The sequence below is a fragment of the Liolophura sinensis genome, chromosome 11 (genome assembly GCF_032854445.1).
Source record: "Liolophura sinensis isolate JHLJ2023 chromosome 11, CUHK_Ljap_v2, whole genome shotgun sequence".
NCBI lineage: Eukaryota > Metazoa > Mollusca > Polyplacophora > Chitonida > Chitonidae > Liolophura > Liolophura sinensis.
The window spans coordinates 13,992,498-14,136,676 of NC_088305.1; the positions used below are offsets into that span (position 1 = coordinate 13,992,498).

General features: G+C 39.6%; 4 protein-coding genes across 4 annotated transcripts in view; 3 read left to right on the plus strand and 1 right to left on the minus strand.

The window, feature by feature from the left end:
* The first annotated feature begins 12,689 nt into the window (after positions 1 to 12,689).
* On the plus strand, positions 12,690 to 15,377 carry LOC135478102 (uncharacterized). The gene is made up of 2 exons (XM_064758373.1): positions 12,690 to 14,085; positions 14,968 to 15,377. The coding sequence occupies exons 1-2, from the start codon at positions 12,690 to 12,692 to the stop codon at positions 15,375 to 15,377; spliced, it is 1,806 nt and encodes a 601-aa protein (XP_064614443.1).
* Positions 15,378 to 22,444: 7,067 nt separating this feature from the next.
* On the minus strand, positions 22,445 to 27,828 carry LOC135477908 (cytochrome c). Its single transcript, XM_064758122.1, has 3 exons — positions 27,737 to 27,828; positions 25,118 to 25,317; positions 22,445 to 23,198 (listed from the first exon to the last, which is right to left on the minus strand). The coding sequence occupies exons 2-3, from the start codon at positions 25,299 to 25,301 to the stop codon at positions 23,053 to 23,055; spliced, it is 330 nt and encodes a 109-aa protein (XP_064614192.1). The 5' UTR covers positions 25,302 to 25,317; positions 27,737 to 27,828; the 3' UTR covers positions 22,445 to 23,052.
* Positions 27,829 to 35,903: 8,075 nt separating this feature from the next.
* On the plus strand, positions 35,904 to 75,904 carry LOC135477585 (uncharacterized). The gene is made up of 18 exons (XM_064757742.1): positions 35,904 to 36,139; positions 36,993 to 37,479; positions 38,857 to 38,909; positions 40,906 to 41,385; positions 42,622 to 42,808; positions 43,656 to 43,708; positions 45,733 to 45,787; positions 46,429 to 46,547; positions 46,791 to 46,859; positions 56,561 to 56,588; positions 62,851 to 62,925; positions 63,106 to 63,245; positions 64,126 to 64,285; positions 65,234 to 66,814; positions 69,470 to 69,768; positions 70,955 to 71,080; positions 72,635 to 72,742; positions 74,286 to 75,904. The coding sequence occupies exons 2-18, from the start codon at positions 37,020 to 37,022 to the stop codon at positions 74,349 to 74,351; spliced, it is 4,059 nt and encodes a 1,352-aa protein (XP_064613812.1). The 5' UTR covers positions 35,904 to 36,139; positions 36,993 to 37,019; the 3' UTR covers positions 74,352 to 75,904.
* Positions 75,905 to 132,072: 56,168 nt separating this feature from the next.
* LOC135478103 (corticotropin-releasing factor receptor 1-like) overlaps positions 132,073 to 144,179 on the plus strand; it is a 106,640-nt gene continuing 94,533 nt past the window's right edge. The window contains exons 1-3 of the mRNA XM_064758374.1: positions 132,073 to 132,225; positions 132,991 to 133,153; positions 134,316 to 134,372. Coding sequence (XP_064614444.1) covers positions 132,073 to 132,225; positions 132,991 to 133,153; positions 134,316 to 134,372 — 373 coding nt within the window. The remainder of the gene's footprint in view (positions 132,226 to 132,990; positions 133,154 to 134,315; positions 134,373 to 144,179) is intronic.

The window sequence follows — 144,179 nt, forward strand, 5'->3', positions numbered from 1 at the left end:
CTTCTTCAGTCTAACATTGCCAGTCATGAGCTGTGGTTTTACTTACGTATGAATATTTTCGTTTCTACACCTTATTTACACACAGCTAGACAAATAATAATTTTCCAGTAAAATCTGGATTTTACACCTACTTTTTCTTTTATTTTCTTAGAGGAGGGAAAGAGGGGGTAGACCATGAAAGTTACTAATGTTGAGCCCAAACTTAGTTATTTTTTTCTTTCTTAGTCAGAAGGTTTTCATGTTTTCGCACTAACTTCCGAAGGTTTGTTAAAATGTTGAAAGCCACTGTTGAACCCAAACTTAGTTATTCTTTTTCTTTCTTAGTCAGAAGGTGTTCATGTTTTCGCACTAACTTCCGAAGGTTTGTTAAAATGTTGAAAGTTACTAATGTTGAACCCAACCTTAGTTACATATTCTTTTTCTTTCTTAGTCAGAAGTTTTTTTGATGTTTTCGCGCTAGTTTCCGAAGGTTTGTTAAAATGTGGTTAGTCCGGATTACATTTAGGTTCTTTATGCGTGCTTTTGTCATTTAACATTTCCAGGAGTTTTTGCTTATAATAATCTATATCAACATCTTCGCCTTTGTCTGCTTCTTTAATAATTATATCTAGATTGTCATAGAAACGTGATAGTGCCAAAGTGATTAAAGACAAAACCATTGCTAGTTTTGTTTCTATACTGTTCATCAAATAGGCATTTGGGCAACCCAAAGGGCAACTGTTCTCATTTACTCCTGTAGGTAGCGGGTTCGTGGAGAAAGGTCAACAAACAGCAATATTTTTGCTCTTTCGTAAGGCAACTCTGCTTGGCTTCCTCGTGAATCTTGGCCCAGTATTCTGTCTCCCGCTGTTATTGGCTGGTCCGGATATTTGTCTGTTGCCACAAGCTGGGCGCAGTCGTACGGTGACAAAGGAGTCGTCGATCACTTTAGAATCTGCCTGACTGGTGTCTGGAGAGCTCTCTGGAAGACTGGTCCTTTTATTGGTCAGCCAAACCTAAATTTGCATACACGGGGTTTTCGTATGACAAAAGTGAGATTTCCTAAAGAGTTTTCATATAAATCCATAACGGCCGCCACGACGATTTTTTGATATCCGTCATTTCGGACCATAAGCAAAAATCATCTAAATTTCTTCCAGTTTTGCTCCATCAGTTTTCCTTATGGCTAGTAATGATAAAAAAAATTATAAATTTTGTTTGTAAGGGTAATAATTGGAAAGGGAAAAGAAAGAGAATAAACGCGGCAGGATTCAAAAGGAATAAACAGGATTTGAACCTCAAACTGCTAGGCACAGCACAATGTTTCATGTAGAATAGGGCAACTGAAGATCAGCATAGAAATATTGCCCCTTTGTTCTACTGTTCGCAGCTTCGGACAAAAGAACGAAGGAAATACACTGCAAAATGGATTTTTGTACCTGCTGTAAACTGCAGTGTTTAGTTCCATGTAGTCTTTCACAAAGGATCCTTGTTAAGTATAGGGGGGATTATAACAAATTTCTAAAAATGTTTTTGAAAAGTACCTGAGAACCGCTCACCGAACGAAAATAATTCTTTAAACCTCGTGATCATAAGGTTCAGTGAGTAGCACAAGCAAATGATATTGTTCGATCAATTTAGATTGTTTTAAGAGTTGTCTTACTTTTACGTTATATTCATTGGTCAGCCAATGCCTATTTTACATACGGAAAAAAGGACGATCGTTGTGCGCCGTAAGTTAAATTTGAAGCACACCGTGAAATCAGTACACTGTTTTCGGCTGACAGTTAAACCACATGTAAGTCTTTACAGCCTACGTTTCGTGTCGTTTTTTGCTGCAGGCGTGAAACAAAATTTAGGGAATATAATAACATGTTAAATTTCTTACAGCGATACCACAGGGCAAGGTTAAAATCCCGGCGTCTTCCTCTCCGGCCTTACATGGGAAGGTCTTCCAGCAACCTGCGGATGGTCGTGGGTTTCCTCCGGGCTCTGCCCGGTTTCCTCCCACGATAATATTCTTGAGTACGGCGTTAAACACCAATCAAATTGCTAAATAAATAAATAAAATCCCGACCGCAAGTGCTGTAATAGCCAAGAAATAGGTTTTGGTTCATCAAGCTCCTGATAAACACAGAACAGTAGTGTATTGAAACGTAGAGAGATAGACAACCAAGATGCATGTAGGCATCCACCATAACCCACCTCTAAGCCATACATTATCACTGCTGAAGTTCATACAAAATACGTTTGTAAACGCTTATTTGTTTACGCCAAAACTATCCAGCATAGCGAAATGGTTGCATGGGATTGAAATGAAGCGAGGCAGTTCATCTACTTGCTGATGTTTCACCTTCACAGTAGCAATGGTTTCCGGTCAAGTGGCCGTCAAAATTAATTAAAATCGCACTTTTCGAGATTCAACTGTTATTATCAGGAAAGCACATCGTAGAAAGAAGGTAAAACCAGAATCGAGTTCACCATACCATTCTAGACCTATTAAGTACATAACTTTGGAATTCTAAAAAAGAACATTACTTGACGTCACCTTAACCACGAGGAGCTTCTACAATTTTCATCGGAATTCAATGCTCTAAGCAAAAACTCGATGCCCTGTGAATGCTGTAACAGTGCATTGCATTCCAGATTGAGCTGTGCAGTGGTTCTGGAGAAGATTTTGAAATATTTTCGTCACCTAACAATATGGCGTGAAAAGTTGATCACACCAGAATAGCATTTGTGTACGGATGCTTAGCACTTTTGTTTTTTCACTAAACACCCTACAGTTTGGTTCATTGAAGACAGAACTTTTTCGGGAAATCTGTGCATAGAACATTTTCAGTCGTCCGAGCAAGAACAATAGCCTCATAATAAGAATACTTGTCACTCTAACAATTTTGAAAGGGTATCACCCCGAGAAAGCTATTCCACTAAATATCTTCCATAGCCATTTTTATTGGTCGGTTCCTTAGTGTTGCTCAGCTTTGTCCGGAACTTTGCAATGTTATTATTCCCGTTCGCGTACACCTAGTATAGCAGACAGCGTGGCACCACTACGACCCGACGAGTTTATGCTTTATTGTTCAGCGTTCTAGGCACGCTGGCAGCCAATGAACTTTATGGACACGAAGGAAGCATGCTGTGCCCTATCTCTTACGAGTTTGTAGCTGTATGAACAGCACTTCATATGTGTAGCCAGTTTTGCCTCCCAGTATCACCATAAAAAGGGACCTGGATAATATATATATATATATATATATATATATATATTGTTCGTTTTCAACCCACGCAAACGCCAGATCAAAATTTCTGATTGATATATCGGCTGAGGATATTGTGGTTGTAATATAAAAACTTTTGTGGTTCCATAAAGAACCCCTGTCATGGAGATGTAATTATTGTATCTGGGACATACTTCATGTAATGCGAAATCCCGCTCCTCAATGTGAATTTAATTCAAAATCATAGGACTGACACGTGAACACGAGTCTATCCGATAATCTGGCAATCTCGCTCTAAACCGCAATATCGCCTTACATGAGTGAGACGCCTAATATCTTACCACTCATCAATGCGAAAAATCGTATACCACGGTTATGGCAGTCAGTTTTCAGACTTACCAGTGAAAATTATAGAAAACTGGACACGCAGGAGAAATAAGCCGTCAAAGTCGAGTAACCAACTTTTACGTTTGCAACTGTTGTCAGGTCTGCATGGCTGGACTCAATACCAATGCTTATTTTTGTCTCATGTTTCAAATTTTTTTTACCTCATCCGGGGTAACTTTCTGTGCTTTCTTCCTTTCGCGTAAAAGTCGCTCGATTTGAACTCCCAGACATAGTGGCGCCTAGTACGCCAACCGTTTTCTTCCGACGACACATAGTTATACCAGACACTGTGGCGCCCAGCCTTTTCGTCAGTTTCTGCGCTCATTCTTTCGTGTTCTTACATCCATTCAGTCTAGAAAATACAAAGACGCCTGCCTTGTAAAATAGCTTTCAGTTTTATTGTTTTACAGTGTTAACATGGAAACAGGCACACAAGATGAAGGTGTTCATTGCATTTGCTTACATAATACATGCCCCAAATACCACCACAAGCACGATTTTAAAGTTGCACAAGATTATTCATTATGGACGCAAAGGGAAACTTTTCTTACTCCATCCGCCCTAGTAACGCCCTTTCAACACGTATATAAGACAACAACTGTCCAAGCGCCTCATTTATTCTGCAATCGTTTCACCTTAAAGTCCTAAGGATGGTGTCCTACATGTCCGAACTGCAATTTGATTTTCTGGACAGCCCGGTGTCGAGTTCTCCGGAATATCCAACTGTATTTAGTCACTTTCTGAGTTTTGGAGACTCCCCCTTTCCTCTGGGGATGGGCATTTATGACACTGACCCCAATAATACACCTGACAGTGGACGATCTCCGCTATCTCCGGTGTCAACCGTATCGTCTACCAGTGACGTTTCCAAGGAGATGAGCACGTCCACCCCATTAAGCACGCCAGCGCTTAAAGAGACAGGCCAACATGGTATGAGATACCCTTGACTTTATCGTAATATGCAGATGTTCATCAGTCTCTCTACTAAGCATATCAATTTGTAAGAAGTAGACAGCCAGTATAATAGCAAATCAATTTGTAAGAAGTTGACAGCCAGTATAATAGCAAATCAATTTGTAAGAAGTAGACAGCCAGTATAATAGCAAATCAATTTGTAAGAAGTAGACAGCCAGTATGATAGCTGATCAATTTGTAAGAAGTAGACAGCCAGTATAATAGCAAATCAATTTGTAAGAAGTAGACAGCCAGTATAATAGCAAATCAATTTGTAAGAAGTAGACAGCCAGTATAATCAAGGCTGACAGTACAGAGAGTAAAGCCTGATCACACATAACCAGTGAAATATGGCCTTTTGTCAGTTTACCTCAGTCAGAGTTTTATTCTACGTGTTCATGTAAATGCATAAAAGGTAGCAAATTTACTCACCCGCTAGCACCATGGCTTAAGCAGAATTAGGTAAAACCAATGAAATCATGTTAATTACAATTTCTTAGACGTCACTAGTCTAGAATTACTCAAAATGTGTCATCAAATTTAACATACAATAACAATAAAACAATGCAAAGGGACTAGGACTCGGAGATACTTAGTCCACCAGCAGAATCCTGGTTTATGCAGTATATTTCACATTTATATTATTCTGATATAAGAACGAGTTTGGTTTGCTAATTTATCTTTCCAATATCTGTCCGAAAGTCCAGTAAGTATATACAGTACAAAGATTAATAGAACAAACTAGGCTCGAAAGCAGGCTTCCAGGCAGTCTGTACACAGGGGTGTTAAATAAACCTTTTTTTCAGATCTTAGCATTGAGGCCAAATCGAAGAATGCACGACGCAAGAAATCCAGAACAACTTTTACGGAATCACAGATCAGTCGACTGGAAGAGCGATATAGATGTCACAGGTACCTTCCAGCGGACGAGAGAGTGGAACTGGCAGAAGAACTGCGTATGACCAATCAGCAGGTAGATTCTATATTTCATGTTTAACTCTGAACTGACAGGTGTTACAGGTATATTGCTGCCTATGTGGTCGCGTTACGGAAAGATGGATACATGCTAAAAATAAGTGTTTCGTTCAATAACATATTTCTGTTATACTTAATAAACGCGAACTAGTGTTTATTCTCAAGGACAATGCTTAGTATTATGTTCTTCAGTATTCAGAAGTATTAGTCCAGTAAAACATTAAAGTGTTTACTATCGTAAACATGTGACGTTGTTAAAAAGTAAATGTCATATGTTTACATAATAAACACTTCACCTTTTTCTGTACTAAACATAATATTAAGTGTAACAAGAACTGTGTGTATGTACAAAACACTTCTTTAGTGTGTAACGCTTTACGGTCACCAGTTAGTGATACTGTGTAGCAATTCTACACACAGTCTCGTCTCCATCTGTCAGATTTCTGGGTTTTTGGATTATCTGGATTTTGGGGTTTTACCTCGCACTTAACAATTTCCCAGTCATATAACAAGGAGTCATTAGGTGTGTGTACCTAAACTGTGTTTCCGGGAGGGCGAGTCCACTACTGAAGTACATGTACCGTGCCTAAGACAGCAGACATGACACCCCATCCAGTCACATTATATGGATACCGGGCTAAGTCCTGTTTCCTTGCTTAAACGTCTCAATGCTGAACGCCAAGTGAGGCAGCAACAAGTATATGTAACTTTCTTTGGTATGACCCGACCAGGGTGTTTTGTCTGATAATGGATTCCCGAGTCAAACCATTTGGGACAAAATGACTTTATACAGAGATCATATTGAGTATCTTGCAACCCAAGGTAGCCTTTGTTTGTAAAAGGAATTCCTTGAAAGGTATACAGACGTGTTGTCCAACATTACACAAATTCCTTTAAAGTTATTTTTGAGGAAAGGTAAATACCCGCTTTGGTATACCACCACTTTCTCCAATAATAAAGGCCCGTTGTATTCATTTATTTTTACACTGTACTCAGGAATATTTCACTGATACCACGGCGGTCAGTATTATGGTAGGAGGAAACCGGGCATAGCCCGGAGGAAGTCTCGTTGTACGTTTTTATCCACATGCAATATGTCAAAGTGGTTTTATTGTATTTTCATTTTTTTACAACTTTATTTAATTTTCTTGAAAGGTTACGAAGTGGTTTCAAAACCGGAGGATGAAAGAGAAGCGGCAAGAATGCAACTCAAGAGATACGTTTACCAGTCAGAGGCCGGGTGGTTCGCCAAGCAAGGAGCTACCTCTACTTGAGACATTGCCAACAGTTTTTCACCAGCCGTCAGCTGACACAGGACGTTTTTTCCCTGTTATCGATGTGCAAGCAATTCCGGGGCCATGTTCTTCCTATGGCGAAGAGAGAGGTTTCCCTAACATGCCGCCAACGTCTATGTCGACATTTCCCTTGCCATCCACCCAGAGTAACTTCTCACACATGGAAGCGATGGCCGCACACTCACCTTATCCGTCGCCATTCACAGGGGCCAGCCTCCACGACCGGAATTTGCCGTCTTTTCTCCAACCGTATCCCTTCCAGTGCTCACACCAGAACGATCTTCCTTATGGGGACTTCCCCTCAATTCAACCTTCATGTTTTCAGACGCCACAGCTTGACCAGCTTCAAGAGCCTCCTCACTTTTCATACTGAGATATACATGTTAGTAATCGCCTAGTTGCACATATACTATTGAATGTGTTCGAATTCAGTAAAATTGCTATCATTATTAATATCGATTATTGTTGATGATGTAAGTTGGCGTTACCAAGATCGCAGATAGTACCTACGTCAATTGAGAGTAACGTGACTTAGGCATTGTTTATGTTCAAGACATCAGCTCCAAACTCGCAATAAAATATCGCAAAAACTAACTACGATTATCCGAACTGACGCAGACAATGTTCATGAGCTCACGTGGCAAAGAATACTCTTACACAGAATTTTCTTTTGTAACAGTTGCGAAACTGTAATTTACAAACGTTGAATTGGGTAAACTTATCCAGAGTCGTATTCATTAGGCATCTTCACAGGTGTATGTCTACATGAAAAATATTTGCCATTTTCATTGTCGTTTGATTATTTGAAGGATACGTGCAACAGGATCCACACATTTCTCTTTTTGTAACAGCTGGACAATTCCTTATTTCAAAACGTTGAACTGGGTAAACTTATCCAGATACATACATTTCCCATGTTTACACGTGTATATTGCGTGGTTCACATGTGGATGCTATTTGCATTGCCATTCTATTATTGCGGGATACAGGCAACAAAATCCACACATTTCTTTTTTTGTAACAGCTGGATAACTTTTAATTTGAGACGTTGAACTGGGTAAACTTATCCAGACATGAATACATTATTCATGTTTACACGTGTGGATACTATCGGCATTACCAAAAGACTATTGCAGGATGCCACACTTTCTCTTTCTGTAAGAGCTGGATAACTGTAAATATTCAGCTGGGTAAACTTGTTTAGGGATGAATACATTACTCATGTTTACACGTGTATATTGCATGATTGACATGTGGATGCTATCTGTATGGCCTTTTGACTATTACAGGATGCCACACTTCCTCGTTTTGTAAGAGCTGGATAACAGTAAATATTCAACTGGGTAAACTTATTCAGAGATGAATACATCAGGCATATTTGCATTTATATATTTCATGGTTGACATATTGATGTTTTTTGTTTTACATGGGGAAGTGCAATACTCTACTCAATGTTCAGCATTTCTGTTCACAAAGTTCATTTTAAATTTATCTATGAATAGCTGCAATTATAGATATAATAAGAGTTGTATTAGATATATGAATAATTATGGAAAAGTGTTCATATTGCAAAAATAGACTGAAAATTAAAAATCTTCTTTGGAAGGTTGATGTGCTACTTATAAGAAAAATAAATACGTTATAATAATACTTTTTTAAAAATTGTCTTTACGATGTTCTATGTCGTCAACATTAAGCTTCTTAATCTCTTCTTAATGTTCACTTGTATTATCTGCTAACCATGATGTTTGAATTGAGGCCATCAAGCGCGGTTGCTAACGTCATCAGTTATTTGGGAGTCCAATTGACCAATCAACGGTTATGCCTCCCGAATTACATCTAACCAATTAGGAAGCGGGCTGAACTACCTAAGATGGTGCTGACATCTTGTCCAGCACTTACCGCTTGACAGTACAGGCTACAGCATAGGAAGCCATTCAACAACACAGGAAAAATGGCCAATATCTACAAAAATCCCGCATTGGCAAGTTACTGACGAACTTTTCCGTAACAAGTAATCTTCAAAGAATGTTACACTGTTGGAAAGGTCTCACGAGCGTCGTTGACCACATAGTATTATCAAGGCCCTGTGAGAACGGAGGAATCTACAAATTCCTTGTTCAAGGCCGGGTTTGAGCCCGTACCTCGTGTGTGATACCATGCAATTGAAAAAACTAGTACTTCCAACCACTTAGGCGAAAGTGTATGACACCCAGTACTGATCTTGAAGTATACCTTAATTTTATGACTTGAAACCGAACTATTCTCACTCACACAGGCTATAGTCATTTGTAAACACTGCTTCAATTTACAAGTTAAACGTCATATTTAAATAAAATTTGTTTACAAGTATATCTTACCGGTACCTGTAATAAAATTGTCTCTGTTAAAAGCGGACTGTGTTTCGTTAATGTAAAGGTTAGTGGTCGTACCATTAGCTAACGCTGTCACACTATCGTAGTTTCTCTGATTTTACTCTCTGTTCTGTGGTCTTTTGCACTACATACCATCGAGAGTGTCGATAGTTATGCCTTGCTCCTTCTACTTAAGATAAACTAGACTGCTTCTGAGATCCACGAAGTCAGGAGACCCGGATCGAGTCATACCAAAGATTTTCAAAAATTGGCGCTTAGCACCTAGAGGTCACAGCAAAGAAACATGACTGGTTAGCCCAGCATTAATATAATGTGACTTGCTGTGTGTCATATATGGTATCTTCGGCATAATATTTCAGTGCTGGCAGCCCTATGGCGCGATGGGCTCTGTCACAACAAGGCACAGCTTATGTACATGTACACACATAATGACTGAAAAACTGCCACGTACAACGTAGTACCCCAAACATATATACATGCTTATGTATGGGAAATTTAATTATTTTATTTGATTGTTGTTTAACTTCATATTGAAACATTTCTCCAGCTCATAGATGGCGATTAACGTAATGGTTGGGACCGCAGGTCCTATGTTCCTAACAGCGGCCCCCGATAGCACAGTTGGTAGAGCATCCGCTTCGAGAGCTGTATATCCAGGGTCAATCCTGGGTCGAGTCAGACCTAAGACCTTAAAAGAGGAAGTTGTAACTTCCTCGCTTGGCGTTCAGCATGAAGGGGATAGGACAACGACTGGTTGGCCCGTATCAGTGTAATGGTTAGGAAAGGGGGTTTCCCCCGTAAGCTGGCTCGAAGTTTTGAATTGTCTAGACGTCTAGTAACACCTTGGCGTATTTTTTGTAGAGCAATTTAATATGCACATGTAGAGTAGCCCTAAGCCCTATAGATACAAACATTTGTATGTTTGTATCTATAGTTGGGGTTTAACGTCGTACTCAGCAATTTTTCAGTCATATGACGAGGACGGTTCAGTAGGTGTATGTGTGTGTGTGTATATATACTGTGTCTTCTTGTGGCATGGCGAATGCATGGGGTCATTGTGCTGCCGCCAATGAGGTATCATGCCGAGGGCACCAGCCATGACACCCTACCCAGGCACATTATACTGACACTGTGCCAACCAGTCCTGTTTTCTTGCTCTAATATCTCAGTACTGAGCGCCAAGCAAAGCAGCAACAAGTACTATTTTAAAAGCCTTATGCATGACACGACCCGGGTCTCAGTGTTTGAAACATGTCAGTGCACAACACCGTAGAGATCTGTACTAATTCATTACAGTTGGCAAATCTGTACCGAGACAGATTCCCCGCTGAATGAGATCGTTACGTGTTTGAAAGCTGCTGTTTCTAGAAGGCACTTGAAGCCCATTATAAAAGATTTCCAGACCGTAAGTATTTTATACTGTTTACATGCTAAAAATTAGTGACGTATGCAACGTTAATATCTATCAATTAATATAAATTCAATACATCAATAGCACCACATAAAATATAGTTGAATTTCAATTGTCTCGACTGTTAACTGTCATAAAAGAATTGTCTATTTTATTTATTCATTGGTTTTTTACGCCATACTCAAGTATATTTCACTTATACGACGGCGAGAAGCATCATGGTGGGAGTAAATCAGGCATATCCCGGGGGAAACCTGCGACCATGCGAAGGTTGCTGGTTGACTTTTCCACGTCACTGGTGCGGAAGCTAGCATGAGTTGGATTTGAACTCACAGCGACCGCAGGGGTTAGAGGCTCTCCGGGCCATTGCGCCGCGCTGGCACGCTATTCACATTGGCCACTTCGACCGCCTGGGGGTATTTCATGTTTCTAAGACAAAACCTCGGGTGCTTTTAAGCAGGTTACCAGATAAGAATTTCATGCTACGTACGACCGACATATTTAATCACCGACCCCTGTAGGGTACTGGACAATGAAAACCTATATATCTTAGGTATCGCTGTGACAAGAATGTAGAATAGTTCTTTTATAGCTTAAAAGGGCTTAATTACAGCTGTCACACTTTGCATGACTGGGCAGGCGACACAGGTGACTGCTGTATCTTGAGCGCATAATAATATATTTTTACTGTAGGCCTACAGATTTTGCTGTGTCGGTAAATCATTTGAATGAAGGACAAATGCCCACGTGACGTCAAAGGTCAGGCATTTTTATCATGAAGTAAACTCCTCTAGAACGTTTTAGTTTACTATTTGATTAATATTAACAGTAGTCTAATCGCCATACATAGATTTATCAATTTGACTAATGTTAGCTACACTCCAGATTACCATAGCCAGTTGCGTTAATCAGTACGTTATTGCTCATTATGAAATAAAACCGTTTGTTCTTTTTTGTCCACAACAATGTCTGGCAATGAAGCTTTAAAGGCACGCCTAACATACTGTTTATAGTATCGTAAAATTTGTACAACGTGGAACAAACAAATCCACAGCATTTACAGGCTAAATACCGTGAGGGGAATTAAGCTACCGTTTCATTTTTTTCAGTCATGCAGTAAATCTTGGCTTTAAGTCTACAGCTTAGGGGCAATCGTATCATAAACAAATTGTAACATGATCAGATTTATTTACCAGCTAACCGCAAAAGTTGGCAGGTCCGATTATATCAATACAGAGGCAGGTTACACCCATTCACGTGGTGAAATATGAAGCAGTGTTTTACAATAAGTTAGCCGTGTCTATGGCATTTGATTTGGACCGGTTTATACCGGATGGTAAACGGATATCCCCTAAACAGACGCTTTTACAGGGTAACAATCTGTCGTGCAGTTTCCTGACAGCCGTAGTCTTTGACGGAAGGTAACATTATGTCGTTGTTGTACTGTGTGCATGAAGGGCGTGGGAATTTTGACTATACATAATTTGTACTTTCGTTTGTAAACCTCCAAAACTATCATGAGAATAAGCTTACATGTATTTACAGCAACGCAGAAATCAGTGGGAAAATGTGATAGTATCTGAAAAGATCCCAACAGTTTTAACTGCAAAGACTTCACCAATTTTAACCCATGTTCTATCTATCCACAAAAACAACATACAGTATCTTGCCCTTTGGGAGACGATACAGTTATTTACCAGTTAAGACAATCAAATATTTGAGAATCTTATTTCTTATGTTCTTGTGTTCATACTCATACGGATAAATCGCAATTGAACAATTTTCAACAACAACGAAGGATATCCGCTTTTAATGTCCATCCTACATCATGATCGCATCTCGTATTATTACCACCATATCGTATTGTCTTAACGAAACGGTGTCCAGTGTAATGTTATCAAATGAGCTAGCAGTTATTACTTATTTATTCTTCCTTTTTAGGTTGTTCTGTTCAACACTTTCTGCTGCCTTCGCTATGACGAATCAAATACAGCTGTTCAGATAACGACAAGTTTTCTTTTTTGCAATATTTTCCACTTGCCCAGACATATTTTAAATCAACGTAGTCTTGAACTTTCGACAAGAAACAATTATGTCGCTCACACTGCCTCCTGATTCAGGCTTGGCTTTTCATAGGAAAAGACAAACGGTGGAATGTCTAGTCAATGAACGCCCACAATCCTTGCAGTCATTCTATGAAGTTATGACGGAGGCAATTCAGGAGATAGAACTTCGGCTACAGCTGACAGAAAAGGCATTCTACGGCGATTACGGGACTCCTGAGAAAGAGATAAAGCATTGGATGCATGCTATTAACTCCGTGTTAAAGGCCACACGTGTCCCCACTATTCAGTCCATGCCACAGTTGGAGCAGATTAATTTTCATGTTAAGGAACTAGGGCAGGCGAAGGCTGTGGACGAGGGTTTGATGGATCAAGTGTATGAAAGCGCCCACAAAACTTTGAACTGCATCAAGACGGAGTTTGGGCCTCTTACGGACAAAGTTCAGAAAGCGGCAGACTTTGTATATAAATATTGTCTGAGTTTTGCCGACTCTACGAATGATCCGTATATGGAAACAGTGATTGCCTACCAGCGCCAGATCAATGAGTTTAAGGAAACAGTGCGGAAAAATCTTGAGAACATTCAAACCATGGTTTCTATGTTTCATTCCGATGGATTGCTCTTTGTCCATTTTCGAGATTCAGACGTATCTGGAATTGGGTATAAGGCCGAGTGCACCCATGCTGCCTATCTACTGATATTCCCCGAAGCTTGTGAAAATATTAGACTTGCACTGAAAGCATTAATGAAATGGGTAGCGGAAGATAGGACTTACGCTGGTTTTGTTAGAGTGGACATGACAGATTTAGAGAAACAAAAAATCGGGCGAGCCAAGCATCTGAGAGATGTTCAACAAAGAAGTTTTCAGCTGGACTTTAAGGTAAAGGCGTGTAAAAAACTGTTAGGCGATATGTACGAAGAATTTGAGAAACTCAAAGACAAGGAGTGTCATTTCGTGGAAGAAGAAAAATTTCTGATGGACGAGCACCGAGAGATCGTTCTTGATTTAGAACTCAAAGCATTGCGCAAAGACAACCTCAAGCGAGAGGCTACTAGACTAAGTTCAAGAGAATTCAATGAGAAAAACGAAAGACTTATCTTTGAAACTTCGGCTTTAAAAGATAGACTACAGATTCTCACCCGCCGGTTGGACGAGATGCGCACTAAAACTAAATGGCTGACGACAAAACGCGAGCTGCGTAAAGCCAAAGAACTGGAAGTGGGCAAGCTGAAGAAAGAGCTGAAGCTGGTGAAGAAAGAAGTAAGGATTGCAGAAGTGGAGCTTAACAGAGTGGACACTTGCTTGAATAAGCTCAAGCAGATTTACATCTTTAAAACCAGCCCTGATGTGTTGAAGAAAATATTCCACAACATACCGCTAGACACAAAAAAGAAGATAGGTAGAACTCCATCCAAAGTCAAAGGTGAGTATAGTAGGTATAAAGAGGATGCAAATTTTGCTCGGGGTTAATCGGTAATGACAATGCCCTTAATTACTTATTATGATGGCGTCTTAATTGTAATAAATTTCAGTTAATACCACTACATATTTTTTACTTAATTTGGCATAAGCCATGGTGCTAAGGGGGTGGGAGGTGGGGGGGGGGGGGCGTGTAGTTTGCTACTATTTCAGAATTTACATGAAGAATAGGAATTAAGATAAAACCCTGCCTGAGGTAAATTGACAAGAAGCTGCATATGACCGGTTACGTAAGTGTGACCATTTGATAGTTATCAATTGTCGTCTCTGCTCTGGTTTTACTCTCTAAATCTTCTATTATATTATATTCCTACATAAATAATGATTCTGCTGGTGGACAAAGCATTCCTGATGCCTGGCCTCTTTGCGTTGTTTCAATGTTATTGCGTGTTAAATGTGATAACAACACAGCATTTTGAGCAATTCTGGACCAGTGACGTCCAATAAATTGTAATTAAATTCCACGTGAGCGATGATGAGATTTGTCGAATGCTACGATGGCATGATATAGCGCATGTTCTTTTTCGAAGTCGCGGCTTTATAACCAAAGCAACCTTAAACCCCCATGAAACCAAACAATTCATTTATCTATCTATTTATTTATTTTACTGAAGTTTAACGTCGTGCCCCAAAACGCACTCATATGATCAGCTTTATGTATGGAAGAAACCGGACTGCCAGGAGTAAACCACCGACCTTCGGCATGTAACTGATTTGCTGACTTAAAAACCGCAGCCTAAGCAGTGACAGTTGGATTGTAACACGCGACCTCATTGGTCAAGAACCTGATAGTCAATGCAAGCGATACGTCACGAGAAGTCCTGAGGATATTTTTTTTCACTTTGCTTTCTTGTAGATGAACTGTCTCGTGCTACAAAAGCTGTTGCCAAGAATATCGATGGGGATTGGATGAGACTGTACAGCTCTCTGCCCTTTGTACCATCCCGAGGTGACGAGACTGTGAAACGAGATTTGGCAGAACTAAGTTACGGTCATCTTCGTGAAAACGAGGAGAGTCAAGCGAAGCACAGCTTAGCGAAATGGCGACGTGTTCACACTCAGGCTACAGTACAAGACCTTAAATCTGCTCTGAAGGAAATGAAACGAGAAGACGTGGTGAAAAGAATCAACTCCGCCTTGGCTCCAAAGCAAAGCATTCAGGTAAAATCCAACCGTCAGGTGCACTTTCCGAAGATGGCGCCTCGTGAGAGAAAAGTTTACAAGTTTAACTTTTGAGATGAAAATCAAATTGTGGGTACATTCTCAAATATTATTTTGACTGTCTACATCAGAATACAGGAAAGACAATCGCGGGTGATGAAATTAGCTTGTTGTCCAGCAAAGCGGTGGTCGACCAGAAATTGACTTAGCATCAATCATCATTTTGTTTCGAACCTATTCAGTTTCCGACAGGGTACTGTTGTGTTGTTATTAGCTGTAGTTCTTTTAAACTTGTCGACCCATGAACCGTTTACACATAACATGACATGGATTCTTTCTAGTCATATCTCCAAACCCAAAGCTCGTGACTACTGTGCCCGGTTTTCTCCCACCACAATGCTGGCCGCCGTCGTATTAGTGATATATTCTTGACTATGGCATAAAACACCATACAAGTAAATAAATAAATAAATAAATAATGGGCCGAGTGAATCATAACGTTATGCGACATATTGATGGCGTCCTTCAGTAACAAGTCAGATTCTGCTGAAAAGTTAAAGTGTGTTTGTGCCAATCTGAAGAACGCATCATAAGCTGAGCCTATCTCCAGATTTTGTAATGCATGATCGGTTTCGCTTCTTGATATACAGTTTCTTGCACTGAGTCCGATTCCCCGCCTTGCTGTATCGGGACCTATCACAAAAGTTTTGTGATGTCTATCGCTGACTAACTGGTAAAAGATTTTGCACTGCAGGCAATTACAGCTTCAGGGACACTGTTTCACAAAACTTCTTTTGTCATCTAAGGTCAGTCGTCGATTGAAAGTTTCTTTCGCTTATCTTAACGGGTACATGAAACGCTTGGTTTTTATTTCTTATTTATGATGTGGCATAATATATAAAATTACAAACAAGATCATCGTGGGGCGTAAAAACAGTTTAAATTACACTTTTCCCAAGGCCCTGCGGTCAATCCGGAAATTAAGAGGCCTGCTTTGGTGACATGAACGATGATAGTTGTCAAAACGGCTTTGTTTGGAGAAGAGAGCAGAATTGGGGGCGCTAAGTTGGTACCACGTTTCGAGTATGTTCAACGATGGCGTCATTTCCAAATATTTCCAGGGTTATTACGAAATATAAAATATGCCTAAAAAGTGACAATTTTTTTTCTTATTTTTCTTCAGATTTTTCTTCATGTTCCTCAAAACCAACTAGTACCCTTTTATAGCAGGCTACGAAAAGAATTAAGCTGTGACACTAACGTTAAACTGTTTAATGTTTAACACACTAAATACCATAGCCGGGTATGTGGGCAATCAGTAACAACCTGATTCGTCGAATCAATGATGATACTGTTAAATCAGGTTGAAAATATAAATAACATAAAATACTGTGTGTAAATAACAAAGAAATGTGATAATTTCTTCTTCACTTTCGTTCTTGACACAGAGTGGTGGTTTTTGCTGAAAGAAGCGGAATTATTCATGTTTTTCTCCAATCAATAAATACACTTGCAAAAAATGACACATAACAGTTATCATCATTTAAAGCCGCATTTGCTTCCTCCTGGCCAACCCCCGATCCTGACTTAGTATTTTCAGAGCAAAACTGGTAACCTGGTAAAGAGTTAACGGTCTAAGTTTAGGCTTTAGACTGTTTTCTTTAAAACGGGTCCCCCGTGAGTTCATGACCAACTTTCGATTTGTCGGTTTGCGCCTTTCGTGAAGAAGTGGGTGTGAAGCTGGTACAGTTCGAAGTGCATATCGGTACCCTTCATCATTTCCTCCGGAAATCATAACATTAGTAGGCTCACGTCTTCAATTTACACATTTCAAGATGGACATTCACTGATGATAATAAGCGAAAACTTTATCAGTATATCTCTTATCTGGAAATATTCTGATGGAGTCCATGGATATGATGTTTTGTGGACCGTTTATAGCTGTGGTCAGTTCAAATTTATATTTATATTTATGACTTAAATGAAAGTCTTGCAGAATAAAGTTGTAATGAGGTGAACCAAAAAATGGAAACTTGAAGTCATGCGTGTGTTCCTGTTTACTTGTGTTGTTTTCATCATATTGATTGAATGTGTTGTTAAAGCTTTGTTCGTTATCATAACGTGACTTTAGTGGTCACGGAAGTGTACGGAGGCTCATTTTACCAGCATATCAATATGATCAGTTCTGTAGGTTTTAAATTTTATTTTTATTGAGTGGAATTTATAGACAAGACGATATATCATTTAGTATTACCTCTTAGCTGAAAGTTTCAAGGCAAGAGCCACGATGGGGCAACAGTAAAATGAGTCATCTAATTATTTATCTTATCAGAAGTGAACTGTTATTTGACACACATAAAATGCATAGTTACTGTTTGGCTGGCACGGAACGATATTTTGTTAATTTATTTGATTTGGTGTTTTACGCTATTCTCGAGAACATGTTACTTACATGATGTCGATCAGATTATTGTTGGAGGAAACTGGGCAGAGCCCGGTGGAAACCCACTTTCCCACGCGCGACCGGAGAGGGAGCCAGCATGTCCTGGACTTGAACTCACAACGATCGTATTGGTATGAGGCTGCTGGCATATTGTGCTGTGATAGCACGTTACCCACCAGGCCGCAGAAGCTCCCATTCAACACGTGTATTGAGGGGAAAGTACCGACTCCCCTAAATCTACCTCTGCAATTTTCTTTTTATCAAGTAAGACACTTCGAACATACAGTATGCAGTATAATACAATGCCTTGATCCAAGTCAGAAACAATCGATCCACCCAACAACACAGCTGATAATTATCAATAAATAATAGTATTTTATTCAATCAAATAGTAGTTTCCCTACTGATAGACAGGATAAAGATAACAACAACATGCACACGTTGTCCACATTCGCGGACGATGTCAGGCAAAATCTGATGAAAGAAACACTTTCCACCTAGCGCCGTGCTGCACGTTTGTTTATCATAACGTGATGTTAAATTAATTCTTGGACAGTTCCATTAAAGTGGACCTGCCACGTGTTTAAATGCCTTTCCTTTCATTGCATTCATTGGCATGCCTGGAATGTCACTCGCCAGCTTGAACAGGTAGTTATCTGACTGACTTCAAGCCAGAAAGCAGAAGTGGTATAAAAGCGATGAACAGGTCTGTACATTGGCGATGACTGTGTCTGAACATTGGCGACGACAGAGTCTGAACGTTGTCGTTGACATTCACCAAACCATGTTTAGCGGACGATGTTGGTTGTCACCAAATTTTGGTGACGACCATTACCAACTACTGGTGAGTGCCATCGTAAAAACTGATCACCCACGTAAGTTGTTGATCAAGCAAATCATACTTGACAATAGCCTTCATTTATCATCTGTTAGTCATCGCCAGCTTTCCGCATATTGACAACCAGTATAAGTGACAGAGTTTTGTCCGGAGAAAACATCAGTCAAATAAACAATCCTTGCTTACTTGCACAATGGCGTACCTAAATGACACTACAAGTTATGAGTAAGCTAAATGTGAATTAATATCAATATATAGAAGTAACATAAATTTATTTGTGCTGGCGTGAACTTTGGCGTGTATATACCATTATGGGGTACCCCTGGCAACCACCACGATTTGTGTTAGAGGATATAACGATGTTGGTTGGGGAAAAGGTAAAATTTGAAGTCGTGAAGAGTTGAGAGACGGAGTAGGATTAATGTTCAGATATAATATTCCTGTTGTCACTTAAAATCTTGGATGATAAAATCGATTCATTAGAGAGTGTATGGAAATTAGAAATGTTTACATTCGTGGATGTCCGTTAAAACCATAAATCTCATTTTGTATGATTCGGAATGTACGAGGGGCTGCGACAATACAGGGTATGAAAAAATCTTGTCACTGAGGAAACGACAAAACAAAGACAGCGAAGAGCAGTGAGAAGACGTCGATGTTAATGAGAGTCGTTAGATACGGTGCGCTTGTTTCGATCTTTGCCATGTGATGGTGTGTAAAATACCGGTATTTAACTGTAATCTACTCATTAATTTGACCAGATACAATGTTCCCTCCAGTTTAAATAGACAACAACATTTCCAGGGTCTAAGGCACATGTATTAGCGTGCTACCATATGCTGCAAACAAATGGTACTACTCAAACAAGATAAACTTGATTTGCACATAAGACTGCTAGTTGAAACGTGCAATAGGTTTACTACTCACAACAGGTAGAGGAATACATTTCATTCTTACATAGGTGCCATTGTATTGTACATTTGTTTTCTTGTTGATTCTTACTGATCATCGCCACGATATGGCTGCTAAATTGTCGATGTGGCGCTAAGCCATAATCATTCATTCACTCTTACTGATCACAATTAAGAGAAAATTCTTAACTTATTATTGGTCAGTCCGCCTTGGATAAGCCACTGCATTCGCCAAACAGGCGAGTATATCGGCATTTATTGCTGAAAAAAAGTTGTCTGTAACGCTCTTCATTGTGATAAATTCGTTATATCAGCGTGTTGTGTGGGAATACGGCCTGTTATTTCGCCTCGAAAATAAATATCCTTAAAAAAAAACCTTGGTAGAGTGGTAAACCAGGGGAGGTTACTCAGGGATCTCTGCCAATTTGCAAGTGAGGTGGTCTTATCACCATGTCAGGCCGAAATGTGTCTTTCATGTGAAAAGTAGGCGTTGAGTGAACGTATAATTGGCAGAATGTTGTGGGAAATATATAGGGATCTGTGCAGCAGAATGCTTTATTTCGAGTCCATTCAACGTAGTTGAGGTGGGGATAGGCGAAAAAAAAAAAATAAAAATAATGGTGAGGTGTGTCAGTGACGTACATGCAGTGGGGTGTGTCAGTGGTGTACATGTAGTGATGTAGGTCAGTGACGTACATGTAGTGAGGTGGATCAGTGACGTACATGTAGTGGGGTGTGTCAGAGGTATACATGTAATGGGGTGGGTCAGTGAAGTACATGTAGTGTGGTGGATCAGTGACGTACATGTAGTAGGGGGGGGGGGGGTCAGTGATGTGTATGTAGTGCTGTGGGTCACTGATGTGCATATAGTGGGGTGTGTGATGATGTGGAGTGGGTCAGTGATGGTTCATGGTGGTGTCGAGTTGGACAGTGATGGTGCGATTTAGACAGTGATGGTGTTGGTTGGGCCAGTGACACAGTGTGGTAGGACAGTAATGTTGTGGGGTGGGGCGGTGATGGTGTGAGGTGGATCAGTGATGGTGTTGGTTGGGTCAGTGATGACGTGTTTTGATGAACGAGTTTTTGGAGTCAAACGACGACGGAGTCCCTAGAGTGCATATAATGTGCCTCCTTGTTGCAGGAAGAGTTTCACTGCTTCACTGAGACGACTTACCAAAGGCAAGTAAGCTGGCTCGCCCGAGCCATTATACTGGTACGGATCAACCAGCCATTGCACTATCCCCTTCACGCTGAACGCCAAGCGAGGAAGTTACAACTTCCTCTGTTAAGGTCTTAGGTGTGACCCAATGCAGTATTGACCCCAGATCTATTGCTTCCAGAAGCAGACGCTCTACCAGTTGTGCTATTGGCGCCAATCAGTGATGATGTGAGGTGGGTCAGTGATGGAATGGGGCGGGTCTGAGATGGTGTGTCATTGGTCATTGACGGTGTGGGGTGGGTCAGGTGTTAAGATGCTTGTGTACTTCACTTGCGTTTTCTTACCACACATACAATGATAACTGTGACATAATAAAGGAAAGATTTCTAGACGCAGGAAGGAGTTTCAAGAGTTCCTGCTATAACCATCCAACACCTTGGATATACCTGGTATGCAGATGTACAACGATGATTCATTTATTTATTTGATTGGTGTTTTATGCCGTACTCAAGAATATTTCACTTACATGACGGTGGCCAGCATTATGGAGGGAGGAAACCGGGCACAGCCTGGGGGGGAAACCGACGACCATCCGCAGGTTGCTGTCAGACCTTCTCACTTTCGGTCAGAGAGGAAGCCAGTTCAAGCTGGATTTGAACTCACAGCGACTGCATTAGTGAGAGGCTCCTGGGTCATTACACTGCACTAGCGCGCTAAGCGACTAAGCCATGAAGACTTCTCTTCAGGAACTAGATGCTGCAGGAGGAGTTAAATGGATTGAACCAAGGGGACCTGGAAAACCATGAATATCTTGCAAGCAGAGCACAACTATACAACGCATACAGTGTATTTGCGCGTAGTAGGGGTCATTTTCAACCAGCCACATAAAAAACAATGGTTGATCGACATTCAGCTAAACGTAGCACTGCATTCCTTCATCAGAAATCACAATTTTACAACCGTTTATCTAATCAAAGATATTAAATATTAATATCAGTGGATCATTTTTGTAGAATTCCCCTCCCGCTACATTTAGAAGATGTATTTCACAACGAATGCCTTATATTTATTTACTTGATTAGTGTTTTATGCTGTACTCAAAAATATTTTATTGATACGATGGCAGCCAACCTAATATTGCGAGGAAACTGAGCATAGCCTGGCGGAAACCCACAACCATTCGCAGGTTGCTGACCGACTTTTCCATGTATGGCCAGAGAGCAAGCCAGCATGACCTGGACTTGAAGTCACTGTGAGTGCATACTTATAGTTTCATTGATCAATTGCTTTGTGTTTTATATCGTGCTCAAGAATATTTAATTATTTATCTGACACCCGAATCAAGCATATTTCCCTTACATGGCGGCAGCCAGCATTACAGTGGGAGGAAACCAGGAAAGCCCAGGGAAAACCCACAAATATTTGTAGGTTGTTAGCAAACCTTTCCATGTACAATACTCGAGAATGTATCAGTTTTACGACGACGACCAGCATTAAGGTGAAAGGAAACATAGCAGAGCCCGTGAGAAACCCACGACCATAGGGGGGTTGTTGGCAGACCTTCCCATGTACAACTGGAGAGGAAGCCGGTATAAGTTGAAGTCACTGTGACCGCACTGGTGAGAGGTTCCTGTGCCACTGTGCTGTGCTAGCGGGCTAACAACGAGCTTGATGATGAAGATGCGATATTACAGTTTAGGACAGACTTCTTGTTGCCCAATTGCAGGGCTCCTTTGAAGATAACATCTTAATAAACTTTAGCAGTGGAAATGACAATTTAATTACCATGTGTAATTTTCATATTTTATTCTTTGCAAGCCTTGCTATCTCTGTACAAGTAACATTGTGTTAAATAGTAAAAATTTCCCCTTCATATTTTCAGTTTTCTAAAAATTGGATAAATTATCTATATGCATTTCCACCAAGAGGCACTGGAATGACCAACTACCTAAATATACAACAGCAGTGAACTCCAACGCATGGGTGATGATGCTGAATGACCAAACTGCAGACAAGAGGTCCATGGTGAGGTAAAAATTCAAGGTCATCCTGTGTGACCTTGTCAAACAAAAACCAGATTTGACATTCAGGGAGCTCATAGTTCTGCTGGTGTCTAGTTTTCACATACAGAAAATTCTAGATTGGGGCAAAATTTGTCCAGACTTTACTAGTATACAACAGTTAAGGAAGTTTTCAGACAACAGATTTCAGACAAAAAAAAAAAAAAAAAACACACACGAACACTGTAGAAGAATTCAGAAGAAAACCTGGAAAAAATGGACTTCAGTCTCCCTAAAGTGGAGACTTTCAATCAAAAAGGTTTCGATTTTCTCTTCTTTTCATGGATATTGTAGATTAAAATAAAAACATAAATGATAATTTCCTATGGAAAACCTAAGTCACTTTGTTGCATCCTGGAGATAGGCAATCAGGTCTGCTCGTTCTTTGGTCTTCTTCAGGCCAGCAAACACCATTTTTGTGCCTGGGATGTATTTTTTTGGATTCTCCAGGTACACCCATAATGTATCAGGTCCCCAGGTGATTCCTGTAAGTAAAAATAACATTCAATATATACAACTTCATAATAGCCAGAAAAATGACACACTTTTGATGACATTACATGTATGAAAACTTTGAAGAGCATTAAAAGGAAAATTCATAGGTTTTTCAATATTTAATAACATTTTAATAACACTTAGATCATTTAAGTGATCATTCTATCATTTACCATGCAACCTTTAGGTGTCTAACTTCAAACTACAATTAGTTTACCTATTCTACTTTGAAGTTACAAGTTACAAGATGAACTTGCAACTTCTCACTAAAGGTCTCTATTATCTGTGACCGAACTTCAAATATGGGAAACCATATTTACCAGTTTAGATCAAGAGAATAATAATAATAATAATAATAATGCATGTGCTTTACAGGAGATGGATGAAATACACTGAAATATGTCAAGGACCTGGGGCCACTTTCACAAAACTTCAAACGTCCTAGTTCTTGAAACATTTTCGTAAAAGTTGTTGTCCGGGTTATAGTGCCATAAAGCGAAAGAAAGTCATTTACAAGAAAAGTTATGAATAACTGACTAGCGAAGTTTTGTAAAAAGTGGCCCCGGTTTCATAGTTTACAATGACACATGCTGACTTTTTCTCTTGACTATGAAGAGCCACCAGTTTGGAAGGAAGTTTGTCGTTTTAGTCCAATGCGCAGGTTTTTCTACCTTAAATCTGGACAGGAAATGGGGCAGGGATTTTTTACACAATCATTTTAATTGAGCTCAAACCTGAATTTTGTTATTGGAAACTGAATACTAAATAAGTACATATACTCTACTGGGTGCCAATAACTCAATCTTCAAAGTGCATGGTACAAATGGTTTTCTATTTTTACACACACACAAAAAAAGTTAAAATTGAATATTTCTTTTCACGGTTCACTTTATCACTGTACTGAAAACCTGAAGTTCTAAACATCTGCCTCATTTATTCAGTTAGAGTAAATCATTTCAGTTGTCTAATGTATGTAATATATTGATTACGTCAGGGGTGTGTAAATATCAGCACGCCTTAATTTTGTTTCAGGAGAGTGATGTTGTGGGAATGTGATATAGCATGCCTCAAATCCAATTATTCATGTTAAAGACTAGAGCTACCCTAGTGTCACGACGCATGCGTCTTAAAATAACGGTTAAGTGATACTGTCAATGGCTTTCCTAAATGATAAGAAATTGCTTGTATTAAACTAGGATAGTACGGAAAATAGGTCATTAGTCGTTGTCTTACATTAAGACTTATCCCCTCAATACTTATAGCTGACATATATCTTTACAAATGACACCAATATTACTTACAAAGCTCATTACATCATTCCAGCATAATTGCCTTACTCAACGTCATACCTGCCTGATTCAGTGTTACATAAGGAATATTACCACCTCATATCGGGAAAATTTTTACCATAACTGCTTTTGTTTTTCAGGGCTTTTCACTTATAGGGCTAAAATTATGTTATTCTTCGTTAATCCTTTTAATCCATGGGGTTATCTGTATTTCACAGGGTATCACCATATAATTTTAATATTTCTGCCTGGCTTATACTGGGACAGAAGTAGCGTTTTTAAACATAAAAATCTAGCAATCAGTGCAAGTTTAGTAGCAAAAAAAGTTTGATCAGTTTGGTCTAAAAACCCCCACAATGAACTCTTAATCTTTATCTGCATCTTACAGATTTATTCACTGTATGATAAAAAGGATGTCAAACACTAACAAACATGACAAAACTGTACATGTTTGATTTATTTATTTCACTGGTGTTTTACGTTGTATTCAAGAATATTTCACTTTTACTGCAGTGGCCAGGGACGCTGCATTTGGAATCAGAAAGACATGGCCCATCAGATGATGTGTACTTTATTTAAAGGTAGTCTTATCTGTCAAGTTGTTATGTTCAACCACCTACCTTTGTTCTTGTTGGCATCGGTATAAGAGAAGCCAGGAGCTTGTCCAGTTTTACGCCCAATCAACCCATGAAGGTTTGGCCCCACTTTGTGTTTTCCACCAGCCTCTACTGTGTGACATTGTGAACAGCTTCTGGCAAAGATCTTCTTTCCCTTTTCAATATCTCCAGCCGGTATATCAGCCATTTTGATAAGTGAATGACTAAAATGGAAGAAAAATGAAATTACATATCTGCATGTACCGAAAAATAAAGTGTGATTTACTTATTTAATTGGTGTTTTACGCCATGCTCAAGAATATTTCACTTATACGACGACAGCCAGTATTATGGTGGGAGGAAAACGTGCACAGCCCGGGGGAAACCTACGACCATCTGCAGGTTGCCGCCAGACCTTCCCATGTACAGTATGAGCTGGACTTGAACTCACACCGACCACATTGGTGAGAGGCTAATAAAGTGTGAAAACACAATTATGGACAGACCTTTCTAAATGTATGCCTAACAGAAAACGCAAATGATGTTGACTAAAATCTGAATTTCCCTGGTCTGGGTTGACTGTTACATGTAGGTAACAAAGGGCTTTGTTTATCCGATCTCTGGTGCACAACCAAACGGGTGACCTTGAACAGCGAAAGATTTGCAGAATTCTGCCTTCACACTGGCTAAAGGATCACAATCTTGCTTTCGTGTTTTTATATCTTTACAATGTACATGTAGTTACACAACAAAAAATAAACTTTCACTTCCAATATAATTGACCTGAGGGTTTTCTGCTCTCTTCAAACAGGGCATTTTACTGGTCAAATGCCTTGAAATGTTTTTTAATTGGGTTCAAGAGACAACGGGCTTCCCATTAGGCCCTGCAATGGCGTCAATTTGGGTCTCTGACCTTGTCACAATAAAATTAAGAAAGACACAAGATGCGTTAAAGTATGTAGCAACTTTAACTTCTCGTAATAATACAGATTTGATGCAAATTCCTCTTAGAAATGAATTGCACAAGGCGCCATCATCTGGAATACAATGAAATGAGGAATCATCATTGACCTCTACTCGATTTCCATTTCATGGAAGCTAAAAACAACAGTTGGTTCCTTTCAAATCATTTTGGCTCCTAATGTATATATATATACGATTCTTGTTTAATACAATACTCAAGGAATAGTTCACCAATTACAACAGCGGTCAATTTTACTTAAAGGACTCAGAGGAAACCCGACTTCCCAATGTTGACCACCAGGCTTTGGAAAGTTACCACCAAATTTCTCATGTAAGATGTACAGATATGCACAGCATAACTGTGGAAAACAGACTATATAAACAGCCAAACACGTGTTGTTAATTGTTTACTGTCACCATGTCTTCAGAAACAGTGAGAGTGGGGGAAATCTACAAATTACCCGTCTATGTACGATCCCAAATGAACCTGCGCCACAAGTGTCCTAAATCAAACCTCAGGTGTATTGTCAGTCATTATACGTAACATTTTGAAATTGCCCCATATTCCATTTACTGCAGACCATCATCACTGGAAGACTGCTACAATATGAAGCAGGAGATGACCTTGGCCGCTCAAGATGGCTGCAGTGGCCAAAGACTGTGTGTCGTGAAAGCTTTTCCATGGCTATAATAAATCATTCTAAAGTGAGCAAGGACACATGGTGGCGTTGAAGTGGGTGCAGAAGTGGCTTCCACGGCCCATGCTCCTCGGCTGTTGCCGCCATCTTCCTACTGCTCCACTTCGAAGCAGGACATATGCATACGCCTACATACACATGCTCACCATGGCGGCCACGGCCGAGGGGCGTGTACTGTGGAAGCCTTCATGGCTATAATAAATCTATTCTAAAGCGAGTGGGGGCATACAGTGGCGGTGCGGAAAGCAGGTCTTTCGGCTGGTGTCTTTTGTTTGCATGAGATTTGTCCAATAACAAAGAGAATCGGCCTGGATCTTTGTTGAGTACGAAATTAATACTGTTAGTGTCAAGACTTCAACGATGCTAGGCCAATATAAGAAAAGGAGTTTTGGGCCTATCATACTTCCTGTATCATCGCAGAGATGAACATTCGAATACAATTTTTGAAGAACTTTTTTCACGCTTAACAGTTGAGGACTGCATTGCTGTGCAGTGGCTGGGAATTTCACACCAACGTTGTAGGTAATAGGATTCAACTGATAACTTTTCATATTAAAGCTGATATATTTCATGTTGACAGCGAAAAAGGCACGTAGTGATGTAGGCAAGTACATGTAAAGAATGATTCCTTTTTCTTTTGTTTCCACATTTTTTGAAAATGGGAGTGAAGGAAAATTTGGGCACATTATGACTATGGCCTTAATTTAGATCTCTCAGTTACCCCCAACAAGAGTTTTAACAATCATGAGGATCAATAAAGCCATTGGTATTCGTTACAACACTGTAAATTACAACAGGCCTAGCCCTGTGTGGAACGCCACACGTCGCAATCTGATGAAATGTCACGGTGTGAAAAAGTTTTAGGCGTATATTTCACGAATTAGAGTAGCTACCCTTAAATTTCGTCTTCATCCAATTTTCCAGGTTACTGCCAATTACATCTAACATAACTAAAACATAAAAATGTGTAACATTCACTTACCAAAAAGACTTCCCACTGCAGATCTGTTCGAAGCCTCCTCCTTCGCGTGTTCAATATGTCGCCAGGTAATGACGTCACAAAGGTCGTCGGTAGCAACCACTCGGAACGAGGGGAGGGATTAAATGCCACATCCGTAAGCCTGTCCTACAACAAAACGAGCGACAGATGTTTTAGTGAGAGGAAATTCCCCTTGCGTCGTGACATATTTTTTTTCTTTAGAACAAGTTCACGCCATGCCTCAATATAGTGGTTGTACGGATTTACTAATCCTGTCCGCTTATCGTACGTCTCCTACACAAAATAAACTGATCCAGGTCGTTCCGTATATGGCCAAATGATAGCTTTATGCAAGCATGGGGCTTAAATGGCAAACCATGGATCGATTGTATAAGTAGTCTTTGGTGAGTTGCAAAACATCAGTTGAAAACTTTATAGTTTAGTGTCGTCGTGAGTAGTTGTGTCATTGTGTGTTCATAGGAAGGTCACTGTCAGAACCGGCAAGGTGACCTCAAAAAGACTTTCCACGTGGTACTGTCGTAAAATAGACGAACCAATTTGATTGGCCTGTGAAGCGCTTCATGTAGCCGGTAATATCCTCCGATTGCGCAAATTGCGTGTCTACAGTTCTCCCTTTCACTGTTGGACGGATAGACAGTTAGGGCGGGTAACTTGCTTACTCAAAGAAAGTGGGCCTATAGATGTGCCCACACGTTCAATAAAATTAAAACGTCTGTTTTCAGTATACATGTAGATATGCTTTGAACTTCCGTTCAAGCTATAGCCAGTGTTGGTTCATGCATAAAGGCCTACTGTTAGTAAATAAAGATGTTATTAATAATTATTGTTAAAAATGTTGGCGTGTGCCAGTCGCAAGCGGGACTGATTTACACCAAAACTGAGAGATTTACGCATAATACTTAATTATTCAAGTCATTACGAAACATTAGAATCTCCCTGTAGATATTATGTAATCCGCAACAGCCTGGAAAATTTTCAGTCGATGGTTATTAGTACTTAATTATAGTAAGCCTTCAACAGAAAGACGTTTTACACCCAGAGCGGTTACCCGTTGCTGTAAAACAAATGTATTATTAGTAAAATTAAAGCAATGGAGTAAATAATGAGATGCAGTTTCCTCCATATAACAGTAGTCACAAAGGCCGTTAGGGTGTGTAAATAAATATGCATCTGCCCAAAGTGAGATATACCCGCTCTCTACCTGAACAGACCATATTCATAGTTTTGAAGGGATGCCTAGCTGCTCTGAGTCAATCACCAGCAAACACTTTAGCCACGTGACTACAGAGCACTGGAGGCGAAAACAACCCGAATTTAACCTAGGCGAGATAGTTCTTTAACAAGATTATAGCATGAATAATGAAAAGTAGGTTTTCAGGTGAGATTATTTTCTAGAAAAGTAATTAGAATGTGCCTAATCTTCAATTATATATGATAGGTTCATTATCCTGTATTTCAATGCACTTTGGACATGGACAACAATCAACATTTCGCCCATTTAGCTCCATGTTATTTATCTCCCCCTGGTCCTTATCTATTTATTTATTATGTACGCCGTACTCAAGAATATTTCACTTATACGACGGCGACCAGCATTATTGTGGGAGGAAACCCATGATCATTCGCAGGTTGCTGTGAGACCTTCCCACATACTACCTCCTGCTTCTTGCGAGGAACCTGGATGCTCAAAGCTATGAATTGTCACACAGGCCATATAGACTGCCTCGTCTTAGATTGGGCTAGCGCCGCCCAGTTTTGTTTTAGGCCAGTAGAGCTGCAGTTCTGCACCTATATACATACAGTTTCGCATGGAAACCACACAGAGGACATACAAATACATATGGCAATCAGCGATATGATCCTATCGATTGTCGGGTATACAGACGCGAGCTTTCAGTCATTAACGATACATATATAATTGGTGCCTCGAGAGGCAGGGTCAGAACAGTATGATGGAGCAGTAAAAGTGAAAAAATATAATAAAGGACAACGATATAATATATAAACGAATAAAGATCAGTGCCCCCAAGTTTAGGAGTCGGGATTCCGAATTTAATAAAAGGGTGCCGAGGTTAAAAGCCTTTATGTGGTAGCCACATATAAGCGTCTCGTGCTAATATAATATACATACATGTCGAAATATTGTCAGAATGAGGCATTCGGGGTTGACTTCAAAATGTCAGCTGCATGAAAGATGGTCACGTTAACTGTTGTAGAGCACACCATATGTTAGCAAGCTTGTGCAATTTAATCTCTGTTTCAAACTGGAAAGCAGAATCTTAAAAATGATATTACTGAAGGTGCTAAGAAATTATATATGTTGCGAAATGAAAAGTTTTTGGGACGAAGACGGATAGAGATGTTTACAAACTGAGTTAGACATTATGTTCTATGTACGATAATGTATATCGTTTGAGTCACAAGGATAAGTGTATTACTAACATCATGGAAACCGAATCCAAGAATGGTGCATGAATGTATATATTGTAACTATTTTGTTTTTATACATGCTGTTGAAATAAACCAGATCTCATTTTCAGAATTATTTTCTTTTTAAATGTTGGAAGTGTTTCAGAATTGTTTTGGTGATAACATTTAAAATCAATACCGTTTATTCTGACATTTCGAGTAAAAAAGAGAAAAGGGAAAAAAGAATCCAGCAGCACCGGTGAGCACTGTTATAGCACAGGCTGCATGTCTGAGTGAAACTGGCCCAATGGCTTGGTAGAGCGTCCGCTTTGAGGGGAGGTAGATCCAGGATCAATCCTGGGTCAGCTCACAACTAAGATCTTAAAAGAGGAAGTTGTAGCTTCCTCGCGTGGCGTTCAGCATTAAGGGAATAGTGCAAGGAATGGTTGACCCATATCTGTATATAGGCCTATAATAGATCGGGTGGGCGGCTTATTTGCCTTCTGCAAGTCATCTCAGTAAAGCAAAAGAGCGATGGAAATCCGTCCTGCAACAAGGAGGCACATTACACATACTTTTACATGGACTTTAAGGACCCCTTCGTCGTCATGTGACGAAAAATTGTTAAGTACGACATGAAACCCTAAACACTCAAGTGACGTATTACTGACCACAGTGCAACCGAGTGGTATTCAAGTTGGGTGTAATATATATATATATATATATATATATATATATATATATATATATATATATATATATATATATATATATATATATATATATATATACTAGGCGTCTTTTAAGTGCACGGCTCTCTCTCTAGAACTAGAGTCATGTAGCCAGCTCGGTTTAAGGGTGGCTTATATATACTGATACTATGTATACACCGCTGGCCACCCTTATAATATATGCCTAACCCCATATTAAAATATCACAGCCGAGATCTTTGGTTATAGAGCCATGCATGTCTTGGGGCGTTATGTAACGTTACAATATGGAAGCATGCAGGTGTATTTATATGTATAGTTCTGAGATGGGTTGGCCATGTTCCAAATTCACCTTCCACAATGCGTTTCTGACAGCTAAGCTGGGAAGAATGAAACAGATCCCAGGTCTAATATATATGTACCACTTGAACAGGGTAAGAGTGCACAGATCAGTATGCATGTATGGTGTTCCAGGCTGGTCACTACTGCATGCGTGACTGCTGGGAGGACAGATATACCGAGACAATTTGCCGGATAGGAGCTGTGAAGAAAGCAAATACTATACAACGACGAAATAGAAGATATCAGTATATTGTGTTTTGGGGTTTCTTAATTGCCAGTGATGACGTTTAGAGTGGGTACTATATACCTGTACATGCACTCTTAAACTTAAGTGCTCTGTTTAAAACTGTAAAGTTCACTAGGAGAGACTACTTTTATAAGAGTTATCTGGCCACTTTTATTAAATGTTAACTGCTTTAACACTCTTTAAAGTGTTCAGGGGCCTCCGTGGCTGAGGAGGTGGTTAGCAAGCTAGCGCGGAGCAATGGCCCAGAAACCTCTCACCATTGCGGTCGCTGTGAGTTCAAGTCCAACTCTTGCTGGCTTCCTCTCCGACCGTACGTGGGAGAAGGTCTTCCAACAAGCTGCGGATGATCGTGGGTTTCTCCCGGGCTCTGTCTGGTTTCCTCCCACCATAATGCTGGCCGCCGTCGTATACGTGAAATATTCTTGAGTATGCCGTAAAACACCAATCAAATAAATAAATAAATCAATGTGTTCACATTCCAGCCCCAGTGAAAGTTGGTTAATCAACACCTGGGCCTTTAAATTTGAAAAGTAGTTAACAAAAAATCAACATTTTAGTGAACACTTTTGAAGAGTCTTGACACATGAACACTTTATAAAACTTGTACGATACATATAACTCTTTTATAAGTGCAGTCACTCCCCCTGATCTTTACAATATAATATGTAAAACTGTAGTTTGAAAAGATGGTGATACAATAGCTCTCTCCCCCTTTCATTTTTATCTCTGTCCATCCGTATATAAAAAATGAGAACTGTATCTACAGTAACAGTTCTTTTTTGCAGTTGGGGAATGTCGTTATGCATCAGATTATTGTAATGTGTTAAATGTTGATTTCTTCACAGGTAGGACCCAAAATAAACCGGCAGCCTGGGTCTCCCGTGAGGAACAATCAACAGCTTTTAAAAAATGGCTACCGGTCTGTGTTTTTTTTTTTTTTTTTTGCTGTCCGCTCGACTGATACAAAGCCGCCAACACAACATTGCACGGTGGCCTATATTTAGCACACATATATACCGTACGTCGTTTTCGAGGAGCAAAGTATGAAAAGCATGTAGCCAGTGGCACTACACAAAATAGAGCTTTCATAAACCATGTATGGTTACTATAGGGAAATCATGTTGATTGATGGATTGACTGATTTAGTGCGACGAGAAAAACGACATAGGCCTACGGCACATTTTATATACTGGTGCTAAATTTCATCTACCGGTACCAGTTTTAACTACTCAAATTTTGTAAAGAAAATAGTTTGATGTATAAATGGTATGCCATTTCTACTATTAGCTCCAAGAGATTAGCCAGTGGATGTGAGTTTTTTTTTTCTCTCATACATGCAGGCGTAAAAGATATTAAAAGACATTCAGAATATTTAGCAACGGTTCCGAATCAGACTCTTGTGTGCATTCAATTATTACACGATTGTCTCCCTTGGTTATTTGCATTCTCCACGATGCGAGGAATCTCTGAACATCGCATGGCTGGAGAAGACTCTGGACACGGCTGCTGAATGCCCGTTGTTGAATGATTTTAGAACTTAAATTGTAGTTTGAAATCAAAATTAAACCTCTTCAATGTTTGGTAGAGGAAGACCACCGTTTAGAGGTGGGCCCGGGCCGTTCAGGGGTGGTATGAGAGGTAAATTATTGTAAACATAGCATGTTTATAACCGTTGACAGCAACAACAACATCATTCAATGACTTGGTAACGGCTTTATGAGTCTGAGACGCGTATATGCACCTTCTGACTTTTCTTACAACTACACTATTCTGGATGACTATCACTTCGCATTCTTCTACCTGGCTGGCGCTCACATAGTCATGGATTGCCTCTATTCACTCCGAAAGGAAGCATCGTAAAATTTCGGAGAACAGTCGATTACAAACCTCCCCAGCCTGTCCAGTTTCTCCTGTATAATGCTAGTCCGAGATTGCTGAGTGTTTAGGTTTGGCTCAGTGTTGTCCAGCCAGCGATGGTCCCAAACCATTGTTAGAGTGCTTACCATTTAAATACCTGATGCAGGCTTCGTGGCAGTTTGTCACGGCATTTGAGACAAAAATTGCTCCTCAAATACTTCTCCATGCCCTGAAGTTCGCAGACACTTGTGTTCCATACCTTTTGATCTGTTGATTTATGACCAGTGGTTGTTTCCTAGGACTTGTGCGCCCACGTGGGCACTAAGCGAAGAACTAGCAACCATTTTGGGAACGGACAGTTTGAGCTTTCTGAAATATTGAAGGATATTTACCTTTGGGATGGTCATCAGCTCGGGATTTTATCTGTCTGACGATCTAGGGCCCTAGGCATTGTAAAGGGAGGTTAGCTATCGACTGTTTTCCAAAATTTTATAATGCGTCCTTTAGGGGTGAATGGGAGAAATCCATGATTATGGGAGTGCCAGCCAAAATGTAAGAAAAAGTTATAGTCTTCCAGGGCTACCGCTATACTGAGGTCACTGTGTTCGTCCCTCCGTCAGAGAGCCAGTCAGGCTGTAGCCTATCACCGTGGCATACCGTTGCTAACTGGTAGTTGTACGTTGTGTTTGAGTGCGTTTCCAGATCTGTCCAATTTCTTCCCATTTTAATGTTTGATCCCATTGTGTTGTTAAAATATTCTTGAGTGCAGCATAAACACCAATCAAATACATAAATAAATAAATGAATAAATTCTGGGTAAGTTATTGTAAAACAAATTTCTGGTGATCTCACTCTCGCTTTGCTCTAAATGTTTCAGGTCAGTCGATCCAGAGAGGAATTTTATCTACTCCCCGTGGTCCGACGCCAGGCATTTTGCCTTCTCCGCGAGTTCGAGGTCCCAGAGGTCTTGCTCGACCCAGAGGTCCTGGGGGTCCTAGAGGCCATGCTGGTCCAAGAGGTCCTATTCTGGCTACTCCCAGAGGTCCTACCGGTCCTGGAAGTCTTGCTCGACCCAGAGGTCTTGTAAGACCACGAGGTCTTGTCCGACCCAGAGGCCCTGCTGGACCCAGAGGCCCTGTTTTGGCTGATCCCAGGGGTCCTGGATACCAGGAAATATCTCCACAGCCTCCCTTCACACCTCAGGGGGAACTAGCGCCCCGTTTCCAGGGAGATGACATGTCAAAGGGGCGACGTCCGCTGTTGCAGACACCCAACAGGCCAGCAGAGGCGGTGAAGAGGCAGGCACCAAAAGGTACAGATAACAGTGTATATACATGTATGTATGGGCCACCTTAATCGTACTTCTTCATCTTTTTGCTAGTCTTGTCAGATTTTGTCCTACTTTTAAGGGGAATAAACATGTCTTCCTAATTTTTGTATAGGTATGTCGGTAAATGAAAATAATTGAATTGATACAGCAGTCTTCAATCTATACCACATTTGAGGCATTCAGAGGTTTTCAGTTTTTGATAAAGGGTGATGTGATGCCCCTACTGAATACATGGAATGTCACAATACAGGAGTTACCAGCTGTGCATATAGTTTAGCACAATTTTGACACAGTAATTGTATTCACCAATATTCTCTTAATGAGATATATGGAAACATCAGTACCATCCCCCAGCAGTTCATCGTTCAGAAAGTTGAACTGTTTGGTGTTGTAGTAGATACTTTACTTTGCTTTGTCAAAAATAGCAAATCTTAAAAACTGTGGAATTGAATACAAATTTTTGAAATTTTTTTCCATGTTGCTGATATAAGGCCTGTAACAGTTATGGGCAGAGAGATTTGAAATGGACTTCTTTTGAACACTTTCAAGATCAGGAGAGTGTAACTTTGATGTTACGACATTCCATGAGCGACAAGATTTATTTATTTATCTGATTGGTGTTTTTACACCGTACTCGAGAATATTTCACATGTACGACAGGGGCTAGCATCAATGGTGGGAGAAAATTGGGCAGAGCCTAGGGCATACTCACGACCATCCTAGGTTGCATGAGCGACATGGCATGTTCAAATGGGTAAGCAAATTATAGGCTGTCCAGATTTATGCCTTTTATTTTGAGGGGGCCAAAATGCATGCACAAACACTCAGGCTTAACACAGTAATGACATTTTTTCCAAGACACTGATCAAATACATGATTGTATGAAATTGGTGAATGTGATAAATGATAAATAAGCGCATGCTTCTTGAATTACTGATGAACACTGATATGAAACTTTTAAGACAGTGTATGATTGTGTTCCAGTTCAATCTGCTGCATATAGTCCATCACCTGCCAAGAAGATGGCTGCTACAGTTACAGCCAGTGCCAAGCCAGTTTCAGCCGCTGCAGCCAGTGCCAAGCCAGTTCCATCTACTGCAGCCAGTGTCAAGCCAGTTCCAGCCACTGCAGCCAGTGCCAAGCCAGTTCCAGCTGTGGCAGCCAGTGCCAAGCCAGTTCCAGCTGCGGCAGCCAATGCCAAGCCAGTACAAGCTGTAGCAGCCAATGCAAAGCCAGTAAAAGCCGCCGCAGCCGATGCCAAGCCAGTAAAAGCCGCCGCAGCCAATGCCAAACCAGTATCCCCTGCAACAGCCAATGCCAAGCCAGTATCCCCTGCTGCAGCCAGTGCCAAGCCGGTACCAGTTTCTGCAGGCAGTGCCAAGCCAGTACCAGCTGATTCCAAAACTCCAGAGAAAAATAATGATTCCTCACCGTCTACGGACACAAAGAAAACCTGTGACCTTTGCAAGTGTGATCTGCCAAATGAGGATGTAAGTTATTCTGCGCTTCACACTTATATTTTTAGCTCGCCTGTATCGTCTGTGATTCGCACTAACAGTTGTGAGGCATGTGGGTGGATTGGTGGAAGAATCTGAAGTGGCCCTTGGCTGTGGGCAGTCATCTTAAAGAAGCAAAGCATTGAATTAAAATAAATACCTTCGGTGCTGATTGTAAGACCTATTTCAGGTTTTAGTTTTGCAGCACCTCTGAAGCAGCTCTTCTTGAAGCAATACTGTTTGTATTCATATATGAACAAATTTCACTTATTCTGCTGTCCACTAACTGAACCTTCAGTTTCATTGTGTAATTGCAAGCCTCAGGCAGCTTTTCATTTTTCTTGATAATATATACAGACCTGTATGAAATGTTGTTATATCTTGATAAAGCTGATAAAGTATCGATTGGGTACACTGAGACAACCAACAAATTACAAATTTACTGGACTAATTCTTTCATTTCAAAAGTTAACAGCATTCTTACCCAAAATTGTCCGTAATATATCAGTTGATTTATGGCAGCAGTCTCTTATCGACAAGAAGGAGGGAGGGGTGTGTATAAATATATGCTTTGTAAAATAACAGCTAAGTATGGCATGGGAAAGAGGACATTCCCTAATTCCTCAACCATTTCGCATATGAAAGAACGACTTTCAGTGCAGTTTATGCACATTTTAATTTTGGAGCCAAACAAACTTTGATTGGATGGGCCAATTTCAAGGCTTCACAAAGAGCATGATTTGTTCAGTCTGCACAGAATAATGCCTTCAGAATGTGCTTGAATAAACACCTTAGAAACATGCTAAGAATTTGAAGAATTACAGTACCATTGTTTTCTCTCTATTAGGCATACAAGAAGCACATTGAGGAACCAATGCACAAGGAGAGACTGGCCTTTCAAGAAAAGCTCAACAAGTCCAAGGCAGAGAAGGCAAAGGCTGCACTTGCTAAGGTCAATTCCGAACTTGGTGTGGGGAAGAAATTGGCTGTACCAAGGGAAATCTCTGCAGCAAATTCAAACACGAGCAGTGCGACCGCCTCTGTTACTGATCAAAAGACAATAGCCACTACTCCAACTACGTGGGAAAAATCAGCAGCACAAGTGCAAAGGAATTCTGCATCAACCATACCTAAAACATCTGCAGTAGTTGAGCGCACTCTTTCTTCTGCTAATGCTGCCCTAAAAAATGCAAGATCAGATACTCCCAGTGCTGCTTTGTCTGCAAGTACACCATTATCTGCATCAAAATCTGTCCCTCCAGGAAACACAGCAAGCACAGTTTCTGCAAAAACCACGACATCTGCTACACAGGAATCGTCCATGGACTGTAAAGGTGAAGTATATGCATGTAACCTGCGTATGGTGTTGGGTTGCCCCGAGGCTCTGCTCGGTTTCCACTCACGATAATGCTGGCCTCTGTTTTATAAAATGAAATATTCTTGAGTACGGCTTAAAACACCAGTGAAATAGATAAATACATAGATGTATCTGGAAACCAGATTTTTCATTGTTCACATCACAGCATCAGGTTTTTAGCGAGAATCATCTTTAAGGTAATGTAAAGGTAACACAAACTGGAATCTCTGAAAACGACTGTTGTTGTGCCAGCAAACTGTTTTTTTTCCCAAGTTAGACAGCCTAAACTCATTGATAGACTCTAAATTTGCGATATGAGAAAAGATAAAAGACAACGGTTTAATTGAATATTTATCCCTTCATTGTCCATCTTTGGCATCGGTTTGCTGGCTGACATCATTCAGCGTAAACATATGGTTTACAGTTGATTTACGTTCGTTGGAAAGTCAGGAAGGCCAGGCCATTCTTGTAAAGTTTTTGAAAAACTAAGGCCTGAAGTATCTCCATTCCTTAGAATACACCAGTGTACAGCAGGCCATTTTTCATACAACCAGCAAGTTCAAGAAAGAGTGATCTCCCTTTATTTTTTCACCCATCTCCTATTTTAACATACATGTAGGTATTTCTTGTGAAATATTTCGGATGGTCATTGCAAAACACATGATTCCACTCCATGCAAAACTCTCATGGTACACTGTTGCTGTGCATTTTGGTGCCTCAGGAGACTTTTAAAGTTATGAAAATGGCACTTTCTTTTGTTGTAGTCAGTTTATGTTTATACACATGCCAAATGCCCATCAAAACTGACCACCATGTTGCATGTAGTGAAAAATTCTTCACCAATTAAATACATTTACATAAACTCCTACATGTTCGCTCAAATCCAGCTCAACCTGGCTTCCTCTCTGGTCGGGGGCCTCCGTGGCTCAGTTGGGTAGCGCGCTAGCGCAGCGTAATGACCCAGAAGCCTCTCACCATTGCGGTCACTGTGAGTTCAAGTCCAGCTCATGCTGGCTTCCTCTCCGGGCGTAATTTTGCAGATGGTCGTGGGTTTCCTCCCACCATAATGCTGGCCGTCAACGTATAAGTGAAATATTCTTGAGTACGGCATAAAACACCAATCAAATCAAATCAAATCCTCTCCTGTCGTACATGAGAAGGTCTGCCGGGAGATGTTTACGGTTTATCTCCTGGCTCAGCATGATTTCCTCTAACCATAATGCTGGCTCCCATCATATAAGTGAAACATTCTTGAGCGCGGCATAAAGCATTAACCAAATAAATGTATAAAAAAATAAATGCCTCCTACAGGTACAAAGTTTTGATTCAGTGTATGTGAAAATTTCTGCCTCAGGAGCCATGAAGAAATATTGCCCAGATTGTCAGATTAGCTTGCCTAGCCTTGAGGTAAGTCTAGGAGATAATTACACCTATAATAATGTAGAATATGGCCTGATCCTAGTGATATATCCTACACATATCCTAAATGACTTGAAATTTCACCCACAAAAGTGCATTTTTAGAGGCAAGTAAATGCCACAAAAGATATTATTTTTGGCGGTGAAACTGATAATTTTCCAGTACATGTAGAATATCATCCCATGTTCCAAACACACCTCAAAATACCTTTCTAAAATCAATAAAACTCTCAGGAAGAATCAGGAAAAATGGGCAAGTTAATCATGGAGGAAATTTAGGGTATTTTTTGCTTGTCTTATGAAGATTCTACAGAAGTTATGCAGCCTTGTTGGTTGGCTCGTCTGGACAATGACACCATCCTAATAGCATCATACGCTGATCTTTATCTGCAGTTACAATCTGGTAGTCTCATCCAGATTGTTCTAAAAATATTAATAGCTTTGTTTAACGAAGGATACTTGATGGATTTACAAAGAAATCATGAGGGCCAAAGGCATTCTGGATACGTCACAATAATAATTCATCATAACACGTGCTAATAAGAATGACAAGCTAATTAACATACGGAAACAAATGTATACAGAAAAAACACGTGGAGTTTAACAATATTTATAAGATAGAGCATTGGGTTTTACAAGACTTGCTTTGTTCTCATGCTAAACGTGACAGTTTACAGTTTCGTTGAAGTTTGCTGACCTGGTAAGCCAGATGTGTAATTATTAGTGCATGGTTTATCATTTGTCTAATTCTCATTCTGTTCAGGTGTTTAAAAAAGTTGATGATGTCCAATACATGGTGTCTGAAGCTTATTGGTGTCAGTGATTTGGTAGAAAATTTGACGTGCGATATACACATGTTATGTCTCGCCAAAAGCTTTGGCTGTATTGCCAATTGGCCTTTTACAATACTTACATGTAGGTAATCTGCATCCAGATTTTATTGTAAATGAAAGATGCATTCCTGACAAAATTGTATTCTGATCTGAAATCGTCTCTATAGTGGGTTATCGTTTAACATTTACTGAACACGGCAAAGCCGGGTTACTTCCTGTGCGGAGTTGTATGAAGTAAATCAGTGTAAACCTGATTTTCCGAGTTTCCTCCTGAGGTCTGCTCAGTTTCCTCCCACAGTCTGTCCATTTTCCTCCTGAGGTATTCCCAATTTCCTCCTGAGGTCTGCCCAGTTTTCTCCTAAGTTCTGTCCATTTTCCTCCCGAGGTCTGTCCAGTTTCGTCCCAATATCTGTCAGTTTCCTCCCGAGGTCTGCCCAGTTTCCTCCCTAGGTCTGCCCAGTTTCCTCCCAAGGTCTGCCTAGTTTCCTCCCGATGTCTGTCAGTTTCCTCCCGAGGTCATCAGTTTCCTCCCTAGGTCTTCCCAGTTTCCTCCCGAGGCCTGTCCAGTTTCCTCTCGAGGTCTGCCCAGTTTCCTCCCGATGTCTGCCCAGTTTCCTCCCAAGGTCTGTCCAGTTTCCTCCCACAGTCTGGCCAGTTTCCTCACAAGGTCTGCCCAATTTCATCCCGAGGTCTGCCCAGTTTCCTCCTGATGTCTGCCCAGTTTCCTCCCGAGGTCTGTCCAGTTTCCTCCCAAGCTGTCCAGTTTCCTTCCGAGGTCTGTCCCGTTTCCTCCCACCATAATGTGGATGTTGTCATACAAGTCATATATAATGCAGTAGGGAGTAAACTAAACAAATCAGTAATAATGTTGTCCGGGTTAATCCCACCATGATGCTGGCCGCCGTCGAATAACGGAAATATTCTTGTGTATGACGTAAAACATCAATCAAATAAATCAACAAAAAAATGTAAATTTGGTAATAAGACTTAAGCAGCTCTCCATTGCCACTGTTTTTTTTTTTTCTTTTTCAAATCTCTTAAAAAGTTGAAAGAAACTATACGGCTGTATTTGAGTGTATTTGTATTTGTAAGTGTATTTGAGTGTATTTGTATTTGTAAGTGTGTTTGTATTTGAGTGTATTTGTATTCCAGGCTTACAACAAACATGTTCAAAGTATCATGCATGAAAATAAAGTTGCTGCAAACAAACGTCCAGATAGAAGATATCCTGGTGGAGGATCGGATTCACGTCGTTCTGACTCCAGGGCTAACCGGTATCCTGACTCCAGGGACAGTCGGTATTCTGACTCCAGAGATAACCGTCACTCTGACTCCAGGGATAGCCGGCCTTCAGACTCCAGGGATAGTCGGCACACAGATTTCATAGATAGCCAGGGACTTGGCCATTCTCCTAGTAGAGGACTGACTCCAACGAATGTTGGCTCCAGGATTCTCGATAATTCTGGTTCCAGGGCCCCTAGTAATCATGGTAATGCTGGATCTAGGGCCCAGAATACAGCATTTATGAGACGGACAGGCAGCCCTGCCATCAGAAACCAACCCCATGGCCCCTCAGTCCCAGAAGATAAGCAGTACTGCACTGCCTGTGATATCAGCCTGCCCAATCATGAGGTAAGCTTTAGACAGAGAAGTACATTTATGTAACAGGGAATCACCTTTATTCCCCTCAGCCAACCCAGGACAGAGAATATGTACATTTCCCACTCTCACTATTCGTGGGACACTGTTGACAACAGGGGAGTTTCGAGTTAGAACTCTTTGTATTTGCTAAAGATAAAAGAAATCCTACTGTACCACGTCATCTATCGGAAATGTTAGGCAACTGTTTATATGATTACATTTGCTACTAGTATGACATGAGCGTCTGAAAAATGTTTTAGAAAAAAGTTGTTTAGACTAGACGAGTGATGGAAAAAGACAAGGTAATCATTTGTGAGCTTGTATATCCTGAAGGAAGGGGGGTGGGGATTGGGGTGGTGTGAGGTGGGGTTCACCATTGAGGTCACAGACTGACCATTGAGGTCACAAACTGACTGACAATTGAGGTCACAGAAAGACTGACAATTGAGGTCACAGAAAGACTGACCATTGGAGTCACAGAAAGACTGACCATTGAGGTCACAGAAAGACTGACCATTGGAGTCACAGAATGACTGACCATTCTAGTCACAGAAAGACTGACCATTGGGGTCACAAAAAGACTGACCATTGGAGTCACAGAAAGACTGACAGTTGAGGTCACAGAAAGTGTGACCATTGAGGTCACAGAAAGACTGACCATTGAGGTCACAGAAAGACTGACCATTGAGGTCACAGAAAGACTGACCATTTGGAGTCACAGAAAGACTGACCATTGAGGTCACAGAAAGTTTGACCATTGAGGTCACAGAAAGACTGACCACTTGTAACCACCTTTTGGGTATCCAGTTCACATATATGTGAAAGTATTGATTGTAATTAGTCGAATACGTGTTATTGGTTGCCAGTTTGGAAAGGTCTGTTGATATACATGTACAAGTTTGACAGTGGTCAAGTTTGTTGTCTTCACATAATGATGCATCAAAGCAGAATTACAATGTGACAGGGGTACAGTTTCACACCCAGGCATGCCAGGGTGTAAATCCCCACATTCCCTTTTTAACATGCCCATAATTTATCAGATTTCACAGACTCTAAACTTCTGTGCAAAATCAGTCTTGAATACATCTTTTATTGGGTGTCACTGTCTGACTATTTGACATCTGACTATTAATTAGTGTAGAACACTTTAAATCACGCTGTACCTAATGATTTTCCATGGCTGTGGAGTCTTCATTTGTGTAGCTTTGTATTGGTTTCTGCTCTCAGGCTTTCATGAAACATATTGGAGGAATTTTGCATCAGGAAAGAGTAGGTGCCAAATCTCGCATGGACAAGCAGAAAGATTTCCCAAAGTCGTCCTCATCCATCCAATATTTGTCACGTAATTTTCCCGGCAGATATGACACAGTGGAGAACACAGGAGTGGCTCCTGGGCACAGAGGAGGGTATCCAGGTAATGTCATAAAGGGCTCTGCTGGCAGGCCAAGGAAAGGAAAACACTGCTCGTGCTGTGGAGACAATTGTCAATGGCCATACGTGCTTAAACCCCCCAAAAAACATGCTGTATAATTGAGTGAGTGAGTGCTTGGGGTTTAACATCGTACTCAACAATTTTTCAGTCATATGATGACGAAGGAATCCTTAGGGTGCATGTACGTGTAATGTGCCTCCTTGTTGCAGGACGGATTTCCACTGCTCTTTTATTTAGTGCTGCTTCACTGAGACGACTTACCGAAGGCAAGTAAGCCGCCCGCCTGAGCCATTATACTGATACGGGTCAACCAGTCATTGCGCTACCCTTCATGCTGAATGCCAAGCGGGGAAGTTACAATTTCCTCTTTTAAAGTCTTAGGTGTGACTCGATCAAGGATTGATCCTGGATCTACCGGTCCCTAAGTGGATGCTCTACCAACTGTGCTATCCGGGTCGGTACTGCTGTATAATTGTCTGATGTGAGCTGCAGAGGTTTAATCAGAAAATGACATCTGCCAGAATAAATGAGTACATGGTTGTAACTGTGTTACATTTAAGTCGGCATGTTCAAAATTTTGAGAAACATCAATCATTAATAAAGAAGCGAATAAATCATTTATTTATTGAAATGATATTACCCTTGTTGGCATTAAGAAATAATTTACAGTAGTGTAGTGGACAGTAACATGTTTCCAGAAGTAATCTCTGGACGTGTGCTACTCCTATTTCTTTTCCTCAGCGTCACACTATAACTATTCCCTTCATGTTTTACTCTGTAAAGATTTATATCTGTTTACCTGGTAATTGTATTCTCCGTCTGCTTTCAGACAAAGCCCCCAACCATTGCGCCTTGTGTGACATCCACTTCCACTCACGGGAGGTAAATTTTTACCTATTTCTTTAACTGTTGATATCAAGTTTAATGATAACACTATCAGAAATTCCAGTTGCAGTTCTGACAATTACCAGGTAAGCATTACCGCAAAAAGTTCTGTGGATGCTCCTCAAGGGATCATTAACGTACTCCATGAGGGAGAGTGGACAGACCCCACAGAGGGTTAAATCATTTTTGATTTCAGCAGTGATTTGGGTCAGAAATATCATAGGTATGTGGCTTCTCAGTGCCTTGTATGCTTTACCGTTTACATGTGATTTTTGTACTTATGCCAGACCTATGTACAAGGAAGAAGACTGAGTAAAAATGCCTGTAGCAAAGATAAACCAAAGTCGCCAGCACTGAACAGAGTGCTAATGCTTATTTGTCTAAATGTTTGTAGTAATATGTATAGTAAGAACTGGAAGTACATGTTTATTTATAACAATGGATGTTGCAAAATCCTCCATGGGACATACAAGCTAAATACTAACTCCCACTGTCCTCAGGGGAAAGATTCTCTCCCCACAGAGCATAATGCAAATATATTATCTATCCCTGTTGGGACAACAGGAGATCGGCAGAGAATGTTAACCTGGTAAGTGGTAATACTGTAATTTTCCTTCAGTTGTTGACCATCTTGATTTGATCAAGTCAGATACTTTGCACATAGATATGTGTTCTGCCTTCAACCAACCGGCAAGAATAACGGATTCACCCGTCTCATTAACTTTTAAGTGGTAACAACATCCAGTTAATCAGTGTTTTCCTTAATGGTGGACAGCAAAGATGAAACCTCAGCAACATGCATACATGTAAGTTGTCTCCACACGTCTGAGGGCAGGTAAAACCTGGTATCTCAAATACTTTCCACACCCTTTATGAATGGGGACAAAACCAGCATACAGGTTTGCTGTCCTGTTTAAACATCCTGTCAAAGTACGTCCTGGAACGTGTGATTGACTCAAGTTAGCCAACCATGTGCTTGAAGATCGGCATACTTGGGAGCTTAATATCCATTGGCTCAGCATACTTGGGAGCTTAATATCCATTGGCTCAGCATACTTGGGAGCTTAATATCCATTGGCTCAGCATTCTTGGGAGCTTAATATCCATTGGCTCAGCATACTTGGGAGCTTAATATCCATTGGCTCAGCATACTTGGGAGCTTAATATCCATTTGCTGAGCATACTTGGGAGCTTAATATCCATTGGCTGAGCATACTTGGGAGCTTCATATCCATTGGCTCAACTCCACCCAACCATTGTTATGGGTCTCCACTAGAATAGTGTGGAGTTCAGTATTCAATCTTCAGGTTGTGTATGATCATCAGCGATGTGGACCAGCTGTGTGCCATCAGTTAAGTTCACTTTGAGTCATGTCTTACGCTCCTGTGTGTCTGCTGAACTTAAGAGCTTTCAGTTTCGTTGATTGACAACTCTGAAATTTTCTACTTGCATAACCTGATCAGCTTGATCAGGTAGCTATCTGATTGGATATAGATGATGGTCGAGTAAGTTCCATTAGGAAGACTTTCTTGTAGCAATAGGATCATGACAGAAAACGGAGTGATATAAAAATGGAGTGATACACATCGTTTCTGGATTGATTGATTTGATTTGAATTTTTACTCCAGAATATTTCACTTACACGAAGGCAGCCAGCATTATGGTGGCAGGAAAGCGGGCAGAGTCCTGGGGAAACCCATGACCATCCGCAGGTTGCTGCCAGACCTTACCGCGTACCGCCAGAGGAAGCCAGCATGAGCTGGACTTGAACTCATAGCGACCGCATTGGTGGGAGACTCCTGGGTCATTACGCTACGCTAGCACGCTAACCAACCGAGCCACGGAGGCCCCCCTGGATTGATTGAATGAAGATGGTTATTAACATGACGGGAATGAATGTCCCGGCTCAGCTGCAGTTTTATATATACCATTACTCTCACCATTATCATAATTATGCTGTAGTTATGTTACAATACATGTATGTTGTCTGAGAATGGCATTTTTTTGTTTTTGTTTTTCAGACTTATGTGAAGCACACCAAAGGCCTGATGCATTTACAGAAGATGAAGGCTACAGGTAGGTCTCTGTCTCTGTATTCAGTGTTTAACTCCTAGGCAAAGTAAGTCACACAAAATGAGAGACATGTACAGCTGTTCCTCTGAACTTAGGTCTCGTATCCGCCAGCAAAACTCAAATGTAGTATTTGCCCTATTTAATGCTGTGTTTTCAACAAGATGATAACTCTTACAAAGCAACTGTTTTATGAAGCCATACCTGTATGTTTTTTATTTCAAAGAATGTGAGAACGTAGAGTTTGTCTGGGCTTTTCCCATAATGCTTGGTATGAATTTCCTTTGCAATATTTCAAAAGCCCTCTCTCCATTCAGGCGAATGCAGCTTTTGTCCCATTTTAGCTCGCACATTTTCAGTATATTTTTTATGCTGAAGGCTTAGTATCTCTCTCTGTACATTCGTTCATTCGTCCTAAAAGTGGTTAAAACCTGTCACCAACTAAGAGCTTCCGAGGCCCAGGTAGCCCTGTGACTCTTGCCTATAGTTAACTGGGATAGTCGATTCAATTGCTTTGATTTGAAATCGCCTGTGACAAGATCCCAAAGTGGAAAATAAAATGGCATGGTCAGTGGAGCCTGTGTGTGAACATACAAAATAACAGAAACCCAGAAGGGATCAAATGATACTTTCATTTATGTGAACAGAAGTTACTGAAGCGAAACCTTTCACTAAAATCAGCTATGAAGATTTCCTGGACGGAGGTGCTAAAGGTGATGCTGGGAAAAAAAGGAAAGCTGAAGAAGACATGAAATTCTTTTGCAAGGTAATATTATGAAATGGATGAAAACTGAAAGCAATTTTGAGGTCGATATATCAGAGCACAGTTGAAATTTTGAAATCTTATAATTCTGGAAACTTTTCCAATTTCATTGAAAAAAGGACCCAAGTTGTTTGAGGAACGGATCTGTGCTGTTGTTTACCTTGATTACGATATTTTCATGTCCTGTTTTACTTGTAACTAATTGTACAAGATTTGAAATGGCTGAATTTATGTCCTGTTTTGTAGTTATGTAATACACAGTTGATTTCTGGAAGCACGTTCAAAGCCCACATGGAGAGACTTCATCACAGGACAGTAAGTGTCTTCATATAATGTCCATTGCTAAAACCTAGATACAGTACAGCCCAGGCAAAAAGTCAAAACCACCCCTAAACAGTGGCACACGTTTTATTCCCGTGAAAATCACGTTAGCCTGTGAAGTTTATACAAATGGTACATGGCAGCTTTGTCATGTAAAATAATTGACTGCTGTCAAAATACTGTTAGATGCAGGACATATACTGTTAAGTGCAGGACATATACTGTTAGATGCAGGACATATACTGTTAGATGCAGGACATATAATGTTAGATGCAGGACATATAATGTTATGTGCAGGACATATAATGTTAGGTGTAGGACATATAATGTTAGATGCAGGACATATACTGTTAGATGCAGGACATATACTGTTAGGTGCAGGACATATAATGTTAGATGCAGGACATGTACTGTTAGGTGCAGGACATATACTGTTAGGTGCAAGACATATAATGTTAGATGCAGGACATATACTGTTAGGTGCAGGACATATAATGTTAGATGCAGGACATATAATGTTAGATGCAGGACATATACTGTTAGATGCAGGACATATACTGTTAGATGCAGGACATATACTGTTAGGTGCAGGACATATAATGTTAGATGCAGGACATATAATGTTAGATGCAGGACATATACTGTTAGATGCAGGACATATAATGTTAGATGCAGGACGTATAGTGTTATCTTTGGACTGCTGCTCATTTTCAGGCTGGCCTTTTAGTTTCGTCATGTTTACCAGGCTGCATTTAAGGCAACATGTTCCAAGTGTCAGAAAGTCCATTTTTGGTATCCAAGTCACATTTTAGGTAATTTTTAAAAATGTTGCATTTAAAACTGTTTAAACCTACTGTTTAACTGTGACTAAAAACAATCAAAATTATAATGGTCAGGGATATGTTGTGTCATGATGTAGACAATACATCCGGCAACAAATAAAAAACAGTCAAAAATTCCAATGATCAGGGATATGTTCTGGCATGATGTAGACAATGCATTCAGCAACAAATAAAAACAGTCAAAATTCCAATGATGAGGGATATGTTCTGGCATGATGTAGACAATGCATCAGGCAACAAATAAAAACAGTCAAAATTCCAATGATGAGGGATATGTAGTGGCATGATGTAGACAATGCATCTGGCAACAAATAAAAACAGTCAAAAAACTACAATGATGAGGGATATGTTGTTGGATGATGTAGACAATGCATGCGGCAACAAATAAAAACAGTCAAAATTCCAGTGATCAGGGATATGTTGTGGCATGATGTAGACAATGCATCCAGCAACAAATAAAAACAGTCAAAATTTCAATGATGAGGGATATGTAGTGGCATGATGTAGACAATGCATCTGGCAACAAATAAAAACAGTCAAAAAACTACAATGATGAGAGATATGTTGTTGGATGATGTAGACAATGCATGCGGCAACAAATAAAAACAGTCAAAATTCCAGTGATCAGGGATATGTTGTGGCATGATGTAGACAATGGATCCGGCAACAAATAAAAACAGTAAAAAATTCCAATGATGAGGGATATGTTCTGGCATGATGTAGACGATGCATCCGGCAACAAATAAAAAGTCAAAAAACTACAATAATCAGGGATATGTTGTGGCATGATGTAGACAATGCATTCAGCAACAAATAAAAACAGTCAAAATTCCAATGATCAGGGAGATGTTCTGGCATGATGTAGACAGTGCATCCAGCAACAAATAAAAACAGTCAAAATTTCAATGATGAGGGATATGTAGTGGCATGATGTAGACAATGCATCAGGCAACAAATAAAAACAGTCAAAAAACTACAATGATCAGGGATATGTTGTTGGATGATGTAGACAATGCATGCGGCAACAAATAAAAACAGTCAAAATTCCAGTGATCAGGGATATGTTGTGGCATGATGTAGACAGTACATCCGGCAACAAATAAAAACAGTAAAAAATTCCAATGATGAGGGATATGTTCTGGCATGATGTAGACGATGCATCTGGCAACAAATAAAAACAGTCAAAATTCCAGTGATCAGAGATATGTTGTGGCATGATGTAGGCGATACATCAGGCAACAAATAAAAAGTCAAAATTCCAATGATCAGGGATATGTTGTGGCATGATGTAGGCGATACATCAGGCAACGAATAAAAACAGTCAAAATTACAAGTATCAGAAATATTTTCTGGCATGATGTGGAGTATATATCAGGCAACAAATGAAAACAGTCAAAATTACAATGATGAGGGATATATTCTGGAATGATGTAGACAATGCATCCGGCAACAAATAAAAACAGTAAAAAATTCCAATGATGACGGATATGTTCTGGCATGATGTAGACAATGCATCCGGCAACAAATAAAAACAGTCAAAATTCCAATGATGAGGAGGGATATGTTGTGGCATGATGTAGACAATGCATCCGGCAACAAATAAAAACAGTCAAAAAACTACAATAATCAGGGATATGTTGTGGCATGATGTAGACAATGGATCCGGCAACAAATAAAAACAGTAAAAAATTCCAATGATGAGGGATATGTTGTGGCATGATGTAGACGATGCATCTGGCAACAAATAAAAACAGTCAAAATTCCAATGATGAGGGATATGTTCTGGCATGATGTAGACAATGCATCCGGCAACAAATAAAAACAGTCAAAAAACTACAATAATCAGGGATATGTTGTGGCATGATGTAGACAGTGGATCCGGCAACAAATAAAAACAGTAAAAAATTCCAATGATGAGGGATATGTTCTGGCATGATGTAGACAATGCATGCGGCAACAAATAAAAACAGTCAAAAAACTACAATAATCAGGGATATGTTGTGGCATGATGTAGACAATGGATCCGGCAACAAATAAAAACAGTAAAAAATTCCAATGATGAGGGATATGTTCTGGCATGATGTAGACGATGCATCTGGCAACAAATAAAAACAGTCAAAATTCCAGTGATCAGAGATATGTTGTGGCATGATGTAGGCGATACATCAGGCAACAAATAAAAAGTCAAAATTCCAATGATCAGGGATATGTTGTGGCATGATGTAGGCGATACATCAGGCAACGAATAAAAACAGTCAAAATTACAAGTATCAGAGATATTTTCTGGCATGATGTGGAGTATATATCAGGCAACAAATGAAAACAGTCAAAATTACAATGATGAGGGATATATTCTGGAATGATGTAGACAATGCATCTGGCAACAAATAAAAACAGTCAAAAATTCCAATGATGAGGGATATGTTCTGGCATGATGTAGACAATGCATCCAGCAACAAATAAAAACAGTCAAAATTCCAATGATGAGGGATATGTAGTGGCATGATGTAGACAACGCATCCTGCAACAAATAAAAACAGTCAAAATTCCAATGATCAGGGATATGTAGTGGCATGATGTAGACAATGCATCCAGCAACAAATAAAAACAGTCAAAAAACTACACAGATCAGAGATGTGTTGTGGCATGATGTGGAGTATATATCAGACAACAAATGAAAAACAGTCAAAATTACAATGATGAGGGATATATTCTGGCATGATGTAGGCGATACATCAGGCAACAAATAAAAACAGTCAAAATTCCAGTGATCAGAGATATTTTCTGGCATGATGTAGGCAATACATCAGGCAACAAATGAATACAGTCAAAATTACAACGATCAGGGATATGTTCTGGCATGATGCAGGCAATACATCAGGCAACAAATAAAAACAGTCAAAATTACAATGATGAGGGATATATTCTGACATGATGTAAGAGATACATCAAGCAACAAATAAAAACAGTCAAAATTACAATTATCAGAGATATTTTCTGGCATGATGTAGGCGATACATCAGGCAACAAATGAAAAAAGTCAAAATTACAACGATCAGGGATATGTTGTGGCATGATGTAGACAATGCTTCAAGCACCAAGCAAGAAGAAATTTCCGTAAAATTATCCTGAGATGGCCAAAAAATTGAAAGTTATGTAGTTACTGTTAATTTGTTTAAGGAAAACATTCTATCATACTTCTGACTTTCATATATGATTTACTTCTTTGTTTAAATCTCAAAGGAGCAGTAATCGTCCAATACCATAAATTCTGAACAAATTCAACCAGCATAGTCTAACTTAAAAATGATGCAGTTTGAAAACATAATTCAGGAGATTTTGAAGACTAATATGTAATGTTCGGTTTGGGGCACTTATTAAGTAAACAGAATTATTGAATAGCCTCTTCCAAATCAGAGAACAATCTTCCCAATATGTTAAATATCTGCTGCATGTGTCTGTTTGAATTTATTGAAGCTTTAGCTGTCAAGTTTTTCATGTACTGTAATTCTTCATGTTCTGTAGTTCTTTTTAAATGCATAAATTGCTCTGAAAGCGGCTCTTTCATATACGATAAGGTTGAGGAATTAGGGTACAGATGTAAACACAAAGCATTACATTTACAGTGTCAAGAGTAACTGAGAGAGTATCTTTTATAAACTTCCTCTCCAACCTGCGGATGGTCTGTCAGCAACCTGCGGATGGTCGTGGGTTTCCTCCCACCGTAATGCTGGACGCTGTCGTATAAGAGAAATATTCTTGAGAACGGCGTAAAACACCAACCAAATAAATAAATAAATAAATAAATCTTTTATAAATAACAAAATTCATATCAAGAAATATCGAATTTATTCAGCTACTTTTTTATCTTTGTGTTGAAGCGATTAAAGTGAGTAGGAGTTGCCTCCCTTTCTGACATGTCAACACTGTCATGATTTTACGGCACAACCATTGTCACAGATAACACTTTCAACAATAACATTGTATTTATGCTCTGAGCTTTAATAACAAAATCTAATTTTTAAATCCAAAATGTGCATGTTCACTTTCAATCTTCCTTTATACATATCTTATTCAGAAAAATCTTTGATACAGTTTTAATTGAAGGTAGATTTAATCACATAATTGCACACATGAACTGACCAGAAATATTGGAAACTTGATCATCACAATAGTGTAATTTAAAAAAACACTGCCAGTTGCTGATTTCACCTAATGTGAAACTAATTTTGGCAAATACTTTCATCATTTCAAATAAACACACGATCTTTGACCTTCACTATTACTTTGAAATGTATAAACTTCACATATACTTTCTGTGAGACTAAGCAGAAATCTTTGTCATCATGACCATTAGCATGACCTACATTACTGATAAGTAAAAAACAAAAGGGGAGTTATGAGTTTTAACCGTTTTATGTCATTTTGAAAGAGCTGTCGTTTTTTTTTTGTGCCTGGAACACGGTGACACAGGTGATCCGTAACTTAGTGTTACCATAGGGTTGCCCAGTGTTTTTCACATTCACGTAATACAAGAAGACTGTTTTTACCTTTAATGGTCACAAGAGTCAGATCTTAAAAAATTCAACACTTGGTGTTGAACATATTGTGAGAAAACATAGATACACCTGATTAGAAATAATCACAGCCCTTGCCAGACACATATGCTTTGCATTGAACACCCTTTTAGCAACAGGTTAAATCCCCCCCCCCCCCCCACCGCTCCAAAAAAAGAAAAAAGAATGGAAAAAAAAAAAATTAACACACATGCACTTAAGATGAGAATAAGGATTTTTTCACAGTAATTTTCAGAATACACTTTCTATACATGTCAAGTGAATTTTTCTTGCAGTTGGCTCACGCTGGTCGGCTAAATCACTCTTACATGTAGCCGACAAACAGATTTTTATAATAGACGGCTATGAAATTTTTTTGAAACAGGCTACATTGACCCTTACATGTAGCAGACAAGCAAACCTTTATAATAAACGGCCATGAAATTTGTGTGAAACAGGCTACATTGGCCCTTACATGTAGCTGACAAGCAGACCTTTATAATAGACGGCTATGAAATTTTTGTGAAACAGGCTACATTGGCCCTTACATGTAGCTGACTAGCAGACCTTTATAATAGACGGCTATGAAATTTTTGTGAAACAGGCTACATTTACCCTTACATGTAGCTGACAAGCAGACCTTTATAATAGACGGCTATGAAATTTGTGTGAAACAGGCTACATTGGCCCTTACATGTAGCTGACTAGCAGACCTTTATAATAGACGGCTATGAACTTTTTGTGACACAGGCTACATTGGCCCTTACATGTAGCTGACAAGCAGACCTTTATAATAGACGGCTATGAACTTTTTGTGACACAGACTACATTGGCCTGCTCTACAAAACAGTCACAAACTGCACTGGCTTAGCTTCCACGACAACATGTAAGGAAGACATACATTACAATTCTCAAATTTCATTACATGGCTAATTTATTATCCAGTCTACAAAATACCAATCACTTGTTCATGTTGTTCTATACCCACGCTGGCTTCCCCTCTGACCTTAAGTGGGAAGGTCTGGCTCTGCTTGGTTTCCTCCCATCATAATGCTGGACGCCGTCGTATAAGTGAAATATTGTGGAGTACGGCGTAAAACACCAATCAAATAAATAAATCAAATATTCTTTACCAATTACTAAGTGGTGTCCTGGAAATAAATCTCTTGCTGAAACTGAGTGAATATTTCCACTTGTCCGTATGCTTTTTACCACATGCACTACAAGTCAGCATTTACACTCCACCCAAATCTGCAGATCTGCTGTCTCTGTTGGTAGTTATGATCACTTCTGAGGGCACATTGTTGAAACAAGGGCAACATCGAATTTCGACCATTCACAAAGCACTATTAAAGTAAAAAAAAAAAGGGCAACATGGTTAATGTGGAAATGTATCCCAGTGTTGAACATGTACGGCAGTCAGTAATATTGAGCAGGAAATATTTGAATTGCAAAATTATGTGATGTAACTTTTGTGTTGACTCACAGTTCTAAAAAAGGCAAATTGAATGAATGAATGATTATGGCTAAATGCCACACGGGCTTTTTTCCAGCGAGAAAAGCAAATTGCTGAATAAAAATTGCATCGGCAAATTTGATTCGAGTCCAACCAATCTCAACCCTGTACATTGAGGCTAAGTTACATTGCAAACAATAACACACATATGGACTAAAGTCCAGTTTACTTGATAAATTGTGAAATATTTGTATAAAAAAATAAATAAATAAAGAAAAATGAAAGCTGTACAAAACAATAAGCAGGTAAGAAAATACAGTGTACATTTGAAGGTGGTAAAAAACAAACAGTAGGCGAGACATTTCTTCATTTTTCTTTTTGAAGGAAAGTTTTTGGGCAATTAAATTTTACGCTCAAGTTTTGGCTGCTGTTTTTGATTGAGTTTTGTTCTCATACATGTTAAGAAAAGCTTTTAATTTGGCCCTTTGGTGGATAAAACAGTGTATGCTGTGTACTGTTTTGAGTGGAAGCGTGATTAAACAGGTGGGAGACATCATAGAAACTATCAAATGGCCACTTTGTGCAAAAACATGAAATCAAAATATTTCCACTCGTCTTTTTAAGTTTGTGTCATATTTAATGAATTCCATGATTATCATTGGTTGTTGGTTTGTGCATAATAACTTATAATAAGTAATAATAAACTGTTTAGTGCAGGCCTTACCTCAGATCAAGTTTAAAAACGAGCTCGATTCGTGCATACGTTTTGAAAATATAATGATTTCTTTCATTCTGACTGATTTTTGGCTTCCCAGCTTTAACAGTTTCAGTTATTATCTATTAAAACAACAGTTTAAAACGTAGATGATAAGAAAATGTATTTTGCATATGTAGCGTGGGACATAAGTTCTATGAATTTGCTTTTTTGTCATGCCATACATGTAGATGTGAAGAATTGCTCATTGACTGACCTGTGTCATACAATAATATAACTTATAATTAGACAATAATGCAAAACCACTTCTGATCACATCAAATGGATAAACAGTGGCGGTTACCAGAGTTATAAGAAATTACATGAAAAATATATATAAAAAATATTTTTATCTTTTTTGTGCAAGCAGTAATGACAAGAAGCAGTTTCATGTTTTCGTTGCGATGCGCACATACATGTGCTGGAGAGGTTTGATGTACATATACACACACACACACACACACACATATATGTATATATATATATATATATATATATACATACATACATACATACATATGAAACATGTTTCATATTATCAAAAGATTGTACGTTTTACAAAACCCATGATTATTGTATACATATTTGATGCCAAATATTTGGAAATGACATCATCAGTGAACAAGCTGGTAACAGATCAGCACCCCCAGTTTGGGCTGGGCCACCCACCCACACTCCCCACAACCACCCCCACCCCAGTAAAATTGTTGCTCCTCTTTATCTAGGATTTGGTCGTTGTCATATGACTGAAAAATTGTTAAGTACGTTAAATGTTAAACCCCAAGCACTCACTCTAAGATTTGGAAATGAGGGGCTATTTAATTGAGGGTTAAAGAAAGATTATGATCTTAACAACATAGGATGGTGGGTTTAAGGAATAGCAGTTGATTGATATCATTGTTATAGTTTTTTACAAAATTTCCTAAGTAGGTGCTGAGACATACATAACTTGTTTCAAAAGATCCTTTACCAAGTTCCGTGTTAGGACATGCAGCTTTGAAATCGATGTGGGAAGATTCCATCAGTACCTTCTGCTGTAAAATTTGCAATTAATTTAAATGAAATATGTTTAGAAAGCAAAAACAAGTTATGAATGCCCTATACACCATGGAGACCCGAGGTCATCTATATTCCTGGCCATATGTTTAAAGATTAGAGATTTAAATAACTTTAACATACGTCAACTAAAAGTGTGAATGATTTAACTGCTGTAGTGAAATTCTGGTATTTTGCTATAAGCAGGAGACTTCCCGCTTGCATGTGGGAAGGTCTTGGAACAGCCTGAAGATGGTAGTGGGTTCCCCCCAGGCTCTTCCCAGTTTCCTCCCACCATAATGCGGGTTGCTGTCATATAAGTGAAATAGTCTTGAGTACAGCCTAAAACTCCAATACAATAAATAAGTAAATAATAAGTAAACAAAATCTTTGCAGAAATCTCTGATTTCTTCTCGAGATTGACATAATTTAATTTGACATAATTTAATTCATGTGTACCCCAGGAAAGAATTTATCACTGTTCATGATGTATTTGAACCTGTGGTTTTGCGTATTAAATAAACGTATTCATTAAGATATTGAAACATAAAGCATATCAGATAGTTGTAACATTTAATGATATAATTAACACAAAATAATATGTCCATTACCAGAGGCCATACCTAAACTTTTGATCGTCACTCTTTTTTGAGATTTCACAATGTACCAGTTAAAGTAGAGATAATTTTTATGGATAGATATAAAGCCATAATGAAAATTCAAAGAAAACGAAAAAAGAGAAAGAAATTCATGTTTGAATTAAAATGTATTTGTGAAATGTCACTTCTGCTCTGTGTGAAGACTGAAACGTTGTGAAAGTAATTTCTTAAATCATTACCTGTTTCATTGTCAAAAAACAAAAAAAAACACATTTTCTGGAGATTATTTTCCTCCCACTTTAATGCTGGTTGCCATTTAAGTCATATAAGGGAAATATTCTTAGGTACGGAATAAAGCACCAATCAAATAAATAATTAAATCAAACAGAAAAAAAAGAAATTGACTTCTACCTTGGACCAATCTCATGCTTATCTCCCCTTGTTATGTTTCAGGGGTTACTTCCAACACCAGGGGAGGATGGTAAGTACACACATACACAGCAATCCCACAAGTTACAACGGGACACCGGACACCAACTGTGACACCTGGTGTTGAGATTGTACTATTTCATGTTCAGCTGGTTATAATATTTTTGCAGGTTAAATGTATGTACATGTACAGTATTATGTTAAATTCTTCCATACACCAGTTGTCTTTCAGCTGGCGAAGATACATGTAAGGGCCTGAAATGTCATGAAAGGTCAAAAAGTCGAAGTACACGTATTAACAGAAACCTCTTCTGTACACCACAGCTGCCATTTCGGTGTGCACCGGATTTAAATTTGTGACTGAAGCATGGATAACACAGACATTATAATCTACGGCAAACTGTATTTCAAAGACCAAACAAGATCATAAAATGATTTTTATTAGCATACAATCAAACTTTTATAGTGATCATTCAAAGGAAACATCATTGGGATGTGCCACTTGAGGTGGTAGGTGGTAGGCAGTGCTTGGCATTTGCCATATACCTTACCAAATGCCCTTTTTTTTAGCTTAAAATGGGATTGGCGAAGACATAAAGTTTGGTGAGAGAAACATGATCAGTAGCAGTAGTGAAAGTAAAACCACACGGATCCTTCATGTAAAACACTGTATAAAGTGAGGAGGGTTAGACAGCAGAGAAGTTCTCTCTGATTCTTGTCTGGTCAGTACGAATGGTCCCTAATGGCCTAAATTTTGTCATGACATCCAAGCTGCTGTATGTTGAACATGGGTGAAGCTGGTGTTTTCAAATTCATTTTTCGTAATTTAAGATCTTCAGAATGTAGCCTTGTGCAAAACTAGTGGACATTAACTAGCAGGATCATTTTTCTAATGATTAAAAGCGAAAAGAAAAGGTTTAATGATCACGTTCAAAGAGATTTAACGAATACATCATTAAATAATTGTTCTGTGGCCAGATTTGTTCCTTATAATGTGAAAAATGTTACCGGTACCAGAGATTTGTGAAGTCAAGTCCAGTTTTAGCCTTATGTTAAATCTTCGTTTAATTATAATATTAGTGTAACATTTCAGTATGATATAAATATAAGATATCAGTGAAGATTAACTAAGAATGCAGAATCGTGCATAAGATGTTTGAAGGACACAGCCGTGCCGTACAGTCATGCTTTTCAGGTGACGTGTTAAAAGAAAATGCATGCAACTTTACATACTCTCATGACAGTATTATTCAATTTCACATGTATTCATGAAAATCCTTAGTCTATGATTATTTTCACATCCTTGGAATTTTCATCAAGTTCTCCCACTTCATCTGGCAGACAGCTTGAAGATAACACATGGTTATGTCAGTGTAAATGTAGAACACTTCCCTAAAACTCCTACATGTACATTTGTTGTTAAAAATACTGGAGACAACATGGTTGAGAGGGCATCGCATCAAGTACCCATGACATACTGGTACACATTTGATGGTATTACAGAGGAGGGTTTTTTTTTTCAACAATTACACGCCCTACAACAAGAAAACACAGTATTTCTACACACATCTAAAGATTCCTCGGGGCCTCCGTGGCTCAGTTGGGTAGCACGCTAGCACAGTGTAATAAATAAATAAATAAAGACTCCTCATTGTCATATGACTGGAAAACTGTTATGTACGCGGTAAAACCCCAAGTATACATACATATATGTACACGCGAGTGCTTGAAGTCCTAACACTGTATACAAGGCAATACAAAATATGTGCGTGAGAAAGTCATTACCTCAAGAAACATTATAGGCTGACAAGGCTCATTACCACTAATTAAGTATACAATTATCTGTTGGAGCTAATTGTGGGTGTACACACAGCCGCTCTGCATTGACTGTAATTCTCCCTTTTTCAGAATACTACCATAGTAACTGACAAATGTTTATTTTAACATTCCCAACGTGCAGCTGTACTTGCTGAGAGGTTATGTTTAGCCGAAGCTTCAGCAAATATGAAAAATATTCATTGTCGCTACATTTAAATGTAGAGGTTTACAGCTTTAGCATGTACCAGGGGTTACTTATAATTATTGCTTAAATAAACCAGCCTTAGGTGTGAACAAACAACTGTATACCAAGAATCGGCCATGAAATGATGTTGATGAACAAAATAACATGTCCAAACTTACAACCAATACCAAAAGAAAGTCAGAAATCTGCTAAAGCTGCTACAGACACAGATGAATTAAGAGAGAGAAGACTCTGAGACTAACAACTGTGTGAATTACATCTGGCCCAGTTTTTTTCTGAATTTCCATAAAAGAATAATTCAAATGCGGACAGCAGTCTTTGTATTACCCCAAAAGTGCTACATCCCCTACATTTACATAAATTTACCTTAAAGCCTGACAACATTTTTTGCATTTACTGAAAAAAAGAAGAATAACAGAACTACCTTTATATGAAAAGCAACCTTCAAAACGGACAGCAGTTTTCGCATCACCCCCCAAAAATTTGCTGTATCTCTTACTATTACATGAAAATTTACCTGCAGTTCTGACATCTTTTGCATTACCGAAGAAAAAAAGAACAGCTTCAATTTAATACCTGAAAAGGTACATATACCTGAAAAGCAGAGAGCAGTTCAATTTTTCCTTTACAATAAAGTGCTGCATCTCCTGATGTATATTGACATAAAAGTTAGATGTTCATGAAAAGCTGACAGCAGTTTTTGCATTACCAGACAATGTACTATATCTCCTACATTTACATTAAACTTACTTGAAATGCTGAAAGCATTTTCTGCATTACCAAAAAAAAAAAAAAAAAAAAAAACCCTTCCATGTACCTGAAAAGCAACCAGTAGTTTTGCCTCACTAATAAAGGTGCTGCGTCTCGTACATTTGCATGAAAAGCTACATGAAAAGCTGATGGCAGTTTTTGCATGACCAAAATGCTACATCTATATAAAACTTTGCTGAAATGCTAACAGTAGTTTGTTGCATTACCAAAAGAAGTGCTATATTTACATAAAAAGCTACCTAAAAAGCACAGCAGTTTTTGCATTGCCAAGAAAAAAAAATTTGACTTGGAAAGCAGACTGCAATTTTCACATGCATTAAGAAAGTGCTACTTGTATGTCTCCTGCATTTGCATGGAAAGTCACTTGGGGAAAAGAAAGTGCTACTTGTATGTCTCCTGCATTTGCGTGGAAAGTCACTCGGGAAAGAAAGTGCTACTCGTGTGTCTCCTGCATTTGCGTGGAAAGTCACTTGGGAAAAGAAAGTGCTACTTGTATGTCTCCTGCATTTGCGTGGAAAGTCACTTGGGGAAAGAAAGTGCTACTTGTATGTCTCCTGCATTTGCGTGGAAAGTCACTTGGGAAAGAAAGTGCTACTCGTATGTCTCCTGCATTTGCATGGAAAGTCACTTGGGGAAAAGAAAGTGCTACTTGTATGTCTCCTGCATTTGCATGGAAAGTCACTTGGGAAAGTTGATTGCTGCCGTAAAATTACATGCACTGATAAGACCGCTAAATCTTGTACATTTGTAAAGATAAAAAGTGTTCTCTAAGTTTACATGTGCAGCGTACAGCTGTTAAGCCTGCAAGTGGGCTGTACTTTTGTACATGTGTCAACACAAATGGAGCTGTGTGTACAGCCCTTACACCATGTACACGGGTAAATTTACAAGTGTGTACCACTCTATATACTCATGTATTTGGACATGCGCATGTACTGTATATGTACAGACACAAAAAATTGTACAGCTTCACTTGCATTTAGATGAAAAATTATTTCTTACTTCAGCATTCACAACCAATGTTTTCATCGTCCATGATTGATTGATTTATTTATTTATTTGATTGGTGTTTTACGCCGTACTCAAGAATACTTCACTTATATGACGGCAGCCAGCATTATGGTGGGAAGAAAGTGGGCAGAGCTCGGGGAAAACCCACGACCAATCACCAATGCGGTCGCTGTGAGTTCAAGTCCACGTCTTGCTGGCTTCCTCTCTGGCCGTACGTGGGAAAGTCTGCCAGCATCTTGTGGATGGTCATGGGTTCCCCTATTTCCTCCTACCAATAATGGCCGACGTCACATAAGTGAAATATTCGAGTACAGTGTAAAACACTAATTAAATAAATAAATAACTATAGTAGTGCCATGATGAATAATAAAAATTTTTCATTTGTACATGTAATCATTTAATTTTCAGCTTTAATTTAATAAAAGTTTAATAACCAGGGAAGTTACATGATATTTACACGTCAGAGAAACATTAAACATTTTAAGCAGCTTTCAGCAGATTTTTTCCAGATACGCCTCTTATTATAACAATCTTCGTTACATACATGTGACACAAATGTGTCCCCCAAATTATTGTTATTGCACACATCTATGCATATTTGCATATCTTCTTTTGCACACTAAAGCTAGGTTGTCCTGCATTTATACAGTAAGAGCCATGATGATATGCTGATTGGCTTACCATCAACGTCCAGTGATACACTGTCCATTTTTATTATTATGTTATAGTCTGCTGAAAAATGTCTCTCAATGGTCATTGATCAGCTTAAATACTGTGGACAGATTTGTTCCCCAACAATTCTGTTGTAAGGAGGTTGTATGATGTAATGATGTGTCATTGAGGTTTGTACCATCACATCTTCTTCACACAGTAAGGTTCTCCATACCTGGGGCCCGTTCCAGGAAATGTTCATGACAATGTACAGTGAAAGACGCGCCATCATGGTAAATGTGCTTGAGGCAGCGTCACAAAAAAGCTAAATTGTAGAACGAGCCCCTGACCAATAGGTAAAATGGCTAGAAACAACTATCTGTGACTTTCACATTATGATTTTTAAACGGTAAGATCCAGTTTCAGTAAGTCCAGCTGTCAATTCTAAAGTTACTTCCATCAGTGAGCGTTTGTCAAACACGTCCTATAAGATCACTGCACTTCACCGCTTCCATACGGGTACACACCATACATGGAAAGGTCAGACAGCAACCTGCGGATGGTCGTGGATTTCCTCCCACCATAATGCAGGCCGCTGTCGGATAAGTGAAATATTCTTGAATACGGCATAAAACAGCAGTCAAATGAATAAATATACAAAACACAGTACTGATGAACTTTTAAAGGGCTGTAAAATTTACAACAAAGTCGGATTTTTTGAATCTTTTAAAGTAGCCATTCCTCCTCGCCAGACGAATTGATGAATCAGAAATCTAGGAGAATTTGAAAAATCCATGGACATTCCTTGGCATTTCGTAATTTTTTTTTTCTCATGTCAGGATATGTTTGCGATACTGAAATAAATGATACCTGTACATCCAGTTTGAATTTGTTGTTCATCGTGTATTGCCGTATCTCATATCTACATGTACGTAAAGGCATCAGTACGATATTGTGAGGAATTCATGTAAAACATAGACGTTGTTTGGGCCTCCTTACTTTGTGGGACAAACAAGAGTACGCATCTATATATGTACATGCCACTGATACATTTTGTCAAAAAACATTTTTAGTTAACCCATGGGTCAGTTATTAAACATATTTGATATATACCTGGTACTAATGACAACACATTTGAAAGCTTCAGTTAAATGACTTTAATACCATTGACAGCTGTCCTCCTTTTAACTTTTATAGGTACAGTAAAATCTAATAAAATAAAAAAAGAGGGAGAGGAGAAAAGACAGTTGGCAGAGTTACATGTACCTTATCAGAGCTCAATCAAAACAACTTAAAATGTTTTCACCAATTTTGAAGTGATAATTTTTTAAGCTTTACTCTAATTGATTCTGCTATAGAATAAATGTTAAACACCTTAAACTTTAAAAATAATGCATGCAAGAAAAAAAGCAAGTAAAGATCCAGTCTCAAAGACGTTTACACAGCTAGTTCCCTTTTGTCATTTGTTTTATAGGTGAATCCATATCTGATAAAAGAGAAATTTTGGATGATTTTCGTTAGAAATCAAATAGCCATAAAAAAAGACTATAGAATTATGAAAATATATGTACTTTATATATTTCTTCAAACTCAGCACATAATCATAGTCCAAGTATATTTCTGGGTGTAATGCACTGCGGACATGTACATGTCCTGTATAGCCTGATGCTGTGGAGTCACTCGGAGATGACAGCCCCTGTTACCCCCTTGCTGTGAAGCTGTCTGACCACTGAACAGGCATTCCAGATTTACAATCAAATTATTGTCAAGATCAGTTCTCGCACCTGACTGCTGTCCTGAACACGAAAAGCAATCGGCCCTCTGTCAGTTAACAGCTGAATCTCTGCTTGCGTTACAGATAGAGCCAGTGAAAAGGTCAGTCGGCCATCGTGTCTGAAAACGTTTGTGGAACAGTCAACAGAAGCTCTTTTAGGTGAGTAAATTTTTGTTTCCGCGCAATATATCAGCTAAAACTGGGACGATGATTGATGTCACATTTTTTGTATTTGTGTGAAGATAAATACAAGCTGTCAGAAGTTTTCGAATATTGTGCACCTAGACTCTGTTTTTTTTAATATTGATCTATGCCATAGCTTGCATATGTTTTTGACAGGACTGAAGTATGTGACGGAATACCAGCACCCAACCCATGACACCATCCCTACCTTCCTCTGCCGACTCTGTGACATATCGTGTGACTACAACAACATCAAGTCCCATGTCGTCAGCTACAAACATCGAATCTTTTATTTTGTAAGTACTAATGAAACACCTTGAAAATGGAAATAAAAATCCCAGGCTACTTTTAAATATTCAAAAGGCCCTTGAAAGGCAAAGAATTCTGACAACAGAATTCCCTGCAGACATGTATTGGTTTCTTGCACTTCAGCAAGACTTGTGCTGTTCCAGTATCTTTTGGTATGACGCATCTTTGCGTCTTCTACTGTATTGCAAATCTGTCTTTCATGGCTGAGTTTATACGTGTCTTTGAGAAAGTTTGGGCTATTAGGCATTGTGAAGTTGTGGAATATTAAGTTATCTGTAATATGCCCTAAATGTCCATGAAAAGTTCCTGATTAGCGTCTTCCTGGGGGGGGCCTCCGTGGCTTAGTTGGTTAGCACGCTAGCGTAATGACCCAGGAGCCTCTCACAAATGCTCACTCTGTGAGTTCAGGTCCAGCTCATGCTGGCTTTTTCTCCGGCTGGTCTGACAGCAGCCTATGGATGGTCATGAGTTTCCCCTGAGCTCTGTCCGGTTTTCTCCCACCATAATGCTGGCCGCTGTCGTATAAGTGAAATATTCTTGAATACGGTGTAAAACACCAATCAAATAAATAAATACTTTAACTGATTTGCGCAAACATTCAGTTTGTTTTCCTCTGATCCAACCGAAGAATTTACCTGGCCTGGGGAAGTGTACGAACCCTGTGGGCTCAACGACGTCCACCGTGTTGTTAACCATGATGTTGTTACAATGCTTTCTCAAAAAATGATGAACCAGTTACTATAAAACTTGTTGAAGTAAAGCAATTTGTAATATTAAAGATGCATGATGTGCCAATGTATAGATCAGCATCAGAAGAAAATTAGGTTTCAGTCCATTGATCCTTCATGGCATGTGATACTTTGGCAGAAAAAACACGAACCTATGATTGCGGATGACATCAAGAGGTTGGCAGGCATAAAGCTGGGACAGGTGCCTAACCTGGAACATTTTGCAAAAGAGGTTGAATCAAAGGTCGGAAAAGGTCAAGTGGTGGTGAAGATTGATGAAAAGCTCTGCAACAGTGAAGGTGAGAATGGACACTTTCTTGATTTTGTGTTGTGATGCATGGACATAGACTAAGACTTTAAAAGAGGAAGTTATAGCTTTCTCGCTTGCCACAGAGCATTAAGAGGATAGTACAATGAATGATTGACCCATATCAGTATAATGGCTCGGGTGGGGCAGCTTACTTGCCTTCGATAAGGCGTCTCAGAGAAGCAGCACTAGATGAAAGCGCAGTGGAAATCTGTCCTGCAACAAGGAGGCACATTACACATACATGCACCCTAAGGACTCCTTCGTCGTCATATGACTGAAAAACTGTGAAGTACGATGTTAAATCCCAAGCACTCACTCACGAATATGAATCACATACTACATCTAAATCCACATCCCAACAGGACAAAGGTGTGAAATGTCAGCATAAACAACAAATTTTAGACAGAATTTCCTCCTTGGTTTGTGATTCTTCTGACACAACATCACACAATCATTTCAACATTTAGATTAAAATCTGTGTTTTGAATATTCCCTCAGTGACTGCCTGCCCTGTTGTGTAGACTAGGCCTACATGGCTTCTATGTATTTATTTATTAATTTGATTGGTGCTTTATGCTCTTGTCAAAAATGTTTCACTCATACGACAGCGACCAGAAATATGGTGGGAGGAAAACGGGCAGAGCTCACGACCATCCGCAGGTTGCTGGCAGACCTTCCCATGTATGGTCAGAGAGGAAGCCAGAATGAGCTGGAATTGAACTCATAGCACCTGCTTTGGCGAGAGGCTCGTGGGCCATTGCGCCTCTCTGCCACACTACTCAGAGAGGCCACAGGGACACCTGTCTGTACATATACATACACTGTAGCACATTGTAACTTCATGTATGTGCTTGTAATTGGTAGGATTTAAGTGCTTATGTGAAATTTTTCCTGGTCTACATTTGTAATTGTTGTCTTACTGTTCTTGTGTTTTCAGTATCAGAACCCAAAAAGAGCAGATTAAATCCCGCTTATGATCGTTATGACAGCAGTTCTACAGCTGATAAAGCCAGATATACCCAACATGATGACAGAAGTGGTGTTAGCAAACAGGGATACGATGGCTATGGGGAAAGAAACATTTCAAACAAGCAGAGATATGATAGACATGAAGGTCGAGCCCCAGCTGAAAGCCAGAGGTACGATCCCTATGATGATAGAAGTACTTTGGACAAGCAGAGATATGATCCCTATTTTGATAGAAGTACTATGGATAAGCAGAAATATGATCCCTATGACAGAAGTACTTTGGACAAGCCGAAATACGATCCCTACAATAGAAGTACTATGGACAAGCCGAAATACGATCCCTACGATAGAAGTACTTTGGACCAGCCGAAATACGATCCCTACGATAGAAGTAATTTGGACAAGTCGAAATATGATCCCTACGATAGAAGTAATTTGGACAAGTCGAAATACGATCCCTACAATAGAAGTACTTTGGACAAGCCGAAATGTGATCCCTATGATAGAAGTAATTTGGACAAGCCTAAATACGATCCCTACAATAGAAGTACTTTGGACAAGTCGAAATACGATCCCTACGATAGAAGTAATTTGGACAAGCCGAAATATGATCCCTACGATAGAAGTACTTTGGACCAGCCGAAATACGATCCCTACAATAGAAGTAATTTGGACAAACTGAAACACGATCCCTACGATAGAAGTAATTTGGACAAGCCGAAATATGATCCCTACGATAGAAGTACTATGGACAAGCCGAAACACGATCCCTACGATAGAAGTAATTTGGACAAGCCGAAACATGATCCCTTCGATAGAAGTACTTTGGACAAGCCGAAATATGATCCCACTGATGACAGGGCTCCAGTAGAAAGCCACAGATACAGTCGTTACGATGATCGAGCCCAAGCTGAGGGTCAGAGAGTTGATCATTACGATGATAGAACTACGGCGGACAGAGCAAGGTATGATACGTATGGTGATAGATACTCTTACAACAGGAAATCCCCAGTTTCCAGAACTCCACATGGTGACTATGACAGGAGAGAGGAGGGTAACAAATCACAGTACAGTCATTATGATGACAGAGCTCAGTATGACGACCGCCAAGATTTAAACTCAGATAGGGGTTGGGCGCACACAGATTTGCGCTCCTCAGATCCTTACACACCAAGCGATCGTCGTGGACAAGATGTTTCGCAGATCAGCGAAAAGACATTAGCCATTCAGAAAGAGAACGAGTTACTGGCAGCCATACTGGAGGCCGCGAAATCTTCAGCCAGCAAAAACGTTATGGGGCATTCAGCAGATCGGTCACCTGCCGCTGTGGGGACGGGCTCACCATGGGCTGAAAACTCACCCCATTCATCCCGAGAAGCCAGAGGAGGTGAAGCTTACGATCCATTCGAACCAACATCACCTGGTGCTGAAAGCCATAGTTCACTCTCTAAGAGAGATATTTCTGTCTCTCGCTACTCTTACTCACCCAACCAGCAGCCAGCTAAGGATCACTACAGTTACGGGCAACATGCACAGCATTCCAGGCCAGGTTGGTATTTCCTAATCCTCTAAGCTGATATAATATCACCTGACATTTTTGCTTTAATACATGTACAGTTGTACTCTGCGTAAGTGTGTGGTCTAAGCTGTGAATGAGAAACAAACAAACTCTTAAACAACCACGTGTACAGGGCCTGCTTGGACAAAGATATGGAAGCTACAGTTGATTGTAAGCCCTACAAATAATTTTCCAGTTGAATGTAAACAGAAGTTACGCCGTTTAGACAAAGGGGGTGTAAGGCAATAGTAAATTTTTTGAGTTAAAATCACAGTTGTATGAGTCCAATAGGACCCCAACATAAAGGTGATTTGTAACACTGTAAATGTGCCAGTCAGTAACTTTTTTTTGCCTTCATCTTAATTTATTTATTTATTTGATTGGTGTTTTACGCCGCACTCAAGAATATTTCACTTATACGACGGCAGCCAGCATTATGGTGGGAGGAAACCGAGCAGAGCCCGGGGGAAACCCACGACCATCCGCAGGTTGCTGCCAGACCTTCTCACTTACGCCCGGAGAGGAAGCCTGCATGGCCTTCATCTTAAATTCTACAACATAATGATTCACCAGCTAACAATGACAACATGTGAAAAACTTCTCACAACAACTTTTTGAGACTGTTACATTCCACATCTTTGCAAAGCGATTCGAAAATTACTAACCAAACGAAGTCAAGTATTTGTACTTAATGTTAAACCAAATCGGTTCCCTCAAATAATTTGACCTACTTCGGCTTCGGATCATTCTGTTTTTGACATTAGCGTAGTGCGATTGACAGGTTTCCTCCCCCTAACCTGCATAATATGTGCAGCTTCTTTCAAGGCAAGACAAATTGGCTCCAGGTTTCATTTTTGGGAGTCTGAAGTTTGATAAATGGCTTAATAGCAGCGAAATTAAAACCTTCTTAGCAAGATATAAACATTCACCAGTGACATCGATTCACATCGATAAAAGCGTACGTGTTTTTTGTTCAAAGGCTTAATACGTGTGCCAGACATGACTTCAGTTCAAGCGGTTTAGATCCAGCCGAATTTGTTGTGGAAAAAGTGACAATTCATTGATACATAAAGTAGCAGTGTATTTTGTCTCTGTAAATATGTAGCCTCTGCATCTAAAGATCATTATAGTTAATACTCCACGGGGTAGTTCACTATTTGCGGGTCTCTTTATTTTCTCATCACCAGTGGCTGATTTTCTCAGTAAATTTCTTGTGATTAATACACTGTCAGTAAGGCAAATCAGACTTGGTTTTTGTTTTGAACTGCTTTTGATCATTGAAATCTTCGTTTGTTTTGTTTTAGATCATTTTTGACATGTCGTTTTACACACCGAGAGTGACAACCACATATTCCATAAGCCATAAATGCAAGACCATTCTGTCGTGATTCGTTACTAATAAATACTTTTTAGGTGATGTCAGAACTACTTGATCATGTTGTGAGTTTGTCAGTCTAGACCTATGCTCTAGGTTTTTGAAGCTTTCTGGGCAGGTCTTCATACTTCACTGTACTGGTATCCTGAAATACATGTAACAATAACTCCAATGTGCACTGATAATCAGTTTGCAGTATCAACCAGGAGCTTGAGGTCAAACATAGGCAGTGACAATGGTTTTAAGCAAGGAAGGATAGTAAAGTGCAAAAATATTCAATTTTAGTATCTCAAATGCTCGGTAGAAACAAACAAAAAAAAAAGCTCAATTTCAGTTGAAATGAAAACTCCATTTCGCCCAGTAAGTGTGGGTCGGTACGTGGAAAAATGACTTCTATGAACCTCTGAGACTGGAGAAAAGATTTAACCTAGTGAAAAAAACTGTGTACAGAATTCAGCGTAGGCCTACATGTACCATGACGGAACGATATTCACACAATGTTTCTTTTTTTTTTTTTGTGTAAATCCAGTTACATGTAAATGTGGCATGAAACTAAAACATGCAAAATTCTGTCCTGAGTGTATACATGTACCTGTACTTGAACCTAGCTAACACATTTTGAATTCTGTTTTCTGACTCTAGCTGAGCAATAAGCATAATCAATTAAGCCCTGTGTTAATCTGGTTGTCAACAACAAATACAGTCTAACATCTGAACCTAGGCCAAAAAAAAAAACAGATTTGAAACTAAATACATGTAGATGAAAGCACATTTTGCATGACAGATGCTCAAGAAATGTCTGAATGCTGCTGATGAAATGTCTGAATGCAGCCGAGGAAATGTCTGAATGCAGCCGAGGAAATGTCTGAATGCAGTGAAAACCACATTACTTGAAACCTCCAAATACAGGATTGTACATGTAGATATCAGACTTTCCGTCTTCATAATCAACCTAAAATTATATTTATTGTCTCTTATGTCTAACCGTCGCTGTGAATTAAATTATATATATTGTCTATTATGTCTAACCGTCACTGTGAGTTCAAGTCCAGCTCATGCTGGCTTCCTCTCCGGCCGTAAGTGGGAAGGTCTTCCAGCAGCCTGCGGATGGTCGTGGGTTTTCCCCGGGCTCTGCCCGGTTTCCTCCCACCATAATGCACCACAGTATTCTTGAGTACGGCGTAAAAGACCAATGAAATAAATAACCAATCTAACCAATCTTCTTCTGGAAAACCTGAGAGTGATACGACAGGTGGTGGTTGTCCTTTCAGGATTGTTTGGGCAGATGGACAGAGATCAGCGGTCATCGTATGACACCCAAGGCCAGGGTCAAGGCTACCAGGATCAACAGCAGCATTATAGTAGCAGCAGCGGCCACAAACAGAGCAGTGTCCAGTATTACAACGCCCTACCCCACCAGCAGACTGATCGGGACAGGGGTCATTACTATGATGACAGAGGTCATCAGCAAGGTCACTACGATCAGCAACAGCAGTACAACACAAGAGGTTATCAACAAACTGAGCATGGACAACAGCAACAACATTATGATACACACAGGCAGCAACACGTAAGAGTTATCTGCTTATTGGGTATGCTGGGTGATGATATGATAGCAACAGAGTGCTGTCTTTCCAGCCATTACAATCACAGTCTTAAGTCATGCAGCTGAAAACTTGTTGGTATGGCGTAAAACTCAAGCAAACAGTCTGTTCATGATTTAATCAATGTACATGTCCATGTATGGGTGAGTGCTTGGGATTTAATGTCGTACTTAACAATTGTTCAGTCATGTGACGATAAAGGAGTCCTTAGAGCGCATGTAATGTGCCTCCTTGTTGCAGGACGGATTTCCACCGCTCTTTATCTAGTGCTGCTTCACTGAGATACCTTACCGAAGGCAAGTAAGCCGCCCCGCCCAAGCCATTATACTGATACGGGTCAACCAGTCATTGCACTATCCCCTTAATGCTGAACCCCAAGCGAGGAAGTCACAACTTCCTCTGGTAAGGTCTTGGGTGTGACCCGACCCAGGATTGACACTGGATCTACAGCTTCCCGAAGCGGATGTTCTACCAACTGTGCTATTAGGGCCTGTCACGTACATGTATGACATCATCACATGACATCATTACTGTGTGACATCATTACTGTGTGACATCATTACTGTGTGACATCATTACTGTGTGACATCATTACTGTGACATCATTACTGTGTGGCATCATTACTGTGTGGCATCATTACTGTGTGACATCATTACTGCGTTACATCATTACTGTGTGACATCATTACTGCGTTACATCATTACTGCGTTACATCATTACTGTGTGACATCATTACTGTGTGACATCATTACTGTGTTACATCATTACTGTGTGACATCATTACTGTGTGACATCATTACTGTGTTACATCATTACTGTGTGACATCATTACTGTGTGACATCATTACTGTGTGACATCATTACTGTGTTACATCATTGTATGTACATGTATATGACAGCACTGTAGGTTTGGCTTCATACACTTCACTGTTGATGTCACCACAACAGACTACTTTAATATATTGACTGACCACTGAGGCCTTAAAAAAAACTGCAGTTTAAAGACATTTTTATGTCCCCAAAAAAAAAAAAAATGAGAAGCTTTTTCACACTTTTAAGGCCACATCATATACTCCATTTGAAGAAATATAGAAACCAGGCATTTCATATATCCTTTAAATCTGAGATAGTAGTGTGTTTTTCATTCGCAGGTATCATATCACTCCCCTATGTCTTATTACCAACATGGGACCCCACCAACTTATCAAGGTTCCAGCCATCCTGCTGGTGGCAACGGCGGACAAGGCCCAATGATGTCTAACATGCTGTCTACAGTGGTGAGTTGGAGGATAGACCCTTTTCATCTGGCAGAATAGAGTTCTTTTCATGCTTTAGGAAATTTAGATGACCTGACCTGACCATGTTTGCATGCAGTCTTTAACACGTTTATTGAAGACAGGCTCTCTGCTACCAATGCAGTGTGCATATCTGTACATTGGGTTGTTGGCAGACCTTCCCACTACTTATGGCCAGACAGGAAGCCAGCATGAGCTGGACTTGAACTCACAGTGATCCACTAACCACCTCGCAAATAAAGCCTGTGTATACATCGTATGTGGATTTGTTTTTTCTTGGAACTGAATGCATCAGTAACTAACATTAACTTTTATCAGTAGTACATTCTAATAATGTGTCATATCTGCTGTAATCTTGTCTTTCCCTTGTGACTTGCCCGTCAGGCCCCTGGGACCATCTTTTTATCCTAGGCAACATTCAGTTTCCACCACCCATTAGATAAACCTGTATGAGAAGTAAAATAATCTAGTCTAGGCCATGCAGTGCTTGTATAAATAGATAAGAATGATGCGTATACATTAACAATAGGTAAAAGCTTCAAAATAATCTGAAAATTTTTGAATTTTGAACTTTGTACAATTAAGCTTCTGAAAGGATACTTGAGGGCGCTAAAAAACTCAGGGTACTGTTTTAAGAAAGTTTTAAGAAAGCTACATGCATACTAAAGCTAGTGACAGTAGAATTTTACATTTCTTAATATTTTCAGTTTCTTAATACTTTCTATTTTATATTTATAAATATTTTTCCTCATTGGTAAGAATATTCAGATGCATATTTTTCCTCATTGGTAAGAATATTCAGAAATGACAGTGGGAACGCAAGATCATCTTAGCGACCCAGTTCGCCCTCTCCCCCACAACGAAGTTGCTTAGACAGCTTTCACCGTTGACATTGCCACAGCAGTCTACTTGATTTCCAGACAAGGAAAACTGTACTTTAGAGCCATGTTTGCACAGCAAGAAGAAATGTTAGAAGCATTTTTCTACTTTTATATATCAAGCCAATACCTAAACTCCACATTTAGGAACACAGTTGGTAGAGCATCTGCTTCGGGGGTGGTAGATCCAGCGGCAATCCTGGGCTGGGTCACACCTAAGACCTTAAAAGAGAGGAAATTGTGACTTAGTCACTTGGCGTTCAGCATTAAGGGGATAGTGCAGCAACTGGTTGACCCGTATCAGTATAATGACTTGGGCAGGGCGGCCTACTTGCATTCGGTAAGCCGCCTCAGTGAAGCAGCACTAGATAATAGAGCGGTGGAACTCTGTCCTGCAGCATGGAGGCACATTACATACTCCCTAAGGATTCCTTCGTCGTCATATGACTGAAAAATTGTTTCGAACGACCTTAAACCCTAAGCCTTCACTCACTCACTCACTCACTCACTGACTCACCATATGAAGAAATAAAAACCAAACATTTCATGTACTGGTATCCTGTAAAAGAGATTGTCTCTTTAACATCTCATTTGAGATGTCGCATTCTGTATAGCTGATAGCTACAGTGCAGTAAGATTGTGTGTTTGTGTTGCACAGAGTGGCTGCATGGTGAGCAATGAGGAAGATGCAGCCGTAGCGCTACAAGTGTCCAGCACACTCACACAGGCCCTGCTACAGTACAAGATACAGAGCTCCTCAGGGGAGGTAAGCCAGTACCTTGATAACTAAAGCCTATGTAAAATATTCCCCCTTGTAACTCTAGTCTAAAAGGCTATGACAAAACACAAAAAAAAAGCAAAAACAAAAAAAAAACACACCTACATATTTTGACCTTAAACTTTCTTTGCTTTTGTGTTGAGCCTTTATTTTGCTATTGTATCGATTTTGATGCAGAGTGAAATGATATGATCCTCTTCCAAAACACATTATAGCTTTTATCAAAATACAACACTTACAATATCAGGGAAATATCTAAAAAAAAAATGTAAGGTTCAAATCACACTTTAAAGTTTTTAAAGTTTAAAATTTTAAACTTTATCATGAAACATTGCGTCTGCTATCAGAAATTTTCTAAACTGCCACTCAAATTGTAGCTTTTTGAGAGCTTTTAAGTCTGAATGAAAGAAATTTGTATAAAAACTTAACTTTATTTTATGGGTAAACAGTCATATCTTTGTTCAGTTTATACTTGATCTTGATTAGCTTGGGAGCGCAAATGTTTTCCAGAAGTAAAATAGGTCTAGATATGGCCCTTAGTATTTTAACATTGTCAGATAGGAAAAGTTTGTTAACGGGTGGAGGGAACTGACTAAGCCTATAGGATTTTGAATTTTAACAGTCATCCTCTGGAATTTCTCAGCCCATAGATTATTCAGTTTGCATGAACAGTCATCCCCTGGAAATACTCAGCCCATAAAATATTCAGTTTGCATGAACAGTCATCCCCTTGAAATACTCAGCCAATAGAATATTCAGTTTGCATGAACAGTCATCCCCTGGAAATACTCAGCCCATAGAATATTCAGTTTGCATGAACAGTCATCACCTGGAAATACTCAGCCCATAGAATATTCAGTTTGCATGAACAGTCATCACCTGGAAATACTCAGCCCATAGAATATTCAGGCTGCATGAACAGTCATCCTCTGGAAATACTCAGCCCATAGAATATTCAGTTTGCATGAACAGTCATCCCCTGGAAATACTCAGCCCATAGAATATTCAGTTTGCATGAACAGTCATCCTCTGGAATTTTGTCCTCCCTTTTGCATTGTTTTCTTGTGATTGTGTAATAAATAATTCTAGACCAGTGACGTTGAATAATTCCAACTAACATCAGTGCATTTTTTTTGTGATGAATTATGCTTTAACCATGGTGCTATGGGACATGTAATTTGCTACTGTGTAAGCATTTACATAAACTGTTAGAAAAAACCCTAACTGAGGTAAATTGACAATATGCCATATTTCAGAGGTTACATGCATTTGACTCATACTGCCGTTGCCTCTCTGGTTTACTCTCTATGCTATACATCATTTATATTATGTTTTACTGAATCAGCACATTTGTATGGTAAAATTAAGATTGTTCTTCTGTGAAGAAGTGCTTGTGATATGCTCAGTCAGGAACTCTAAGCTGTTGTGGCAGAGTGTGCCACTGTTTCAGTAATGTGTACATTGGAATAAAAGATCACTTGTCATGTCTGCATGACATTTATGTTTCCTTTTTTTTTTTTTTTGTTGGCAGGGCAAACCATGCATACCTGACCTTGCAACGTTAAAGGAGAGGATGTCTAAACTTCATGACCAGTGAGAGAGAAAGTCCTCTCAGTACAAGATATTCTTCCACGATCATCTTTTTTATTCCTTGGACTTTGCACTCTCTGGACTGGACACCATCACTGGTGTGTCTGTTAACTTTAGATGAAGTCCATGGTGTTAACAGGCTCCTGTGAGCTTATCATCTTCATTAGTGTTCACTTTATCTGAAAATCCTGGATATTTTTCTGGTTTCTCTTGATGTTGTCATTTATGTTAAAAGTGTTCCCTCAAGTTTGTGGTGTTAAGTGTTCCCTTAAGTTTGTGATGTTAAGTGTTAAGTGTTCCCTTAAGTTTGTGATGTTAAGTGTTCCCTCAAGTTTGTGGTGTTAAGTGTTCCCTTAAGTTTGTGGTGTAAAGTGTTCCCACAAGTTTGTGGTGTTAAGTGTTCCCCCAAGTTTGTGTTGTTAAGTGTTCCCACAAGTTTGTGGTGTTAGATTGGCTCTCACCTGCAATTATGGGTCACACATTGTCTGGAAAATGTGTTATTTATGTCCAGATTGTAGAGTGTAGCCTCAAGTTTCATGCCTCGACTTCCCTGTCCTTCATTTTAGAAGCAAGGTAATAGTGATAACAGTTTCATGGATACCATGAATTTCACTTCAGTTAAAAATGTAATCATGTAGTTAATCTTGTTTTAATACTTTACTGTGTAATGTGGCATTCATTTACTTGTAAACCATGAATGTTGCAAACAGTTTTATGTCTCTCTTTACAATAAGTTCAAAATTGTCAAATGCAGTATATTGAGTTTGTGGAGAACAGTGTACAGTCTGGTCCCTAGCATACATCTTCTGTGTGTTGTGGCGTACAATGTACAGTCTGGTCCCCAGCATACATCCTCTGTGTGTTGTGGCATACAATGTACAGTCTGGTCCCCAGCATACATCCTCTGTGTGTTGTGGCGTACAATGTACAGTCTGGTCCCCAGTATACAACCTCTTTGTGTTGTGGCGTACAATGTACAGTCTGGTCCCCAGCATACATCCTCTGTGTGTTGTGGCATACAATGTACAGTCTGGTCCCCAGCATACATCCTCTGTGTGTTGTGGCGTACAATGTACAGTCTGGTCCCCAGTATACAACCTCTGTGTGTTGTGGCGTACAATGTACAGTCTGGTCCCCAGCATACATCCTCTGTGTGTTGTGGCGTACAATGTACAGTCTGGTCCCCAGCATACATCCTCTGTGTGTTGTGGCGTACAATGTACAGTCTGGTCCCCAGCATACATCCTCTGTGTGTTGTGGTGTACAATGTACAGCCTGGTCCCCAGTGTACAACCTCTATGTGTTGTGGCATACAATGTACTTCTCTAATGAAGCTGGAAATCTGACAGCTGTAGTGGGTGCACGATGGAGACGTCCTCCATGTACCATGGGTGCAGTTGTGCCATCCTTCATGTACCACGAAGCAGTCCTCCATGTACCATGGGTGCAGGATGAAGTAATCCGCCATGTACCGTGGTGCAGTTGTGCCATCTTTTGTGTACCATGGTTGCAATTGTGCCGTCCTTCATGTACTATGGTTGCAATTGTGCCATCCTTCATGTACCATGAGTGCAGAATGAAGCAATCCTCCATATACCATGGGTGCAGAATGAAGCAATCCTCCATGTACCAGGAGTGCAGGATGAAGCAATCCTCCATGTACCATGTGTGCAGGATGAATCCATCCTCCATGTACGATGAGTACAGAATGAAGCAATCCTCCATGTACCATGGGTGCAGGATGAATTCATCCTCCAGGTACCATGAGTGCAGGATGAAGCAATCCTCCATGTACCATGAGTGCAGGATGAAGCAATCCTCCATGTACATGTACCATAGGTGCAGGATGAAGCAATCCTCCATGTACATGTACCATGAGTGCAGGATGAAGCAATCCTCCATGTACGATGAGTGCAGAATGAAGCAATCCTCCATGTACCATGGATGCAGAATGAAGCAATCCTCTGTGTACCATGAGTGCAGGATGAAGCAATCCTCCATGTACCATGCGTGCAGGATGAAGCAGTCCTCCATGTACCATTAGTGCAGGATGAAGCAATCCTCCATGTACCATGGGTGCAGGATGAAGCAATCCTCCATGTACTATGGGTTCAGGATGAAGCAATCCTCCATGTACCATGAGTGCAGGATGAAGCAATCCTCCATGTACCATGGGTGCAGGATGAAGCAGTCCTCCATGTACCATGAGTGCAGGTTGAAGCAATCCTCCATGTACCATGGGTTCAGGATGAAGCAGTCCTCCATGTACCATGAGTGCAGGATGAATCCATCCTCCATGTACCATGAGTGCAGGATGAAACAATCCTCCATGTACCATGACTGCAGGATGAAGCAATCCTCCAAGTACCATGAGTGCAGGATGAAGCAATCCTGAAGCGGCAGTGTTTGCAGAAAGAAATCCACAAGTATTCACCTCTCAGACAGTCGCTTAAGCAAAATGTACAATATAACATGAGCATTTGTGTCCATGGACTTCATTGATTTATTTCTGTCTTCTGGACAACTGACTTGGTTTAGTGTAAGACTTGTATGAATGCAAGTCATCAGTTGGAAGTTAAAGGGTATTTGTTGATCTGGGACATTGATGTATCATTATAACATGTTTGAAGTAAAAAATCAGAGCACTATATACGCCAAATAATGTCATTTATAAGGGCAATGTGAGCAGGGTACATAAGCATGGTGAGGGATGTTTTCATGATCCTCAGAACAGGAAAAATTACATAAGTGGTTATATTCATTAAATCCATATTTGGCATCTATGATGTGACCAAGACATAAACAGTGGTGATAAATAACGAACAGTGAATTTGAATAGTTTATTTTCAGAGAAGTTGTATGCCACTGTGAAAAGTGCTACTCAGCCAATTATGTTATCAAATTCATCAATGTGCAAGCTGTCCCAGAGTACTGTATTAATGTTTGGGTCAACTAGTCTCGCAGTTTTTTTTTTTACATTCTGTAGAAACTTAATTATGAGCTAGATGAACATGCTGTGAAGAAGTAAATTGTATTTTGTTTCTCACCCCCCCCCCCCCCTCCCCACCAGAATTGTCAAGTTATGGCCAGTTTATATATATGTTGTACCAAAGCAAGGGTTTATGTTTGAGTCATGGTACATGTATATTCTTGCAAGTTTCAGGACATCTTAGGGTTATTATGTGCATCATCGAAATCTGAAATAATAGATGTACTTGGGTACATTTCTGTATATGTTGTAACATGAATCGGATGTCCATTTAATTGAGGCTACCATTTAAACTATATCACTAATAGTAAGTTCGCGTGTTTCTCAACCTTATTACATACTCTTACTCCTTACAGCGCATGTGCGGTACTCTCTCTGCTCACTTTACAGCACTGCCACTGCTAGACAAGTTTGACATTTGAAGGCAGTGCAACGCACTAGTGGATTTGTTTCGGCTTAGCCTCATCACCAATGTCATCCCACCGATCTATAATCAATATTCATCAATAGAATTGTTTCAGGTGTTCATTAGATTCATGTTAAGCATACTTTAGATAGAGAGAACGAATGTGTATCAAGTGTAAATAGAGAGAATGGTTGAGATACAAATATAGTTAGGTTGTTTGTGTTTTTTGTCATCTTTTCCTGCCTCATGACCTAGACCCCAGTGACCGTGGCATTGTTCAAGATTTCTGTACAAAATTTGCTGTTAGTGACAGTGAAGCGCACTTCCTTGATTTTATTTATTTATTTGATTAATGTTTTACGCCTTACTCAAGAATATTTCACTTAAACGGCGGCGGCCAGCAATATGGTGGGAGGAAACCGGGCAGAGCCTGGGGGAAACCAACGACTATCCGGATGTTGCTGGAAGACCTTCCCACTTACGGCCGGAGAGCGCACTCCCTTGAGGCCCCATTTTACCTTCTTCAACGATTGCCTTAGCAATGGTACACGACGCTGTAATATTGTCTCATCTCTCGAACCTTTCATACACATTACAATACAACCGCTGTTTGGTACTCTTTTTGTCTTGCAGCATTTTGATTTATCTGATAGCATTCACTTGAGTTTTGAACGTCAACTGTCACACTCTGCACTAGCACAGGATAGATACCGGTGAGACTGTTTGGGGGCGGGGGGGGGGGGGAGGGAGGGAGGGAGGCACTTGTATTGTATGTACATAAAATCTTAGCAGAAAAGGAAGAAAAATTTGCGTTCAAGACATATCCTCAAACATGGGATGCATTTCATGTAATTTTGAAAATCTCCCTTCTCAGCAGACATTTTCTTCAAACTCATTGGACTCGCGCAGGAATGCAAGTCTATGTAACAACACGAAAATTTTGTTCTGATGCATGATTTTGGTTGATTTTTGCTTGGTTAGGCTTGAATTATCTTGCATAAACTTTGTGAGGTAAACATTATGTAAACTTTGACATATTCCATCATTACATCATTTTATTGCATTCTAATAAACTTAACATGTACGGTTAATGTGAGTATTTGTTTTGTTTTCCTATTTTTTTATATTAACAATGAAAAGTGGTTTTGCCATGGCCCTCGTTGAACAAAAGTTTCCTCCAGGCATTTCTGAATTGGGACTTAAGTTTAATACTGAACTGTCCTAATTTTTTTTAACAGTTTAATAGTCAATTAATTCGTCTTTTGATAACCGTTGACCTGATATTGTTTTGATAATATCATGATTCAAAATAATGGCATTCTGACAAATGCAGCTAACGAAAAATACGTTACAAAGTGATTTGTGAAAACTGGCCCAAAACTTGCACAGTGGACAGTGGACGTGCATGAGCCTGCCGCATGTGCGGCCACTACAATGTCTATACTTTTCGTTAAGCTGTTTGGCTAAACGACGTGAATTTAGCAGACACTTGCGTTCCTTATCTTCGTCGATTTATCGCAAGCACGACGCCAATCGCTTATTTCTAAGCGAGGAGGCTTTCCAGCAGGAACGCTCTCGAAAATGTCTCTTATGTCGGGAGCGAAAAAGGGATCGAGTTCCTCTATCAGAATTGACGTGAGCTGCGGTAAGATTATCGCAATGGTTTTTAATCAGCGATGATGGTTTATTGCATCAGTCGAGCTTGAAGACATTTTGATTGCTTATTCTAATGTCGGAAACGCTCCTTATGTCATCTCGTCTTTTCTTCGCTCCGCTTCTCCAGTAAATCTCAATGAGTGGATTGTAACCTTTAAAACCATGTTAAACAAATTGCTACCATTCACGCGTTAACACAGTGAAACTCTTTTGTGTATGTTCGGGGATTATTATACGAAACGTTAAACAGGCACAAGTTTGGATAATCAAAACTCCAATTATTCACGGAATGAAAACCTCTGCACTGAATACACATGATGCAGCAGATAGTCGTCCAAACACGTCTACATTTCCAAATTCTAAGAGTAATTACTCGAACGGCTCCACAGCACAGGTCATTTGTGATTTGCTAATACACAACGCCTGACACGGAGTTGTAAATTGCTTGGCGCACTTATGTGTATACGGTCAGCTTGTTATGAAGATTTCTCCTATTTTCCGAATATGTAGTTTTTTTTTAGCAAATTGACTACGGATCACATTATACGATTACAACGATCTTGTATGCCAAGGAAACAGCAAGTACAGCGTACTTATTCCCGGCGTTAGCAAATGGAATTGCCAAACTGAAAATCAAGTACTCGTGCAAGAATTTGAGAGATAAAGAGGGACACCAGATTGACATGGAAATTTGAATTCACCAAATTTGAGAAAGACCTTCGGGGAAGACCAATTTCTTTATAAATTGATCATGCATCAGTCATTAAATAAGGATATTATTATTATTATTATTATATATATATTATTATTATTATTATTATTATTATTATTATTATTATTATTATTATTATATATATATATTATTATTATTATTATTATTATTATTATATATTGAACTAGGGAGCGGCTCGTAGGCCAGTAGATAAGCACTGGGAGACACATTGGGTGGTTTTAATCCCGACCTTTGGGGATGGAATTTTGAATTCTCCCGCCCTCTGTTGGTGGGGCGCTTGAGGCTTTCGAATATATTTATTTGTAGTGCACGGGAAACCCGTGTCCGTCCGCGCATTGTTGCCACCCCTTGCCTCTTACGACCGTAAAGAAAGACAGCATGAGCTGGACTTGAGTGCGACCGCATTGATCAGATGATCCAGGATCATTGTGCCGCACTAGGACGCTCAGCTCACTAGACCACGGATACCCCTGTCAAATGTAATATGTATGACTACAGCATAACGAGTAAAAGCACATCAACTTCGACAGTGTAACAGTTGACAAATGGTCACAAGTATCCGGTGAGAAATAGTAACTTTACCTCAACCAGGGTTTCATTATTACCATTCATGTAAATGCTTAAATAGTAGCAAATTACAAGGCCCCTATAACACTTCGGCTTAAGCAGAATTACTTAAAAGATATATACGTTAACCCCAACCTACTGACGCTCGTGTAGTGAAAGACGCTCATATGACCGTTTGCAGAGTCTAATTGTCTTCTACCAGTATGATGTAAACAACAATCAATCGCTTAATAAATGCGGGGGGGGGGGGGGGGGGGGCTCTGTGGTTCAGTTGGTTAGCGCGCTAGCGTAATGACCCAGAAGTCTCTCACCAACGCGGTCGCTGTGAGTTCAAGTCCAGCTCATGCTTGCTTCCTCTCCGGCCGTACGTGGGAAGTTCTATCAGCGGCTAGTTGTGGGTTTCCCCCGGGCTCTGCCCGGTTTCCACCCACCATAATGCTGGCTGCCGTCGTTTAAGTGAAATATCCTTGAGTACGGTGTAAAACACCAATCAAATAAATAAATCAAATAAATGAATCGCTTAATAAATGAGAGTTATGCCAAAGACAACAAACATGACTGGAACCAACCCCAATTTAGCCGGGAACACACTAGGCGGATTTTTTCACTTGTAGGGACAAACTTAATCGCCCGCGAAATTCGCTGACGATATTCGCAGCATTGTTGCAGACACATCAGGCGGATTTTTCCGTTGATCGTGGTAATTAGGTTATGTCATGTGGCCTATTACACCACGTGACACAAACAAATTGTCAAAGGTCAACACAATTCCCTGTTGTTTGATTCGTCCGCTCGATTGTCTCGATCGCCGAAATTCGCTGAGGCGGACACACTGCGCGGACAGAGTGATATCGCCGGTGTATTTCTTTGCTAGTATATGACATGTTTGAAACAAGCCAATTTTTGAGCCAATAAGATCGCCTGCGGAATACGCCGGCGCGGACACAGTAGGCGGATTTTTAGAAACTCAAAAATACGCCCGTACGAGCGAAAAAATCCGTCTAGTGTGTCCTAGGCTTTAGAATCAGTGACCACGTTCTAGCTCCTAAGGTTATTGGTTTTGGTCTTAGGGGTGACGTTACTCGGGATAGAACCCCAGGGGCAAGTTATTAAATTAAAATTAATCTAGGCTTTAGTCTTAATACCAGTCTCACCCCAATACAAAGTTAATAGTGCTTTAGCCTGGACTAAAGTTAATACCGGGATAACCTTCTAACATTCTTTTGAACAAGTGGGTCCAGGTGTTCAGGTTACGAGGCCGAAAGTCAGTAATGTTAATAAGTAATGTACTGACGTCTCGTCACTCGTACCAGTAGAAATTCGGTCACGTGATGCTAGAATGTTCTCTGTTAATTATAACATAATACTGTACAATGTACAACAGAATATCCTGTTAGTCCAATTAAAACCTTATGCTGAATTAATAGAAAATTTGTACTCTATTTAACCGAATAATCTGTCACAATAACAGAATGCATTCTAGCATCACTCATACAACTGACTTTCTGTTAAATTTAACAGATTATTTTTTAATTTGGAGTTATTATCTCAGTTAGGGTTATTTCTAAAGGTTCGTAAGAATTTGAAGATTGTGGTATTGACCAGTTCTCTTGACGCCACGCTTCACAGGAAAGCAGATGACAGAAACGTTGTGTGAACGTGTGCAAAAGGATTGCTGGGAGTTTGCTCCGTCAGGGAGCGAGTAGGACATGTCACCGGTTGTGAAAAGAAACCTGAAGAGTCGTAGGCCTACCTGTCAGTGACTGTTAAAAAACTGAAGAGTCGTACCTGTCATTGGTTGTGAAAAAACCTGAAATATCGTACATGTCACCGGTTGTGAAAAAAAACTTGAAGAGTCGTACCTGTCACTGATTGTGACAAAACTGAAGAGTCGTACCTGTCATTGGTTGTGAAAAAACCTGAAGAGTCGTACCTGTCACCGGTTGTGAAAAAAAACTTGAAGAGTCGTACCTGTCACTGATTGTGACAAAACTGAAGAGTCGTGTTTGTCACTGATTGTGACAAAACTGAAGAGTCGTACCTGTCACTGATTGTGACAAAATTGAAGAGTCGTGTCTGTCACTAATTGTGACAAAACTGAAGAGTCGTACATGTCACCAGTTGTGAAAAAAACCCTAAAGAGTCGTACATGTCACTGGTTGTGGCAAAAAAACTAAGGACTCATACCTTTCATTGGTTGTGAAAAAAACTGAATAGCCGTTCCTGTCATTGATTCTAAAAAAACTGAAGAGTCGTACCTGTCATTGATTGTAAAGAAAATGAAGAGTCGTACCTGCCACGGCAGTGAAAAAAAATGAAGAGTCGTACCTGTCAGTAACTGTGAAAAAACGGAAGAGTCGTACATGTCACTGGTTGTGACAAAACTGAAGGGTCGAACCTGTCAGCGGTTGTGAAAATACTGAAGAGTCTTACGTGTCGCAGGTTGTGAAAAAGCCGAAGCGAAATCTGAACTACTCATAAATCTTGAGTACAGCGTAAAGATCAATCAGGTACTTAAATGATATCCTTTGGGAACACGAATACAATTTAGACAAACAGACGCCAAATAGTAGTTTTAGACTGTCCATTTTATTAACATAAAAGATCAAGTAAGTTAAGGCAAGTTTGGACAAGACCTGAAGAAGACGCACAGACTGACAGTCAATGCGTCAGTATCTCTCAGACGGCGATCCATGGCGACCTGGAAGCGGCCCAGTTGTTCTATACCATCCTCTAGGACAGGCACACTTAAGCCTTGCGGGAGGAGGCAGGTGTGTGTCTCAACCTTAATTCCATCACTCCTGGGGATAATTACCCTTATACAAAGCCGGTCGTAATTGTCTAGCCAGTGCATTCTCATACCAATATTTCCCAGTTTACAGGTTAATTTCGTAGTAACTATTTTTGTCGCGGCAAGGCTCGAGTTACATTGGTTATCCCGTTACTCGACGTAGGCTATAGCGTCTTCTCATCAGTATGATCATCAACAAACTTTATTAGGAGACGTAAAGCAGACTTCATCGCAAAGAGTCCATGTCATTCGGTTATATCATTTATATAATGATCTCAGTTTACCTTATATGGGACCTCTAAAAGCTTGTAAAAGACCAATGACGTCTAAGATGCAGTCCTTGCACCTGATTCTGCTTTAGCCATGGTGATAGGGGGCGTGTAATTTGCTACTGTTCAAACATTTACGTGAACGCCATTTACAGGAGCGCCTTGTCACTGATGTAATGAAAAGAGACCGTATTTCACCGGTTACGTGTGATCATTTCACAACTATCACACTGTCGTCGCTGCTCTGGGTTTACTCTGTATGCTGTATGTCTGTATATTGAGAGTTGATTTAGAGATTATGCTAATGAAGTACATGTATATCGATTTAGACGGTGCTCATGAACGTTTGAAAAGTTCAGAATTAAGTTTAATGAATTTTTCCTTCAACAGTATCCTTCAGTTAATTTAATAACGCTTTGAAATTCTGTTCAGAATACAGTTGGAACCATCTCATATCATTTCCATTGCCTCGCTTGGCGCTCAGCACGCATAGGTTATTTCAAGGAATCAGGTGGGATGTGATATCTGGTGTCTTCGATATGATATTTCAGTGGCGGCAGCACTTTGGAAGCCTTGTCTTCCAACAACAAGAAGACACAGCATATGTACACACACGTGATGACTCCTTGTCTTCATATGACGGAAAATTGTTAAGTACTACGTAAAACCCAAAACACACATACATACACGTACCTATTATATTAATGTGAAAATCATTTATATTATTTATGTGTATGTTATGTAAAACATATGTCAAATCCGTGTCAATCTAGATTTACACATGTGTGCCATGTTTATCATCATTTTACTAAGCACATCATTGTAATATAAACCTGGGAATTCTCTTTCTGTCCTTTCTGTTCTTAGGCCATATTGATTCTGATATTATTGGAGGAGAGAGAAATTCTGATAAACGAAAAAGAAAGATTATGTGCAATCAGAATCTTAAATCTGTGTGAACTAAACGGAGTCAGCACATTCACATCTGCTGTGTTACTCTGAATGCGGTGACACTTGGTATGTTTTAGTGTGTTGAATTGCTATATAGTGCAAAATGGTATATCTACAGTACAGGAATAAATGCCACTTATTGCTCATTTTGATATGAACTGCCATACTTTCCATTGTTGTTCACGTCACTACATTACTTAATACGCTTCTAGTTGAATTATCCGTGGTACATGTAGATTGCACTATGGCAATGTAGACCGGTCTGTATGGAATGCTTAACGCCAATATTTTTCACGTAGCATACCAGTATCTATTATTAATGCACCCACTGCTCGAACACCAGTGAAAGTCCCTACCCATGAAGGGCTTAAGATGTATGTCTATAGGAATTGCCAAATATGTTTTACATCATAAATCAATGGCCACAGCTTTTAGGAATTTGCCCGAACGAACTTTTGTAGTTCCCGTTTATCCTTCTTAGCATTTTATTCGAAAACCATGAGGTACACATTTTGAAATCCCATTCAATGCCCATGATGGACAAAGTCCGTATGGGTCCTAAATCTTTAATAACGCCCCCGTGCACAAAACACACTCGTTATCGAAATGCACTTGTCTTTTGATTTCAGAAAATAAACTGTTCTTAATCCGTCTTCATATGTCTGAGCGTATCCCTGTTATAAAAGCGTGAACTGCCTTTAATGTACAGCCTGATGACCCTTCATGCTTAGTTCCTGGCTGATGACAGTCGCAGTTTTGGGAACATTTTCCTAAAAGCTCGATCGATTATTACCGGAGGTCCCATCTGGACGGGTCTCAAGCGTTTCAAATCCAGCTTAAGATTATACGTAGCCATCTACAGATAAACACTGCGTGCTGTCCACTTTTGTCTTTGTGCAGACGTCTTCACACTGTTACTATTAATGTCTATTCCCTTTCTGAATTTCTTCTTGGTGGTACTTTGAATTAAATAAAGATGTACATTACAAACTCAAAAGTTACAAATCTCAGTCAGGTTTTTATTCTCGCATAAAATCTTAAATGGTATAAAGAAACTGCAAAAATGTTAATTGCAATTCATTAAACGTCTCTGTTCTACAGTTACTCAAATACTTTGTTGCCATTACATGTAATAAACGGTAACATAAAAACAAAGGAAAGCGACCTGCATGGCCTCGGGCACTGCTTAGTCCACCAACAGAATTCTTGTTTAAGCAAGCATTCATTTATTTGATTTATTTATTTAATTGGTGTTTCATGCCGTACTCAAGAATATTTCACTTATACGACAGCGGCCAGCATTATGGTGGCGGGGATGGGGGGGGGGGGGGGGGGAAGGGCAGAGCCCGGGCGAAACCCATGATCATCCGCAAGCTGCTGAAGACCTTCCTACGCACGACCGGAGAGGAAGCCAGCATGAGATGGACTTGAACTCACAGCGACCGCATTGGTGAGAGACTGCTAGGTCATCACGCTGCGCTAGCGCGCTAACCAACTGAGCCACGGAGGCCCCCACCTGTATACAACGGTAAAGACATATTCTGGGTCATAGCAAGCATAAAGGACCACTGCATGAATGATAAACCCACAGAACTGACATTAGACAGATAGACAAATGATTACATGTAACCGGTGAAATCCAGTCTGATCTTGTTTTCATTCTCACTGCTTTTGTAAATGCAGAAATAGTGCCAATTTATTTCTTTCCTAACATCATGTCAAAGCACAGGATTGGACTCGTACCTCGTGTTTCTCTGGCAAATGTTATGGGCTTAACCGCCTGAGCGAACACCTGAGAGTTTGGTAATGGTACTTTTAGCTTCTGAAACCTACGATAAATAGAGTTATTATAATTTACCCTGAAACCTTTGAAAACGGATCATGCCCGGAACCAAAAAACAAAACAAAACAAACAAAATGACGGCCTTGATAGGTGGTGCGGTTTTTACAACGGAGAGCCAAAAAAAAAAATTACGATCACGTAATACGATCATGTATTATGATCATAGCTTCCTTCTGAGTTACAAGACGCCAAGAGTAGGTCTATTGATGCCTGACTTGAACCGGCCATCATTGAAGCGGCCATCACTGAACCGGCCATCATTGAAGCGGCCATCACTGAAGCGGCCATCACTGAAGCGGCCATCCCTGAAGCGGCCGTCACTGAAGCGGCCATTATTGAAGAGGCCATCATTGAAGCGGCCATCATTGAAGCGGCCATCATTGAAGCGGCCATCATTGAAGCGGCCATCACTGAAGCGGCCATCATTGAAGAGGCCATCATTGAAGCGGCCATCATTGAAGCGGCCATCATTGAAGCGGCCAAAGTTACGGAAAAACTGAACGATAAAACGTCATCATAGTCATTAAGTTAGTAACATTTTTCATTTGATTCTTTCAATTTTACTTAGCATTTTGCATTGCAATAAAAGTTTTTTTGAAACGTGTGTTCTTGAAACACATATTCTTAAGAGACACTTTTCCTCGTTATGATCCATGACGTGGGTAAAGCTGAGGATTCTGAACGGTAATCAGTAAAACTGGATATACTTCAAATATTTTATGTTCAAGGCTTTTGGGATAAATAACAAAACGTAACGGAATGTCAATAAATTATATGGTTGGATTCTGGACTAATTGGTCTTCGTCATTGTCTTCTGATTTTGTGACAACCCAGCCAATTCCACCCCGCCCCCGCCCACACACACCAAGCGACAACTTCCTCTTGTCGATGTCATCTGTAAAAATATTCTCGTGCATTTAGCTTGCTATATACCTCCCATATGTCTGTCACGTACGGTGTCCGAAATAAACCTTTAATTAATGAATTATCCATATTGATAATGATAATTTACCCCCCATTAAGTTCATGTCGGTAAATGGATCACCGATATCAACAAATGGATCATCGATATCGTCACATGAATTATCGATATCGCTAATGAGTGTTTTCCATGGAACGAAAGATCTCTACGTTGCAAAGTGGGATTGAAAATTACCGATATCGATACGTCCGCGAGATATCCGTGGTGAAAGGAACAGATCCTCGGCCCTCTAGGCAAGTTTATTATAAAAGGTATAGAGCAGCGTTGTGTGGGGTTAGGGAACAGAATAGGCCTGTCTTGTTTATATTCAAATATAACTGTAACTTCGACAGGGGTATAGAATAAATGATTATGATGAATAGCCACTTCGGCAATATGGTGGCTATATTGTGGCGAACGGGGGTATACAATATTTGTGTTCCTGATGTTATAATTAAATAAATATATTCGAGGATATTTTGATGTGGTTTTAAATATAAAGTCCCTGTACTTGTATATAATCTATATTCAGTGTGTTTTTTTTACATTTAAACTGATTTTTGATAGTTTGGCTGCTTTTAAAAATTGTTTGATTCCATTTTGTTTTGATTTTATATCCTTGACATGTCGTAACTTATATCGATCTATCTATAAATCAATTATATTGATCCCTTAATGAATTATCGACAAGTGGTGAAAATTACAAATGTTTTTTAACATTTTAAAAATGAACATGCATGGTTACATTAAAGTAGAGCAATATTACTTACCTGTATGCAAAGGTAAAGACATATTCTATATACAATATCGGCTACACCTTAAAACATATTTGCTATACAACATTAGTTTACATAACATGACAAATTCTATACTATAATAATTGCTATACGTCAACCATGCAGTCCTGCCTGTCCTCTGACTGTCTTTAAAACGTCTCACTCCTCTCCTCCAGTTTGTCATAAGTTACATAACATGACAAATTCTATACTATCATACAATACTGGCGTGCTCATAACTACATATACATGTATTTTCGGTTTTCCACGCACAAAGCCAGAGCAATTTCTGCTGAGCTATGGACGTAGGCCGTCTGTGTGGAGATACAGAACATATATAAGTGACAAATCGCATGAGCACTGTCCACATTTGGCTGTCTTTCGCTGTTCTTGAGACGCACTTTGGTATTTTGAAAGTGTATATGAGAAATAATCATAACCTAATATGAAGAGTTTTTTCCCCTCTATTTTCAGGATTAATGGACCTCGTCTACAAAGATGATACTCCTGTTTAATGGTAGTCCAATACTATAGAACATAATCAATATGTCATAAGCCTTAAAAGGGTTATAAAAATGACTACGGTTTCATGTTTTTCTCTTTCGTTATCCTTGACAGGTGTATGGGAGCTGAATAGGCTACCCCCATCCATCATGTCCAGATCATTTACCTACTCTGCTGACCATTCCATACACGTTCTTACACATAAAGCAAGAAGAGAATTATTTGAAGGACGGTTTTGAAAACCACAGATGAAGAGAGTGGTCATTTCCTTCATCAAGCATATGTATTTTAGAAAATAGAAGTAATCTGCTGAAATTGGGATAGGTTGAAATAATGTTTGTCAAGCCGAAGACATCTACCATTGGTAGTAATTCTCAAGAAAAATTCCGTCTAGAGATGGAAATTACACAAATTAGATGTCTCCTAGTACCGTGGCTTAAGCAGAATTAGGTTAAAAATGCACTGATGTTAACTGCGATTTATCAGACTTCATTGTTCTGGAATTAGCCAAAATATTTCACGCCTTGTGTCATGCGAAATTTTATGTACTTATCTTCTTGGTATTTAGCATCGTGCTTATGAGTGATTTGCTTATATTCTTAAGGTCGGCCTCCCCCGGGCTTTACCCGATTACCTCAAACCGTAACGCTGGCCGCAATCCTATAAGTTAAATATTCTTGAGTACGGCGTAAATTACCAATTAAATAAATAAATAAATAAATAAACTTCCTCTTAAAACTATACTACTTCATGGGTTAGGCGGGGAGAGGAGGGGGGGATTAGTTGAGCCGTTGCTCCCGGGCTTGAAATGTAAAGTTGTGAGGTAACAATATGACGGTAAGACCTGATATAATCTAGTTAGGAATCTTATTTAAATCAAACCGTTGACAGTTACCGCTATGAGATGAGAATCTGGGTGTAAATAACCTAAGCATTTTGTCACCAGATCAACGCTTAACACCGGCCAAAAGAATAATTCAGGAATTGGAGAAAATCTAAATCAACCCTGCACGCGATTACACGCACGAAATATCCAACTTAATTGATTACTACTCCTGACGATAAGGTTTTAGCGAACTATCAAAGCTGTTACCCATTATCACCATACGGAACGGAAGCTACAAAATGTGCTGCGGTCGATTTACAGAGTTCTCGTAAAAACGCTCCCTCGGCGTCGTTAAAGGTTTCTGCTCCATGAGAAGTGGGATGGGAAAGGAGAGGTCACTCATTGTAAAGACCTGAGACAGCGACGACTGTTCGAGGGATAAGATGAACAGAACGACAGACAGTCCCAAAAGGTAATAAAATGGCTTCAGCTTTGTAGGTTTGTGTAAGAACTCTGTCGAGCAATTAACCTTCGCGTCTTTTGGAACATTCTTTAGGAAGAATCAAACGTTGTGTAATTCGCTGACTTGGTCTCCAGTTATTGTCGCACCGTCTTATTCTGGGAAATGCTGTACTTAACGCTGAATTCACGACTTTTATTGTACATGCAATGTGGACGGATTTCCTCAGCTATGTCGATGCACCTATAATGGTATATAAACTACCTTACACGATGCAACCTGCAACCAATGTAAAATGTAGGAAATGACTCTAACACTCGCTGCTGACGGGCGTGGGTTTATCACTAGCTGTCCATCTTCCTCCCGCCATATTGTCTCCGCCCATAAGTTGGAAGGTCTTCCAGCAACCTGCATATGTTCGTGGGTTTCCTCCCTCCATGATGCTGGCCGCCGTCGTATAAGTGAAATATTCTTGAGTACGGCGTAAAACACCAATCAAATAAATAAATATACAACGCACAGTGCTGATGAACTTTTGAAGGACTGTAAATAAATAAATAAATAAATAAATAAATAAATAAATAAATAAATAAATAAATAAATAAATAAATAAATAAATAAATCTCGCCATATTGCTGTCCGCCGTTCTATAACCGAAATAATCTAGAGTACCTCGAAAACCCCAATAAAATCAGTGAAGAACTTTTAACTCTCGCTCGATATAATCTAGTTCCAGTTCTCCAGGCACACAGCTCACAAAATCTTTCAAAATTATACAAGAACAATCCACGCAACTGGCCGATGATAAAATACAAAAGGGCCAGCACACTCACAATGCCGCACACACTGTTATAGCAGTTATTTGGTTAGCTGTTCGTCGGCGTAGAAGGCTATAACATTTGGAAAGGATGGTTTAACGAGGGATGTCCCAGATCGCCAATTTTAGCCTGTCTGGTCCATTAAACCTCAAGCACGTTATCCAGCTCAACATGCAATAAATATCTAAAAAAAAAAACATAAAAAAAAACAACAGCAAAAAGACAAAAATAACAACAACAACAACAACAAAAAAAAAAACAAATGCAAAGAAATACATCCATTGATGGATTGAAGGATCTGTTGACACATGGATGCGCCGATGAGATAGCTGGAGACTCCACTGACAGACAAAAGCAGAGCACAGTTCACATGTAACACAGGTTTCTCTTGAAACCCTCGGCTGGGTGAAAAAGTCAGCTTTTTTCCAGAGAGAGCAATGCGTTTTCATAAGTTGGTAACTTGCGAAGATGGTATTGGTTTAATGTTAAATTGTTTAATGGGAGTTCAGTACGAGAGAATATAATCCCTATGTCACAGGCCTTGAAGGGTTATAAAAACAACCTTGTCTCAGCTAAGGTTTCACGTTTTTCTCTTTACTTATCCGTGACAGGTGTATGGGAGCTAAATCTCCTACCCCCATCCATCATGTCCAGGTCATTTATCTACTCTGCTGACCATTCCATACACGTTTTTACACATGAAGCAAGAATAAGGTGACAGACTGAGTTATTGCTGGCCATAGCGAGGACATCTAACATGACTAGTAATTCTGACGAAAAATTCTTATATTAGAATTGATATGTCGTATATAATTATCGACTAATAGCATAGAGCGTAAAACCAGAGCGTATGTGGAAAGGTCTTCCAGCAACCTGTGGATGGTCTTGGGTTTCCCCCTGGCTCTGCACGGTTTCCTTCCACCATAATGCTGGCTGTCGTCGTATAAGTGAAATATTCTTCAGTATGGCGTAAAACACCAGTTAAATAAATGAATAAATAAATAAAACCACAGCAGCGAGCAGAGCAGTGTGATAACTGCCAACTGGTAACAGGTAACTGTTGAAATACGGCCTCCTCTCAATATACCCTGCGTCCACTTCGGGACCGGTAGATCCAGGATCAGTATAATGGCTCGGGCGGGGCAGCTTACTTGCCTTCGGGAAGTCGTCTCAGTGAAGCAGCCCTAAGTAAAAGAGCGGTGAAAATCCGTCCTGCAACAAGGAGGCAAATTAAACGTACATGCACCCTACTGATTTCTTCGTCGTCATATGACTGAAAAATTGTTGAGTACGACGTTAAACCCCAAGCACTCACTCACTCACTCAATATAACCTGAGTTAGAGTTTTATTCCAAGTGTTCATGTCAATGGTTCTATTTATTTATTTATTTATTTGATCGGTGTTTGACGCCGTAGTCAAGAATATTTCACTTATGCGACGGCGCCCAGCATTATGGTGGGTGGAAACCGAGCACAGCCCGGGAAAAACCCACGACAGATATAATCTTATTTACATACATCGTTGACAGTTACCGCTATGAGATGAGAATTTGGGTACGAATAACCTAAATCATTGTATTACCTCTTCAACGCTTAACACTGGTTACAACAATAATTCAAGAACTGGAGAAAAGCTAAATCAACCCCGTCACGCGACTACACGCACGAGTTATCCAACTTAACTGATTACTACTCCTGACGATAAGGTTTTAAGCTGTTACCCATTATCACCATACGGAACGGAAGCTGCAATAACCTAAACCGCCGAGAGTTCTCGTAGAAATGCCTCCACAGCCTCGTTAAAGATATCTGCTCCGTAACTGACAATTCCATCCTTAGGCCTTGTTAGGTATGGATGGGGTGGGGGAGGAGGCACACTCATCTTAAAGACTTGAGAGGGCGACGACTGTTTGAGGAAAGGACAAACAAAAAGCCAGACAATCGCAAAGGTAAACAAAATGGCGTCTTCATTGTTGGTTTGCGTAAGAACTCTGTCGAGCTTTTAACTTTCGCGTTTTCTTGTGGGGAGAATCAAATATCGTGTAATTCCCTGACACCACCTACAGTTATGGCTGCATCGCTCTACTCTCGGATATGCTGTACTTAAGGCCTGATGACACGACTTCATTTACGTTGTACTTCCCGGATGTGGACAGATTTCCTCAGCTATGTCTTTGCACTTAATGATCTATAAACTGCATCACACGACATCACCTTCAGCCAGTGTAAAATCTAGGAAGTGAGGAAACACTGGCAGATCTTTCCACGCACGGCGGGAGAGGAAGCCAGCATGAGTTGGACTTGAACTCATAGCGTTGATAAGAGTCTCCTGGGTCATTACTCCGCGCTGGCGTGCTTATCTCGTCGGTCACGGAGGCTTCATTGGATGAACATAGACTCGTGCTTGGTGACGTAGATGCTATATTAGATGTAAAGGAAATTTGAGAAAAATCAGAAATGACTCAACTATGTTATAATTGAACATGTTCAGGGTCAGAAGTGGTGTAAACAAGATAATCTGGACAACAGTTACATTGATGTGTTGAAATGCTCTCGGCGTTTACTTTTGTCTGCGCAGTTGTAACGAGCAAAAGGGACGGGTGTCTAGACTAAATTCAGATAGTAAACCTTGGGGACATGCGGGTTCATATTAGTCGACTTTGTTGGTTGTGGCGTACAGACGAAAATTGTGTTCGTTGTAATAAGTAGAAATACCTGTCCATTGAGGTAGGTACATCGAACAGACACGTTTGTACAAGTGCAGAGCAACATGGTTACGGGGGAGGCGAATCGATTATCACTTGAAATTTTCAAGGAAACATGGCGTCGACTGGTGCACCCATTCACTGCCCCTTTCTGCATTTTCCGGCGCCGAACATGTGTCTGGCGTAGGAGTCGTTTTCTCCCGGGAAGGGAACATTTGGCTACAGAAATTTTAACGGCGACAAATTCCTTTTGCTTATTTCGTCGGAATATGTCACCAATCCTTGAGAGAGGTGTCAAATAAATAATAGATATTAAATAAGTACATGAATTCATTCTGATTCAGAAAATGATGTTTGTGACCAACATGCATTAATCAGGAAAACGATGTGAAAGCTGTAATAATATTATAACTGCTTCCGTAGCCTGATCGTTAGAACATCTGCCTTGAAGTTGGGAGACCTGTGATAAAACCCTGGTCGGGTCGTATACCAAAGAATTTAAAAATAATACCGGATGTTACCACTCTTGGCATTCAGAAATGAGATGTTAGAGCAAGGAAACAGGACTGCATGGCCAGCGATGTCAGTATAATGTGACTGGGGGAGGGTGTCATGCCTGGTGTCCTCGGTATGATATTTCAGTGGCGGCAGCACATGAGTGGCATGAACCCGCCCTGCCACAAGAAGACACAATATATGTTCACACACCTTATGTCATATGGCTGAAAAATTGCTAAAGTACAAGGTAAAGCCTTAAGTATATACACATACAAAAAACGAGTTCTTACATTTGTACAGAAATCTTGTACACGTGTTAATACGTCTATAATAATCTAACAAAACCGGATCTATTTACCTCACATTAAACATACAGATAGCAGGCATGAATATCGAGACTTGACTCGACGCCCTGAACCATAACCAGGGGATGACCGTAACCATTAATGTCAATTGATAAATGTAAGTAATTCTCTGCCATTTGCTATTATAATCATTAATCAATTAATGAACAGTCTCGTACAGTCTATCTGGTATATCTTTGATCTCAAACTCGGCGATTACTTCACTGGTACACTATACTTATACAGTCCCTAATTTGTTGGCGCGCGCAATATGTGACATGTTTGATTGATCAATTACCGTCAGAAAATTGAATAACAACCTTGGCAATTTTCCAATCTGGCGAAGTAAACTTTATTTGGCTTTGAACACCACGTCAAAGACAATCTGGTACAATAAAAATGGCGGCATTGTGCCACCGGTAATTGATCAGCTACATGGCCATGTCGCATTGATTTCTAAAACGTTTCATTAATTATGGCTCGCTCATAGGCATACCATGTTATCTCATATGCACAGAATTCTTTATAAATATCCACCGAAAATCTTCATGCAATAATTGTTTAAAAGATAACAATGTCCGTTGAGTTGACACAAGACATCTGCGCAGAAAGTATGTTAAAATCCGGGCCCAGTTTCACCTAGGTATCGTACATGTATGATAATTGCACATATAGGACAATGGTACCGTAATTGTGACATATAAAATATCATATAAAAAACGTATGATAAAAAATGTCGAACGCTGCTTCGTGAAACTGGGTCCTGTTTTTTTAGTGATGCCAGTGAGCCGTGGTTATTTACTTATTTGTTTATATATTTATTTGATTGGTGTTTAACTCCGTACTCAAGAATATTTCACTAATACGACGGCGACCAGCATAATGGTGGGAGGAAACCGGGCAGAGGCCGGGGAAAACTCACGACCACCCGTAGGCTTCCGACAGACCTTCGCACGTACGGACCCTTAGTTAAATACAGCGTTATGTTTAAAATGGAGTTAGTCATTAACCCTTTGTTAAATCCCCTAAGTATGAAGTGGTGAAGGGTCAACTCTGGGTAAATTGTATTTTGTTCATAGAGGTTGTAGAATCAAAACCTATTTGTGTCATGGGGCATCCGCAGCCGAGGGGTTATGGGGAATTCTGGGAAATGCTGTACTTAAGGCTGAATTCTTGTACATGCAATGTGGACGGATTTCCTCAGCTATGTCGATGCACCTATAATGGTATATAAACTACCTTACACGATGAAACCTGCAACCAATGTAAAATGTAGGAAATGACTCTAGCACTCGCTGCTGACGGGCGTGGGTTTATAACTAGCTGTCCATCTTCCTCCCGCCATATTGTCTCCGCCCGTAAGTTGGAAGGTCTTCCAGCTACCTGCATATGTTCGTGGGTTTCCTTCCACCATGATGCTGGCCGCCGTCGTATAAGTGAAATATTCTTGAGTACGGCATAAAACACCAATCAAATTAATAAATAAATAAATAAATAAATAAATAAATCTCGCAATATTGCTGTCCGCCGTTCTATAACCGAAATAATCTAGAGTACCTCGAAAACTCCAATAAAATCAATGAAGAACTTTTAACTCTCGCTCTATATAATCTAGTTCCAGTTCTCCAGGCACACAGTTCACAAAATCTTTCAAAATTATACAAGAAGAATCCACGCAACTGGCCGATGATATAATACAAAAGGGCCAGCACACTCACAATGCCGCATACACTGTTGTAGCAGTTATTTGGTTAGCTGTTCGTCGGCGTAGAACATTTGGAAAGGATGATTTAATGAGGGATGTCCCAGATCGCCAATTTTAGCCTGTCTGGTCCATTAAACCTCAAGCACGTTATCCAGCTCAACATGCAATAAATATCTAAAAAAAAAAGAAGAAAACATAAAAAAACAACAGCAAAAAGACAAAAATAACAACAACAACAACAACAAAAACAAATGCAAAGAAGTACATCCATTGATGGATTGAAGGATCTGTTGACACATGGATGCACCGATGAGATAGCTGGAGACTCCACTGACAGACAAAAGCAGAGCACAGTTCACATGTAACACAGGTTTCTCTTGAAACCCTCGGCTGGGTGAAAAAGTCAGCTTTTTTCCAGAGAGAGCAATGCGTTTTCATAAGTTGGTAACTTGCGAAGATGGTATTGGTTTAATGTTAAATTGTTTAATGGGAGTTCAGTACGAGAGAATATAATCCCTATGTCACAGGCCTTGAAGGGTTATAAAAACAACCTTGTCTCAGCTAAGGTTTCACTTTTTTCTCTTTACTTATCCGTGACAGGTGTATGGGAGCTAAATCTCCTACCCCCATCCATCATGTCCAGGTCATTTATTTACTCTGCTGACCATTCCATACACGTTTTTACACATGAAGCAAGAATAAGGTGACAGTTATTGCTGGCCATACCGAGGACATCCAACATGACTAGTAATTCTGACGAAAAATTTTCATATTAGAGATTGATATGTCGTATATAATTATCGACTAATAGCATAGAGAGTAAAACCAGAGCGTATGTGGGAAGGTCTTCCAGCAACCTGTGGATGGTCTTGGGTTTCCCCCGGGCTCTGTACGGTTTCCTTTCACCATAATGCTGGCTGTCGTCGTATAAGTGAAATATTCTTGAGTACGGCGTAAAACACCAGTTAAATAAATAAATAAATAAATAAAAAAAAAAAAAAATAAATAAATAAAACCAGAGCAGCGAGCAGAGCAGTGTGAAAAGTGCCAACTGGTAACAGGTAACTGTTGAAATACGGCCTCCTCACAATATACCCTGCGTCCACTTCGGGACCGGTAGATCCAGGATCAGTATAATGGCTCGGGCGGGGCGGCTTACTTGCCTTCGGTAAGTCGTCTCAGTGAAGCAGCACTAAATAAAAGAGCGGTGGAAATCCGTCCTGCAACAAGGAGGCAAATTAAACGTACATGCACCCTACTGATTTCTTCGTCGTCATATGACTGAAAAATTGTTGAGTACGACGTTAAACCCCAAGCACTCGCTCACTCACTCAATATACCCTGAGTTAGGGTTTTATTCCAAGTGTTCATGTCAATGGTTAAACAGCAAGTAACAGCGTTTCTCCGGGCATCATGATTTAAGCAGAATTAAAAGTCATCTGCTTCTCCTCTTAAAGTAACAGCTTAAGCAGCGGAAGCTTACGACATCATGGGTAAGGGAATGATCGGTTTAACCGACAATACGATTTATTTAACTGATACTCCATCTATCAATGGAATGTGATAATTACGTATACTGGAATGCTATGCAACTCGTCGTTAACCCCGGGCTCGAAATACAAAATTGTGAGGTAACAATATGACAGTAAAATCTGATATAATCTATTTATTTATTTATTTATTTATTTATTTATTTATTTATTTATTTATGTATTTGATTGGTGTTTGACGCCGTAGTCAAGAATATTTCACTTATACGACGGCGCCCAGCATTATGGTGGGTAGAAACCGAGCACAGCCCGGGAAAAACCCACGATAGATATAATCTTATTTACATACATCGTTGACAGTTACCGCTATGAGATGAGATTTTGGGTACGAATAACCTAAATCATTGTATTACCTCTTCAACGCTTAACACTGGTTACAACAATAATTCAAGAACTGGAGAAAAGCTAAATCAACCCCGTCACGCGACTACACGCACGAGTTGTCCAACTTAACTGATTACTACTCCTGACGATAAGGTTTTAAGCTGTTACCCATTATCACCATACGGAACGGAAGCTGCAATAACCTAAACCGCCGAGAGTTCTCGTAGAAATGCCTCCACAGCCTCGTTAAAGATATCTGCTCCGTAATTGACAATTCCATCCTTAGGCCTTGTTAGGTAGGGATGGGGTGGGGGAGGAGGGACACTCATCTTAAAGACTTGAGAGGGCGACGACTGTTTGATGAAAGGACAAACAAAAAGCCAGACAATCGCAAAGGTAAACAAAATGGCGTCTTCATTGTTGGTTTGCGTAAGAACTCTGTCGAGCTTTTAACTTTGGCGTTTTCTGATGGGGAGAATCAAATATCGTGTAATTCCCTGACACCACCTACAGTTATGGCTGCATCGCTCTACTCTCGGATATGCTGTACTTAAGGCCTGATGACACGACTTCATTTACGTTGTACTTCCCGGATGCGGACAGATTTCCTCAGCTTTGTCTTTGCACTTAATGATCTATAAACTGCATCACACGACATCACCTTCAGCCAGTGTAAAATCTAGGAAGTGAGGAAACACTGGCAGATCTTTCCACGCACGGCGGGAAAGGAAGCCAGCATGAGTTGGACTTGAACTCATAGCGTTGATGAGAGTCTCCTGGGTCATTACTCCGCGCTGGCGTGCTAATCTCGTCGGTCACGGAGGCTTCATTGGATGAACATAGACTCGTGCTTGGTGACGTAGATGATATATTAAATGTAAAGGAAATTTGAGAAAAATCAGAATTGACTCAACTATGTTTTAACTGAACATGTTCAGGGTCAGAAGTGGTGTAAACAAGATAATCTGGACAACAGTTGCATTGATGTGTTGAAATGCTCTCGGCGTTTACTTTTGTCTGCGCAGTTGTAACGAGCAAAAGGGACGGGTGTCTAGACTAAATTCAGATAGTAAACCTTGGGGATATGCGGGTTCATATTAGTCGACTTTGTTGGTTGTGGCGTACAGACGAAAATTGTGTTCGTTGTAATAAGTAGAAATACCTGTCCATTGAGGTAGGTACATCGAACAGACACATTTGTACAAGTGCAGAGCAACATGGTTACGCGGGAGGCGAATCGATTATCACTTGAAATTTTCAAGGAAACATGGCGTCGACTGGTGCATCCATTCACTGCCCCTTTCTGCATTTTCCGGCGCCGAACATGTGTCTGGCGTAGGAGTCGTTTTCTCCCGGGAAGGGAACATTTGGCTACAGAAATTTTAACGGCGACAAATTCCTTTTGCTTATTTCGTCGGAATATGTCACCAATCCTTGAGAGAGGTGTCAAATAAATAATAGATATTAAATAAGTACATGAATTCATTCTGATTCAGAGAATGATGTTTGTGACCAACATGCATTAATCAGGAAAACGATGTGAAAGCTGTAATAATATTATAACTGCTTCCGTAGCCTGATCGTTAGAACATCTGCCTCGAAGTTGGGAGACCTGTGATAAAACCCTGGTCGGGTCGTATACCAAAGAATTTAAAAATGATACCGGATGTTACCACTCTTGGCATTCAGAAATGAGATGTTAGAGCAAGGAAACAGGACTGCATGGCCAGCGATGTCAGTATAATGTGACTGGGTGAGGGTGTCATGCCTGGTGTCCTCGGTATGATATTTCAGTGGCGGCAGCACATCAGTGGCATGAACCCGCCCTGCCACAAGAAGACACAATATATGTTCACACACCTTATGTCATATGGCTGAAAAATTGCTAAAGTACAAGGTAAAGCCTTAAGTATATACACATACAAAAAACGAGTTCTTACATTTGTACAGAAATCTTGTACACGTGTTAATAAGTCTATAATAATCTAATAAAACCGGATCTATTTACCTCACATTAAACATACAGATAGCAGGCATGAATATCGAGACTTGACTCTGACGCCCTGAACCATAGCCAGGGGATGACCGTAACCATTAATGTCAATTGATAAATGTAAGTAATTCTCTGCCATTTGCTATTATAATCATTAATCAATTAATGAACAGTCTCGTACAGTCTATCTGGTATATCTTTGATCTCAAACTCGGCGATTACTTCACTGGTACACTATACTTATACAGTCCCGTAATTTGTTGGCGCGCGCAATATGTGACATGCTTGATTGATCAATTACCGTCAGAAAATTGAATAACAACCTTGGCAATTTTCCAATCTGGCGAAGTAAACTTTATTTGGCTTTGAACACCACGTCAAAGACATTCTGGTACAATAAAAATGGCGGCATTGTGCCACCGGTAATTGATCAGCTACATGGCCATGTCGCATTGATTTCTAAAACGTTTCATTAATTATGGCTCGCTCATAGGCATACCATGTTATCTCATATGCACAGAATTCTTTATAAATATCCACCGAAAATCTTCATGCAATAATTGTTTAAAAGATAACAATGTCCGTTGAGTTGACACAAGACATCTGCGCAGAAAGTATGTTAAAATCCGGGCCCAGTTTCACATAGGTATCGTACATGTATGATAATTCCACATATAGGACAATGGTACCGTAATTGTGACATATAAAATATCATATAAAAAACGTATGATAAAAAATGTCGAACGCTGCTTCGTGAAACTGGGTCCTGTTTTTTTAGTGATGCCAGTGAGCCTTGGTTATTTACTTATTTGTTTATATATTTATTTGATTGGTGTTTAACTCCGTACTCAAGAATATTTCACTTATACGACGGCGACCAGCATAATGGTGGGAGGAAACCGGGCAGAGGCTGGGGAAAACTCACGACCACCCGTAGGCTTCCGACAGACCTTCCCACGTACGGACCCTTAGTTAAATACAGCGTTATGTTTAAAATGGAGTTAGTCATTAACCCTTTGTTAAATCCTCTAAGTATGAAGTGGTGAAGGGTGAACTCTGGGTAAATTGTATTTTGTTCATAGAGGTTGTAGAATCAAAACCTATTTGTGTCTTGGGGCATCCGTAGCCGAGGGGTTAACACGCAACGCAGCGCAATGATCCAGGAACCTCTCTCCAATGCGGTCGCAGTGAGTTCAAGTCTAGCCCATGTTGGCTTCCTGTCCAGTTGATCGCGGGAAGGTTTGCCAGCAACCATTGGATGGTCGTGTGTTTCCCCGCACCATAATGCTGTCCGCAATAGTATAAGTGAAATATTCTTGAGTAAAGCGAAAAAAAACAAAACAAAAACCAATCAAAGTAAATAAGTAAAACTATTGTTAAATTACATATATAGAATATACAAACCAAGATATGCGTAGCCATATTGGATAACTGATGATTTATAAAACAGAATTGTTCACCTCTGTAGATTAACATCGTGCTGCTTACATTTTATGGGCGATTGAATGTCGCGTATCAAGAACTCTCAATATTTGATCAACAGGCTACGGTTTTCGCATCAAATCTTAATTGGCAATTAGGGAGGGACTCTTAACATATGTTAACTCGACCACAAATAATTTTTCATTGATGTTCTAGGACTATTTGAACTTTAAATAGTCACTTGATATCATTATATGTATGTCTAACGGGCTGCAATTGCTTATCCCGAATCGAGTTTATTCCAAATAACACATGCAACCCTGTTATGATATTTTGAGTTGTTTTCTATGCACACGGTGTAGAAATCTGCATCGAATATGATACTTAAAAAGAAATCATGTTTTCTGTCTTTTGTTTTTAGCACAGGGATTATTCCTTTCGCCTTCAGTTACAGCACAGAACTGTGATTTGATTTATTTATTTGATTCATTTTTTATATCGCACTGAAGAATTTCACTTATACAGAACTGTGAGTGTTGGGCGGTAATATTAGTTATGTGTTGCCCCAGTTATCGGATACACAAATATGAGGATTATTGACACCATATATTTGCGTATCCTGTCACCATGTAATGAATTTATCCTGCAAAGACCCGTCAATTCAGTTCAGAAGGTCGATATATAGGTGAATCGCTTCAGCGATGTGAACATTGATAGACCTCAACAAAGGAATATAACCTACTCAGCAGACACATTTGACGTCGTCTGCAGGATTCGAGAAAATATCTGTACCCGACATGACCGTTTTTGTCCAATGAAAAGCCGAGTATTTTGTCAGATGCGGGATAAGTAGACATATGTGGTATGCACAGCCTGCTTTTCTAGATTCACCCATAAGTATCAAATATGTAGCCCTAAAAACGTTCCTTGGCAGAATGGCTTTAAAAGAAGCTAAAAAGTAAAGCGTAACTTGCCCCTTTTAATTATTTATTAAATCCATGGTTTGTGTTGTACGCGAGGACATTTCACCCAGAAAGGGGTTCAAACGTCATGTCTTTTGAGTCATTTATGAATATTCCTCTAAACCGACCAGCTGTAGCCACAAGACCGCTTTTGTTCGTTCTAGCACATCTGATGAGAGCCTTTCACATTGCTCAGGTGGACTGACATATGATTTCTCACCTAATATGACAGCGGTAAGCTTTGTACACATGCATGTCTACACAACATGGACAATTAAGATTTTATGTCGAAGAAATTATTATATATATTTGTCTCTGTCATGTCTATCCTCAGATATTAGGGATTGAAACATTATATTTGCAGACAGGGGCCAAGGGATTCAGATGGAAAGACAATGACGGAATACTCAAACTCATCTGTCTTCATTTAAAGCCTGGAGAACCATATTTCTGTATACACTAATATCCGGTGTTCAAATACATATATGATGTATGTGTAGCCTTTCAACTTTGCTGCACATCTAAGCTAGTCTCCTTCACATATTGTGGTTAGCATCTGCCAAAAATCATACGACTTAAGAGAAAAACGTATTTAACACAAGCTACGTGGGAAGAAAGCGGTACTCGTGGTATTAAAGTTTCTGTACATTTCACACATGTACAAGTTCAGCAAATATCCAATGCTGGAAATTTATCCATTAAATGCTTAATTGGCTAATTACTACCGTTTTCACGTTGTTATTATGCAATTCATCAGATTGTTATGTGCATTTGTAACAACATGCAGATTTAGGGACCGGTTTTTTGAAGCAGACTTAGTGTTAAACAGCCCTTAGCTAAGTGTACAACGTCAACATACATCGTCATGGTAGTTAACGGCAAACATGAAGCGAAGTCAGCTTCATGAAACCGGTCATAGGTCTAAAATAATCAGACACGCTTCACCACGTGTACGTGTGAACTGAAACTCTTAACGTTTCTTCCAATTTTCCGCAAACTCTATCCCCTTCCCTTGTAAATGTCTAAATTTGAGACTCATCGTTACAGTGTCAAGTGTAAATATTAGATATTGTCAAAGAGTGGGGCATTTCAACCGATAAACGGATGCTAAACCACTTCTGCAGCTTCTCAGCACCTTTAATGGGCCAGAAGAAACGTTAACCCCATATGTTCTTCCTCAGATAACCTCCTTTAACAGTCATGATTTAAAAGCCCTTCCGGGTCTACTCAGAACCAATGATGCACAACTATAGCTCACAGTGGAATACTTGTTGCCAATCTTGTTGTTTACGAACAAAGTTGTTTGTTCTTTTATGCTTCTAGCACGATATGCAATCCTTAACTCTGCTTGGCCTAAATGGCTCAGTCAGACCATCATGGTAATGCAGCACCGAGAAAAACTCCTCACCAGGCTACATGAAGTTAACGGTTACTTATTTTACCTAGTTAGTTAGTTCGGAACTCATTCGGACGAGCCCAGCTGTAATTGGTCTATGTTCAGTACTGCATACTGTCATTTTACGCCGGTGCCTTATGTCAGCTGAATGGCTTCATTGACTGCAGATCCACAGTGCTATCCCAGTAGAGGCCACGTTGACTGCAGATCCACAGTGCTATCCCAGTAGAGGCCACGTCAAGGACACCAGATAAGAGACCCGGCTGACCGGGGGCGTGACTATGTCGAGGTGTCCAGACGCAAGGCAGAGCGGTATTGTATGAGCTGTATTGCACAGCCGGGTTCGCTAACCACTTTCGGACAGAGCGATCTAAAGGCTTTTGAATAACACGGAAAGCTAAACAAATAGGTTTTAACCATTCAACTCAGTGCAGTCTGACAACTCAATCAACTCAGTGCAATCTAACCACTCAGCAAACTCAATGCAGTCTAACAACTTAATAAACTCAGTGCAATCAAACAACTCAACAAACTCAGAGCAGTCTGACCTGTTCAACGAACTGTAGTGTACCCCCATCCTTTAACCAACTCTGTGTAGTCTAATCCTTTTTCGCAACACAGTGGAACCATTCATAGACAAGCAAGAATAAGAGACTTAGGCTAAGAAATTCATACATCCGTATTGTGTTTAATGGCAGATACAGCTGTTAAAATTATACAAGCAAACGACAATGGAAGTGGCTTGGCTTGAGAAAGGTTCCAATATATTGCCCCCATGAAGCATAATCGCAATTTTCGAGAGGAGAGCGGAGTCCATTGCATTATGATTGATGAAGCCTGGTTTAGGCCATTGGGCTCTCAGCTTTGATTGGAAGCCTTTGTAATGTAAAAGCAACACATGGGAATCTGGCACAGGTTGTGTATCAAATCCAGCCAACCCTTCCCACATTTTCACTCGAAATAAAACATTCATAAATCACATCTACAGACTACTGAGCGCGTCATCTCTCCAAGGAATAAGATTTCGCAGGACACTTTTTCATGCCTGAGTATTCTCTTTTTTTTTATAACCGTCTATGGTGCTCTTATGTTTATTCACGGTACGGCTCTGGACTAGGGATCACCATTATGCTCTTTGCATCTAACATATGTACAAGTACTTTTGCGTGATACTTATTTTCTTCAGGTGCTTTGGTTCATTACATGATTATCTGACCAGTAATATTTCGTGCTATAATATGTCAAAGCTGCAAATAAATCAATATTTATATATAAACCAGGACTGTTGGTTAGCATGGTTCGTCTATGGACAGCAAACATTAGACAAAAGCGCGACTAGCGTTTCTTTTTCTTACATGAAGTGCCATAATGCTTACAATGATAAAAAAAAATATTTCAGTCGTTTGTCCTCCTTCAAGAAATTGCTGTCATTGTTTATTTTGTACTTATTTTGCCTATGTTACGAAAGGAATGGACGATCTGGCATTTCAAAACTATCAGTAAACTGGCGTGCACCTGGTCTTTCAGTATTCTGCAATTTTGCATTTTTAGTTTCAATATGCACATTATGTTAATAGAGAACACAACAGGGCTAAGAATTTTTGTGGGTATTAATTAATGATATTCTAAGCAAAATCCACACAGACTATTTCAGCCTTTTATTAGTGGATAACAATGAGCCGGTTTTCTCCACCCGTAACTGTACGAATAAACGAATAGTGTGTTGTGGATGACCTGTGTGAAATTTACATGGCTTTAAAGATAAACATTTAAGGACGAATTATCTAAGAAGAAATTTGAACACGTCATTGCGTGACAGCGTTCGAGATTAAGATGATATAACAATTCGCGCTAGCGCAGCATAATGACCCAGAAGCCTTTCACCAATGCGGTCGCTGTAAGTTCAAGTCCAGCTCATGCTGGCTTCCTCTCCGATCGTAAGTGGGAAGGTCTTGCAGCAGCCAGCGGATGGTCGTGTGTTTCCCTCGGGCTCTGCCCGGTTTCCACCCACCATAATGCTGGCCGCTGTCGTATAACTGAAATAACAATCAAATAAATAAATATAACAATTCGAAGACTGGGGTTATGGAAATCAGGGCAGAACGGATATCCGCACATGGACTATATACTGAACTCCCTGTGGAGTTTTCATTTATCAAGATGCTATAATGCAATTGCAAAGTCATATCAATCTAGATTTGGTCAGAATTTATGGCTCTGTGTTCTGAACTCGACATCAGAGAGAACTCAGATATAATCAGTGTCGTTAAAACGCTTTTATATGTATGACACTTATCGGACATTCTATATTTAGCATTGTGAGGCCTAACTGGGTCAGAAGAATCAAGTACGGGTTCGCTCTCATTTCCAGCCCCTCGACCAATAACGTCGTGCGTTCGAATCCACTTCTGGCTACTTTTGAGGTGTCTTTATACCATAGTTCGGTTTCTAGCAAAAGTCGATGGTTTACCCCGGACCCTGGTTTCCTCCAATGGCACCTTTTATGTACATGTAAGTGACAAAAATACTACCATTTTCTTCTTTTAAAGCTTATTTATTTATTTGCTTATTTTATATACAAAGCTTTTGGGAAAATTGGAAAATAATCAAATCGAACGGGTGGCAATATGACTATCGACGATGTACGCAAGACATTCCTTTAAAGCTGCTTCATAATATTTATATTACTAAACCTGGAATAATAATAAATTCAAATAAAATTGAAACATAATAAATCAATGGATAAGGAAATATAAACATTGAAATAAACATACACATATGCATGGAATGGGGGTAGCAATAGCTGGATTAGTGGTGAAAAGAGTAGCGCTAACGTAAAAAATGCAGTAAAAGGGACACAGAATCGATGTTGATTGGCTGACAGAGGAAATATTGTCCCCTGAGTTAATCCTGTAGGCTTGGTCACGCTTGAATAAATCCTCCATATCTAAATTCAACTTGGTGTGGGCATATCTCTCAAACGTGCTGATCAGGATCAATTCTGTGTCCGTTTAAGGCACATATAAGGACTATAAGGAATTTCTGGACTGAATGATGGCGGCCTAGGGCACGAAATTTACTCTCTTTTCATGGCTTTTGTTGCGGTAAACTCTGGGCCGTGCACATATTACGTAAAGATGCAAGTTTGCATCGGGAAAGTTGTTCAGTAATTTGCCAAAGGTTGGTGGTTTAATCCGTTCACTTTTGATTCTGTCTGCCCAATATATTAACCACGCTCTTGATGAGGTTCTAAAGAACAATGGCATAAAGAAGTAAATAGTTAAGTATACCTAAATAAACTTCTTAAAGTTAAGAAGGAATATAATCAGAGAAAGGCACATATACGTGTTTTGTCACTTTTAGGCTTTATAAATAACGTGTAAATGCTAACTGTAATTTCTGGATAAAATACCTTATTGCTGTTGCAGCTTTGTTACGGCTCATTAAAATAGTAGCCAAAAAAAAGCCCAAAAAGTCCTGAAACCATTTTTGGGCACTGTATTCGCTTACTGGTATTATCTACGTCAATTAAACATCATAAAGTTTAGTTAATGAATTTCAGAGTGCAATAATCTTAACCTCGTCTTTGCTGTCATTCTAGTCAGTTCAAATTAAGCATGTCTTTCTAGTCTAGACAAGGACAACACCAGTGACCTCATTTTAAAACTATTTATAGAACAGAGATGCCCTGAGCCACAGACTCTGTGTGTCATTGTCTACATGCTTCACGTGTGACAAGCTTTATATATAATAACGCATAAAAAAGTGATGTTAACTGAAATGTGACGAACCAAACCGCGTTAAGCAGTGACCTGAATTTAGTAAAACATATTATTAATCATCTCATATAAACTTTCAACACCTGGTTCGTTTTCACATGGTTGGTCTCGATGACGAAAGGCCGAGGCATACATGTATCTCAGAGATGGGGACAGTTTTACGACTGGAGGAATCCAGAGCGCCCAAGATAAACCACTGACCTTTGACAAGTTACTGATAAACCCACGTAAAATATTTCAATTATACGCGTACTATAAGTGAAATGAGCATGAGCTGGACTGGAACTCACAGTGACCGTTTTGGCGGGAGGCTCCTGAGTCATCATGCTGCGCTGGCACGCTAACTACTCGGCCAAGAAGGCCCTACTATATCAATTAAATAGAACCGTGTTTTGGCCGTCATATTGACCCAATTTTGCATCATCCAGGTGACAGGTTCTTTTACTTTCATGAAGTTCTAAACGCAGTCTTTACATTATGCAAGAAAGATATATATTTTCTGTGTTTTACTGACAGGTAACTATGAGCCATTATTGCCCGTTATAACACACTCCTCAAAAACAAGGGGCTACTTAAAGTAAAACAAAGCTAAAATATGAAGTAAGGTTCATCACCCAGACAACTTAAAACTATGCGTGAAAATACTTTCATTTGTTTCAGATTATCATTTCAGATTATCCTTAAGAGTGTCCAAAGGCATTTAAATATTTGAATACTATGGTGGGACTTTTAAGCCATACTTACGGTAATACATTTTCCCCCCTGGTGTTCACCAGAAGGAAGGACTTTTTGGAAACATTATTTCAGTAATTTTTCACTTATGGGTAAAAAAAAATTATCCCAACATTCAGTGTCAGAGCATCGACGACAGTATGATTGTCGATAAATGGAGAGTAACCCCAGAGCATCGGCGACAGTATGATTGTTGATAGATGGAGAGTAATCCTAGAGCATCGACGACAGTATGATTGTTGATAGATGGAGAGTAACCCCAGAGCATCGACGACAGCATGATTGTTGATAAATGGAGAGTAACCCCAGAGCATCGACGACAGTATGATTGTTGATAAATGGAGAGTAACCCCAGAGCATCGACGACAGTATGATTGTTGATAGATGGAGAGTAACCCCAGAGCATCGGCGACAGTATGATTGTTGATAAATGGAGAGTAACCCCAGAGCATCGACGACAGTATGATTGTTGATAAATGGAGAGTAACCCCAGAGCATCGACGACAGTATGATTGTTGATAGATGGAGAGTAACCCCAGAGCATCGGCGACAGTATGATTGTTGATTAATGGAGAGTAACCCCAGAGCATCGACGACAGTATAATTTTTGATAAATGGAGAGTAACCCCAGAGCATCGACGACAGTATGATTGTTGATAAATGGAGAGTAACCCCAGAGCATCGACGACAGTATGATTGTTGATAGATGGAGAGTAACCCCAGAGCATCGGCGACAGTATGATTGTTGATAAATGGAGAGTAACCCCAGAGCATCGACGACAGTATGATTGTTGATAGATGGAGAGTAATCCTAGAGCATCGACGACAGTATGATTGTTGATAAATGGAGAGTAACCCCAGAGCATCGACGACAGTATGATTGTTGATAGATGGAGAGTAACCCCAGAGCATCGACGACAGTATGATTGTTGATTAATGGAGAGTAACCCCAGAGCATCGACGACAGTATGATTGTTGATAAATGGAGAGTAACCCCAGAGCATCGACGACAGCATGATTGTTGATAAATGGAGAGTAACCCCAGAGCATCGACGACAGTATGATTGCTGATTAATGGAGAGTAACCCCAGAGCATCGACGACAGTATGATTGTTGATAAATGGAGAGTAATCCTAGAGCATCGACGACAGTATGATTGTTGATAAATGGAGAGTAACCCCAGAGCATCGACGACAGTATGATTGTTGATAGATGGAGAGTAACCCCAGAGCATCGACGACAGTATGATTGTTGATAGATGGAGAGTAACCCCAGAGCATCGACGACAGTATGATTGCTGATAAATGGAGAGTAACCCCAGAGCATCGACGACAGTATGATTGCTGATTAATGGAGAGTAACCCCAGAGCATCGACGACAGTATGATTGTTGATAGATGGAGAGTAACCCCAGAGCATCGACGACAGTATGATTGTTGATAGATGGAGAGTAACCCCAGAGCATCGACGACAGTATGATTGTTGATAGATGGAGAGTAACCCCAGAGCATCGACGACAGTATGATTGTTGATTAATGGAGAGCAACCCCAGAGCATCGGCGACAGTATGATTGCTGATTAATGGAGAGCAACCCCAGAGCATCGGCGACAGTATGATTGTTGATAAATGGAGAGTAACCCCAGAGCATCGACGACAGTATGATTGTTGATAGATGGAGAGTAACCCCAGAGCATCGGCGACAGTATGATTGTTGATAAATGGAGAGTAACCCCAGAGCATCGACGACAGTATGATTGTTGATAGATGGAGAGTAATCCTAGAGCATCGACGACAGTATGATTGTTGATAAATGGAGAGTAACCCCAGAGCATCGACGACAGTATGATTGTTGATAGATGGAGAGTAACCCCAGAGCATCGACGACAGTATGATTGTTGATTAATGGAGAGTAACCTCAGAGCATCGACGACAGTATGATTGTTGCTAAATGGAGAGTAACCCCAGAGCATCGACGACAGTATGATTGTTGATAGATGGAGAGTAACCCCAGAGCATCGACGACAGTATGATTGTTGATAAATGGAGAGTAACCCCAGAGCATCGACGACAGTATGATTGCTGATTAATGGAGAGCAACCCCAGAGCATCGGCGACAGTATGATTGTTGATAGATGGAGAGTAACCCCAGAGCATCGGCGACAGTATGATTGTTGATAAATGGAGAGTAACCCCAGAGCATCGACGACAGTATGATTGTTGATTAATGGAGAGTAATCCTAGAGCATCGACGACAGTATGATTGTTGATAGATGGAGAGTAACCCCAGAGCATCGACGACAGTATGATTGTTGATAAATGGAGAGTAACCCCAGAGCATCGACGACAGTATGATTGTTGATTAATGGAGAGTAACCCCAGAGCATCGACGACAGTATGATTGTTGATAGATGGAGAGTAACCCCAGAGCATCGACGACAGTATGATTGTTGATAGATGGAGAGTAACCCCAGAGCATCGACGACAGTATGATTGCTGATTAATGGGGAGTAACCCCAGAGCATCGACGACAGTATGATTGCTGATTAATGGAGAGCAACCCCAGAGCATCGACGACAGTATGATTGTTGATTAATGGAGAGTAATCCTAGAGCATCGACGACAGTATGATTGTTGATAGATGGAGGGTAACCCCAGAGCATCGACGACAGTATGATTGTTGATTAATGGAGAGTAACCCCAGAGCATCGACGACACTATGATTGTTGATAAATGGAGAGTAACCCCAGAGCATCGACGACAGTATGATTGTTGATTAATGGAGAGTAATCCTAGAGCATCGACGACAGTATGATTGTTGATAGATGGAGAGTAACCCCAGAGCATCGACGACAGTATGATTGTTGATTAATGGAGAGTAACCCCAGAGCATCGACGACAGTATGATTGTTGATAGATGGAGAGTAACCCCAGAGCATCGACGACAGTATGATTGTTGATTAATGGAGAGTAACCCCAGAGCATCGACGACAGTATGATTGTTGATAAATGGAGAGTAACCCCAGAGCATCGACGACAGTATGATTGTTGATTAATGGAGAGTAACCCCAGAGCATCGACGACAGTATGATTGTTGATAGATGGAGAGTAACCCCAGAGCATCGACGACAGTATGATTGTTGATAGATGGAGAGTAACCCCAGAGCATCGACGACAGTATGATTGTTGATAGATGGAGAGTAACCCCAGAGCATCGACGACAGTATGATTGTTGATAAATGGAGAGTAACCCCAGAGCATCGACGACAGTATGATTGTTGATTAATGGAGAGTAACCCCAGAGCATCGACGACAGTATGATTGCTGATTAATGGAGAGTAACCCCAGAGCATCGACGACAGTATGATTGTTGATTAATGGAGAGTAACCCCAGAGCATCGACGACAGTATGATTGTTGATTAATGGAGAGTAACCCCAGAGCATCGGCGACAGTATGATTGCTGATTAATGGAGAGTAACCCCAGAGCATCGACGACAGTATGATTGTTGATTAATGGAGAGTAACCCCAGAGCATCGACGACAGTATGATTGCTGATTAATGGAGAGTAACCCCAGAGCATCGACGACAGTATGATTGTTGATAGATGGAGAGTAACCCCAGAGCATCGACGACAGTATGATTGTTGATTAATGGAGAGTAACTCCAGAGCATCGACGACAGTATGATTGTTGATAAATGGAGAGTAACCCCAGAGCATCGACGACAGTATGATTGTTGATTAATGGAGAGTAACCCCAGAGCATCGGCGACAGTATGATTGTTGATTAATGGAGAGTAACCCCAGAGCATCGACGACAGTATGATTGTTGATAGATGGAGAGTAACCCCAGAGCATCGACGACAGTATGATTGTTGATTAATGGAGAGTAACCCCAGAGCATCGACGACAGTATGATTGTTGATAAATGGAGAGTAACCCTAGAGCATCGACGACAGTATGATTGCTGATTAATGGAGAGTAACCCCAGAGCATCGGCGACAGTATGATTGTTGATAAATGGAGAGTAACCCCAGAGCATCGACGACAGTATGATTGTTGATAGATGGAGAGTGACCCCAGAGCATCGGCGACAGTTTGATTGTTGATAAATGGAAACCGTCATGGTTTTATTCTCACTCTTCATGAATTTGCCCACAAAGGCTTTCTGGTTAGTCTATAGCTCCAGGAATCAAACAAACATGAGATTTAGAAATTTACTACCATGCCAGGCAGGTTACCCCTGGTATGAATCATGATAAACTTGCAGTTAGATCCTATTTACCATCATAAAATCTTAATTACTTCTCTGAGCGGGTAGATTTACATGTACGTATTGATAAAGAGATAACCTCAGCCTGCAAACACCTGTGTCTTTAGTTTTTATGTTCCATTGCTGAGGTAAAGTGTTGAAAAATATACTGTAAAGATGATTAGACAATACATTTGTACATTATACCGTAAGGATGACAGGACAGTGTTGTATAATATAGCGTAGGGATGATGGGACAGTGTTGTATAGTATAGCGTACTGACGATGGGACAGTGCTTTAGAATATACCGTAAGGATGATGGGACAATGTTATAGAGTATACCGTATTGAAGATTGGACAGTGCTTTAGAATATACCGTAAGGATGACAGGAAGTGTTGTAGAATATAGCGTATTGATAATTGAAAAGTGTTGTAGAATAAACCGTAAGGATGGCTGGACAGTGTTGTAGAATATAGCGTATTGATGATTGAACTCTGTTGTAGAATAAACCGTAAGGATGGCCGGACAGTGTTGTACAATATAGCGTATTGATGATTGAACTCTGTTGTAGAATAAACCGTAAGGATGGCCGGACAGTGTTGTACAATATAGCGTATTGATGATTGAACTCTGCTATGAATATATCGTCAGGATCATTGCACAGTACTGTAGAAGATACCATATGGGTAGGCGGACAGTACTGTAGAAACACCATATGGGTAGGCGGACAGTACTGTAGAAACACCATATGGCTGATCGGACAGTACTGTAGAAACACCATATGGCTGATCGGACAGTTCTGTAGAAACACCGTAGGGGTGATCGTACAATTTTAAGCATTTGTATGAACAATGAGATAAATCTCTGTAAACAGAGGTAAACCAACAAAAGACCGCACCTACCAACTCTCACAATGCCCTCTCTCTGCTCTGGGGTTACTCTCCATGTTGTCTTTCATACTATGTAGAACGTACTGCAAGGATAATAGGGCTAAGCATTACATGAACAGCTGAGATAAAAGCCTAAAAAACAGGTAAGCTAAGATAAGACCGGATTTCACCGGTTACATGTGACCATTTGTCAATTATCACGCTGCCGTCTATGCTCTGGGGTTGCTCTCCATGTTGTCTTTCATACTGTGTAGAACACACCGTAAGGATGATCGGACAGTGCTAAGCATTACATGAAAAGCTGAGATAAAAGCCTAAGAACGGGTAAACTGACAAAAGATCGGATTTCACCGGTTATATGGGACCATTTTCCAATCACACTGCGGCCTGTGCTCTGGCGTTACTCCCCATGCTGTCTTTCATACTGTAGAACATACCGTAAGGATGATCGGCCAGTGCTAAGCATTACATGAACAGCTGAGATAAATGCATAAAAACAGATAAGCTAAGATAAGACCGGATTTCACCGGTTACATGTGACCATTTTCCAATCACACCGCAGCCTGTGCTCTGGGGTTACTCTCCATGCTGCCTTTTAAAAGGAAAACAAATAAATAAAAGAATAAGTCTATCAATAAACTTTTAATCAGGAATTCCTAAGTGGAATTGAGGTGCCCTTCATGGAAGAGCAACCAGAGACACGGTGTCGTGTCATTCGTATTCCACGCCCATATGGTTAAAAGGCAAAACATGTTTCGGGCTATTTAAGCGGAAATAGCTGTGTCCTGAGGCTATAAAAATAACTCCCGTCTGATTGCCGCGTTTTCGATTTTCTTAGTGTGTGCGATTTCGCTGACATTGAACTGCGATACCTTGGTGGTGCAAGATCACAAAAAGTATGCATTTCAAACTTCTTGTGGATTATTTTAAAGATGGACATATACATTTGTTCTACTGTTGTTTTTTCTTTTAATTTTGTGTCCCCTGAGTTCAAATTTGCAAAACAGTTGGATGTGTTCATACGTATCCTCTTGCGTATTTGATGAATTCTTTGATTTTCTTTAGTCGTTCAGGTTTCCCTGCAATAACTGGCTAACATGTTATCCGATTTTAATACAACGTTTTAAATTTATTTGAATTTTAAAATTCTCCACATTACGATCTGAATATACCTGAGTCACATGTATGAAATGCTGTTTGATCATGAAAGGCAGGGTTGGGTTGTTTCTCACTCATACCCTTTCATTATAACTTCACCCTTCGGTTAAGGTATCATCGTAATTAATTTGGTAAATGACCCAGCAGACTCTTACCAATGCGTTTCCCCCAGGGAAAACTTAATTCTGGCTATCGTTTTCCAAGTAAAACATTCATGAATACAGCATAAAACACCAATCAAATAAAAAAAAAACATAAAATAAATTAATGACCGCGAAATGCTGATTACTTACCTATTGGGAGTGTTGATATTTGTGACGCTTCGGGTGTATACAATAAATACAGATACATGACTATCAGTGACCGGAGATGATGAATGACGGCTAATTATCTGTTAGGAGTGTTGGCGTCTCTGATGCTTCAGAGACCAATTCCACAAAGCCATTTCTGTCTTAAGTCAACATTTGAAACTTGTTCACAGGGCTTAATTTTTGGAACAGGAAGTCGAAATTTGGATATATTTGAGTTAAGATAACGTGGAAGGGGTCCACAAACGAAAAATAAGCTTTACGATTGTATTTCAAAGTTTGACTTAAGACTGCCATGGCTTTATGGAGTCGATCCTAGAAGTTTAGCGGATACATTACTTTGAGTGACCGGATGATAATCCTCATACCATATCCCTCCGCTCTTTTTTAGCTTTAGCCGGTGTGGTTTTGTAATAATTCCAGTGGCTACTGTGATAAAACGAAATGAATGTACAACAGATTTCATGTGGCATTATCCGAGCATTCAACATCATTTCTACAGTTCCTCGATAATATCTTCTTGTTAACATCAAGCCACCAAAATTATCAATGTCCGACATGAATCAAGAACACGCGATCAACAATTCAGACAGTATGTGAATGAGATTAAAAAAAATAAAGGTCGCCTCTTTATTAAAGTCTTAATGTCGTTCCCAGTAGGCTATTTGATGCAAAATTTATGACCTGGTATTTTCATGCAATAAAAAGAATTATGAAATGGAAGGTGTAGAGAGTATCTCTATTAATATGGTGTTGTTGCAAGTCCATGGATTCCAAACAATATGTTGCTGCAGGTCTATGAATATCCGTGCAATAAATAGTTTGTGTCGATCGCTCTTTAGTTGCGTGTTATTAACACCGAAGTTTTTTTAGCTTTCGCATAAGTCTGTTGCCAATGCAATATTTGCTGAGGCAGTTGTTTAAAAAAAAAACCGGTGCACACTCACTTATGTTTCTGTAGAAATGTTTGGGGTATTGGTCTCCAGCCACACACACAGAGAACAAAGCTCAGAGCACTATGGGTCGATAAACAATTCCATGCGTCTTGTTGGATTATAGCTACGTACTTATCGAGAATATTTGTCTTGTGTGTGAACATTGGCACTACTGCTCATAACCTTCTGCAATGTGATGCTGCAGTACTCTCTGACAAACCAGTTGGTGGAAATATCTGAATGAATAATATATTGGCTTATTATCGTATTTCACTCAACCGTTCATATGATGGTAAATACAACAAATGTTCGCCGGGATATTCATTTGTTTTATAAAGCGAATGAGAGGTGAAGACGATGGTAATGAAAGAAAATGCAAGGATTACATTAAATGAAATTCACGAAGTACAGTCCATGAACTTCTAACTTTACAGAACAGGATGGGCATGGTCTAACCATAGATTTACTGATAGACAGTCTAACAGGATTGCATGTAATTATTGTAGGAAGCCAGGCCATGTCGTGTCAAATTGTCATGCTTTAAAGAGAAGGAACGAACAGAAGGGTGGCTCCAAGCCTACTGGTTTGTGTGTTACTGCTAAAAAGTCTGACATAGTGAACAATGTTGATGCATTTGATTATGTCTCCACCAGTAGATTGTACACAGAATTCACAGGATAATGTTATGAAGGTTTTTGAGCCATTTATTTGTGACGGTAAAGTCTCCCTTAAAAGTGACATGTCTTGTGATACAAAGATCAGGGTTTTAAGAGATACTGGAGCTTCTCAGTCTTTATTGTTACAAGATGTTTTGCCATTTTCTGATGAGTCATATTCTGGATCAAATGTATTAATTAGAGGTGTAAGCTCTGCTGAATTTGAATCTGTGCCTCTTCACAAAGTTTACATGTCATCAGATATTACTTCGGGTCCTGTTACTGTCGGCATTAGGCCTACTTTGCCTTTTAAAGGAATTCATCTACTACTTGGTAATGATCTTGCTGGAGACAAAGTAATGATTAATCCTATTGTGACTGATAAACCTTGTTTAAATCAAACTGTTGATCCTGTTGAGAAAGAAATTCCAGATTTTTTATCCCTCTTGTGCTGTAACGAGGTCTATGTCAAACAAACTTTCTGATGACGGCAAAAACACAGTAACGGACTAACAAGATACATTTCTTACACAAATGTTTACTCAAGGCGACTGTATTGATAATGATGAATCAGACCATTGTACAGCTAGTGACATATCACATGTTTCTAAACATCAGCTTGTAACTGAACAGCATAAAGACCCAGAAATTTCATGTTTGTTTGACAGAGCTCTCGATGATTGTGTTATTTCATCTGAACCTGTGTGTTATTATGTCAAGTCTGATATACTTATGCGTAAATGGAGACCACCTGATGTATCTGTTGATGATGACTGGGCTGTTAAACATCAGCTTGTTGTACCCAAGGCACACCGAACTGAAATTTTACGTATGGCACATGAAATGCCCTTAGCTGGTCACTTGGGTGTTAACAAGACCTACTACAGGATACTAAACCACTTCTTTTGGCCAGGATTAAGAGAGATTTAACCCAGTTTTGTAAATCATGTCATACATGCCAGGTAGTGGGTAAGCCTAATCAGACTATTCCTAAGGCATCATTAGAGCCTGTAAAGCTTTTCAAGAGCCATTCAGCAGAATATTGATTGATTGTGTAAGCCCTGTACCTAAGACGAAGTCTGGGAATCAGTATGTGTTAACTATTATGTGTACAGCAACCAGATTTCCCGAGGCTTTTCCTTTAAGGAATATAAACACCAAGTCTGTTGTCGAAGCTTTAACAATTTTTTTTTACTCTGTTTGGTTTACCCAAATCAATACAGTCTGATCAAGGTTCAAACTTTATGTCTGGTATTTTTCAGCAAGTTATGTACCACTTAGGCATCAAACAATACAAGTCTTCTGTCTACCACCCAGAAAGTCAAGGTGCAATTGCAAGATTTCACCAAACATTAAAGAACATGATTAAGACTTATTGTTATGATACAAAGAAAGACTGGGATGAAGGTATTCCATTTCTTATGTTTGCTGTTCGAGAGTCAGTACAAGAATCATTGGGTTTCAGTTCATTTGATTTAGTATTTGGACATACTGTTATAGGGCCATTGTTAATTTACAAGGAACAGTTTCTCAATGATGACACAAGTAATGTAAATATTTTGGATTATGTATCTGATTTTCGTGCTAAGCTTGTCAGAGCATGTGAATTGGCTAAAGCCAATCTTGAATGTACTCAGAAGAATATGAAACGTAGATATGATGAGAAATCTGTTGTTCGGTCATTTCAGCCTGGTCAGAAAGTTTTAGTATTGTTACCTGTACCTGGTAAATGCTTTGATGTCAGATATTTTGGTCCATATGTTGTTGACAAAAAGCTGAGTGAGCTTAACTATGTTGTTAAAACACCTGATCGGCGCAAATCAAGTCAGTTATGTCACATTAACATGCTGGAACCCTATGTAAACAGAAGTGACACTGACAACACTGCTGTACATTCTGTTAATGTTGTTGCTGCTGACATTGACCAGAGTTGCTGTAATACAGATGACATTGGCGAACAGGTGGTTGACTCTACGCTCAATTCTTTAAAGCTTCAGAATTCAGATGTCTTAAAACAACTTGATTCTAAACTGCAACATCTGGAACCCATTCAGCAACAGCAACTGTCTGAACTTGTTTATGAGTTTTCACATTTGTTTCCGTATGTACCATCAAGAACTGATGTCATTTTTCACCATGTTGCTGTAGGTGCTGTTTTGCCTCAGGAAGAAAATCTTGGTGTTGATCATCCAGTTTGTTTCTTTTCTCGTAAACTTAACAAGTTTCAGAAAAGTTATTCAACTGTTGAGAAAGAATGTTTGTCTGTTACTTTAGCTCTGCAACATTTTGAAGTTTATGTTACAGCTTCGAGACAACCTGTGATTGTAAATATTGATTACAATCCACTTGTGTTTCTATAGAAAGTTAAGGGAAAGAATCAGAGATTGTTACGGTGGAGTTTATTGTTGCAGGAATACAATCTTGAAATCAAACATGTAAAGGGAAAAGACAATGTTATTGCAGATTGCTTGTCTCGTGTGTAAGTTGTGTATAAAATGTTTAATTGCATGTGGTTTTACAATGTTGTATATATTATTGTTTAACATGTATATTGTAAGTAAAAAAAAGTTTCCCTCTTATTTGTGCATTTATGCCTGTATGGTTTTCAGCATTGTGGAATATATGCGTCCGTTTGGACTTGACACCGTTGTACATGTAAGTACTTTAGTATTTGTATAGATACTGCTATCCTTTTTTGTTAAACTTAAGTACTTTAGTATTTGTAAAGGTCTTGTTATCTGTTCTTGTTAAACCTAATAAATTGTTGTAAAATAAAATCTGCTGGTTTTGATTACTTTTTTGTGCGGCTAAACTGTCGTGTATTTCGAACAAGCCCTCTCTTTATAATATACACAGTTTGGGTCGTAACAGTCCCAAGAAACTTTTGTGCAGGAAGCCAATGTCCTTTCCTATCGATAAATCATAGCTTCGATACCATCTGATTATCAGCCATACTTCCGAATAAATTCTCCTTTAGTTAACACGCTAATACATACAGCCGTTCCTAAATCAACATGACCAAAATGATCACGTTCTACATGTTGAACAAATTTGTTCTCATGTTACACCTGGGCGAGGCCAAGTACTTCCAGGTTTCGTTTCGATAAGGACATCAGTCTTGTGGGTTTATCGTAAAAGTCTTAATAACGTGTTCATTCTATTGGATATTTCCTGCTGGCTGGCTGTGTGGAGACCGAAAAATCCATATGATTACATCGATTTTGGTAAGCTTTATTACCATTATTTTTTTATTCAGGTACCACTACTGTCAGTCAATCCAGGGATATAACTTGGAGACGTGGGCTCTATCCCAAGTTTAGCGCTCCTATTTCAAAACGCAATTTCGTCACTTCTCGACATAAGTTGGCAAATCAAGTCATGTTGATTGAACCAAACTCTCTACCACCAGATCACAGTAAATGGCAGATGAACAGGTCATTCTTCACTGGTACGTTTTCGTGTACCTTTGAACTTTACTAAAAGACAGCCAGTGAATTTCGTGACTTAAGCTCTTCGTTGCTGTCTACAAGCTGCCTCAAAACAGGCTGCTCTGAACACAATGGCTCGTTAAATGTAAACCAAGCTGTTGCCTGGAATAATGTGCGCGACCATAGATAAATTCTCGTGGGTCAGCGTATTATATAACCAATATATGCATCCGGAACGTATATCACCAACGGTAAAAAAATAAAAACACTCAGAATATTCTTGCTTTAATTTTTGTTCATTTATTTTTAGTCACCATTAAAACACTCAGTAGACAAGAAATTTAAATGAATTGCAGATATAAATGTATTTTGTGCACCGAACATTAGAAACGGCATTTTATTTTATGCTGTCTTGAGTAGGTATTTGCTGTCGATGAATCTAGAAAGTCATCTGTAAATCGGGGATGGTCGAATGATGACGTGGCAAATCACTGAGGACTGCTCAGTACGGAAATCGCCCCTGATGACAGGTATTTTACACCGTACCATCGCCACGTGTTTCCTTTTCTTCCGGGAAAGGCTCTGCAATAAAGACACGTTAAAACGTGATAGATCCATTTCATATACATTTCTAACTGGATCGAGGTAAGATTGCACAAAGAAGCTCTTTTTATTTCACAGTTATTTATGTTTGTAAGTCAATTAAAAGAATGTACTCCCAAGTATAAATTATAGTTACAGCCCTTTATGGAGTGAAATGCTTCCTGATTGGCTATAACACGTCTCACTCAATGATTACTTGGGCTAAGGTAAAATAAGAACTAGATCATCGATGACAGTGTGATAGTTGGCAAATGGTCACACGTATAGCAGATTAAATCTTGTTATTTTACGTTTTATTCTAACTGTTCATGTACATGCGTAACTAGTAGCAACGTACAGAATAAATTAGAACAGCGAAGAGAATGTGATAAATGACAACTGGTCACATGTAATCTTGGAAATACGGCCTCTTGTCAATATAGGCCTACCCCACATAGGGTTTCACTGCATCTGTTCAAGTAAATGCTTAAGATTTAAGCAATTTAGATTTACTAACTTAGATCGGTAATGCAGTTTTCAAAAGGTTTATAGGTAACAATAATAAATCTATCTGAATCAGACGTAACTTATGTCAGTAAAAAATTTCAAACGTACCTATGTAAAAGGCGCATGTTTCTGCTGTAAATTCCTCGAGCGATATTTTGCCGTCCCCTGTACAGAAAGGCAATGGTACATGTATAAAATCTCTGTAATGCATTCTATGCTAGTGTTGCGTCTGTGATTTTCTGGCAGTCTTCAAACGAACACATGTTAGCTTCCTCTTCAGTTCTGCCTGGTTTCCTCCCACTATATTGCCGCCGTCGTATAAGTGAAATATTCTTGAGTACGGCGTAAACCGATCAAATAAATAAATAAATCAAACACGAACATGTTTACGGTTACACCAATTTTCAACTTACCGTTGACGTCGGTGAGATTGAAGCCTTTCACGAGATCCGGTTCGTTGACGTCTTCTCCTAATGTCGCAGCAAACTCGTCGATCTCGATGAAGTTGTCATCGTTGAGGTCGTAAAAGTCGAAATTAGCAGGGAGCGGTGTCACGTGCCCAATACCATCGATCGCCTGGCAAGATACACATGGTTAATTCGTTAATTCGTAACCATGGAGGTTTTATCACTGTATAAAAATGACATGAAGACATAACTATGGCAAAACAGTTATTTCATGATTTATAGGATCAGATCTTAACTGCATTCTATCACTACACTGTGATTTTGTAGTCAAACAAACAGTAATAAAAAAAGATGTAATTTCACAGGAAAAAGCACTAATATCCTATTTGTCACTGTTTTTACTGTATACTTACAGTAACCGATTTCCCACTGCTTTTATTGTATACTTACAGTAACCTATTTTCCACTGCTTTTATTGTATACTTACAATAATCTATTTGCCACTGGTTTTACTGTATACTTACAATAATCTATTTACCACTGCTTTTACTATACAGTGTATACTTACAGTAGTCTATTTGCCACCGCTTTCACTGTACAGTGTATACTTACAGTAACGTATTTGCCACTGCTTTTACTGTATACTTACAGTAACGTATTGCGACAGCCTTTACTGTATATTTACAGTAACGTATTTGCCACTGCTTTTACTGTATACTTACAGTAACCTATTTTCCACTGCTTTTATTGTGTGCTTACAGTAATCTAGTTGCCACTGCTTTTACTGTATACTTACAGTAACCTATTTGCCACGGCTTTTACTATACACTGTATACTTACAGTAACGTATTTGCCACCGCTTTTACTGTACAGTGTATACTTACATATTTACTGCATATTTACAGTAACCTGATTTATGAGACCAACCGATTAACTTCACGTAGTAAAGTACATGTATGCAGGTCACTTGGAAGGGACTTACAATGCATCGTTGGCAAACATAAATATTTCGACCATTATTTCATCATACAAATAACAGGGTTATTTACAAGGCGAGAGCAGCTTGTTGAGAGCTCACTTACATTTATCCTACTTGCAAATTGCCTCAACCACCATTAAAACAAATAGTAAATAATGATTATGATGATTAATAATAATTATGCATTTGTGTCTTTTCCCGGAGTAATCTTCGTAATTTATTCAGTAACAGATCCATTAATTCAACTTAAGAACTCTACTAGACTAACAATATGTTACGCTGAACATGACAGAATATTGCGTTACAAAAGCAAAATGTTCTCGCATCATTCAGACAACAGTCTTTCTGTTAAAATCAACAGATTGGATTTTGAGTGGACATGCAATAATTGCATTTATTTATTTATTTATTTATTTATTTATTTATTTATTTAACCCGTGTTTCACGCCGTACTCTAGGTTATTTCCTTTATAGGACGGTGGCCAGCATTATGGTGTGAGAAAATCCGCAGGTTGGTGACTGACCTTCCTGCTATTGCCCGGAGAAGAAGCCAGAATGACTTGAACTCACAGTGACCGCATGGGGTCAATGCGCTGCGCTAGCAGCTTAACCACCTTTTCAATTTACTTTGAGAGATAAATCCACTGTAAATAAACAGCTTTGCTGGACGTAAATATTTTTGATACTAATTTACTATGTAAAATTACATCTGCAATGTCTTTCCCTTTTGAATATCGGCATATAGCGTTTGGATATTTACAACAAAAAAAGAACACAAATGTTGCATCAGGCGTAGAATGAATATGCTCTAAAGGAAACTAATACTTCTGTCTGTAAAAGAGGGTCTCCGTAGATCAGTCGGTTAGCCCGCAAGCGCAGCGCAATGACCCAGATGCCTTTCACCAATGCGGTCGCTGTGAGTTCAAGTCCAGCTCATGCTGGCTTCCTCTCCAGCCGTACGTAGGAAGGTCTTTCAGCAGCCTGCGGATGACCGTGGGTTTCCCCCGGGCTCCGCTCGGTTTCCTCCCACCATAATGCTGGCTGCCGTCGTATAAATGAAATATTCTTAAGCACGTTGTAAAACACCAATCAAATAAATAAATAGATAAATCTATCTGTAAAATGTGAGTGAAAACGTTTTACAGTCAGTTAAAATCAGAATTCTAGGCATTGATGACTGTTATCTAAAACACTGGTTTACATGCAGCGTAGCTTGCGTCACACAAACACACAAATCATGTCTAAGTCTTGCGGCGTAATTAAAAATCGTCGTCATCAATTTCTGAAAATGCACAAAGTTCTTGTGATCTCAGCTTTAGGACTGTATGTTTTGGCGAAAGGACTCCAGTAATTATGTGTTGTTTTGTAATGACTTCTTGTTGGTTGCGGACCAACACTTTAATGGCACTTGCTATTTCTGCTGTGGATTATGTCAGAAGTATTGTCAGGTAGCTGGTAAATTAATGGTGGTGTGGGCACTAAAATAATTTTGTTGCAGAAAGTCTGTTGTCTGAGTGATGCTAGGATATATTCTACTATTGCAGTTGATTGTTCTGCTAAATAGAATACACATATTCTATTAATTTAACATAAAGATTCTATTAGACTAACATGATATTATGTTGACTATCAAAGAATATTGTGCTATAGTAACAAAATTCTGTCTGTTAGATTAACGGATTATTTTCTTGGGTGTAATCTCTGCCACACCTGTCCCCCAACCCCCACTCATAGTTCGAATGGCTGTCTAATAAGTCAAACTAAAGAAATAAATAAAACTATTGTTTGAAATTAAAACCACTCACCTGTCTCTTTCCCCTACCACACTTTCTACGACAGGCGAATTTACAGAGGGCCTGTCGGCCCCAGCCCCTCTTTATAAGCAATTCACAGCCTCTGTAACAAACCCATATGCAGACACTGTTGGCGTTACTTTCTTCCACAGCCAACATGCTGAGGACCATTAACACCAGTATAGTCTTCGTTTTCATCTATAAACAAAACAACAGGTAAGTAAAGGTGTAGGCCAGTTAATCAACAGAGCTGTACATCTTACACAGTTCTCTGTGCTGTCAATAATAACTTCATGGCTAATATCCTTATGTGCTTTAGGTATTACATATAGAAAACAAATGCTTAATGCTAACATTGAGACTTTATCTTACCTTTGTAGGCCTGACTTTGTGGTTCCTCTGGAAGAAATCGGGAGAACAACTGTTGATAGGAACTGTCAAATCGCTGGTTTTATAGGCCCAAATTTTTATTTCCGCCCAAAATTCTTTTTACGGTCGTGTGTACTTGCGTAGAAAAAAATCGTGTCTCGGATAAGGAAATACAGTGTCAGCGTAAATATATTTTTATTTTCATGAGGAATTTCCGACTGGCCAAATATTGAAATTTTTACGGACAAAGAAAACAACAACAACAAAAAAAACAACTAAGACAATGCATGTTAAGTTTACATTTTTTGTGTGTAGCCTTACTGAAATTGTTGGGGGGGGGGGGCGGGGGGTGTCTAATTGTCTATTAAAATCGTGCGTGTTCTTGATAACGTATTTTAAAAAAATCTGCTCACATTCGACGTTGGTTGTCAGTATATTTATAATCAACCGTTACCTGGTGTTCTAGAGAGTACATGGAAATACCTGGTGTTCTGAAGTGTACATGGAAATATTAGACTGATTTGATTACAAATTTATTCAACATTTTTTTACGGGATACTGTTGATCAAAGCATAAAATGTTGTTTTAAATCGCTGTAAAGTATAATTTAATGCCTTGGACGCTGAGCTTGATAAATGTTAATATATGAAGATATTTAGCTTACACATATATTTATTTATTTGATTATTTTTTGACTGGGCACTCGAGAATATTTCACTTATGCGACGGCGGCCAGCATTATGGCGGGAGGAAACCTACAAATTTATGAAATACTGTGTATACAGCTGACCAATAATGACAAACACAGTATCCTTTTCAAAAAATTACATAAATATAATTTTATTATATGAACAATAAAATCAGATCATTTCTGTAGTAATAGCTGGAAACATACACGTAAAGTTATACGTTTTGAAAATATTATGAATGTTACACTTTTCTGTGTTCGTCGTGTCCAATGTTGCAATGTTATAATCAGAAGTGTGATGATATTGGACATTGAGAGGGTTATGACTCACAGGAAGCATTTTCATTCACAACGGAGGACTTGATGTGGTTCCAGGAGGAACTTTGCTCTCAGGCCTATCGCGATTTATCTAGTATCAGTTCTTTTGAAGAAAACACGTTTAGTTACACGTTCCTGTTACTATCTTTGTTTCAGGTGTAATTTTTGTTGTACTTAACCATGACCATCCTTCCATCATGTGTAATTTTCGTTGCACTTTACACTATGGCCATCTTTGCTTAATGTGTAATTTTCGTTGTATTTTACTATGACCATCTTTGCTTAATGTGTATTTTTTGTTGAACTTTACACTATGACCATTTTTCCTTCATGTGTAAATTTCGTTGTTCTTTACTATGACCATCTTTGCTTCAGGTGTAGTTTTAGTTGTATTTTACTATGACCGTCTTTGCTTAATGTGTAATTTCCGCTGTGTTTTATATTGGCCATATTTACTTCAAGTATAACTGTACTTTCCTATGAACATCTCTGCTTTCTCGTCTAATTCCGCGAATGCCTAAGACACAAGCTTGGGACCTGTTATTAATTTTTCTTATCTATAATCGGTAAAAATGTCGGATATTAAGTTAACGTCAACGTAACAGGCGACAAACATTTTTGTATAAGAACAGAGTCACCTCTGTGGTATTGTCAAAGTGCTCTTTACAAACCTTACAATAATACTTTATTTATTTGTTTGATTGGTGTTTTATGCCTTAATCAGGATTATTTCCTTTATATGACGGCGTCCAGCAGATAATACATGATATGCTACTTTCTAACCAAACGGAGAAGTGAGCGGGTAGTTAGTTGCCCAGTGGTAAGGTATCTTCCACAGCCATAAGGGAACATAACCTGCCTGCTATTTCCGTGTGTCATTTCATATAATCTTTCCCATCCACAGCTGTAAAAATCGGAAAAAATTTGTAGCCTCAAACGCAAATGCGGTCAAGCGTGGCATGAGAGTGTTCCCATGTGCCCTTTGGCGGTAAATAATTGTCTTCACCGGTAAACCATCCGCGCATAGTCCTGACCTAATATATTAATTTTGTTCACAGTTGACTGCTCTGGGGAAATTCAAATTTTGAAATTTAAAATGGGAAACACGTGACTGGTGCGTAAATATATGTGACCCGTCCTATGTCAGATGGAACACATGCAATTTATAAATTTCACATGGTAACTCTTTTAAGTGTAGAATAATTAACAAGAAATATTTAATACATTACCATTTTTTTAAAACTCGACGACTTGCAGCTAACACTAGATTGCATCTATCAGACCATTGCTGGCCATTTGACTCTGAGGTCGCTGGTTCGATACCCTCCGTGGTCTCAGCACTAGAATTCTATGCTATATTCAGAAAGTGTAATTCCTAATACCGATAATACATAGCGTGCATCTAATTTAGTAAAAAAAAATTATATATAACCCTAGTGTACCACACAGAAATGAGTCATCATGCAGACGAGTAGCAAAACATACTTCCGGGTATTATGGGGTCTTTTTGTTTTTCAGTTTCATCTTCAAACAGACAATCGACGCGTAATTTCTTGCAGCAGTTATACAAATCTAAAGCAGTAGGTCTTTAACCTTTAACACTTGCCGATTTGCAAAAGAGAAAAGATATTGCTATACCGTCTTGTTTTAAACGCCAGTATTTATTAAATATCTCTCATGTGTAATTTAACTATCAAACGATTAGGGCGTGTAAGTGGCCATTGTTTAACCATTTACAAGTGCATGAACTGTTAGGCTAAAATTCTAACAGAGGTAAACTGACAAGAGGCCAGATTTCACCGGTTACGTGTGGCCATTTGCCAATTATCGCAGTGTCGTGGGTACTGTGGTTTTACGCCCTATGTTGTATGTCATTTATATTGATATGATATTTATGGGTCCCCAACAACTCTAGAGTCATTCAATATTAACGTATAGCCAGCCGTACGGGTGCACTGAAGATAACATTAAACTTGCGAGTTAAAACAGAAAATACATCAGTGAACATACAAACTCATGCATAAGCGTATACGTAATGTTTTCCTTTATTTTACGACATGGAAGCTACTAAGTACTTTACAACTAGAAATCAACTTTTTCTGTCCATGTATAAATACCTGACACAGGTTTCCAATATTGACATAACATCGAATTACGCAGGTGCCCTTATTGAGCTGTAACTTTATATCATGCCGTTGTATATTTGTTTGGTTCTGGTCCGTTTACAGCCCTTAAAGGATACATGCAACGCTTGGTTTTTGTTTTTAATATGCTGTGTATAATGTGACATAGCATATAAAACTCTGAAAAAGCTTATTCAGTTTTCTTCTTGAGACGTTAAAATGGCTTTGAATTACAGTTTTCGTAAGGCTCCAGTAGTTAGTTCGGTAATTACATGGTGACGTCAACGGTAATAGCTGTAAAAGCAAAACTGTTGGGAGTCATTTCCGAATATTCTCAACCTTTGACTGAAGATATGCATAGAGGACTTATTACGAAATATAAAATGTACCTCAAAAAATGAGCTTTATTGTCATTTTTTGGCATATCTTCCTTCATATTTCCTAAAACTAAAATCTTCTTTTTATATGTATGTATGCTTAAGATTTTACGTCGTACTTGACAATTTCTCAGTCATATGACGACGAGGAGTCATTAGGTGTGTGTACATATACCGTGTCGTCTTGTGGCAGGGTGTGTCCATGCTGCCAAAGTGATGTCGCCACTGAAGTGTCATGCCGAGACATCAGATATGACGTCTCACCCAGTCACACTATGCTAACACCGGGTGAACAAGTCCTGTTTCCTTGCACTAACTCCTCAGTGCCGAGGGTGAAGCGAGGCAGCAGCAAGTACCATTATTAAAGTCTTAAGTATGATCCGACAGGGGTTTGAGCCCTGAGTGTCCCGATTTTGGATCGGGCGCTATAAACACTTGGCTACCGAAGCGGTCTCTTCTTTTTATAGTACCTTTTTATGTGTCTTTTACATGAACTGCAAACATGTGACGATATTGTGCTTTAACAGCATTTTACAGAATTTTAGTCAGAAGAGAGCTTTCTATCCACAGCGAAATGCACCGTACCCCAAATTGCAAGTGACTTTTACTATACTGATATTTACCTGTGATGATTTTTTTTATTTTTTCACGTAAAAATAAGCCGTCAAAACTTAGCCATCTAATACACCGATTTTATCTTTTTGAAACAATTATACGCTGCAAACACCCTGTCGTCAATGGTGAAGCGAGTACATGATAAAACAATGTTTCTTTTTTCTTTAAATAAAGAAACGCCTATTGCGCGTGAGTACACGAAATCACGTGGCAGCCATCCAGATAATATCAGAGAGACATTAAAACTATGAGGATTGCACATTCTTATTGCCGTTAAGTAACATTCTCATCAACTAATGTTGTTTAATTTGTATAGTTTAATCAACCGTATGGTCACCTTGCAAACTATCCCTGTTCTAATAACCACTGAACGCCCCTGGCAGAATGCGGAGTAAATAAACGACTTCTGTGGAAGAAATATACAATTATGTAAAAGAAATATCTTATGCAGGTACACAAGCCGTTATTTCCTCTAAAAACAATACACCGAAGTGCCCTGACAGATTTAATCAGATGCTTCTGGGCAGATGGACTTACTATACATGAAACAGGGCTTATGATTGGCTCACGGCACCTCATTCGTCAGCATAGCGGAACGCACTGATATTTATGCTAAGTCGTAAAAAATCAGAGCACAGCAACAAAGCTTATATAAATGTACACATAAAAAACATCGTATTTTACAAATAATATAGATCGCCACGATCTGGCTGTGATAAACGCCTGTATGACTGTCTTTTCGTGATGAATAAAGGTCTCAATGATGACATTATTGTTGGTATTTATCGAGAGTGAAATCTAATGTGCATCGCGTGGCCCGACTGTCCAGATCCACCAGTAAATGACAGAGCGCCTGTAACAAACCTCAGTCACAACGCGGTACACCAAAAGCAAACCCCAGTCCCAATACTGAACGCCTGTCAACGGAAGTACCTGTAACGAAGCCCATTCCCATCATATAAAGCCTGTAACAACTTCTAGTACATCTACCAGCATAGGACGTCTGTAACAATCCCCACCCAACACAGAACACTTGTAACAATCCCCGGTCCCAACAGAGAACCCCTGTAACAATTCCCAGTCCCAGCACAGAGCCCTTGTAACAATCCCCGGTCCCAGCACAGAGCCCTTATAACAATCCCCAGTTCCAACAGAGAACCCTTGTAACAATTTCCAGTCCCAGCACAGAGCCCTTGTAACAATCCCCAGTCCCAGCACAGAGCCCTTGTAACAATCCCCAGTCCCAGCACAGAGCCCTTGTAACAATCCCCCAGTCCCAGCACAGAGCCCTTGTAACAATTCCTATTCCCAACACAAAGCCTTTGTAACCATCCTCAGTTACCCAGAAAGCTTAATACATCCGTAATTACGATAATTGTTAGTGAATTTATAGAACACTTATGATTATGTGTTGTATTGCTATGAACTAAGACCTTTGCAAAATCCAGATTCTGTTTCCCTTGTAGGATTCAAGTATAATTTCAGATTGAGAGAGGCCTCTTGGTAAGGCATAGATGTAAGGAAACTATGATGCATTTGTGAATCAATGTAGTGCACCAGAAAGTTTGCTGTCCTTTCCTCTATATAATATAAGGCTGACTTTGAAAACATTTGTCATCCTGGCAAAAAACACCAGTGTAAAAACAGCGTTTAAGAGTTGTCGAAAAAAAAAGTTCAACTTCATATCATCTAGATGTTTAACCAGAAATTACTCTCTGTCAGCACCAGTGACTCGTGATGAAGTCTGATAGCTGCCTTATGTTTTGTATTCAGTGAATTGTTACATGGAAACTGCAAGTGAAAAGTGTACATGAATTTTTTGTATTCATTATATTTCCGTTACACTGAGGTTAACGTATATACAATTGCATTATCAGAAAGTTGTGATTTAATTCTATAATCTATATTAGAATTATTTTCATATGCGACATTCGTAAATATACAAATTCATTGCCATTTATGTCAGCTATTATTTTATCGGAAGTTCTAAGATTTAATCATGATACTGTATATCAAGTATGTACAAAAATAAACATTTGTAGGCGTAGAGAATGCTATAATATATCAAAAATATATTTGTTTGCTCACAAAATGGTTCAATTTATCTGTGTAATAAATAAAGCAACAGAGCAAGGTTGTTTACGAATATCGCTTTTTCATCTAGTGATAAGAATTGCTACCGTCCCAGAGTCGAATGTGGGCAGATGTCATTCTAAAACGTTATGTAGAACACGCATGATTTTGTTAGTCATCGAATTATTTCCTCCAACAATTTAACAAAGTAAAGTAAACATTGTCTTATCTCTTCTATCTGTGAATGAACAATGTATGGTCACGCGGAAATGGATTATTGTATTACTGACGAATAAGCTGACACTGTATTTCCTCTCCGTAGACACGGAACTTTTCTACCCAAGTGCACAAAATCGTAAAAAAATTTTTTGGAGGAAATAAAAACTTGGGGCCTACAAAACCAGCGATCTGGCAGTTTCTATCAACAGTTCTTCGTCCGATTTCTACCAGACGAACTTGAAAGACAAGCCTACAAAGGTAAGGTAAAATGTGGCGACAGGCTTTAAGTACACTGTTAGAATTCCTGGTAAAGCTTTACTGTATATGTTTACACATATAGTGTAAATGTTCACCTTTTGCAGTAAGCTTTCCATATTTATAAGGTAAACTAAGGTATTTTTACTTGAAATATTATTTTTTACGTTGCTGTAGTAACAATCAGTAAACATGTACATATCCAGGAAAAGGTCATATCCCAGTCTCCATGCACCCAAATAGCTGAACGTTCTACATTTGGCCATGTAAAACGGCTGTGTTTGTTAAATTATGCATGTTAAAACACTATTTTCTTAAAGCAATTAGGCCTATAGGCCTAAGGCAGTATGCAAGAATGAAGACTACAAATGTAGGCTGCGTCTTTTTGATTTATTTATGTATTTATTTGTTTATTTATTGATTGATTTTTTTTGATTGGTATTTTACGCCGTACTCAAGAATATTTCATCTATACAACGGCGATCAGCATTATGTTGGGAGGAAACGCGTCTTTTTGAGTAAAAATATCAGTACAGGTTTACCAGGACAAAATTAACGTTTACATTACAAACTAAACGTATACATGTATGTGAGGTGAAACTTTACTCAATCGGATGCAGCCAAACCTCACGTTTTTTTCTGAAAATGTTTAGGGCAAACTTTTAGCGGTGTATATGTTCCCTTAATCGACATGTAATACCTAAAGCAGGTCAGAATATAAGCCATACTAGTGCAAAAGGTACAGTTCTGTAGGTTAACTGGCCCACACCTTTACTTTCCTGATGTTTTGTTTATAGATGAAGACGAAGACGATACTGGTGTTAATGGTCCTCAGCATGTTGGCTGTGGAAGAGAGTAACGCCTGGATCAATAGTGTCTGCAGATGGGTTTGTTACAGAGGCTGCGAACTGCTTATAAAGAGGGGCTGGGGCCGACAGGCCCTCTGTAAATTCGCCTGTCGTAGAAAGTGTGGTAGGGGAAAGAGACAGGTGAGTACTTTTGGGATCCAACCTTTGGAAGCGTATCGTACCATCTCGCATCAAAGTTTAGTCCTGAAACAACAATAATACAAGAAAGTTAATTGTAATACAAATAAGTGTGTGATCGTCATACTGGAAAACTGTTTTAAGTACATGACGGTCCGGCGATTTATGGCTAACTAAATGCCCAAATTCACTCACCCGCGTTTCCCAGGTACATGACAAAACTCCTTATTAATCCTCCATACCTTATGACCGGGGAGAGCTGGATTCGATCTTGTGACCAACATGTAGTTCATGCAAGGGATCGTCACCGTGGATCAAAAAACTTATACAAGGGATTTGTTTCGTACACCAATGAAACTGATCCCCATGCTATACAGAAATGTCATAAATAAACAATTTATTTATTTATTTTTTTGACTGGGGTTTTACGCCGTACTCAAGAATATTTCACTTATATGACGGCGGTCAGCATTATGGTGGGTGGAAACCGGGCAGAGCCCGGGGGAAACCCACGACCATCCACAGGTTGCTGACAGACCTTCCCACGTACGGCCGGAGAGGAAGCCAGCATGAGCTGGACTTGAACTCACAGCGACAGCATTGGTGAGAGACTCCTGGGTCATTACGCTGCGCTAGCGCGCTAACCGACTGAGCCACGGAGGCCCCAATAAACAATTTATGGATGTTAAAACTTGCCAAACATATGAACGTTTGTATTTTTGTAAAATCCTACAAAACTTGGAATTATACATGCGCATATCATTCCAGGCGATCGATGGGCTTGGTCACGTGACACCAATCCCCGCTAACTTTGACTTCTACGACCTAGACGACGACAACTTCATCGAGATCAACGAGTTTGCTGCGACATTAGGCGAAGACGTCAACGAACCTGATCTCGTGAAAGGCTTCATTCTCACCGACGTCAACGGTAGGTTGAAAAATGGCGTAACTGTATACATATTTGGATTTGGTTTGTTCATTTATTGGCTTGTGCAGCTTTTAGGCTATTCGGTGGGCCCAGCTAGCCCGACTGACTATCGAAACATCGGTCGTCGTGTATCAGTCACTTTATAAGGAGGTGGGGGTGGGGAGGGGGCAGGGGTGGCTGGGTACGTCATGAGTAATCGGTAATCAGTCGGGCTAAAAAATGGCCTCTAGTGAGGGTTGATGCATACTTATATGCTGTTGTTTAAAAAGGAATCCGTTGCGAGCGGTGGTGTTGCAATAAATAGGTATGCCTTGAACTAAACAATTCTTCTGGATTCCATCACTGTGCAGACCAAAACGGAAATGCACACACTTACAGGAAAGTTGACTGAAAGCATTCAACACATTCGCAGTGGCAGATTAATACTGGAGACCATTATCCTTGGCTGCATGTTGAAGAGAAATCTCCCCTTGGGTGGCGTATTTCATTTCTCTTGCCATTTGGGGCTACGTACCCTTTGGTAGCAAAGAATACCTAACTGCACACAGTAATGACTGGTATACAGCCAGGTCATTTCCGTGAACGCCCGACTAACCAGGATCTCCCTCCAAAACAGGAGAACGACCCCAAATGGAACAGCTTTGTGTGCAGGATGTCAGTTAGTGAAGGCGAGATCGAGACCAATTAGTGTTACGTAATGCAATAAGTGCACTTGAAGGGCCCTAAAATGTAACAACTCTGAATGCCATTTTTTTTGTAATTAATATAGCTATATTTATTTATGTATCTAATTGGAGTTCAACGCTGTACTCAAGAATATATCGCTCATACGACGACAAACAGCATTATAATGAGAGGAAAGCGGGTTGATTCCGGGGGAACCCCACGACCATCCGATGGTTACCGTCAGACCTCCCCACGTCCGACAGGGGATGAAAAATGTAGTTATATGTTCTGTTGTAAAAACTGACACGCTACCAGTGAACCATTCAGCGACAACTTCCCTTGAAATTTTGAACACAGAAAGCTGCATCAGAGTTTACCAGTGTCAACACTTCAGACGTATCCGTGTAAACGAGTATTATGAGCTAATTAACTTACGGTGTGGTCACAGCAATGTCACTGAATGCATCACTTAGAGTATTATTTGGTTTTTCTTTAGGGGATGGTAAGTTGACTCGGGAGGAATTCTCGGCAGAAACTTGCGTCTTCTACAAAGGTAAGTTTTGACTTTGTTAATGACGTTAGTTACGTCTGATTCATTTATTTGATGACTACGCCATACTCAGGAATATTTTACTTATACGAAGGTGGCCAGCATGATGGTGGGAGGAAATAAGCCAGATCCCAAGAAATGTCACCACAATCCGCGGGCTGCTGCCAGACCTTCCCACGTTCAGCGGGAGAGGAAGCCAGCATAACGTCTGATTCGGACAGATATTTCAATTATATAGAAAAAAATGAGAACTATATTACTCACTCAGATTAACTGGGTCTTAGTCTAGGTAAACTCTGATCCTCATATTTAAACGAATTATGCTTTGTCCGGAAATCTCCACGATATTGCTGCAAAATTGACGAAGTGGCGCTAAGCTGTAATCATTAACCCAAACTATGAATCATTACACTGCCAATGGGGTTAATAGCTACGTCTACTTTATCTCAGAATAAAATACTTCGTATTACATACTTTGAACCTCGAATTTACAAGAATACTAATGTGTAAAATACATCGCCGCGATGTGGCTGCGATAAACGGATGTATGGTTGTTGTTTCAGTGATCAATTCTTATCTCCACATAATATACTAAACCTCTACGAACTGGATCGATAACGCTTTAACTTGTTTTTGTAGCAGAGCCTGTCCCGGAAGAAAAGAAGACAAATGACGGACATACGATGTAAAACACTGGTCAGCAGGGATGATCTCCGTACTGATCAGCCATCAGTGATTTCCGACATCATCATCCGATCATTTCAGATTCACTGGTGATTTTCCAGATTCACCGTCAACATAAACCTCATCATAACAGTATAAAATAACATGTACACATTTTTGTACTGAATTTTTGATTGTGATTAAAAATAAATCAATGAAATTAAGAGCAATTTCTCGAGTGTTTTTGTAACTACATGTACTGATACTAGGTGTATTTTTGTATGTAATTTAGGGGTTTTGCATCGTACTTAATTATTTTGCAGTCACATGACGACGAATAATCTTCAGGTGTATGTACATAAAGTACTGCCGGCACTGAAGTATCATGCTTACGACACCAGACATGACACCAGACATGACACCCCACCTAGTCACATTATACTGACACCGAGGCCACCAATCATATTTCTTTCCTCTGTCCTCTCACTGTTGAGCACCAAGTGTAGCAGCAATAAACAGCATTTTTAAGGCCTTTGGTACGACCCGACCCTGATTTGATCCCGGATCTACTGACCTCTAGGTGGACGCTTTAACCGTTAAGCCACCGATGCGTCTACGTTGATTATACACCCCATGGACATGTACGTACATATATAACGAGGTTATCCAATACACTGTCAGAAGTTTTCTGACCCCTGGGTGCAGAATTCAAGTCTAAACGCTATCAATAACAGTGACAGTTATAAGCACATTTTCTTTTCCCTTGTACAATAAACATGTGGAATGCTTTATGGTATAATACGGTGAATATTTTCAATAAAATCCAGTAGTACACAATTACTAACTTGTCAACTAGGCGGTGAGGGCGAGGGTTGGGGATTCATGGTATTGACTAAACCACAGGTTAATAAGTGTTTTATCATAGCGAATTTAATTTCATGCGGATTATACTGGGTGAGGCGGCATATTTTGTATTCCTGTGGATTTGCGCTAGTCGTCCTGAAGCAGGACGTTTCCTGGGTCCCCAACACGTTAGATGTAGGTTACACACCATACACAACCAATGGATATAAGCATTGGTCGCCTCTAACACGGCGTCACACTGTGACGGTTTTAGTCTGTAACTTCAGTCGTAGTCTCAAGGCTAAAGAAGACATGTAGTCGATCAACACCCCTTGTTCACTTATACCGCTAGCAGCATGCATTTATAGCTGTACGTGTTTGCTCCACTCGTTTTAAATCATATTCTGTTAAATTTATATTAGAATATCGCAGTATAGTGTTAATGTAGTTTGGAATGTAATAGTACATAATGTGAAATGGTGATCACTTTTTATCTTTGACAGAAATTCTGATTAATTACGTTTGTGGAAAAGACAAAAAATGAAGAAAAAAAAAGCACGAAGGCTACTAGTAATTGGCGTCGTGTGTGCGTTTATCATTCGGAATATCGTCTAATCGGAATTATTATAAAGATTTTGTACAGCAGTTTACTGCGTTCCAGTAATTATATAAGCGGTTATTTCCTCTGAAAAAAATCCACCGATGTACCCAGACAGATTTAATCACCTGCGTCTGGAGACATGTTCTTGTCATAGATTACAGAGTGCTTATGATTGGCTTACGACACCGCATTCGTCAGTTCATGGTGTACAGTTCCCAGCGGAATGCATCGAGTTTTACGAGAAGGGAAGCCATAGAGATACATAGCACAACGACAAAGCTTATATAAGTTTACGCATTAAGAACTTCGTAATTTATAAATAAAATACATCGCGGCGATGTGGCTGCGATGAACGGATGTATGGTTGTTGTTTCAGTGATCAATTCTTATCTCCACATAATATACTAAACCTCTACGAGGTGGATCGATAACGCTTTAACTTGTTTTTGTAGCAGAGCCTGTCCCGGAAGAAAAGAAGACAAATGACGGACATACGGTGTAAAGCACTGGTCAGCAGGGATGATCTCCGTACTGATCAGCCCTGAGTGATTTCCGACATCATCATCCGATCATTTCAGATTCACTGATGCTTTTCCAGATTCACCGTCAAGATACATCTCCTCATAACAGTATAAAATAACATGTAGACTTTATTGTACTGAGTTTTTGATTGTGGTTTAAAATAAATTAATGAAAATAACAGCAATGACATTTTTCGAGTGTTTTTGTAACTACATGTACTAATACTACATGTATTTTTGTATGTAAGCTAAGGGTTTTACATCGTACTTAACAATTTTTCAGTCACATGACGACGAATAATCTTCAGGTGTGTGTAGATAAACTGTGTTTTCTTGTGGCAAGGCGAGTCCATGTCACCTAAGTACTGCCGGCACTGAAGTATTATGCCGACGACACCAGACATGACACCCCACGTAGTCACATTATACTGACACCGAGGCCACCAATCATGTTTCTTTCTTCTATCCTCTCACTGTTGAGCACTAAGTGTAGCAACAATAAACAGCATTTTTAAGGCCTTTGGTATGACCCGACCCTGATTTGATCCCTGATCTACTGACCTCTAGGTGGATGCTTTAACCGTTACGCCACCGATGCGCCTGCATTGATTATACACCCCATGGACATGCACGTACATATATAATGAGGATATCTAATACACTGGCCAACGAAAACTTTTCTGAACCCTGGGTGCAGAATTCAAGTCTAAACGCTATCGCTACATAAAAAATGCGTCCTTGTGCTTATTCACAGAGACAGTGTTTATTAGTTAAAGGGGCGTGTTTATTATAGTAAACACGCAACTGGTTTCATGGTGTAATGAGGTGAATATTTTCAATAAAATCCAGTAGTACACAGTTACTAACTTGTCAACTTGGAGGTCGGGTCGAGGGTTGGGGATTCATGGTAACGACTCAGCCACAAGTTAATAAGTGTTTTATCATAGCGAATTTAATTTCATGCAAGTTATGATGGGTGAGGCGGCATATTTTGTATTCCCGTGGATTTGCGCTAGTCGTCCTGAAAGCAGGACGTTTCCTGGGTCTCCAACACGTTAGATGTAGGTTACACACCATACACAGCCAATGGACATACGCATTCGTCGCCTCCTACACGGCGTCACACTGTGACGGTTTTAATCTGTAACTTCAGTCGTAGTCTCAAGGCTAAAGAAGACATGTAGTCGATCAACACCCCTTGTTCACTTATACCGCTAGCAGCATGCATTTATAGCTGTACGTATTTGCTCCACTCGTTTTAAATCATATTCTATCAAATATATTAGAATAGTAGTGTTATAGTACACAATGTGAAATGGTGATCACGTTTATCTATGACCAAAATTCTGATTAATTACATTTGTGAAAAAGAAGAAAAAATGAAGAATAAAAATGCACGAAGCCTACTAGTAAATGGCGTCTTGTGTGCGTCTATCATTTGGGACATGGTCAACTCGGAATTATTATAAAGCTTTTGTAGGGCAGTTTTCTGCGCTCCGGTAATTACATAATCCGTTATTGTACCCAGACAGATTTAATCACATGCTCCTGGCTACATGTTCTTACCATAGACCACAAGGGTTATGATTTGCTTACGGCACCTCAGTCGTCAGCTCATAGCTTACATTTCAGCGGAGAAAGGATAAGGGAAGCCACAAAGAAATAGAGCACATCAACAAAGCTTATATAAGTTTACATATGAAAAACATAGTGTTTGATAAATAAATCACATCGTTGCGATGTGGCTGTGATGAAGGGCTGTATGGTTGTTGTTTCGTGCGGGACAAATGTGTAAATGATGACAAAGTTATTGACATTTATCGATAGTTAAACATGATGGGCATGTGAGCTGATACAGCCTACAGATCTGGCAATAGTAAGTGCCTGAACAAGATTTCAGTCCCTCGTAAATAGCCAATGAAGCTTGCAATAAGCCCCAATGCTACACAGAACGCCTGAAACAAACCCAGTCCCAACAAATAAAGTCTGTGATAAACCCTAGTCCAAACAAATAAAGCCCGCGATAAACACCAGTCCCAACAAATAAAGCCTGTGATAAACACCAGTCGCAACAAATAAAGCCTGTGATAAACACCAGTTCCAACAAATAAAGCCTATGATAAACCCCAGTCCCAAAAAATAAAGCCTGTGATAAACACCAGTCCCAACAAATAAAGTCTGTGATAAACCCTAGTCCAAACAAATAAAGCTTGTGATAAACCTTAGTCCCAACAAATAAAGCCTGTGATAAACACCAGTCCCAACAAATAAAGTCCGTGATAAACACCATTTCCAACAAATAAAGCCTATGATAAACCGCAGTCCCAAAAAATAAAGCCCGTGATAAACCCTAGTCCCAACAAATAAAGCCTGTGATAAACCTTAGTCCCAACAAATACATCCTGTGATAAACCCTATATATTTTATAGTGCGATGATCATCCGATCATTCCAAATTCACTGAAGATTTTCCAAATTCACCGTCAACATACACCTCCTCATAACAGTATGAACCAACATGTACACCCTCATGTATATTCTCGTGCGTGCATTTTACTGATCTTTTTCTTTGTCCTTTTTTACTGAGATTTTGATTGTGATTGAAAGTAAAATTAATGAAAATAACAGCAATGATATATCGGGTGTTTTTGTAACTATTGATAATACATGTATTTTACATCGAACTTAACATCCTACTTAACAGTTTTTCAGTCACCTGACGACGAGTAATCTTCAGGTGTGTGTAATGTGTCTTCTTGTTGCAAGGCGAGTCCATGCCACCTAAATACTGCCAGCACTGAAGTATCATGCCGAGGACACCAGACATGACAACCCACCTAATCACATTATACTGACACCGAGGCCAGCAATCCTGATTCCTTCCTCTACCCTCTCACTGTAGGATACCCAGTGTGGCAGCAGTAAGTACCAATTTTAAGGTCTTTGGTATGACCCGACCCTGGGTATATCCCACGTCTACTGACCTCTAGACGAACGCTCAAACCATTCGCCCCTGAAGCACTTGCACTGATATTACACGCCATGGACATGCACGTACACGTATAACGCGGTTATCCAATGCACTGGCCAATGTCTGAAGTCTGAATGCAAAATTCAAGCCTAAGCGCTATAAATAAGTCTGACGATTATAAACACATTTAGCTACGCTAAATAAAGCCGTCCTTGTGTTCATTCATAAAGACTACGTGTAGTAATTAAAGGGCGTGTTTATTATAGTTTATTATAGTTCTGTGGTATTATGTGTTGAATACTTCCAAAAAAGACCAATAACCCAGTAAACATGACTGTGTTATCAGGAGTAAGAAGTCGATAAAGCATGTAAAGTTTATGATTGGATACATTTGATATTTTACATGTTATATATGTGACATTGACTATGCACTAAACATGTTACCTGTTCACTGAAGGAAGGGACTTTTACCTGTAGAAAGCGCTTTTTCATGCACACTCAAGGTTTTACTAGAGTGAGTGAGTGCTTGAGGTTAAACGTCACAATTTTTCAGTCACATGACGAAGAAGGAATCCTTTGGATGTATTTAATGTATCTCCTTGTTGCAGGACGGGATTCCCACCGCTCTTTTGTCTAGTGCTGCTTCACTGAGGCGCCTTACCGAATTCAAGTAAATCGCCCCGCCCGAGCTATTATATTCTTACGGCCAACCAGTCGCTGCATTATCCCCTTCATGCTGAACGCCAACCAAGGAAGTTACAACTTCCTCTTTTAAAGCCTTGGGTGTGACCCGACCCAGGATTGAAGGTTTACTGGACAATCTGTGTTTATTGAAAATATCCGGCACACTGCTATGACAACATATCCTTTTTTATAACGAGGCAGTTTCGTATTCCAATTTTTAAATATTGTTGAAGGCAAAAATGTCTTATTGAACTTATTGAGATATCAGGAATGTTAGGCAAACGACTTCTAATCACATATATTATCATAAAGACGTCAGGAAATGTTTACAAAAATTACCTAGATTAGGCGAGTGACGGAGACGACAGCGAAGCCAGACGAATAACTTGAGACGTTACTGAGGGAAGACGTGTGATTCGTGCCTCCGGAACACGCCAGACATGTGATCGGTGAATTAATATCATCAGCCGCCTAACAATTTTGACAAGACACATGATGGAGTACAACTTTTACCTTTAACGATGAAATAGTTCGATCTCAAAACTCCGGCATTGTCTTAATATGACGAATATGCTTAACGTAATATTTAAAACCAGAAGATGAAGTTCTCATTTCAGTTTAGGGTTAGTTTGGAGCAGCTAGGTTTCTCATTTATTCTCTGGTATTCATCAATACCAATGTGATTAAGCTATCTAACACTTTTCATCTTCTTTGTCTATTTCTTTAAAAGAAGATGAATGGGAAAAATGTCACAGATAAACCGATTTTGGAAATTTCTGTCGACAAGATTGAAGACGAAGACACAAGACGAAGGAAGACAGAACAACACATGTTGCAAGACAAACGTAGACGTAACACTGTCTCCTGTCATCCATTATAGGGTGTATAAATTTATAATGTGTAGGTTTTTCGGGAAACTTTTGCCTTAGTAGTACTAAAACCTGCGTTTTATGCTTAGGTAGATGAAATACAAATTTAATTTGAGGGAGAGGTCAAGAAGATATCTGACACGATATGTTGCAAAGAAGTGAACATGAATAGATTTTGGTGTTACCCGGTAGAAGACGGCGATGAGAAATTTACTACAGGCTATCAAAAAACTAGACCATAACCACTGTGAAACTTTTCTCTGGTCTGCAAAAAGAGATTTTTGATTGATGGCTATTCCTACAATAGTCAATAAATCTATAGATTGGTCGTTCTTTGCAGATCGATTTCCAACACTAGCAGACTCGAAATTTCTCCCTAGTCAAAACTATCTACACGTAGCTGGTCATTGTGGCCGCTTGTTTGAATGGAGCTCTCAGCGGCTCGACGCTTGCTTAACGTGAACAAGTGTATCGGATATTTGACAAAATGCGACAGTTTTCTTTTGGCTCACCTGACTTTTCCACTGTGTCAGCGTGTACGCGTTAATTAATTGACTGGCATTTTGTCATCACTCATAAAAATAAAATCAAAATATGAAAATAGCACAGCATCTTTAAGATCTTTTATATTAATGTAGTATAGCATACATAATGTTATTTACATTGAATCATGGCCAGTGCTTCACTGAGTCGTGAGAAAGTACTTTTAATTACTTTGAAGCACAACGTCTAGCTTATCCCTGAGATAGTCAGCCAATGACATCATCGCTTGCTTTAGGACCGAGAGCAGCTTTCATACTGCACCATCCTTGATATACGTATAAGATGAATTCTACTACCAGAGATCAGCTGATTTATATGTATTTTGAACGATTTCCTACATTAGAAGACTCGAAATTTCTCCCCTGTCAAAACTATCTACACGTAGCTGGTCATTGTTTATTTATTTGATTGGTGTTTTACGCCTTACTCAAGAATATTTCACTTATACGACGGCGGTCAGCATTATGGTGGGCGGAAACCGGGCAGAGCCCGGGAGAAACCCACGACCATCTGCAGGTTGGTGGAAGACGTTCCCATGTAGGGCCGGAGAGGAAGCATGAGCTGGACTTGAACTCACAGCGACCGCATTGGTGAGAGACTCCTGGGTCATTACGATGCGCTAGCGCGCTAACCAGCTGAGCCACGGAGGCCCCAGCTGGTCATTGTGGCCACTTGTTTGAATCGAGCTCTTTAACGCAAATAAAATGACATGGTCAACTAATTAGGACTATATACAGAGTATAGCAGGCATAAGGATGTAGATACTCTTGAGAGAAAAATTGTAGGCATAAATCTATAATAAAGGAAATACACTACATGTAGCATATTCACACGGATATTACAGATTTATGGTCCAAAACGGTGTTTAAAAGAACATTTGTGATTGGCTGTCTAAATCGGTGATAAGTCTATTAACTCTGGGGGAAAGTAATCAGTAGACCAATGATGAGCATGCTGCGTTGTAAATAACGGCATTTCTGACTGGATCACAGACACGGGGAAGTATTACTTTGCCCCCGTGAAAAATTTAAGTTAATAAATTCTTTTTTTTGGGGGGTCGTCGGAAAAAAGAAAAGAGAATCATAAAACCATTTCTCTTCCGCGGATCCGTATGTGACACTGTTGCTTCACTAGTCATTTGTTTCGAACATGGAATTAAAAGTTCAAGTAAGATGTATACAATGTAGAACGTCTTTGTCCTTATCTGTGCCATTGGAACACATAATCCAAATGTGTATTGAATAGAAGAAGTGTCGACAAAGTGAATCTAAGCTTAAATGTTGAAATTCAAATGTGTAAGTAAGATCTTTTCTCAAATGAGCGATGTGATCAAAAGGTAGTTTCGCGGAATGAGTGTCGTGTTTGCTCCGGTGGCGGCCGCCCTCAATGCAGCTTCACCTTTGTGCTTCAATAACAGTAATTCCCCATCTAACAGTTTAAAGGTTTGATATACATCGCCTGCTTTCCCAAAATAAATAAAACGTTGTCACAGTAGCAGTTTATGTAAAAGCTTATTTATGACCTCCCCCGCTCACCTCTCCAATAGATACCCGTCAACATAATGAGCCAATGCAAATTGAATTGTGTACCGTCATGCGGCTATCCTGTTGAATTCACTTATAATAGGCAGGCCCCAATATCACAGTTGGTAGAGCAAATTTGTAATTTCTTCGCTTGGCGTTCAGCAAGAAGGGGATAGTGCAACGACTGGTTGGCCCGTATCAGTATAATGGCTCGGGGGGAGGGGGGGGGGTCGCTTACTTACCTTCTCAGTGAAGCAGCACTAGATAAAAGAGGGGTGGAAATCCGTCCTGCAAAAAGGAGGTACATTACCAGGGAATCCTTCGTCGTCATATGACTGAAAAATTGTGCGACGTTAAACCCCAAGCACTCACTTATTCACTTATAATACAGCATCGCTGAGGATTTAATTATGTCTTAAAATTTACTTTATATATGTTTGCTTTTCATGCACAGTAAATATTTGATTACGAAGCGTTGCGATATTCGATGTTTAACTTTATACATTTTAAAAAATTTTTTGAATATTTTTCAATGTTTGAAGAAAATCTGGAATATATAGTTTTCAGATATTGAAATAACAAGAAAAAAGAAA

Coding starts and splice junctions, on each gene's coding strand:
- LOC135478102 (XM_064758373.1), top strand. CDS start 12,690: ATGTCGCTCACACTGCCTCCTGATTCAGGCTTGGCTTTTCATAGGAAA. Junction 14,086..14,967: donor AACTCCATCCAAAGTCAAAG/GTGAGTATAGTA, acceptor AGAAGTCCTGAG/GATATTTTTTTTCACTTTGC.
- LOC135477908 (XM_064758122.1), bottom strand. CDS start 25,301: ATGGCTGATATACCGGCTGGAGATATTGAAAAGGGAAAGAAGATCTTT. Junction 23,199..25,117: donor CGATGCCAACAAGAACAAAG/GTAGGTGGTTGA, acceptor TTTTACTTACAG/GAATCACCTGGGGACCTGAT.
- LOC135477585 (XM_064757742.1), top strand. CDS start 37,020: ATGCACAAGGAGAGACTGGCCTTTCAAGAAAAGCTCAACAAGTCCAAG. Junction 45,788..46,428: donor ACAGAAGATGAAGGCTACAG/GTAGGTCTCTGT, acceptor TTATGTGAACAG/AAGTTACTGAAGCGAAACCT. Junction 46,860..56,560: donor AGAGACTTCATCACAGGACA/GTAAGTGTCTTC, acceptor GTTATGTTTCAG/GGGTTACTTCCAACACCAGG.